The 108,340-nt window shown below is 37.9% G+C and overlaps 2 protein-coding genes and 1 long non-coding RNA gene across 7 annotated transcripts; 1 reads left to right on the top strand and 2 right to left on the bottom strand.

Moving 5' to 3' along the window:
• Positions 1 to 13,241: 13,241 nt before the first annotated feature.
• On the top strand, positions 13,242 to 14,252 carry LOC120316640. Its single transcript, XR_005559020.1, has 3 exons — positions 13,242 to 13,294; positions 13,838 to 13,929; positions 14,043 to 14,252. It is a non-coding gene; the product is annotated as an uncharacterized LOC120316640 (long non-coding RNA).
• A 21,066-nt stretch (positions 14,253 to 35,318) lies between these two features.
• KLKB1 (kallikrein B1) lies at positions 35,319 to 66,288 on the bottom strand. 2 transcript variants are annotated; one of them, XM_039362427.1, is made up of 15 exons: positions 66,138 to 66,288; positions 65,291 to 65,349; positions 63,257 to 63,416; positions 62,884 to 62,987; positions 62,460 to 62,619; positions 60,507 to 60,616; positions 59,260 to 59,419; positions 58,092 to 58,201; positions 54,183 to 54,342; positions 53,953 to 54,068; positions 43,581 to 43,755; positions 42,714 to 42,889; positions 40,613 to 40,708; positions 37,446 to 37,585; positions 35,319 to 35,509 (listed from the first exon to the last, which is right to left on the bottom strand). In XM_039362427.1, exons 2-15 carry the CDS (start codon positions 65,346 to 65,348, stop codon positions 35,348 to 35,350), a joined length of 1,887 nt encoding a protein of 628 aa, XP_039218361.1. In that variant the 5' UTR covers position 65,349; positions 66,138 to 66,288; the 3' UTR covers positions 35,319 to 35,347. The 2 variants fall into 2 exon arrangements, with proteins under 2 accessions (XP_039218361.1, XP_039218362.1); XM_039362428.1 differs by having other exon boundaries at positions 35,387 to 35,509; positions 40,613 to 40,676.
• A 4,637-nt stretch (positions 66,289 to 70,925) lies between these two features.
• Positions 70,926 to 103,862, bottom strand: LOC120316638 (cytochrome P450 4V2). 4 transcript variants are annotated; one of them, XM_039362426.1, is made up of 11 exons: positions 103,626 to 103,862; positions 99,296 to 99,408; positions 88,324 to 88,409; positions 87,007 to 87,197; positions 86,339 to 86,408; positions 85,124 to 85,250; positions 83,203 to 83,394; positions 80,486 to 80,588; positions 74,236 to 74,370; positions 73,807 to 73,986; positions 70,926 to 71,641 (listed from the first exon to the last, which is right to left on the bottom strand). In XM_039362426.1, exons 4-11 carry the CDS (start codon positions 87,164 to 87,166, stop codon positions 71,469 to 71,471), a joined length of 1,140 nt encoding a protein of 379 aa, XP_039218360.1. In that variant the 5' UTR covers positions 87,167 to 87,197; positions 88,324 to 88,409; positions 99,296 to 99,408; positions 103,626 to 103,862; the 3' UTR covers positions 70,926 to 71,468. The 4 variants fall into 4 exon arrangements, with proteins under 4 accessions (XP_039218360.1, XP_039218359.1, XP_039218357.1 ...); XM_039362425.1 differs by having other exon boundaries at positions 88,324 to 88,421; XM_039362423.1 differs by lacking the exon at positions 103,626 to 103,862 and adding an exon at positions 103,098 to 103,615 and having other exon boundaries at positions 88,324 to 88,421.
• Positions 103,863 to 108,340: the final 4,478 nt, after the last annotated feature.

Consider the following 108,340-nt stretch of genomic DNA (forward strand, 5'->3'; position numbering starts at 1 on the left):
ACAACCTGTTCAAATAAAAATATTTTGGGGAAAAATATCAAGAACTGCGTACTTGGTAATAAAAATATTTTGCACAGTTTTTGTGCAAAAATTATAAAGTTTCCAAACAAATTCTTCTCTATAACTTTTAGATATAAAAAATGCAGGAAAAAAATTAGGTATCTTATAATAACAAAAATATTAAAATAGTAAGAAAAATAATTAGTGACTATACTCTGTTGCACACATCAGCGTTTTTCATTTGTTTTTCTATACTTGTTAAGATATTCATTGAGTTATTAATCCTATTTCACTGGGATTTAATTGAAAGAATTTTTGCCTATAGAAATGTTGTCCTACAGAAAATTGGCCAGTATCAGCATGTCACCCTGTTCACCATGAGATTCTCATTTGCTTATACCTACTCATGCAACTTACCCTGAAAAGAGGAAGGTATGTAAGCCGAAGGAAGGCCACCAGAGAGTGACTATGGTGGACTGATTAAAAAAAAATGAATAGAGAAAAAGATACAATATATCCAGTGGTGGCAGTGGTGGGATTCAAATATGTGAACAACCAGTTCTCGGTGTGAATGCCTCTTCCGGAAGTCCATTCTGGGCCTGGGCAACAAAAAATTAGCTACCGGTTCTGCCAAACTGGTGCAAACTAGCTGAATCCCAACACTGAATATATCCCGCTCTGTTCCTAACTTCTGAAAAAAAAATATACTTTTTTCACTCTGAGAACAGATAGTGGTGAATACTCCAAGCCAGCATAAATATTATAGATATTTCTTTGCCTGTTTTTGTGCATTTGTTATCAAAGATGTAATATTATAATGTATTTAAAAACTTACTATCTTTGCATTACTCTTAGAACCAGCCATTTTCACCATCTAGTAGATGTACATTCTAGGGCCTATTAAACAAGAAGTATTCATTGTATTTCTCATTTGGCATATATTGGAAAAGAATCTCAAAAATATTAGCTGTAACTGTAGAGTCAATCTTTGGCTGAAATACTCAAGATTGATCTACTGAGTTTTTAAGTCTTTTTTCCCCTCCCTCTTTTTATTTTACTCTCTGAGCTACTGGGCTAATATATGCATTGACATGTCTTAATAAATCTTTTGTGGCAGGCATTGATGTTCTCTTAATGCAAGAACTAGCACTGCCCTTGGGAGTCCTCACATAGAGTTGACTTTAATAAACACCTCCCCCTTCCCATGCCCCTCTTGTTTTCTCAGAGCATCAGATCTCACTTGATAATCAAATTAGTGGCTATATTTGCAATGAATATTGCACTAGCTCAAAATACTGATTACTCCTTCTGACCTTTTCAGCTTTAAATTATTTGAATACCAGAAGAGCTAAAAGTCAGAACAGCTGCAACATAAATCTGAGTGGATAGTTTTAATAATGCTGTGCTCAAGATTTCTTTCTAAACAAAAAATAAATTCCTGAAAAGGAGACTAAGGAGATGGTTTTCATAAAACTTGGTTTTTCCCTCGGACATTAAGACCCACATTGCTACTGGTCCCTAATATGCATGGTTCTGCTGGGTGAAGTGTCATCATTCTTTTTAAAAAGAATTATTATGAGTTTTAATTGTATTTTACAGTATTTCAAATTGGGTTTTTTATTGTTGTTAGCCACCTAGAGCTACACATTTAAGATGGGTAGACACATATATTTTCTAAATAAATATGCAAGAAATTTTTTAAGGAGAATATTTCAGTGATGAATAACTGGAGGAAAAATCTGATACTAAATTCTTTAAAAGCTGTGTTATTTATAGTACAATTTTACACGTCTATTCAAAAATTCAGTCCATTGAATATACTAGAGCTTACCTTCAAGAAAATGTCCCATCCTGATACTGCCTTCCCTCCCATCATCCCCACAATATATCTAAGGCAAATAAGAAATTCAATTGTGCATTTTTAGTGATCAATCCATACATCTAAATATGATGCAACCAAAATTTTCGGAGTCCCACAAACATGTGAACAATTGAACAAAGGAATCCAATTTAAAATTACAGTTTCAATAATCACAGTTATCTTTGTAAGTAAGGTGGAGTCACTGTTCCCCAAGAACAGGGAGTTATTAGCAAATTGTTTCCAAGTTGGTGACAAAGCCTTTCCCAAAGCTGCCTTGTAAGTATCTAAGCTACACTGCCCACTTCTCATGCTCCAGCCCTCAGGAGGTCACATGAACCTATTTATAAACTGTCTCTGACAACCTCATAGAACTCAATGGAAAAGCGAGAAGGGATTCTAGACTGTTCTGAGCTGAATTTTGAGCTGAATGGTGGTCATAAGTTGTGGACTATCTGTACCTATTTTTCTTTCATCCTGGAGGGGATGGTTGGCATCATCAGCTTCAAATGATGAACAACAAGAAACTAATGGCAATGTATTACCATGTATATTGAATAATGAACCATGAAAATTAGTTTAATAACCTTATAAGAGGAACAATATGTGGTTGACGTGGCTGCTAAGATTGAAGTCAAGAAGCTATGTTGCACCTGAATGAATCAAGCAACCTTGAAAACAACAGCATACAGAAGCCTGACATTGAATGTGTATGTATGTACTAGTGCAGATGAGCTGTGTGTTGGTATGTAACTAATCTCTCTATTGCTATGTAGGAAAAAGTAGCCTGTGAAAATGTGGCAATTGGTTGAGGAGACAGATGAAAAGAATTCATACCCTTATGATTTACTTGATCAAATCTGGAAAGTAAATCACACAACAATAAAAAAGCTTGGTTTTTTTGAACACTTCATGAGTATATCTATGCATAGACTGCTGCAAAATTGTAGATTTAGAGTTCTCCAACAGATCATAATTTCTGAATGTGTCATCACGCAATTTCCCAAATGATAGGTCTTACAGGGATGACAGCATGCATTAATGGCATAAAAATAGCTCACTGAGAGGCACAATCATTGAATATCTGTCACACAAAAATGGACAGCAAAGAATTCTAGAAAGAAGCTGCGTAGCAATGAATAAGCCAGGTAATGAAAAATTACAGAAATACTTTAAACAGAAGACTTCAAGCTGGAAGTAATAAGGTTCCAATAGTAAAACCATTTCAGTTTAGATGTATATACTGATACCAAAATGCACTGATTGAAAACATTTTTAAAATGAAATATATTTTCAAATAAAGTTGTTAGAGTGAGCTGGAAATAATTAAGTATATGGTGTGCAAAATGGATCTGAGAGTCTAGTGAAAAGCTTTAGCCCAGTTCACATGACATATTTAACTGAATTAAGAAAGAATAATGAGTTATACAGAATAACATTTTATTTCAAAAAAGTGGGGGGAAAGAGAATGCAAACATTATAGCTTAAATAGACACATGTAAAATGTCCAGAGGCAAAGGATATTAAGATATGAAACTGTTCAGAACTACAGTATTTATAACCCTACATGGAATAGGGGCAGGCTACCTACGGAACTAGTTTCATCTCACTACATCCCATCCCACCCAGTGAGGCAGGGAAGGTATAAAGAATTCTGACTGGTGAGGTCTAGAAAGAAAGCCTTCTCTTTAATGGCCCCCACCCTGTGGAATAATGTTCCCCCAGAAGTGATGTAGGACCCCATTCTCCTGACTTTCCAAAAAAAGAATTAAAACATGGGTCTGAGAGGGATTTCCGGTCCTGCGTGATACCAACCAGTCACAGGCTTGCAGATTCTCTGCACCCCCATGGCTAATTTTGCCCTGCCTGGGGACCTTAAATGGGTCGAAGTCATCCCAGAGAGACAACAAAGAAAGAAGGGTGCTTCAGAGATTCTGGAATGGCGGTGGCTGTTTCATTCGATTTGGGGAAAGCCTTTTAGCCTGACAGGAGAAAGGCTGGCCGTATTGAATTGACTAGCCCAAGCTACTTGCAACCAAAGTCCAAAAGCACTAAACAGCACAACTGTGAACAGCATGCTTCAAACTGGGTGAGGAATTCAATCTTCTCTTTTCTATTCTACATTTAATTTCCTGGAAAAGATCCCTAAGAAGCAAGATACCTCCGAAAGGGAAGAAGGGGGATTTCTGCCCCACTTTTATACTAATAAAAGCGGCAAATTAATCTTTTTATGGAGGATCAAAATATATGGAAGAGAAATAAATATAAAACCTGAAATTTAAAACTTGAATCTGGATAAATTTAAAATTGTTTGAATGATTAAGACTCTCATTCTAAAGATAATTGTTCATTTTGGAAATTGAAAAACAAATAGTTGCTGACACCTAGTGGTGGATGAAAACTATGACAGCTATGACTTTAATATAAGACTTGGCAAAACCTGGGAAAATTTATATATAATCTATATTTGTGACCTTCAAAGCTTTAACAACAAAGAACAGCTATGACAAAAAAAGACAATAATCTGGGCTGTAGACAAAGAGTGAATTATAAATTTCAAAAAAATCTTTTTTGAACTATTTGGATTACAAATATCTATTTAATTGGGACTCTAAAGCTATTTGCAAAGAAAAGAAGAGAAAAACTCAAATTCTTGGCCATCATGGATCAGAGACATGTAGAAAGAACATATCTAGAAAACATAAATACTTCACAGGAGGAGATATATTGTATACTGCAACTAATTCAAACAGCTATGACTTTAAACCACAAAGAAATCCAAAATAACTTTGAAAATATAAATTGATCTATTTCTAAGTTAATTCTACAACAAAAAAATTCCCAGACAACAACAACAGAGAAGGAGCAGATAAAACAGATAAATGGATATAGAATTGAGAATAGAGACTTAAAGATGAAACTTAACAAAACAAAGAAACATGATTTAATCCTAGTGGGAAAAAATTCACAAGAATTGAAAAAAAAACAACTTATCCCTTAAGACTAAAAAATAAATCTGGGGACAAGAAAACAGATTGGATAAAATGAACTGTAGAGATGTCAGGAGCATTGGAAAGAAAGGAAATGACAAGAGAAGCAGAGAGAAAGAAAAAGAAAAAAGATTTTTAATAAACATGAAAAGGCAGAAGCCCCGAACAAAAATACTTCACCTGATTTACTTTTTGTATCTACAGCAACACTTACAAACATACGGAAAACCTTTTTGATTCAGCAAAATACATTGATTAAGAAAGATACCGGGTAAAGGAAAAAGACTAAAGTGGAAACCAAGAAAATAGATGATGGGACTTACCAGAGAGAATATTTTTAAAAAAAACATTCGTTTGAATATGGTTAAAGAAATAGAAAAGTTTTGGAATATATATGTCATTCTAAGAGGGATGAACGCCCTAATAATATAGTATGTTTTTTTCCCTTTTTTGTTCTCTTTTTTGATATGAGTAATATAGGAAAGTTGAAATGACTTAGATAAAGGAAATGTTTTAGATACTTAAATGTGATTGAATTTAAGAAAATTACAATGGATAAAAATGTTTTGAATAAGAATTAAAGGACTAGATACTAGATGTATTAAATGGAATGTTTAAAGATTAAACATATTTTTAATTATGGTTAAAAAAAGAAATTTAGGAAATAACTATATAATAGCTTAGGAGGGATATATTTTAAGTCGTATGTTATTTTTTATGTTTCTTTACTCTTGCTCTCTTTTCCTTTTTTTCATTGTTTTATCTATTCCTTAAGAAATGTAAAAGTGTGAGATGGTTCATATGGAAAAATAGAGTTAAATTTTTAAATGTAATTAATTTTTGAGAAAATCTTAACCAGTAAGAATACCTAGAATTTGATGGGAGAAACAAACTAAAATAAGGACTGTAACAGTTTTTATGATAAGGCAACCAGAATGATTGAATAGAAAAGAAATATTATATTTATGTGATTATTATTTTTAGGAATATTGGGGAAAATTATATATTGAATTGTTATCTATCAAAACAATAAGAATTGTATTAACTCAATGTTTGCAAAAGTGAATATTTTGGGAAAAAAGGAAATCAACTAAAACCATTATGTGGATTATGGAGTATAGAAATCAATTGTTTTACAAATGTAACCCAGACAACACACTGTTCACCAATTATTAAGTGATTTATGTTTAAAAAAAATCAATAAAATATATTACAAAAAAAATAATAAAACATGGGTCTGAGACCTCACATGAGGAGCCCAAGGAGCATGCAGCCGTGGGGTTAGTGGTGCCCTGAGAGCCCTACTTTTGCTTTTTAATTAATTTTTAATGGAGTTTAATTATTCTTGCCTCCTTTTAAAAAATTAATTATAAAATTTTAATTCTAACATTTTTAATACTGTTTTTATATTTTGATTTTTGATCATACACAACCCAGAGTCTCTCTTTATGGGAGATGGGCTGCTCAGAAATGTGATAAATAAATAAATAAATAAATAAATAAATAAATAAATAAATAAATAATTACCATCAAAGACAATTAAATTAGACTGAAAAAGATATAAATTAAAAGTAATCTTATGCATTATTTCTAATTCAATACTTTTTTTACATAAACAAGACTGTCTCTCATGAAACAGATTTCCCTCTGTTTAAATTCCTTCAGATTTCCTTCCAGATCCCTGGAGTTCATCCTGAGCTTCTGGAGAGATGGAAGATGTCCTATTTCTTTTCTCAGTCTGGCTTCCAACTTGTCCCTTTGTTTGAAAGACATTATTTTTATTTTCACAGTAAGGGCAATATGGATAGTTTGGTTTTCTATGTGACACAAGGCCTGCAACATCCTGCAATTGTGGACTCTCTGTAGGAGTTGAGTGAATATATAGATAAACCTGGACACTTCTACTGTAGCTGTCACTGAATGCTCATTTACGATAGGTGGGAACTGGGAATTATATCCTCCTGAACAGGAGATCAAAAGAAGACAGTTAAAAGGCAAATCCCTAAATTGCAAGTTCCCTTCATCTCTCTTTTATTGTGTTTTCCTTTTTATTAAATGAAATGTGAATCTCGCTTTATCAGCTCAGTAGGAATTTCAGGACAGGAGCTTTGATTGTTTTTTGCCTGAACCCTAAATGCACCAGCACTTCAGAAATACCCCTCGTTGCTTTTTTTTTTTTTTTTAACTCAAGACTGCCTGCTAATTCTATAGACAAAGAGATTAATGAAAATAATTATAGACTTCATTCTTTCTGTAACTTCAGTACATGCTGTCCTTCTTTCTAGGATTCTAAATTTGGTTGAAAGCTGGTAGAAATTAATAATATCTCATTTACATTTCAATAGTTTTTTTATCATTTCAGTTTTTGCTAGTTTGTAATTCACAGCCAATATATATATATATCTTTCCTCCTTCTTGCCTTCCTACTCCCTAAGAGTCATTACCATACTTTATTTCTATTATTTGTTCAGTTATTTTTGCTGCCTTGTTAAATTTGCATGAAGAATATCCCATTTATTTTCCCCAGCTATGTAATAAAAACGAAGGTACATTGTTATCAAACTGGGCTCAAGGTTCATTTGCCTTAACTCTTTCTGGTAGAAGTTTACTTAACTCTACATGATAGAAGGTTACTACATATAATTACTGTATTATCTAACATTATTGTCATACTTTTTATTTTACTTTTCCACACATTTTTCCTCCTTGTCTCTATCTTAATAGAAATTTAGGACAACCAGTACAGATTGCAGAGTTCCTCTGTGGCTATTTTTATTGTAACTGCCAGAAAGAATTTTCATTGTTTAGTGTTTTTTCTTCCCCAGAAAGTGCAGAGTTTACTTGAGAGGAGAAAAAACTATACGATTCCTTTGCCTTCTGTGCACCCACCTTTACCTCCACATTTTCCTCACAGGAGCGTGCAACAACCACAGACCCTGTTTCATGTGAGGGCAGCAACTCTGCTGGCATGAAGGGAGACATGGCAAGAGATGGCCTATACCAGTGGTTCTCAACCTTTTTAATGCCGCGATCCCAACCGGTCGTAAGTCGAGGACTACCCAACCGGCTGTAAGTCGAGGACTACCCAACCACCGTAAGTCGAGGACTTTCCCTGCCCAGGAGCGCCGCGTATGTGTGATGCCACCCCCTGCGCCGGCCGAGGCATAGCTGGCAAGCGGCAGAGATGGTGAAGGCTGACCACCGGCTGGGCCACCAGCTGGCCCAGCCCAAGGGAGGTAAGGCACCCACTGGGCCCCACACATGCCAGCAACCCTCCCTGCGCCTGCCGGCCTCCCACCTCCCACCCTTGGCCCTCTATTACTTACATTTTTAGTAGTTGCTCAGCAGGGAGGAGTGGAAACTTCCAGACAGCTCGCCTTCGCTGCAGACAACTTGCAGCACCATTTGTAGAATGGGACTTTTGGCGGGCTCAGCAGGACACAGACAGCCTGGACAATTCCTATTGGCTTTTGAAAGCCAATAGAATTAGACTCTATTCAAGAGAGTCTATTCTATTGGCTTTCAAAAGCCAATAGAATAAAAGGGAGTAGCACAGCTAAGAAAAAGGGGGAAAAATGGCGGACTGCGTTGTTTGGTGACCCCCGTGAAATGGTCGTTCGACCCCAAATGGGGTCACGACCCACAGGTTGAGAACCGCTGGCCTATACAAACCAGAAAGTGATGTGCCTTTTTTCCATCTGGCTTGGGCATATGGAAAAGTTCGTTCAATAATTCTAACTTATTTCAGTCCAAAAACTGATTAGAATTTTCAGAGGTTATAAGAATAAAAATAACCAAAGCCTATTTTTTAAAAAAAGAATACACCTTTTAACAGTGAATTAAAAGAAATTCACCATTATTTTTTGTGAGCCTAGGTAACCACTTTTATTATTCAGCAATGAATAAAGTCTGTTCCCTTTTCATTTTATGCACTTAGCTGTTTATAACTTGCAGGCTGGGGAATGACTGGGAAATTCTGGGAGCTGAGGTCCACACATCTTAAAATTGCCAAGATTGAAAAACATTACTGTATAATATGCCCCTTTTGGGCTTGCTGCCTGCCTTATTAGACAGAAGTAGCATACCTTATATAACCTGAATACTTTGTATGTGTGGATGCCTCTAAGTCCATGCTAACAAGCTTTTGTAGTTTTCCTGGCAAGATTTTGGAAGTGGTTTGTCATTGCCTCATTCCCAGGGTTGAGACAGTAGTGATTGACCCAAGCCCATCCATCTGGCTTTGTCTTGAAAGTGGGACTAGAACTCACACTCCCAGTTTCTAGACAGGTGCCTTAACCACTAGACCAAATAAGCTCTTGCACCTGATATTGAAACAATATTTTTTTTAGGTATCTGATTCCTAAGCTCCATAGTACTAAATAGTTAAACATCTTTATTCTGCTTTGCCTTCAGGAAACATTCTGATAATCAGAGTTTGTCCAAGATGATAAGTTGACAATTATAGATTTTATCTTTACGACAAGTCCATATCAGCTCACTGGAGTTCATCCAATTGCTACTAGTAGTAATTGTAACAAAGCTCCTGTTATGGTTCCGGCTAATGAAACATTTCAAAGAACTTCCAGGCATTATTTTCCTAAAAGTCTTTTATTTTTACAAAATGTCGGCACAGGCACAATGGAGGGATGCTAGGATCTAAGTTCTCTTCCTCTGAGCAGTTAAATTATCAGCATGTTTCTTCCCTAAATTAGCTGTCATATCTCACATTATCCAATTAGTGTGAAGGTCAAATGTTTTCTTCCTCTTTCTTTCCCAGGGCTTTACCCCCAACCCCCCTTCTGCTCTGTATTAACCCCATAATTACCAGACAATTCTGCATATTGTCAAAAGCAAGGATATACAATATTTGCAGCGTTGACAGCTCCTTTGTTCAGTTTAAATATGTCACCATAACTGAAGAAAAGATGTTCATTTTCACAGATTAGTTGGATCTCAACTGATAAAGCTGGACCTAAATAGCAACCAGTCTATAAATATATGTTATTGATGGTATTTATATCTAAGCTCATATCTAAAATAGATATTATAGTTTGGGCCCTGATTCCCTGAAAGATCCCATCTTCTTAAAGAACTACTGCCATGCTGGAAATGAATTTTTATTATTGATCATTCAGTAATGGTACCACCATTTCTACTACCTTCCTAAACATATGATAAGAAAGAACATCTCACTAACTTCCCCTTTATTCACAACAATTGGGTATGCTTCAAATGTAGTAGTTGGGGTGGGGGAAGAAGTGCTCATTCCCTTCCTATGAGCATTTATTTCACAATTACTCTCTCTTTCCCACTGGATTTGCTCGTTCAAACCATGCAGCCTAGAGTGATGCAGCAATTTATTCACTGAGCTAACATTTATTCCACCACCTTCTAGTCCCCTTCTCCAACAAAATTAAATGATCAGGTGGAAAATACATTAAAAAGGACTTTTCTGCTGAAAAATTCAAGGACACCATAGGCCCAGTATCTTAGGGCTAGGTTGACCTGGCATGCAAAAATCTGGACAACCACTCAATGGCAACAAAAGCGATAGTGAAAACTTTACTTTTGCTGACATTAATAGTTGTCTGGATTTTACCAGCCCAAATATCTTGAGACATCCAAGGACATCCAAGACATGCTATTATATTAGTCCCTGGCCTAAGGAAAATGTTTGCACAAAAATGATTAATGTATATTATTATTATGGACCCAAAAAAGGAGGGAGGCTTAACAAAAAGGATTAGGAATCAGTCTTCTGCAGGGTCACAAGAAGAGAGGGAAATAACTCCTATCTACCATGTTTCTCCAAAAATAAGACTGGATTTATGTTAATTTTTGCTCCAAAAAAATGCATTAGGGCTTATTTTCCTATTAGGTCTTAGTTGCAGGGAAATACGGTACTAAATATGTCCATCTGGCTGATGATCTTAACTGGGGTGTATTTTTAGGGTAGAGATTATATTACGAGCAACCTGAAAAATCATGCTAGGTCTTATTTTCAGGGAAACACAGTATTGTACCTTTGTTGTTGTTGTTGTTGTTGTTAATTGCGAAGTCGTGTCCGACCCATCGCAACCCCATGGACAATGTTCCTCCAGGTCTTCCTGTCCTCTACCATCTTCTGGAGTCCATTTAAGTTCACACCTACTGCTTCAGTGACTCCATCCAGCCATCTCATTCTCTGTCGTCCCGTTCTTCTATTGCCCTCAGTCTTTCCCAGCATTAGGCAATACAACTTTCCATGGTTTCTTGAGCCACAGGCAATCAGCAACATTCAACAGCCTCTTTGAGGTACTTCATTTTCCCTTCCTTCTATAAATATAATAGACAATGGGTAGATTCCCATTGTCATTTAATCTTATCAATATTTATTTAAAAAAATGTGGAGGACGCCATTTCAGGATCCTGTAGTTCTTCAAAGGTTTGCCTTCAATCTATCTCTTTCAAAAAGTATTTTTTTCCTGTGGGCATGAAATCCCAGTTGTCTTGTGTATAGCCAGTTGACAAGAATAATATTTTTATTATCTAGATTCCTTTCACTAAGGATTTTGTGTTGGATTCCACCCAGGTCTTGAAATAATGCTAGATGATCTCTGTCCAAAGGAATACAAGGAGAACTGTGAGCAGTGAATCAGCTGCCTTCATATATTTCCATATTGTAGTTTCCAGCAGCGATGCTTTATTCAAATTATTTTGTTCATTCTTGTTAACTAGATGATAGGTTTTGGTGTTATGGTACAGTATTTCATTCTAGAAAGCATTCACTCAGTATAGTTGTCTGGCTCCCTCTAGTGTTAAGAAATCTATATAAGCCCCAGGAAACTAATATCAAAAGTGGATGAATAAATCAACCCTTAAAATTAAAGGTTGTTTGCTTAGTTCCTAGGAATATGCTCACTACTTTGCAAAATTTCCTTCAGTGAACTCTGGTGTTATATGAAAGGTTCTCAGAGGTTTTTCAGTTAGGAGGTTGGTAATTATGCTTTCTTACAAATTTCCTCTCTTCCACAAATAATTGGAAGTGTCAACTGTACTCCAGGTATAAGAATGAAACTCAGGTTTACAAGAAAACTGAAACTGATTGCTGACACTAATGCTAAGTTATCTGGTTAATACTCTTCATTTGACAAATAAAGAATCAGATGAAATACAGGGAATATATCTATTCAAATCTGCACTTTTTAAAAAATGCTTAGCAAGTAACATTGACCAATCATTATTATTCTGCCCAATCTTCCTTACTTTATACAGAAGCAAAACTTATTCTCTTCTTTGATCACAAAGTTTATAGCAGAAAAACCACATTATTTTTTCTCCCAGCTAAAGAATTGGAGATAAGAAGCCTAAATCAATTTGTGTAACATAATAGGGGTACAAAAAATCAGAACAATCCTCACACATGTTTTTCCTCTGAATAAATGGGATTTAGAAAACATCTTCTCACCAAAAAAATGCAGTGGGGAAGTCAGACCCTCCCAAGTCTCATGTCATCAATACATTTTTTTAAAAATGTTGATAGACGATGTTATGCATGCATAAATAGACCACAGATTTAAAGCAAGGGAAAATCACGGAAAATATCTGGAGGGTTGGGTTAGGGAGGGAGTGATTTGTTTGGGTTTTCATTTTTCTACTTTAAGACTATTTTTTTCTGCTTTTAAGTGTGTTCCTGTATAACTTTTAGAAGATGCACTATTTGAATTGATTGTATTAAAAAAATTTTTAAAAAAACTTCGCATATAAAACAAGGTAGCGATGAAAGTGAAATAGAGAAAGCTACACCATGATTTCCTTACTGCCCTATGTGTTATCACTGCGGAAGAGACAGCACAGTCAAGAAGTTTAATGAGGCACAAAGAAAGCCAATTGGCTGGTAATTTTTTTTAACCAATTGTGGTGGTGTTTTTTAACCTGGCCACCACTTTGCTGCTAGTCAATTGCATTGGTTGGATAGAATAACTGAAATGAAAACATGGCACTTGTTTCCTGTCAGCAGATTCTCCTGGTAATTTTGAAATTCAGAGCATAAAAAAATGTAATTGGATGTTTGTACAGCTACTGTTCCACTTTATCTTAATAGAAACAGCCGAATTAATTTTGTGTTTGACTCACTTTGTCCCCTTCTGCAACACTCACTTGCCAACTAAAAAATCACTTGACTTTAGTATTTCACTGATCATCTTGACGTACACAATTTATTATTAGCTTAACAAAACCTTTCATATCTTACCAGTATTAATCCCAAGAGTATGAGGATAAAAAAAATGAATTGCTTTTTCCATAATATTTATTTCTTAAAATTTTGATTTAGTGAGGTCAAAATGCTGGTCCATCTTCTTTATTGCTTCTTTATTTATTTCTTCCTTATTTCAAACTACAGAATTTTTCAACAGCATTAGAGAAGGTTCATTTACACTGATTGGCAGCAAACCGATTACCTAAGGTAAATTCAACTGAATTCAAAACATACTCTTAAAAAAGCGATCCAAGAAAGCAACTGTAATTAAATAGCACATTACAAGTTTATAAAAGTACAAAAAATGTATTGGTCAGGGAAAATAATATAACAAATGATTTGATTTGTTAGAATCAAAACAATAGCTATTGCCACAAGAATACTGAACTTCATAATTTTCCTCCTGTGTTTGAATTATTCATAGTTCTTTTTATTCAGTTCATGAACAAAATGGAGATTTATGTGACTTCTAACCCTAAAATATAAATATTTTTTCTTTCTGATCTAGAAATGGTAGAATGTATATATAATAAAGTGTATGAAGTTCCTGATCCACACACAGAAACCTGCTCTAATGTATTCATTGTGTTCACTGCTGATTCCATTTGAAGTCTGGTGGATATTTTTAACCATTGCTGAGAATTTTTAAAGGATTTTCATTCCAGTGACCTCATTCATAACAGCCTTAGATGGCACATCAATAATTCCTTTGTCAAAATCCTAATTCTATTTCATCTCACTTGGTTTTAGAAGCTTAATTAATGGAAGTCCCAAGAGTTGCTATCTGTGCACTGAAGAACTGTTTTTCCAACATTCACTCATCTATCTGCTGTTTGTAAAAGGTTTGACATCTGCTATTATACTGAAATTACATACTTCATTTGGGAGTCAGTGAACTGTTTTTCCTTTCATTGCCTGCTATAGTTCTGATTCATTGCTTTGTTTGCTTCTGCAGGCACAGAGCAAGAGGGAGATTTTTGCTAATCAAGGAGAAAGCACCTGATGAAGCAAGGCAGATGAATGGCTGTTCTTGAGGATGCATGTATAATTCATATAATTTCATCTTGGATCCTTGAGTGCTACCAACACTGGACTAAAATGAAGTTTTCAAATGAGGTGCATATCACAGAGACAGTGGAAATTAAGCATTTTGAAAGACTCAAGATATCTGTGGTGTTTTTGACAATTTTCCATTTACACTATGAATTTTATTTATTAAAGCAATGGTATTTTTGTCTCAAAATTTATTTCGTACTATTTCTGTAAATGTTTAAATGGATAGATATAAAAATGTCATACAGGAGATCCATTCAACCCAGCCAAAAAGGTAAAGATGTTTTCTGGAAGGTTCCAGCTTATGTAGAAAATTAGCCATAATGAAGATTTCTAAGAAGAATAGTCTCAAAACAGGAAATAGTTCTTGTTGAGTCCTTGGCGAAAAGCAGACGCGAGAAGCAGTTGTAGTTCTCAGGTTTCCTTTTATTCTGTGTTCAGCTTACAAGTGAAGGCTTCAGCAACGCCCAAAAGCTCCTAGTCCCTTATATAGGCAGTTCCCGGGTCAATGTGTTACTTTTCCCGCGCCAGCACCCGCGCATGCGCACAGGCGCTGGCGACAGCCTGTCTGGTCCCGGGCAGCTTGCACCTGCCCGGGACTGCCTGCAAACGCCCCGAGCCCGTTTGCAAGGCTCAGGACATAACACCCCTTTCCCCCGGGCTAAGACTACTACCAACATACAATTATTTCTTGATGCAGTGTTCTACTCCCCAGTGCTCCTACTGTTTACTGGCTTTTGTTTGGCCAGGAATGTTATGTAATCCTCTAAGTATTTAGGAGATTTCCTTGCTCTCTGTGACCTTCTCAGCTCTGGGTTTCTGACAGGTGATCCCTGACTGAGGGGAGACGTGAGCCTGTTCCCCTTATCATGCCTTGGTGCCTTCCGAGGACTGTGCCCCTATGCCTGACCTGCTTGCTCGCCCACTGGGCTCGTCAGGCCAGGGCTTCTGTCACTTTGTGACCTGGTTGACCTGCCTAGCTGTCGGCCCTCGGGCCCCTTGAAGTGATAGCCACTGCTGGGCGTCTCTATAGAACCTCCTAGGTCCGTCCAAGACCTGTCAGGAGGCTGTCCAATCCCTAAGCCCCGTTCTGTGTCCGGGCTCGTGTGGGTCTCTGTACCTTCCCAAAACTCAGTTACTCCCGGATGTGGGCTAGAGGTGTTGCGGTCGGGACTTGGTTCCTCGACCACCTCCCTGTAAGTTTGACCCCCTGTAGGACTTGGGGTAAGGTCAGGCCAACTCTGGGGATTATGTGCCAGCTCTCTTGTGGGGTATGATTTATTGGGATGCTCCCGGGTATCCTCACTGACTGGAGTACTGTGCTGTGCAGGTGAATAGTGATTGTACCCCCGGGGTGACTCCCTGGCTGGAGTAGGCGTGAATGCCTGGTAGTTGGATAGGCTCTTAGAATTCCTGTTTGGGGCACTCGCGGAATCTTGGAATGGGCCGTTTGTGGCTCCATGATTGGAGGTGGGCAGCAGCTCATGCCCCTCCCTTTGCTCTAAAGGGTCCCCCTCCCCCCTGGAAAAGACCCAGGAGTCTCATCTGAAAGGTCCCGCCTAGGGCGGAGTTGGTCGATGTGCTGACGCAGGACACGACCGTTGTCCAGGGCTACCTCATAGGAGAGAGGAACTGTGACCCTGGAAATAGAAGCGGGGACCCATGTATGACCAGGCCCGTAATTGCGAGTCCAAACCGGGGCACCCACAAGTAGTTGTCTAGGTGCCCTAGGATGTGAGGTAGATGAAGGCATGCAACCGGATGCAACCGGTCAAGCTTCGTAGTAAGTTTGCGCCCCCAGCGAAGTTCAGCTGGGCTTCTCCCTGTAGAAGTGGACGGTGTGGTACGGTAAGAAAGGAGAAAGTCAGCCAACCTGTGATGCCAGTCCCCATAGGTGAGTCTTTTCAAGGCGTCCTTTGTGATGCAGACCATGTGTTCAGCCATACCGTTGGTGGACGGGTGGAAGGGTGCAGACGTGGCATGACAAATCATGTTAGCCTGTAAGAAAGCTTGGAATTCGGAGGAAGTAAATTGAGGGCCGTTATCAGAGACGATGACATCTGGGAGCCCGTGTGCAGCAAAAATCCCCCTCAGTACCTGAATAGTCTTTGCAGTGGTGGTGGATGAGACAGGTACAACCTCAAGCCATTTCGAATGGCTGTCAACAAGGCCCAAGAAGAACTGGCCCTGAAAGGGTCCAGCGTAGTCAATGTGCACCCTAGACCATGGGGACTGTGTTTCCTCCCATCTATGCACAGGAGCTTGGGGCATCTCTGGGCGAGAGCGCTGGCACAGGTGGCATGCATGCACCTTAGCCTCAATGTCCTTATCTAAACTAGGCCACCACAAGTGGCTATGTGCAAGGGCCTTCATGCAAACAATGCCAGGATGACCCTCGTGGAGGGACTCTAAGATCCTAGTCCTCATTGAGGTGGGAATGACAACTCTGTTTCCCCAAAGCAGACAACCCTGAGAAGTGGACAACTCGTTCCTTTTGGACCAAAAACTCTGAAACTCAGGACTAGGGCAGTGCTCAGGCCATCCAGACAAAACCCAAGAAATGACACGTGAAAGTGTGTGATCTGTGCCTGTTTCAGCGGCGACATCCCTGGCATTCAGAGGGGACTCGGGCAAGGCTTGGATTGATAGAATGTTGACAGCTGGGGCAGGGTCAGCTTCTACTACTGGCAGGGGCAATCTACTGAGGCCATCAGCATGGCCCATTTCTTTCCCAGGCTTGTGGAGTAAGGAAAAATCATATGCAGACAGAAAAATAGACCACCTAAGCATTCTAGGGGAATTGATTTGGGGAGTTTGTTTACGTGTGGTAAACAGTCCCAGCAGAGGCTTATGGTCAGTGAAGACCGTGAAATGCCTGCCATACAAGAAATCATGGAATTTTTTAATTCCAGCAACAATAGCCAGAGCCTCCCTGTCTATCTGAGTGTAGTTGCACTCAGCAGAAGACAGTGTTCTGGAGTAATATGCAACAGGAACCTGAGTTCCATCAGACCTGAGGTGGCTCAGGACAGCTCCTACCCCGTAAGGGGAAGCATCACAAGCGATGCACACAGGAAGGGACTCATTGAAGTGTGCAAGTACACTGTTAGAATTGAGTAAGGCCTTGACCTCATTGAAACTAGCCTCATGTGTTTGTGACCATTGCCACACTGCTTGTTTGTCTAATAGCCTGTGAAGAGGCTCAGCTACACTAGCTTTATGTGGAAGAAAGGAATTGTAGAAATTCAGGAGGCCCAGAAAGGCCTGAAGCTCGGCCTTAGACTTTGGCCTAGGTGCTTCTAAAATGGCAGTTAGTTTGGATTCAGCAGGGTGAATCCCAGCAGCATCAATTTTGAATCCCAGAAATTCAGTAGAAAGCACCCCAATTTGCATTTGTATTTTTTGAGCTTGAGGCCTGTTTTCCTGAATCTTAACAGAACAGCCCTTAGCCTTTCAGCTAGAATGTGTGTGGAGTCTCCTGCAATTAAGACATCATCAAAGTAGGGGCAAACCCCCAGTATGCCCCGTAGTGTGTTTTCCATTACGCTTTGGAAAATCCCAGGAGCAACATTCACTCCAAACTGTAGCCTTTTTACCTTAAAGGCTCCCCTGTGGGTCACAATAGTCTGAGCTATAGCAGCAGCAGCATCAACAGGCAGCTGTTGATACGCTTGAGCTAGGTCAAGCTTTGCAAAAACGCGCCCTCCCTTGAGGGAGGCCAGAATATGACTGACCACAGGAACAGGATAGGCATGTTGCTGCAATGCCTTATTAAGAGTGCATTTGTAGTCAGCACAAATGCGAATGTCCCCATTTGCCTTTAGAGGCGTGACAATGGGGGTCTCCCAAGGGCTGGAATCAACAGGTTCTAGGATTCTCTGTTGGATCAGTTTGTCTAACTCAGTGTCAATTTTACTCTTTAAAGCAAAAGGGACCCTTCTTGCTTTAATTCTAATGGGTGTGACAGTGGGGTCTAGTTTTAAGGACACAGGAGGTCCCTTGAATATGCCCAGCTGGGGGCTGAAGACATCTGCAAATTCTTTGCAGACTTCCTGTAGGTCGAGTGTTTCTAAGCTGTTCAGCCCCGTGATGTGTATCCCCAAGGCTTCAAACCAATCGAGTCCTATGAGACTCGTTCGTTCACCCCTTACTACTAATATGTCTAGTGGACCTTCAAAATTCTTATACTGTACGTTAAGGGTGGCCTCCCCCTTAACACACACTCTCGAATTTTGAAAGTCTGTTAACACAATGTCAGAAGGCCTTAATTTAGCCTGAGTTCCACTGCCGGAACAAATCTTCCTAAATGTATGTAAGGATCTGATTGAAAGGGCAGACCCCGTGTCTAGTTCCATAGTTAATGGAACCCCTTGTAGCTTCACCTTGAGTGACAGCTTTTTCTTGATGGGCTTGTGTGTGCCTGTCCTGAAGATGCTTCTTCGCGAAGCGCAAAAACCTACCCTATTCTGGCTGGGGACCCTGGTACCTTTCAGGCGCAGTTCTTCCTGAGGTTGTACGTTTCGTCGGCCCAGACACACATCTGCAATATGTCCTTGTTTCCCGCACGCCCGGCAGATAGCGGAGCGGAACTTGCAGTCGGTTCTCCTGTGGCGACCTCCACAGCCGATGCACTTGAGGGGAACTGCAGAGCTTCCTTTCTGATTCCCTTCCTTCGTGGGGTGGAGACGGTCAACTTCCTCATCCGGATCCTCCTCGGAGTTCCCTTGGACATCCTCTTGGTGCACGGATGCAACATCTGGACTGTTCCTGATCGGCCGCATGTTTTTGACGGCGCCGTCTGCTGCTTCTTCTGCGGTGACCTCTCTTAAGGCATCTTGGAAGGACAATTCTTCTTTGGCGAAAAGCCTCTGTTGTAGATCTCGATGCCTTAAGCCGCACACGAATCGGTCCCTCAGTCGTTCTTCGAGGTCCTTGAACTCGCAGTGCTTGGTGGCCTTCCTCAATGCAGCGATGTATTCTTTGGCCGACTCTCCGGATCGTTGATCTCTCTGCTCGAAGGTGTGGCGCCATGCGATGATGGACATCTTGGGCTGGAAGTGCTCCTTCAATAGCTTCTTTAGATCTGCGTAGCTGACAGACTCTAATGGGACAGGTGCTGCAAGGTTCTCTGCGATTTCGAAGGTGTCTTGACCGCAGACACAAAGCAGGGTGGCAGCCTTCAAGCTATCTTCCCTCACGTGGTTCACCTTGAGGTAATTTTCCACCCTGGCTACGTAGGACTCCCACCGCTCTGGATGTGAGACGTCGAACTCCGAAAGCCTTCCAACCTTTGCCATTTCAGGAGACGGGTCTATCAGCCAGCCTACCCCCGAATGCGCACTGGATTGGTGGGTAGCTGCCGAGTCAACGCCGTTCCGTCATTCCGCCGCTCAGGACTCACTTGGGTAAGCTTACACCTCTTTCTTTCCAGGCGATGTAAGGCATCCCACCTTCGTCGCCAGTGTTGGGTCCTTGGCGAAAAGCAGATGCGAGAAGCAGTTGTAGTTCTCAGGTTTCCTTTTATTCTGTGTTCAGCTTACAAGTGAAGGCTTCAGCAACGCCCCAAAGCTCCTAGTCTCTTATATAGGCAGTTCCCGGGTCAATGTGTTACTTTTCCCGCGCCAGCACCCGCGCATGCGCACAGGCGCTGGCGACAGCCTGTCTGGTCCCGGGCAACTTGCATCTGCCCGGGACTGCCTGCAAACGCCCCGAGCCCGTTTGCAAGGCTCGGGACTTAACAGTTCTCACAACAAAAGATAGTCTCAAGTAAACTGCCTGGGCAAAAATAAGCTTGTCAGAACAGGGAAAGCAACTTGGTATCCCTGTTGTTTGGGTCTTGACTGTCCACAATATGCCGTTTTTCATGGCAGGTGGGCCTGTTGAGATTCAAATCTACAAGATCTGAAGAACTTCACATTTCTTAGGACAGGATGGCCAGTAGGAGGAATGAAAGTAATTGTTGAGCTATAACTCCCAACAACTCTAGCCAGAAACAAGGATTGCTGGTAATTATAGTTCAATAATATCTAATTTTTCACAATTTGCTCTGACTTAGAAGATGGTATTTTCCCAGTGCAGATTGGTGAATATCTCAGCATTCATTTCTTTTGCATATAATAAACAAATGTGAATATTCTTAGCTTTTAACTAGAAAATTTGAGGCTAGATAGTTCCATTGCTTAATAAATTCAAACTATTGCCAGAATGTCATATTCTGAATGGCCAGTTCCCCAGTCTTTTCAGCAAAGAGGACACTCTAGAATGGATTCTCTGAAGGTTCAAAGCTATTTTACTTACTAAAGTGCATGAGTTATAAAGGATGAGGAAAACTGTGTGTATTTGTCATGCAAGGAATAACTCAGTTGAGATAATCCTTCATAAAATACAGAATATACCTTCTTTCTTAAACTAGGTTTGTTCCATTATTCATCACATTCATTCAACTGACTGGCAGCTTAAAATCTATCTTTAAATAGATTCCCATTAAATTCATCTCAAAGAGAAAAACAGCTCCGCTTATTCCCACAGTAATGAATATATTTTCATATTCATAATATAGTCTTGCTAAATAAAGATATACACATTGTAACAATGAATTATATTACCATGAAATTAAGCACATAAAGTTAAATGTCTTTAATTTATGTCTATATGTTCAACAGGGGAAGAAATTACATTATTGAAAGTTCTTTGATTTTCCAAAATGGAACTTTCTTCCTGTAATCACTGATGAATACTATAAGCAACTTCTCTTCCTCATTTCATTTTTTCTTTGTCATAACGCTTTCCTTTCTAATGCTTTGTTCAGCCTTTCCTTTAAATCAGCTTTTAGTTACTGAAGTTTAGTTTTCTTATTAAGTTACTTTTCATTCCCTCTCTTTGTATTTTTGTCCCAGTGGCACAATCACCATAAAAAACAATTGTGTAGATTTGTTGAATCTCAATTTGAGATATAGTTGTATAGTTGTTCTTTCAGTACATTTCTCAGTTTCAGCCCAACTAATTAGAGCAGTGGTTCTCAACCTGTGGGTCGGGACCCCATTTGGGGTCAAATGACCATTTCACAGGGGTCGCCAAACCACGCTGTCCGCCATTTTTTTCTCTTTTCCCTAGCTGTCCTACTCCCTCTTATTGGTGGCCACACCCACTTGGGGGTCACCACAACATGGGGAACTGTATTATGGGGTCACGGCATTAGAAAGGTTAAGAACCACTGAATTAGAAGAACATATTTATGGCCAACACAATTATTCAGTTAATGTTAGCAGAGAGGTTGCTTAAAAGAGTAGTAAATAGGTATCAAAAGTTGTCTTGTAGCCCCTTGATTCCAGAAAAATACCAAGTGTGGAAAAAAATATTGAGAAAAATATCAAATAGAACAACGGAATAACAGAGTTGGAAGGATCTTGGAGGTCTTCTAGTCCAATTCCCTACTCAAACAGAAGACCCTATATCATTTCAGATAAAGGGCTATCCAGTCACTTTTTAAAGCCCTCCAGTAATGGAGCACCCACAACTTCTCAAGGCAAGCCATTTCACTGGTATATTGTCCTCACTGTCAGGACAACAGTGAAAGAAAACAAACAAAATAGCTTACTGTTACATGCTACAATAGACAACTTACCTCATGAAATCCTCCTTGTCTCCTCCTTTGTAGCCTAAAAGCTTTGATCTCTAACCAGTTATCTTGTGATAGAATAATGATACAATCTAAAAGACAATTTCATTGGGCATTTAGCTGTTCTTGGGCTTCTCTGAATCATGAAATTTCATGTCCTGTCTGGCTGTTACTGCTTTCATCCACCAGTCATATTTTGATCTTCTCATCATCATTGGCACCTAATTTTTCTTGTCCATCCTGGCATGCTATAATGCAGTGATGGGGAACCTTTTATAGGCTGAGTGCCCAAACTGCTACCCAAAACCCACTTATTTATTGCCGGGTGCCAGGTGGGCATAGCCCACTGGGTGGGCATGGCTTTGGTGGTCATGGCAGACTGTGTGGGTGTGGCCAAGGTGGGTGTGGTCACCTCAATGTTGTTCGTGTGGAGGGATGCCTGTGGGGATCAGGCAGGGTTGGGGGAGATCCAGGGGATCTCTGGCAGGTGCAGCGGTGGGCAGAAGGCTTGTCCTGCAGGGGGAGGTGAGGCAAGGTGAGGCAGGGCGGTGGTGCCATTGTCACAGGGCAAGGCAAGGCAGGGGCCAGGGCGGCTTCTGCCTGACACCATCAGCCCCCACACACAGAGGCCAGTGAGTCATGGGGGCCGACAGTGTCCATTAGCAGCCACAGCCTGCCAGCCCCTCAATCGGCACACTCTGGGTCTCCGCAGCCTGCCCCCAGCAGTTCAGAGAAGCCATCTCTGAGCTGGATGGATGGCCAACAGTTGAGGAGACAATGCAGTGGGTCGTGCCCAAGAAAAGGAGAGTATGCGAGGCCAGGAGGGATGGGACGGGGGGAGGGAAACCAGCCATGCTGGGATGCATCAGGCCAAATGGGACCTCAGTGAGTTAGTGGGCAGCTGGTTGAAGAGGGACAGTTGCCATCTCCGGGGCATGGCGCACGTGCCCAAAGAGAGGGCTCTGAGTGCCGCCTCTGGCACGTGTACCATAGGTTCGCCACCACTGCTATAATACTTCCATACAGACTGCATTCAAATAAACTTATGTACTTAGCCTGAGTGTAAGGACCCACCCCACTTTGCATCTTAAGAAGACAGAACTCTTGGAATAGCTCTTCCAACAGGAATCCTTTATTAAGAGAAAATGGTTGCAGGCATGCTAGACAGGACTTGGGGTTCAAGCTCTCCCATTCAAGGTTTTAAGGGGTTCCCCAGTAGTCCCACCCAATCAACCCCCCTTCCAGTGATAGTTTCAAGTATCACAATTCCATCCCCTTTCTTCTTCCGTCTGGATGGAGACTTCAGATAACTACATGAAAGGCAATTACTCTTCTTTGATATGTTAAAGCTTAGAGGCCACAATAAACACCCATTCAGTCCTTTGAAGTGTGCTGAAGGAAGTGAGGGCCATAAAGCCCCTTTGCTCTCCCCCTTTTCTCCCTCTTATGGCAGAATCCAGAGAAGGCAGAATTGGGAGTTTCTATGTTTGATAATTAAAGATGAAATATAATTGGATTCTGACATCCGGCCCCTCTTAACAATAAGAGAGATCCACCTGAAAGAAAACACAAGTAAAAAATTTAGTTAGGCTTGTTAGGATACTCTGTGTGAAACTTCTTCAATAGCTTCGGGGCTCTGACGTGACGTTTATGGACCCACTCATTTTGTGAGGCAGGGAGGTGTTTCCAGGCAACTAGGTACTGAGTTGTTCCACGATATCTCCTAGAGTCAAGGATCTCTTTTATTTCGAAGTGTTGTTCCCCCTCCACCATGATTGGAGGTGGTGGGGGGGGGATTTTTGGCCGTAGAGGTGACTGATGCTCTCTTTTCAGCAAGCTGCAATGAAAAATTGGGTGTATTTGCCTGAGGTTTTTGGGTAATTCTAATTCTACTGTTACTGGATTTATGATTCTTTTAATTGGAAAAGGTCCTATATATTTTGGTCCAAGTTTTTTACAGGGCTGTAGGGACTTTAGGTATTTTGTAGATAAGTACACCATTTCTCCTATAATGAATGGTGTAGGCTCAACCCTTTTTTTATCGGCTTGTGCTTTGTATGCCCGCCTAGCTTCATCTAGTGATTTTCTGACTATTGGCCAGGTGTTTTGTAGGCTTTCCATCCATTCTTTCAGTGAAGGGATCGTTGGTTCTTTTGGGGTTAACTCTGGCATAGGGTTGAAACTTTGGCCGTTGGCTATTTGAAAAGGAGTGTAGCCTGTGCTGGAGTGGACTGCATTATTGTAGGCAACTTCTGCAAAAGGAAGTAAGTCCGTCCAATCACTCTGTTGGAAATTTAAAAAACATCTCAAATATTGCTCAAGTACCGACTGGCAGCGTTCCGCTTGTCCATCTGTCTGAGGGTGATGGCTAGATGTCAGTCCCTGAGTGGTCCCTAAGAGGGATAAAAATTCCTTCCAAAATGTAGACGTAAATTGCACTCCCCTATCAGAGATGATGCGTTGGGGTGCCCCGTGCAATCTGTAAATGTGCTGGATAAAAAGTTTTGCTAAGGCCTTTGCAGTGGGAATTTTTTGGCAAGGGATAAAGTGCACCTGTTTGGAAAATAGGTCCGTGACTGTCCAGATAACAGTATTCCCATTGCTTTCAGGCAATTCCACTATAAAATCCATGGCTATTTCCCTCCAGGGGGCTGAGGGACTTGCCACTGGTTGTAACAGCCCTGGCGATTTCCCTTGCAACCTCTTTGCTGATGCACAGGTTGGGCAGCTGGCAACATAACTTTCTATGTCCTTTTTTATTGATGGCCACCAAAATTGCCGTTTAATTAAGTGTAAAGTTTTTACAAATCCAAAATGCCCTGCTGATTTTGTGTCATGGCAAAGTTGCATGAAAGTTAGTCTTTGAGTTGTTGGTATATATAACTTTTCCCCTACCCAAGGCAATCCGTCTCTCATTGTGCACACATGTTTGTTTTTCTGGAACCAATCATCTGTTTCCAAACTTTTTCTGAATTCAATCCCAGTTTGGCTGTCCAGTTGTGGTTTTATTTTGGCTTGGGTTCTTGTGGTTACTGGCGCTGCCAGTTGTGATTCTGCCATTATTGGTCTAGAGTCTGTGGTTCGTGCGCTGTTATATTGGGGCATGCGAGATAGTGCATCTGCCAGGAAGTTCTTTCTTCCTGGTAAATGTTTGAGCTTAAATTGGAATTGGTGAAAATGCTGGGACCAGCGGGCTTGTTTGGGATTGAGTTTCCTGGAAGTTTTCAGGGCTTCTAAATTTTTGTGATCAGTCCATACCTGGAAGGGGATTTTGTTGCCTTCCAGGAACTGTCGCCACGTGAGTAATGCCCAACGTATCCCATAAGCCTCCTTCTCCCATACGGGCCAGCGCTGTTCTGTTTCCGTGAGTTTCTTAGATGTATATGCACAGGGTTGCAATACTGCATCATCATTTTCTTGTAATAGCACAGCCCCCACTGCCACATCACTTGCATCTGCCTGTATTATGAAGGGCTTGTCCATGTCTGGGTGCCTTAGTACTGGTTCGGCAGAAAAAAGTCTCTTTAGTCTCTCAAACGCTGCTTGGCACTCCATTGTCCATGTTAGTGGCTGGCTAGGTTTTACTGAGGATGTTCCCTTCGTTTTTAGTAAGTTGGTGAGGGGCAAGGCTATCTGTGCAAATGAGGGGATGAATTGGCGGTAAAAATTTGCAAAGCCCAGGAAACTTTGTAGTTGCTTTCTTGTGCGGGGTGGTGCCCATTCTAATACTGCTCTGACCTTCTCTGGGTCCATTTCAATGCCCTGTGGGGATATGCGATAGCCTAGGTAGTCTATCCTTTCCTGGTGGAATTCGCATTTTGAGAGTTTGGCATATAGGTGAGCGGCTCGCAGCTTCTTTAAAACCGCTCTGACAAGTTTGACGTGTTCTTCTTTTGTTTCGGTAAAGATAAGAATGTCGTCCAAGTAAACAAGGACCCCCTTAAACAGGTGCTCCCTTAGAACGTCATTGATTAATTGCATAAAGACTGCAGGGCCCCCTTGTAATCCAAATGGCAAGACTTTGAATTGATAGCACCCCATGGGGCAGTTAAATGCAGTCTTCCATTCGTCCCCTTCCTTGATTCTCACGCGATAGTAAGCTTCCCTTAAGTCTAGTTTAGAAAAAATTTTCCCTTTCGATAGGTGTGACAGCATGTCTTTCATGAGGGGCAGCGGGTATAGGTTGCTTTCACTGATTGTGTTCAGGGCCCTATAATCCACGCATAAACGTAAAGAGCCATCCTTCTTCTCTCTAAAAAGGACCGGGGCAGCCACTTTAGGCTTAGCTGGTTCAATGAAACCTCTCTCCAGGTTTTTTTTTTATAAATCTTTCCATTTCCTCCTTCTCCTTTGGGCTCATGGAGTATAATCTGGGCTTCGGGAGTTTTGCCCCAGGCTTGAATTCAATGGTACAGTCTGTGGGTCGGTGGGGGGGAAGCTCATTCGCCCTCTCCTCACTGAAGACTTCAGCAAGGTCCCTATATTCCTCTGGTATTTCTGTTAATCTTTTTTCCTCTCCTATGGATGCTTTTTCTATTCTTGATTCTGGTAGCCTCTCTTGGGGTTTTAAGTCCATAGGGTCCCCCTTCGGGAATTTGATTTCTGTCGTCCTCCAATTTACCCAGGGGTTCCATTTTTTCAACCATTCCATCCCTAGAATCATTGGGCATTCCATACCTGGGGTCACCACAAACGTTAAGTCCTCTTCATGGTTGCCCAGGGAGAGGTGTATTGGCAGAGTGGCTAGGGTAGCTGGCACCCCCCCTGCTATGGATCCATCTAGCTGGCCAAATGAGATTGGTTGTTCCAGTCTCCTGGATGGGATGCCCAGATTCCCCACTAGTGTTGGGCTAATGAGGCAGCGGGTGCAGCCAGAGTCTATTAAGGCTTTCACCTTCACAGCTTCGGGCATGGGGGGGATTAATATAGTCACTGTTTTGAAGATGGGTGTGATGCGTCCACTTACCAGGGGTTCGCCTTCCGAGCTGTCATCTGAGGCATCCACCGTCCCTGTGGTGTAGGCTGGAGTTCTTTCCCCTTGGTGAGCAGAGGTGGGGTTTTCTGCAATTTCCATCATTTTCATGGCTGTTTCTTTTGGCTTAGCTGAATACCCTCTGGGTTTGTTGATTGGGGATCTGTCTGGGTTGTGCTGGGGGGCCTTTGAGCGGCATTCTACAGCTCGATGCCCTTCTCTTCCGCACTTGAAACACCCCATCTGCTTCTTGGCTGTATCCGATGATTTCACCGGTTGGTGTGTCAGCTCAGGCGGGGGGCGGCTCCATTGTTTTCCTCGGCGATGCCTCTTCAATATGTCGATCTCTGCTTCCTCTGCCAAGACGTACCATTCCTCAAGTCGATGTGGGTCTCCTCGGGGCAGGCAAGCATCATATAGATCATAGTTTAGTCCGTCTTTGAAACGGCCAAGGAGGATGTCTTCTGGCCAATTCAGTTTGCTGGCAATGGCTCGGAATTCTTGTGTATACTCAGCCACTGGGCGTTTGCCCTGCCTCATCGTTGTTATTCTTTCACGGGCTTTGCGATCAGCCAGGGGGTCTTCAAATCGTCTTCTCAACGAGGACATGAAACGGTTGAAGTTACTGAGTTCTGGGGCATTGGAGTCATGCAGGTTCACCACCCAATCTGCAGCTGGTCCATCCAGGGCAGATTGCACGATCCGGATGCGGGCTTTGTCGCTGGGGATGTCCTGCCCATATTCCTCCATGTAGCTGAGGACTTGGGTTAGGAAAAACCCCAAGCGTGTTGGCTCCCCTTTGAATTTCACCTCCAACGGTGGACGTCTTGGAATGGATCGGTGCCTCCATTGTGGGTGGTAGTGTCTTCCGTCCAGATTTCCATCTGTGGTCCGGTAGGGGGTGGGAGCTCCTGGATCAGTAAATGTCCCTGGGGTTGCAGGTTCCACGTCCCCCTCGGTGTCTCTCCCTTTGTGGCTCCAGGAACTGGGGCGGGCGTAGGGCTCAGGAATCTCCTCTCCTAGGGAGCTGAGAGTTCTCTTCATCAGGTCAATAGCTCTCTCTAGGATCCAGTCTGAGTACGGCATACAGCTTCCTCCCTCTTCACTTGCGTGCAGGGATTTCTCCATCTCCTGCTTCCATTCTGGTTGCTTGGTCCCCGTCTCAGGGTCACTTTTCTTGATTCCTTTCCCCACTCGCTTTTCTTTCCAACGCCCATCGACCAGCGAGGCTTGTGGTCCTGTGTCTCCACCACTTCTTCTTCTGAGAAATCTGGCCTCTCGGATCCCAACATCTGGCAAGGTTCCAACTGGGTCAGCGGCTCTCTTTCCAGGGAGTTTTCTCCCTCTCTTGCTTCGTTGTCTGACATGGTAAATTTTTGCAAAATCCCCCGGCAAGGGTCTACCTTCCAGGTGGATTAATTTTGCAAGTCCTGTCTAATGTAAGGACCCACCCCACTTTGCATCTTAAGAAGACAGAACTCTTGGAATAGCTCTTCCAACAGGAATCCTTTATTAAGAGAAAATGGTTGCAGGCATGCTAGACAGGACTTGGGGTTCAAGCTCTCCCATTCAAGGTTTTAAGGGGTTCCCCAGTAGTCCCACCCAATCAACCCCCCTTCCAGTGATAGTTTCAAGTATCACAATTCCATCCCCTTTCTTCTTCCGTCTGGATGGAGACTTCAGATAACTACATGAAAGGCAATTACTCTTCTTTGATATGTTAAAGCTTAGAGGCCACAATAAACACCATTCAGTCCTTTGAAGTGTGCTGAAGGAAGTGAGGGCCATAAAGCCCCTTTGCTCTCCCCCTTTTCTCCCTCTTATGGCAGAATCCAGAGAAGGCAGAATTGGGAGTTTCTATGTTTGATAATTAAAGATGAAATATAATTGGATTCTGACACTGAGTATTCTTCATATATTTCATTGATCTCTGTATATATCATATTTAAGAAACAGATTATTTGCTGGGCAAGCCAGAAAGAGGTTATATTCTGTCCCTCTATGATTCAGCTAGCCTGGTATGTCTAAAAAATTCTTCCAACATTGCCTAGATCAGTGGTTTTTAACATGGGCGATATTGCCCCCAGGGGGCGATTTCGTTTTTTAGGAGGGCAATGGAACGAAAAGGGGTGACACAGGGGCGAAGGAATGAAAAGGGGGCAATATGGGGGCAATGGAGTGAGACGTTTTGGGGACACTTTTGAGACTTTTTCATACAGTGAATCGCTATATATCTGTCGTACAAAAACATCAGATCACTTGCTATTAGTGGATTGAATTGTGTTTTCAAATGTTCCTCCAGCTAGCTTCAGTACAGAATGCCGCACATATCTGAATACACATTGCTTATCTCCATGCGCGTGGCGTACCCATACAGTGGCGCGGCTTTGGCCAGAATATGGGAGATATGGGAAAAAGACTGGAAATAAATTATTTGCATCGATATGTCCTGATGACAATTTTAAAGAACACAAAAAAAGTGTTTGCATAAATTGAAGAATTATTTCCTATGTTGTGATTGAGAGGTTATGTTGGGGGGGGGCAATGACAACTTCCTCATTGGCTTAAGGAGGCGATTCGTTCAAAAAGGTTAAGAACCACTGGCCTAGATGGCCTTCTAAAGAATGCATGTGCTTTCTTAATATATGGTCAGGTTAATCAAGTGAAATCCAATACTGAATCTAGGTCAATACATTTTGGTGCATCTATGTCCACTTCTAAGCAAGATAATTTTATATTAGAGCAGGACTTTGGGGATCTCACTCAACATTGTTAATAGAAATGGACAATGCCCAACTATCCTAGCTTTGAAGATTAAATGTAATGCATCTATGCTTAAGGAATAGGCTCTGTGTTAGACTATCAGATGCAGAATATAAAATTATCGAAACATATTATTAATTACGCCTTTAAGAAGAAAATGAGTTAAAGCGAACAGATAAAATAAGATCATATAAAAAATACAATCTGAGAGGCATCCAGGAGTGAATAATTACAGTGTTGGGGAATATTAATGTCTAACACTGCATGCCTGCCTATCTAGTGGGTGACAAAAGTAGATATTCACGAATACATTGCAGAAAATACTACCCTCTCATGATGATAAGTTCTTGAAATTCCTTTCTCAATTGAAAGAACTAAAAGCACTTTTTTATCCATCTGAATAAGAACTATTAGGAGAAAAAAAGAGAATTTTTCTGAATGTCATTATCCTAGACTAAGTTTATTATAAGAGCAATCAATCATTTTATATTGAAAATTAAAGAGAATATCTATGCTTTAAGATCACATCTGCCATATGCTTTAATACTGTAAGGTTTCCTCTGTAATTTATTTGTTCTTTCCAAGCAAGGCATGCATGAGGAATTTATTAATAGTCCTTTAAGCAGATGAAAATATGTGAACTAAATGCTTCATCTAACAGCGTTTTTCTACCACAAATGCACAGTGAATAGCACTTTTGCTACAGCTGTGAGCAAAATGTTAAGCAATTAACATTAATCACAGCTCTGAAGAAAAAGTTTCGTGTGTGCTTGATTCTTAACAATATGCAGGTCTTAGTTTCAATTGTTCCTGAAAAGGATGCTGTATATTACCTTGGGGGAAAAAAACTATGCAGCCTAAAACATTGCCTGTCTAGCATCCCATATTCATTAACCTTTGTAACCAGTTTAACCTCAGATACAGAGAAAATTAAAGTTGCACAGTTCTGTGATGACTTGCAATACATTGTTAATACAAGACCTCTCCTCCTGCTAAGTTATCAAATTCAGAAGCAACTAAAATGCAATATTAGAAGTAAGATAGCATCTGGAACAATACAAAAAATGGCCTCAGGATATAAAATGAAGCAGAGACAGATTACTAGGATTCTGCCAAGAAAATTCAATGTCTACAGAAAATACCTTCTTTCAACAAGTTAAAAGATGACTGGACACACAGTCTTCATTGACATTTCAAATGTTGGATAGACAACAAAAGAAGCAAATTGACTATATGCTTCACAAACAGATTGAGGTGTTCTTTGCATTCATTAATAGACTTGATATTGATGGGGCTCATTGTGCTAGTTAATGACTATAATAAAGTCTTTCATTTCACTTCACTGAGGCTTGTTTATATGCAGATCAATGTCGACACACTTTGTGGATGAAACTACAATCTTGTGGTGAAATCTTGCATTATAATTAAAGACTTATTCAGAAGTACTAAAAAGGTATGTGCAATGCCAAGCTTAAGTGGAAAATGGTATACAGGTAGTCCACACCTTATGACCACAATTGAGCCCAACATTTCTGTTGCTAAGTGAGACAGTGGTTAAGTTTTGTCCCATTTTGCAACCTTTCTTGCCACAGTTGTTAAGTGAAACACTGCAGCTCAGATCATGTATATCCAGGGGTTTTTTTGTCATAGAACGCCAGAACGGAGTTCCGGCACCTTTTTGTAGGGTAGGCAAGGTGGGTTGTATGACGTGTGTGAGTTCTGACACCTTTTTTTTTTTTTTTACAAAAAAAGCACCGTGTGTATCTTTTTGCATACTAAAACAAGCAAACAAAATAATCTGATCCATATTCCAAGTGATAATCTGGTGAAAATCAAAGATAGATTTCATGGATTTTATCTGACAAATGTAGTGCCTGAAGAACTGAGGACTTCCAGACTTGCACAATTCTGTTACTGTAATATTACACAAAGATAGTATTAATACTAATGGTTGGTGCTCCTTGTCAAAGGGCTAACATCCGCTTCCTTACTTTTATTCTCCCCAAAACTGGAAAGGGTCCCTTCTGAGATGTTTTCTCCAGCCACCACCCCACCCCTCCTTCAGGCTCAGATTTTATCAGATCATTATATAGGCTGCTACTCTCCCTCTTGTTTCCCAAGCTTATTCCCACATATCATTACACTAATTAGTTACAGCCAATTCATTTGAGGGCTGATTTGAAAATGATGTTCAAAATGTTTACTCACAAGCAAGTCTATATACATTTAGGGGAGCAGATGCATAATTCTACACAGGATCAATATAAATATATAACTATAACCAGATATATAGCATTCAGTTGTCACCAACTACTACGATTTAAACATATTTTCTTTCTATTATGTCTACAATTAATACAATCATTGATCAGAAACAATATATTCACATTAAGGAAAAATACATTTGCGGGTTGAAGAAATAATTATAATATATTATTTTTATTGTGTTATTGGATGTATGTCAGACTCTTCAAAATTAATATATTGACTAAATTTCTAAGATTTTTCTTTAAGAACTTCGTATCTGTTGATCATAAATAGTCCATATATATATATATTAGTAAAACAAATAAAACACGATCACCGGGAGGGTTTGAAGTAAGAATACTTTACTTAAAAAATATACTTTACTTATGCTAAAAAGTTGCCAAGCTTTCGTTGGGGGAAACTCCCCAAAATCGTCAGGGCTAAGAAGGCCGTTTCAACAAAGGTGGTTTAAGTAGGTTCAAGTAACGTCTGCGCACGGCTTTTAGATCGCGTCACTGGCCCTAATTGACCAGCTGATGATCGAGATGTGTCTGTAACGTTTTGTTCTTTTCTTCGAATTCCCTTCCCTATCCTTCCGCTGTTGGTTTCTGGAGGCGTTAGTAACCTTGCATCTCCTCCTCTTCCGATGGTGCTGATACCTGTCATATCGGAGGGAGGGTTCAATCTAATGTTTTCCTGTGTCTTAATATGGGGATGGGGCTCCACCAACTGTAGGTTAATGCCCCTTTCTTGTTGCATACTTCTCTCCTCTTTTGCCCTATCAACAGTTCTTATCTGGATATAGTGTATTTCAACGTCCGTGTCTTTATCTCCCACCCCAGTCTTCTTTGTGTCCGTGCCCTTTCGTTGTTTAATATTCAAACCTGATCCTTCCCATTCCTGTCGGTGGGGGGTCGTTAATGTTTGGGCATGTTCTCCGCTCCTGTTGCTTTTCCTTTTACTAATTGAGCGGGTTGTCATTCCATGTTTTCTCTCCCCTCTCCCTGTGGGACGTTCCTCCTCATCGTTATGGGCAATCACAAGCTTCGGAATTTTATCATCTCCCTCCCATATATTAACAATATTTCAGAGGCCACGGCCAGATTACTGGCCCCCCATGGAATACAGGTGGCTCACAAACCAAATCAAACCCTGCGATCTAAAGTCATGCGCCCAAAAGACCCCCTACCTCCTATGGAGAAATCATCTGTTGTCTATAAAATCAACTGTAGGAACTGACAAGGCAACTATGTAGGGAAAACAGCCAAACGCCTGAAGACTCGTCTTCATGAACATCAACTGGCCATAAAACGAGGCGAGCAGCATTCACAACTTTGGATGCACATGGCGCAGGATGGCCATCAGTTTGACTTTATTAACCCTCGTGTCGTAGCTAGTGATGCCACGAAGGGAGGCCGGCTACTGAAAGAGGCCTGGTTCTCAAATGACAGGTCAATCAATCGCCATATTGACTTGCATCCAGCGCAACAAGCGCTGCGGAAATGGGATTCAAATCATTATTCACTACACCGTAAACGATTGAGTCAACACCCGCGGCGCTATGGACAAGGAACTGTACCCCCCGCCATCAGGAGTGTTCGCATGCAGGCGGAAACAACCACACCACCAACACTCCTCTACCATGTGACCAGCGCCAGTTCGTGCGACGAGAGAATTTCCCACCGCAGCAAGCGGATGCGGGAACATGGACTGCGAACCCCTCATGCACGAACCCCCCATCGCAGCAAGCGGATGCGGGAACACGGACTGCAAACCCCCCACGCATGGAGGAAGAAAAGGAGAGGGCTCCCGGTGTGGACGATCTACGTACCTCCCAACAATATCATGTGAAGCTCGCATCTCCCCACGAGGGAAGAAGTGGCAACAATGGAGCCGGAACATCTAAAGGATCCAACAATAAAATTCCGGAGCTTGTGATTGCCCATAATGATGAGGAGGGAAGAGGGGAGGGGAGAGGGGAGAGAAAACATGGAATGACAACCCGCTCAATTAGTAAAAGGAAAAGCAACAGGAGCGGAGAACATGCCCAAACATTAACGACCCCCCACCGACAGGAATGGGAAGGATCAGGTTTGAATATTAAACAACGAAAGGGCACGGACACAAAGAAGACTGGGGTGGGAGATAAAGAGACGGACGTTGAAATACACTATACCCAGATAAGAACTGTTGATAGGGCAAAAGAGGAGAGAAGTATGCAACAAGAAAGGGGCATTAACTTACAGTTGGTGGAGCCCCATCCCCATATTAAGACACAGGAAAACATTAGATTGAACCCTCCCTCCGATATGACAGGTATCAGCACCATCGGAAGAGGAGGAGATGCAAGGTTACTAACGCCTCCAGAAACCAACAGCGGAAGGATAGGGAAGGGAATTCGAAGAAAAGAACAAAACGTTACAGACACATCTCGATCATCAGCTGGTCAATTAGGGCCAGTGACGCGATCTAAAAGCCGTGCGCAGACGTTACTTGAACCTACTTAAACCACCTTTGTTGAAACGGCCTTCTTAGCCCTGACGATTTTGGGGAGTTTCCCCCAACGAAAGCTTGGCAGCTTTTTAGCATAAGTAAAGTATATTTTTTAAGTAAAGTATTCTTACTTCAAACCCTCCCAGTGATCGTGTTTTATTTGTTTTACTAATAATTATGCCCGGGAGTCGCATTTTTACCAGTATTATTGAATATATATATATATATATATATATATATATATATATATATATATATATATATATATATATATAAACACACGCACACACACTCCATATACCAGTAATGGCGAACCTTTTAGAGATCGAGTGCCCAAACTGCAGCCAAAAACCACTTATTTATCACCGACTGCCAGGTGGGCGTGGCCCACTGGATGGGTATGGCTGTGGTGGTCATGGCAGATTGGGTGGGTGTGGCCAATGTGGGTGTGATCACCTCAATGTTGCTCATGAGGAGGGACATCTGTGGGGGCTGGGCAGAGTTGGGGGAGATCCAGTGGGTCTCTGGCAGGTGGTGTGGTGGGCAGGAGGCTTGTCCTGTGGGGTGAGGCGAGACAAGGCAAGGCAGGGCGGGGGTGCCATTATCACAGGGAAAGGTGAGGCAGGGGCCAGGTCGGCTGCTGCCTGACACCATCATCCCCTGCACACAAAGGCCAGCGAGTGCATGGGTGCTGGAATGCATCTGGCCATGTGGGACATTGGCCAGTTAGCGGGTGGCTGGTTGAAGAGGGACGGTTGCCATCTCTGGGGCATGGCGCGCATGCCCACAGAGAGGGCTCTGAGTGCCGCCTCTGGCACGCGTGCCATAGGTTCGCCCCACTGCCATATACTGAATTTTTTTTAAAAAAAATCCATCTTTGTAAACTTCACTGTGAATTATCTTTTCCCATACACTCAGAAGTAATAATTGAAATGGAATCTCAAATTCATCTGAATTTCCATGGTCTGAAATGGTCTGATAAAGTAAATTTAAAATATATACATTTAAATATGAATTTTTTGCAGTTTTTTCCAAATGCAGAAACAGGATGAAATGGGCCTTTGAACAGAGCCACATGAAATTAGTAGCATGTAGGATTAATTTATTTTCTGTTTTAATCTTCTAAAGTTTGTTCCAGAATCCAGTCTACAAACTTAACCACATTGGTGTAAACACCTGGTTGTCCTGGACGAGCGCATCCTTCACCCCAACTGGTGATGCCAACCACATACCAACTGTTCTCAAATTTACACGACAAGGGGCCACCTGAGTCTCCCTGCAAAGAATAAAGAAAAATCTACATAAGTTTAATAAAGGAAGATTGGTGAAAAGGATACCCAGGTGAATAAACAAGTTCTTAAAATAAATCATCATTATTCAAAAGTATGTTTTCTACACTCCTTAACCAAAAAAGACTTTCACCAATATTCACAAAGATGACCAATATCCCAACTATGCCACACAAACAACAAAAGAAAAAAGAATGGATAGAGAGAGAAAAAAGCAGTCTTAGATACTTGTTCTTGAAGTGCCAATTCTTATCCTAACCTGTTCCCATTGGAACAGTTCTGGGACTATTATAGATGGAGTAACTGGCCTATGTGCCATTCTATGTCCCAGATTAATCAAATGATTCTATTTCAGTAGAAGCAGTGGAAACATTGCTTCTCATCTGATTGATATTCTGATGTTAGTAAATTCACAAAATGGAATTATATTCTTAAAAGTCTAAGTTTCTACACCGAGATGAAAGCCTGAAGAATTGGCAACATTCCCCAATTGTCACAAATGAGGGAACAAAGATGTTAAATCCAAAGAGGTAATACTTTTCTTAGCCTAGTTACAGTTCTACAAAATCACCACAAGCTTCAAGATTTTTTTTTAATGAAGTAAGCTAATTAAAAGGGGGGGACAAGAAACAGCAGTTTTAAGGGGGGGAGGATTCAAATTCCACTAACTTCTTGACAATCGGCATCCACAAAGTTATTTCTCTTAATAGTGCAGAATAGAGAAAAGGTCACCTAATGGGTGAGTTTCCATCTCTCTTCTGTTACTGTTACATATATAAAAAGGTTAAAGCTAGAATTTCCAATGGCCATTCCCTTTGGGACTGTCCGTGCTGATTACACAAAGTATTGTTTCTGACAGATAGTACTTTGCTTTTTGATATACAAAAATATACAGCTGATGTAAATTCCTGTTCATCTCCTTTTCTTGCTGTTACTTGCTTTATATACTGCTTTTATTTTGCCAGTCGACTGTTTGTGATGTTTGTGATATTTAATAAAGTCAAGCTATTGTTTTTGTTGTCTTATTGAGTGGTGTGTGCACTTATTCTGATCTGGATATAGGGATTGCCTGAGACTTTATTTATATTATTTATTTTGATCCCATCTTTATTGTTTTTATAAATCACTCAAGATGGCAGACATACTGTACCTAATGCACCTTCCCCTTCCTGTTTTCCCCATAACAACAATGCTATGAAGTGAATTGGACTGGGTGACTGGCACAAAGTCACCCAGCTTGCTTTCATGCCTAAAGGGGGATTAGAACTCTGTCCTGGTTTCTATCTTGATACCTTCACCACTAGACCAAACTGGCTCTCTTCTTTGCTAGGTACAATTTAACCTGGAAATTTCCACAAGAAATTTCCAGCAACGACTCCACATCCATGCATGCGCTAGTTCCACCAACTGATTTCCATTGCAATTTTCACTTTCCCCAAATTATTAAGTAGAACCATTGACCGTTAAACAGAATCTGGTAGCAGGATATTTTTTTCTTTTATGGACAAATGCCACAGAACACAATTATAGGACATAAAAGGACAAAAAGAAAAAAAGCAAAACCTATCTATGATAGGTTTTTTTTTTAATGGTATAAAACCAGAATGGACCCTGTATGCTTTTATTAGCAGCAGCTTCAAAAGTTTATCTGCATGTCATACTGTATACTGAGCATTTTGTATAATGTAATATTTATATTGTTACTTGAAAAGTAAAAAATAAAATACCAGGCTCTTTTAAAAACCAACTAAATACATCAATAACCTCTTATTTATTCTCAGGGAGTCTTGAGTATAATAGTGTCAGAAGGAAATACCATGCAGTTTTTAATTAAAATCTGCATCAAACTCAGGTTTTCCAGATCTCTTGAAGAGGGTGATGGTACACAGAGTCAGAATGAAATACAAGGTACTATTAATTTACCTGGCAAGCATCCTTGCCTCCTCCTGAGTAGCCAGCACACAACATTTTGTCAATTATTGTGTGCTCTAGGTATTGAGACTGACATTCTGCATTTGGTATTAAGGGAATTTTGACTTTTTGTAGCATGTCTTTGATTGAGCCTACAAATACAAAAAAGAGAAATGGAGAGAAGGTTGCTAGTACAGTGAAAGTCAAGAATAATGCAAGCTTCAGGCATCACCAACTATATGTGAATGTGACATAAGAATCAATTAGAGACTCCTGGACATCATCCCAGCCCTGAATTAACTATTAAGCCAAATAAACATCTGCTTAGGGCACCAAGCTAATGGGAAACCACACAGGTTTTCCCCTTAGCTATCATGCCTTTCACTCCTTCACTGCCACACTTGACCATATGTCAAGACTGACTCCTAACATACTGCTACTTGTAACCTGACAACAGAGACTAAGGGAGGGTGAAGGGGGAATGATAGGAATTTATGGGGAGCTGGGAGGGAAGTAAGGAATTTATGTGAGCTGTTTGCAGCCTGAGAAAGTCCCAACACTTCAAGGTTGCCTGATAGGAACTTTTCATGTGATGCAGACTGTTTTCCAAAACAATATGATTGAACTGGATTGGTTGACAATGGACACAGGGTAACCCGGGGAGGAAAAAGGGGGATTTTAACTATGCTACTTTTCACACCAAAACCTCAGAACCAGCTTTGTTTCTTCTGTACCTATATGGATCTATCAGTAAAGTTATATTCTTGGTAAAATAATGTCCCGGGAGTTTCTTTTGCTGCATTTGCCAATGGGATGTTCGACACCGTAATCAGTTTGTTTTGTAAATGTCCTTAATGGCCAAACTTTAATCTAAATTGTTAAAAAATGTTTTCTTTGGCATGGTGAATGACTAAACTTTGGTTTTAATGTTTTGATAGATATTACATTTGTTACCATCACATAGCATTAGAATTTGGCTTCTATCAAAGGACAGTACTGTGGGGCGATGCTTAGGGCATTAATTGGCTTGAATTTGGTCCTACATGAGCCCCATTGCGCATGATGTTATGTTGTGGTGCACTTCCTTGTATCTCTGGGATGAGTTGTCTGACCTATAACCTTTGGAAAATCCACTTGAAAGCACCAACAGTATTCTAATAACCAGGGCTTTTTTTCTCACAGAATACTCAGAATGGAGTTCTGGTACCTTTTTTGGATGGAACCTTGTAGGGTAGACAAGGTGGGTTGTATGACGTGTGTGAGTTCTGGCACCCTTTTTTTTTTTTTTTTTTAGAAAAAAAAAGCACTGCTAATAACAGATTAAAGATTCATAGCACTGCCTAGTCTATGGCCATTCATATATTTTAGGTTCCCTTATTTCCTGATTAAGCAGTGGCTCTGTACATTATAAATGTATTCTGTTGTATGTGAATGAAAACAATTTGTTTCAAAATAGATACAAAAAAATACCCAATCTGATTTTCTCCTGTTTTATTCTGATATATGGAGAGACACACATGGTATGAGGGCAAAGATAATTAGGGGATTGTGATACTGAGTTTCAAAAAGGATCAATATGAATTTCTTCCCCTCATGATGATTGCCATATATTCCTGTATTTAGATTGTTGATATTCTATTAATAGAATTCTTTATTGGCCAAGTATGGTTAGACACACAAGGAATTTGTCTCCATTTTCTATTTATATGTATATGTTGCATTCATAAGAAAATCAGAAGTATCTATTTCTTCTTTAAACTAACCAGAATTGTCCAATACATTTTAGCTCAGGAAATTATGTAAGTTTAAACTAAGATTTAGTTCAAACCAGAATCAAACATAATTATGAAACTTGTTTGTTCTTTAGCCATTACTTAACAATCCATAGAGATGGTTTTTTCCCCCCAAGATGGCATTGTGTAGGCAATGGCATAATTTCACTGATATTTTCTTTTGGAACTCTCTGATTTATTTTGTATTTTTAACATCTCAGTTGATGCATTTGATTGACTATAAGTTTAAGGAACAGAAGATTAAGACCAGTTTCTGTTGTTATTTTTGTTTGTGGAGCAGTGGGGAGTTGTTAAAGTCATTCAAACTTTTCTCCTTGATTTGGTATCCATAACAAAAGGAAATAAAGGATATAGAATATGTTCTAGAAGTAATAAATACATCAAAAGTAGAAAAGCAGCTGAAAACTGACAAGACAATCTTGGCCAAAGATCAACTGAATTATCAAAGTTCATTTCTTTCTTATAATAGCTTCAAAGTGCTGGCCTGCTGTAGGCACGCTCCACATGGCAGACACCTAATTTTGTCTGTCTCAGTTTCTTGTCTGATAAACCAGAACAGCTTTTCATATTCTTTTAGAAAAATCTGACTGATAGGAAGTCAGAAGAAGCATTCATCCCCCCAGGGGTATTTCAGCTGAAAATATGGCTGAGAAATGATTACTAACAGTCCCAACTGTAACTGCTGTTTTTGAGAAATTGAAAGCATCAGGTAAAATAGTGTATGCATTGAAAAGATTCTTTGCCTCCTTCCTTACATCTTAGCTGGACAGATCATCACTTATCTGCCAAAGGAGTTGGAGGAGGTAGCCCAAACAGTAAGCCATCCTACACAAATGCAATAGCAGACCACTTCTATAGATAGTACTTAGTTTATTACCACAATTGGGGCTAAAATGTCTGTAACTATGCAGTGTTGTTAAGTGAGCTATCCCCGATTTTGTTACCTAATTTGCTGCCCTTATGAAGCAAATTCGGCTTTGCTTGTCAGGAGTCCCCTATTAAGGCTGCAGGCATCTGAATTTTGATCACATGACTGGGAGAAATTAATGGTTTTAAGTGCCCTCATAACTTCAAATGGTCATACATGAATGGTTGTAACATTAGGACTTCCTGTATAATGTTGTCATTGCACAGACGTGCCACATGGTTCTCAAGAACAGAGCACAACTTTAGGGCATCTTTACTTATATTGGTCCTTGATAACAAGTACATTATTCTAGTATGAAATCTAGAAAGGTAATGTACTTTTCAGTTATAAAATTCACTTTATAAATTAAACCCTTTCTGGTGGTTCATATGCAAATAGCAATAATAACAACAACCTAATATCACCTCATATTTTGCCAAGAAAAGTATTCATTGTTTCTTAAGGTTATTTTTCAGTACCTCTCTCTTCTGTGTAACCCCATCCAGTCACCCAGCATTCGGTGTATGTCATATTCATTTCTTCCTGGGAGGGAAGGCATATCGGCTGCTGTAAAGCTAAATAGTCATTTCAAAAAAATCAAATAATAAAATGCTAAAAGACTTGTATTGAAAAATAAATGGCATCCTTAAGGATAGAGGAATACTTTTGCTTTATCTGCCCTAGCCCACTTAATCCAGCATTTTGTTTCTCACAACAGCCACAAATATGCTAAAGGTCAATTTTAGTTCAAAGTTGGAGTCATATCCCTGTACCCCCATTGTTACCCCTGAACTGGTATTTGGAGACAGGCACTGCCAATCCAGAATCTAGTGGTTAAGGCACCAAGCTAGAAAGCAAGAAATCATAAGTTCAAATCCTGCCTTAGCCATGAAAGCGAGCTGGGTAATTTTGGGCCAGTCACTCTCTTTCAGCCCAACTACCTCACAGGGTTGTTGTGGGAGAAATAGGATGAGGAAGTTGTGTTGGATATGTTTGTCACCTTGAGTTATTTGTAAAAATAATAAAGGTGGGATACAAATTAAATAAATAAAAACTCGAAGTTTACAAAATCCAACACTTTTGTTGGACATGTTCTCCCTGATTTTTTTCATTGGATGCACCTTGGTTCATCCTAATACTTTAAAGAGGAAGAAAAATCCTTCCCAAACTACTTTGTCCATGCTGTACCTCATTGTATATGCCTTAATCGTGTTCTGCTTTTCTTCCTGAGGATAGAGTTTGAATATTTCTATCTGCATGAGCACTTTAATAGTTTTGATTTCTTTTTTGTACATTTTTTCCATCCCTTTTCAGAACTGTACACAGTATTCTAGATGCAGACATACCATAGATTAATGTCAGAACAGAGTTCCCCAGCCTTTCCAGCTTTGCACATTAGCAGGGAGAGAGAGGGGTGAAGGTTCTGCACGAGCGGCCAGCAAACGCACACCTGTGTGCAGCGCCATTTGTCCAAGCAGTGTGCACACGCACCCACCCCTCATGCAAATGGAGAGCACATGCACGCACTCACCTGCTGCTTATGCAAGAGGCGATGCGCATGGGTGTGCGCTCACCAACCATTTCCACAGCCCAGTTGCAAAGAGGTGATGGCCCACAGAGGTTGGGGACCCCGGTGTTAGGACATTACAATGTTACTTACTTCATTTTCAGTCCTTTTCCTTTTCCTAATAAACCCTGAATGGAATTTCCCTTTGTCGCAGCTTTAAAGTGAATACACTGAACTATCTACCATGTGGACCCCAAAATCCTAGTTTAGGTATAGAGACTTAGCATTCTTCTGAATTTACTGTAGCATATTTTCCCTAACTGCATTACTTTAAATTAATACAATTTATAGAAACCTTTTTGTAAATCTTCAAGATCACTGTGGCATGGAATATCTTGGGTACTTGGTCTGCTCACTGCTTATTCCCAAATCAAGATCATTTATGAATAAGATGAAAAACTCATGTCTCTGTACAAACTCTTGAGGATTCCACTTGTCACTTCATTCCCCTGAGAAGATTGCCTACTTGCTTCATAAAAAATATGTTCTTCTTACTCTTTGATTGCTAAGCTTTTATCAAAGACCTTTTTACAAATTTAAGACATCTTTGTAAAAACCATGTTGACTTTTGCTTAATTCTGCCACAGTTTTATTTTTAATCTGATTACTTTTTTACCATTTTGTAGAAGTAAATGTTAAGCTGACCGGTTGCTCCCAGTTCCTGTTAAAATGCCACTTTGATATTGATTACCTTCCTATCTGCTATAATTGAGCCAATTTGTAGGATAACTTGTTTGTTGAATTTCCTTTTGTTCTCATTATGATAGGCCTCCTTTTCTGAAACAAAATCTTCTTAGCATCCTTTTTTTTCTTCTTGGACCATATTTCATTTAATATACTCAATTTATTTAGACTTGGAGAACACCATCTTGATTGGGTTCATTGTTATGGTCATTTATTATATATGGATTTAATGCAATGATTCCAATGATGGCATATTCAACTGACCATTATTAAACAAACCATGAAAGCCTAAGATAATATTAAAGGTTTTGTAATAAATGTATACATACCACTGAAATTCATAGGTCTGTCAAGCTTTAGTAAAGCAATGTCATATCCTGTCTCTGCAAATTCATATCTAGGATGAACAATCAACTTTTGGACTTTGAAGAAAGTAGTTTCATTTGTTATTTCAGACTGTTTCAAAATGCTGCTGTAAATCTGCCAAAGTTCAGTTAAATGAAAGCTAAAAAAATAAAAACAAGAAAAATTAAGATAAAATATGTAGAAATAAGGCTGTTTTTCATAATCTGAAACCATTTTCTCAAATGCAAATCAAACATATTTAAATATTTAAACATATTCCTAAGTATTCTTAAAAAGTTTCTTTTGAATTTTTACTTATTCAATTATTTTCTTTTCCATTCTTATAGCAACTAATTTCTGATAATTTGTGCTTTCATCTTCTACCCTGTTACACATTAAAGGTATTACCTAAACCATCATGAGAACATTACAAACTGAACAGCTTTACTAAGACAGATCAAAGGACTATTTTTAATCCTAATGGCCTCCAGATGTGGGACTGCAGTTCCCATCATTGTGAATCAATGGTACTATGAGAGACTCCCAGATATTTTGAACTTCATTTTATATGATGCCCAATCAGCCAAGCTAATTGCATGAAGGCTATGATATAAAACATGTGAACAATGCATTTCATGACATAGTACACCACAGAATTATTTTATGTAATTGTTTAAATTATAAAACAATAGCTCTATATGTCAGTTCTGGACTAATCTTCAAGGCTTTGACCAACAGTCCTAGTAGCTCATATGTAGTGATAACTTTAATCAGAACATGTTAATCAACAGTAACAAAAGCTATCCTGTTACATGATTTGTCTGTTTCTGCTATGAACATAGTTTACCCACTTTTTGAAGCAATGAGCAGCTGTCAAAATCCATTGGTCACTGATGATTGAACCACCACACTGATGACTCTGAACAGGGAGCACTGTATGTAAACTGACTTGCCAAGGCCATTCGCCAGCAGAAGAGTTTGATCCTCCAACAACCCTTGACTGTTTCTCTAGTTTCTGCACACAGACTAAAATAACTTTTAATCACTACATCAAGTTTCATTCAGTGCTTTTGACATGAGATTATAAGAATTCAAATCTAAAACATTGGATGGTACACAAAGGGAAAAGTTGATTTGGAATTCCATTAACATGGATGCTAAAAGTTACATTGACCAGTGCATTACATAGTTTCTATTTTATTAGTAAGTATCAGACACAAAGAGCCAAATCTTTTTCCATGGGGTTCAAAGCCTCTACCAGGAAACAAATTCATGGAATTCATTTGGAGGACTGCATTAGCTTTAGGAGCTATACAAGTTCTAATGATTAACAGTATTGCAGAAAGGAATATATAGAGCCTTTGATGCTGTCTCAGCTTGGTTGTTTGGCTACACATGTTTCATTATCCAATTAGCTAACATCAGTGCTGATCATGTTACTTAGATAATTAAATGTCTGCAAGCAAATGACCAAGCTCAGAGATCACCAAGAACTCTACAGTTCAACTCTGAGCTACATGTATTCTCTTCTATACAAATATATAGAATCTATCCAAATGGCATAAATGATCCATTTTTTCTTAAGTTCACATGGACATATATGTGATGTGATGTGATGTTGTACCCCAGTGTATGAATTTTAACATAATATAATCTCTTATCTCTCTCTTTCTCTCTCTCTTGATGGACTTAAAAACTATTCTAACAGGTGGACATTCAAAGTATATCTCTAATAGTCTAAATCAGGAAATCATCTTAACCTTTGAGATTGATTAGGAGCCTGAGCCCTCAAAAGTTTCAACCTAAATGACGTTCAAAGAAGTTGCTCCACATGAAGTGTATTAAGAAGAGTAAAGACATACCAGAAAATAGCAGTTGATGTGTCAATCAGTAGGTAGCTTGACCTATGATATAACTATTTGCTTAGAATTATTTGTTGAAAACTATGTTAGAAAGTTTAGGAACAGGAATAAGAATTTTGAACAGCTAGATTCTAGCTTATAAAACATGAATCAACAAAAATAGAAAAGATATCAAGAAATCTAAAGCTGGTATATTTAAGATTAAATGCATTTTTCTTCTTTTCTGAAATGCTGAAAGGAATCAAAATCCAGTAGCTATTAATGTTCAACAGGAAAGAGCAAGACAAATCATTGCCACTGAAAGCAAATGGTAGGTGTTTTATCGTGAGACAAAGAGCTGAGCTCAAAACACACACTTTGCTTGCAGAAGACCTCCACAATTTATTCCTTCTCATTTTCATCTGAAGCCTGAACTAAAAACAGGTCTTGGAAAAAACTGGAGATTTATTGTCAGCTAAGCTAACAAATGCTTCATATACTATTCATAAAAACAGGCAACACTTTTTTTTTTAAGGCTGTATTCTGCCTTAATGGCCATGCATCTATGGCACAAGGCTCTCCTGGGCCTTATCATCTCTATGTTATTTTGGATGTCAACAGCTCCTGTGTATAGAAGCTGCAGTTTGTGCAGCTTTCCTAGGTCCTGGAATTCTGAATGAATATGGATTTGGAATTTGGGCAACTCTTCTGTTAAATTTCCTTATCCAAGAGCTCCACATTAAACCATGGGTGGGGAGGGACAATAACCAGAGTCTCTTTCAAACTCTGTGGTCCCTTCATATGAATGGGATGGAGAGCACAGGCATTGACATTTGATAAATCCATTTGCCATGAAATAGAACTATATCTAAAGCAACATTAGCTGAGTTTTTCAATTTTGTCTAATGAATGTTGAAAATTTGTGTTTATTTCTAAATTACGAGTATAATATACTTGTTAAGTTGCTTTTGCTACTTTGGTAGCCATCAAATATGAAATTCCATAGGCTGCTAAAATGTCAACGCTTGTCTATAATTATTAGTTACAGTGATACATAAACTGCCATTACTTTCAAATGAATTATTATTTCAAGTGATAAAGAAACTAAACTTGCTAGGTGAGGAGTAGTAAATTGAAATAAAATAAGTAAATTCAAAATAATAAATAAAATAAATAAAATAAAATATAAAAAAATAAATTAAATTAAAAATGAAATAAATGAAATAATTAAAATTAAATTAAAAAATGAAATAAAATGAAATAATTAAAGAATTAAATTAAATTAAATTAAATTAAATTAAATTAAATGAGAGTGAGTTTGGTCTAGTGGTTAAGACACCAGACTAGAAATCAGAAAAGAGTAAGTTCTGACTTCCGATTTTGCGTTGCAGTGAGACCGGTGCAGGGAAGCAGGCCTCTGCCTCCCATGTCTGATTTCACCCTGCTGGGGGTCAGAAAAGGGCCTAAAGTCACCCGGAGAGGAGATGAAGAAGGAAGGGATCCTTGTCTATCGCGGTGAGGCAGTGGCCAAACTGCTGGATCCAAGGAAGCCCTCTAAACCAACAGGCGAAAGACTGGCTGCAAACAAACACCCAGTCAAAAGCTGCTGACAGCCGGAAAAAAAGCATGACCAAGCAGAAAAGTATCGTGTTTGAAACTGGTTGAGACTAACCCTCCTGGTCTATAATTGTAAAAACCTTATTTAAAAAAAATATCCCAAAAGCAAGGCTCCCAGAAGCAAGAAGGTGGGGGGGGATTTTTTTTCTGGCACCCTTTTTGGGAGAAAAGAAGATAGCACAAAACTAACTCAGAAACAATTTAAAATTTTAAGACTGAAAAATTTAAGTGATCTAAAAGAACTTTGAAAACTTTATTATTTTCTTTTTTCCTTTTTTGGAAAAAAATAACAAATAGAGCTTTCAATAAGTCCTGATTCAAGATAGACATTTCATGACATCTAGTGGTTGAATAAAGGAAAAGCGCCAAGACTTTGTTTTTTATCTGGCCTGGAAGAAATGACCTTGGCTTGAAGCCCAGACAGAGATAGCATACTAGACTCTTTGATGTGTCTGAGCTTCCTAACCTTGCAGATTGCAGCTGGAAAAGGAGGAAAAAAAACTCTTTGGACTGTTTTTGTCTGTATAGCTATAAACTACTTTAAAGCCATCCAGCTTTTCTGGATTACAAATACTATTGGTGCTGCAGTGTTAAGAATTACCTAGAGACAGAGGAAATTGGATTTTTGTATTTTCTTTGGAAGAGGCCTTGTGGATTACCAACTTGGAATAGCAAGACTTTGATGAATACAAACTTGGGCTGGTTTTTTTTGGATTTTTGGATAATTGGTGTTGAAAAACAAAGCTAAAAGTGGATTACAGTGGATTATATTTTTTTTCTTTCCTGCTACTGCCTCCCTTTTTTGGGGGGAGTGAACTGGATAAGAGACCCCTATGTTCAAGAACTATTTAGAAACAATGGAAATCTGACTCGTGGTGACTCCATTTGGGGGAGTCCTTATGGATTACTAACCCTATATTCAGGAACTTTTGGATTACAAATTTGGGCAGACTAAAACCTTGGACCTTTGGAGAAATCTCTGAAACTGGGAGTGAAAGATAGAAGTGGACTAGAAGGTTTTCCTTCTTCCTGCTTCCCCCTGTATGGGGAAGTCTATTTGATTATAAGAGGTTACAGACAAAGAATATAAGATTTATGAAGGTGAATTTAAAGGACATACAGGACTATTGGTTGTAAGATTGGAGGGTTTATACAAAATTGATAATAGGGGTATATACTAGAACTGAGAAAGCTTGTGAGCACGGGAACAAAAATGAGTGTCTCTAATTTAGCCAAAGCTAGCAAAAAACCATCCTCAGCTCCACCTTCTACTACCCCCAGTCCTGTGCATCAAAGATCAATTGATGCAATGCTACAGCAAGAAAAAAACTACACCTTTCAGAAGGATATGCAAACTACATTACAATACATTCAAGAGGCAATTACATCACTTAAAGAAGATATAAAGAGAAATCACGAAGAAACAAAAGATAACTTTGATAAAGTGAAGGAAGAAATTCATGATTTGAAATCCCAAATGGAAAACTTCCAACAGAAGATCTCAAAGAATGAGCAAAGGATCCAGACAGTTAAAGACAAATCAGCAGAAACTGATCAAAAAATGGAAAAAAATAAAAGATGAAAATCAAAGATTGATGCAGACAAATAGAGAACTAGAGGACTCAGTAGTGGTTTTAGAAATGGAAAAGGCATCCTATTTCTTAAGATTCCAGAATATAATGGAAGACAAAGAGGAGGACCTTGTTGACCTGATGTTAGAACTGCTGGCTGGTGCACTGGAAGTGGTGAAGCAGGAAATGGAAGGAGAAATAGATCAAATATTTAGAGTTAACTCAAGCTACACAAGAAGAAACAAAGTCCCCGGAGAGATCCATGTCAGATTTGTTAAAAGATCAATAAGAGATGAAATACTGAGAAGAGTGAGAGATGATCCATTGCAATATAAGGGAAAAGAAATTGTGGTGCTGAAGCAGATACCCAGGAGGATAAGGGATTTGTGAAGAGAATATCAATTTTTGACCAAAAAACTAATTAAGAAAGGAGTGACCTTTAGATGGCTTGTACTGGAAGGGATACTAATCAATTAGGATACAAAAAGATACAGATTGGATTCTATCTTCAAAGCAAGGGAATTTCATGACAGATACAGAGCTTTTCTTGAAGAAGGAAACCCAGAACTTCAACCAGAAGGGAAATTTAGAAAACAGGAAGAGACAGCATTAGAAGGGGTGGCCAAACAAAGAGAAGTGGAAGAAATAGAAATCATAAACCAAGAAGGGCCCAAAGAGAAAGAAGAGACAAACTAGAACAAGTAGGATAATGAATCCTAAATATAATTGAAGAAGATGAGAAAGGATAATGAGATACTCTCAATAAATATAAATGGACTGAATTTCCCTGTAAAGAAGAAAAAAACTCTTTACACGATTACAAAAATTAAAAATGGATATAGTTTACAAGAAACACATATTAAAAGACAATATTATAAATTTCTGGAGTGCCCGAAAATTGGGAAACTTTATTTCTCATTAGCATGATTAAAAAAAAAGAGGTGTAGCTTTATATATCAAAGAAACAATGAACTCTAAACAAATCTACTCGGATGAAGAAGGAAAAATACTAGTGGTAGAAATAATGATAAATCAAAAACAGACATTAATGGTAGCAATTTACGCACCAAATAATAAACAAGAAGAATTTTATCAAAGATTACACAAGAAAATAGTGGAAATGGAGTACCAAAATATTGGTTTAGCAGGAAATTTTAATGAAATTGTAGATGGAAAATTAGATTATAGGAGTAGTAAAATAGGGAAAAAAAGGAAGGAACATTTTACCTAAGTCTTTTTTTAGAATGGCAGAAGAAATTTGTATACAGGATATATGAAGAGAAATAAATCCTAAAAAATCTCAATATACATTTTATTCAAACAGCCACAAATCATGGTCTAGAATTGAAATGATATGGATATTTCCTGAATTAAGAAGGGATATACAAGAAATCGAGATAGAAACTAATATATGGGTGGACCATAATCCGATAAAGCTGACCTTTATTGGATTATGAAAACAACAAGATGGACTAAGCCAATTCCTAGAAAAAGACAAGATGGACTAAGCCAATTCTTATTGAAAGAGAAAGAATTTATACAAAAAGCTGTAAAAGAAATGGATTTTTTCTTCAAATAAAATAAGAAAGAAGATACATCACTCCAAAATGTTTGGGATATAGCTAAAGCATATTTTAGAGGAGTAGCCATAACTTAAATGCCGAAAAAGATGAAAGATAAAAAATAAAAGAAACTAAGCTTAAAGCACTCACAAAACTAGAATTAGAACTACAAAGAGGCCCACAAAAGAAAACTCTTGAAAAAATAAATGGTGATAATAAAACACAAATTATATCTAATAGAAGCTGAAGAAATGGCTCAACAAATCAAAAGAGAAAAACAAACCTTTTTTGAAAATGCTAATAAACTGGGGAGATGGTTGGCTTATAAACTGAAAAAAGAAAAAGAGAAGAAATTGATAAACAAACTACAAGATGTGAGATCTACAATGTCAAAGCGATACAATAAAAAAATAAAGAATTTTATGAAACACTTTATAATACAGCAGAAATTCCACAGGAAAAATAAGGTAATACTTAGAAAATGCTAAGCTACCAAAAATCTCAGAGAATTTCAAAAATATGCTAAATGGGAAAATAACAGTGACTGACAAAAAAAAAAGTGATAAGACACCAGGCCCAGATGGGCTATCAGCAGAATTTTATAAATATTTACAAGATACATTAATCTTACCCATGCAAGAAGTATGTAATGAGGTATTACTAAAAGCCAAACTACCAAATATATGGATAGATGCCAATATTATGCTAATACCCAAAGAAGACTCAGACTTGACCCTGATAAAGAATTACAGACCAATATCTCTACTAAATGTGGATTATAAAATCTTTGTTTCAATAATAGCAGAAAGACTAAAGAGATTCTTGATTGGATTTATACATTCAGATCAAAATGGATTTTTACCAAAGAGACAAATAAAGAATAATTTAAGAATGATTTTAGACCCATTGGAATGTTATGAAATGCACCCAGGGAAACAAATGGCTTTGGTATTTTTAGGCGCACAGAAAGCTTTTGATAATGTCAATTGGCAATTTATGGTTCCATAACTAAGATATATGGACTTTGGATAAATTTTATGAATATAATTCAAACAATTTATCATAAACAAATGGCCAAAATAACTGTGAGTGGAGATTTCAAAATTAAAAAAAGCATGAGACAAGAGTGTCCTTTATCCCCACTATTATTTATCTTAACTCTGGAGATATTGAACGGGAATGTTAGACAGGATCCAGAAATCAAATGAATGGAGATAAAAGATGAAAAGTACAAACTACAAGCATTTGCAGATGACTTGGTATTTATATTGGAGGATCCATTAGAGACAAGTCCTAAATTATTAGCAAAGATTGAAGAATTTGGAGAAGTAGCAGGACTGAAAATCAATAGAGTAAAGTTATAGTTAAAAACTTCACAGATAAACAACAACAAAAACAATTATCAGAAAAAACAGACCTTCAAGTAGTTAAGAAAGTTAAATACTTGGGGATATATCTAACAGCGAGGTGTGCAACAATAAAAGAAGATAATTATGTAAAATTATTAAAACAAATAAAACTAGATTTGAAAAAATAGCAAAATCTACAACTATCAATCTTGGGAAAAATAGTGACTGTGAAAATGAACATTTTACCAAAACTACTCTTTTTATTTCAAACAATACCAATAAAAATTGTCAAAAAAATTTCGATGAATTAAATACATCGATATTGAAATTTATCTGGCAAGGGAAAAAAGCTAGAATCAGACTGAAAATGTTACAAAAAGCAAAAGAAAATGGAGGCTTTGGGCTACCAGACTGGGCCTTGTACTATCAAGCAGCTGCACTAATATGGTTAAAAGAATGGATAACTCTTAGAAATAAAAGACTATTATACCTAGAAGGACATGACCTACAACTTGAATGGCATGCTTTCCTATGGTATGGGAAGAACAAAATTCACAAATACTTTCAAAACCGCTATGTAAGAAATGCCCTGCTTTTGACATGGGAAAAGGTAAAATCAACAACTTACATGAAAATACCAGGATGGATTTCGACAATGGAGGCATTCGTACACCCAAACTTAATTAATTATGAGAAACTTGTGTCTTATAAAGATATTTTGGATACTGATGGGAAACTACAAACTAAACAAGAATTGGAAGAACAGGGCATTGAGCTATCATGGTGGTCACAACTGCAAATGCAAATGAGATATGAGAAAGATACAAAAATATATGTTTTTTACAAAGATCAGACATCATTAGATCAGATACTATTGTCATCAGATGACAAATTGATTAAGAAACTGTACAGATTTCTGTTACATTTAAAGATGGAAGATGAACAAGTTAAAGAAACAATAATAACTTGGGCAAAAAAGTTTGGGCACAATGTAGAGTTAGAAAAATGGCAAAGTGTATGGGAAAGAAACTACAAAATAACAAGGGCAGCTACTTATAAAGAATATTTATATAAAATGTTCTATAGATGGCATTTACCACTGGCAAGACTAGCAAACACGTTTAAAAATATGTCTAGCAAGTGTTGGAAATGCAGACAAAATCCAGACATGTATTATCATCTTTGATGGACTTGCCCTAAAGCAAAGAACTATTGGTCAAAAATACATAGGTGGCTAGAAAAAATGATTGGAGCACATGTAGACTATAAACCAGAATTATTTCTTTTAGGTATAATCTCAGAAAATTATGATAAAAATGTGTATACTTAATATTACATATATTAACAGCAGTGAGAATTACATTTGCTCAATACTGGAAAAATGAAGAAATACCATCTGAAGAAGACATAATTAAGAAAATTTTAGACTATGCAGAAATGGATAGGCTCACATTGAAAATGAAGGGGAAGCAAGATTCAGAATATTTTCAAAAATGGGGAAATTATTATAAACGGTTAAAAAAACGGAATAAAGGATAGGAATGAAAATTGGTGTTGTTTTTTTTACAAATTTTATTAAATGTACATTTTAAAAACAAAAGTGGACATGATTCAACTTCCCTGGCTTCAACAGTGCTATTAGTATTACCTTATGTTACAGAAAGAAAAACAGAAACTTAAAATATATTCTTTAACAGGACAGAGTATAACAAACTGTTCGTATAACATCTGTAAAAATTTTGATAAACCATCTTTCAATCGTCAGCATTGTATTTACATATCTTTCAGTTGTGCCCTAATATAGGTACTAATAAGAAGTCCTTATGATATCAACTAGTCAATCGATAATCATCTCAGCAATCCTCCTTATCTCTAACCAATCGTACAAATTTTTCCAAATTTCATAATACTCTGTTTCAGTTTTATTTTTCATCTCTAGAGTTAACCTGTCCATTTCGGTGCAGGATAAAATTTTATTTATTATTTCTTCCTCAGTGGGGGTTTCCTTTCCTTTTCATTTTTGGGCATATGCCAATCTTGCTGCAGTTAAAATATGCAATAGTAAGTAAAAATATGCTTTGCTGAGTTTATCATTAATAATCCCTAATAAGAAGATTTCTGGTTTTAAATCAATTTTTTGTAATAGTATTTCTCCAGCCAATTTTTTATCCGATTCCAAAAATTTTGCTCCTTTGAATATTCCCACCACGTGATAGTAAGCCCCTGGAAGCCTTCTACATTTCCAGCATGTTGGTGAGGTTTTTTTATCTATTTTTGCTAGCCTTGTAGGGGGAAGGAGCCATCTATAAAACATCTTGTATAAATTTTCTTTGTAGGAGGTGGCTAGTATTAACCTCTTATTTCTGTCCCATAATGATTGCCAATTATCTAGGTCAATACTGTAACCAAAATTTTTACTCTAACATTGTTTCTTTTACCTGTTCTTCTAACAAATCTTGTTCTAATAAATATTGATTTAATAGTAATTGTATTACTATTAATGTCAAACATATAAACCCAGACAATGTTGCTTACTAAATACTAAAGATTGTTACTGTAAAAAATTAATAAAATATACATTAAAAAAAGAAAAAGAAAAGACTAAGTTCTAGTTCTGTCTTAAGCATGAAAGCCAGCTGAGTGACTTCGGGCCAGTCCCTCACTATTAGCCCAACCCACTTCACAGAACGGTTGTTGTGGGGAAACTAGGAGGATCAAGGAGTATTATGTATGTTTGCTGCTTTGAGTTACTTATAAAATAATGAAGATGGGATAAAAAAAATCTAATAAATAAATAAGTAAACCCGATGTTAGCTTTTAGCCCATTAAGGTTACTAAAGCCTAAACAATTAAAGATATATAATGTCAAATCACAAGAAACAAAATTCAATAAATATTTGGCACCAGTGGACAGCCTGAAAAATATTCAGTATAGTGAATCATAAGGAAATTCAGAAATGAAATGATGGGAATAATTTTCTTTAGTCTTTTTGGTGTCACTAAATATTTTAAATTCAAAAGTTATGAAACATTGGTAAAATGATAATTTCCACCCTTGAGAACAATGTTTCAAGCTGGAAGATTGCATTTCCCCATAATCCCTACTGCAGGGCTCAGTAACTTGCTAGTACAGGACTGGGAGAATATTAGTATCTGGAAATGATCAGGTTAGGGATATCTGGAAATGATCAGGTTAGGGATGATACAAGTCTTTCCAAAGTGAATGAACATCTCCTGTTCCAGCTTATAAAGACAACAGAAGAGCACTTAATCGGATACTCACCAGGGCTTTTGCTAGTTTGGCACAATCTTAAAGAATAGCCTGAAACTATTTCATTCTCAGCCTCAATATTATCTGGAGATCCATTGGCCGATATTCTTAAGTAGCATTTACATTTGCTATATAGGAAATAAAAAAAGCAGCATCATTCTAAGAGGGTTTTTTTTTCCCCAAAGGGGAGGATGGAAAAATTCACATTAAGATTATTTTGTAAATGAAACAAAAGCACATACCCTTGTTGGTTGCACTGCATTTTACGGAAAATGTAAGTAAAAAATTGACAGCGGACAGTCATTGTACAAAGTTGTTGGCAAGCATTGTGCCCACTGACATATTCCACACTCAATTCTGTCCCATAGAAGTTTAATTCGGGGTAGGTCCGGGAATGGCATGCTGCAATAATTTTGTAAACATTGTGAAAGTATATGTCAAAGACAGATTACCAGCCAAAAACTGATCATGCAATTTTATTTTAATTAGGATCATTTTGAATCATCTTTTTTTTTTTTTTTATTGAGAATTTTTAACATTTTACAAAATAAATCCCCTCCCCAAACCCGCCCACCTACCCATACCCTCCCCCAACTCCCCAAACCTCCCTAACCCTCCCCTGAACCTCCCAGAGTTGATTACAGGCTTATCCAAAATGTTTCAAAAGAAAAAAAAGAAAAAGAACTTAAAACACATATAAAACTTAAGACACCTATAAATCCTAAACAATCCTAAGAACCTTAAATTAAATGAATTATTTCTAGAAAATAATAATAAACACATTATAATATACTCTAAAAATCTTCTAATCTTACTTATAATATTATCCATCCTTCTACATAAGTTTCTTCCAAGACACAATTTTAAGCACTGCTTTCTTTAAACATCTATAACTACAATATAAAGTCAGCATAAATCATAAGCAAATCTAAATAGATTTAGTTAAACGAGTTATAGTCCCTCCAAAACACAAATTTAAACAATCAAAACTTGAAACATTAGAACAAACAAATTATAGTCAATCAAAAACACAAATCTAAACATTACTTAAAACTTTAAACATTAAAAATCCCGCCCAAAACACTAAACACATTGTAATATACTCCAATCCTTCTAATATCAAAAATATTATTATCATTTTCATAAACTCCCCCAAAACACAAATTTATACATTACTTAAACTTAAAAAAGGAAAAAAAAACAAGACACCTTTATACTCATTTAAATCTTATCAGATTCCATCCAAAGTAGACAGTTTATAGCAAATTCCACCCTCAAAAAACACTATAGGAAATTCCATCCACCATAAACACAATAGATATTCAAATCTTCATCAGTAACAAGTTACAACCACAAAAACCCCAGTCCTTATCAATCTCAATTGTCCATTTTCATTCTCCATTCATTATCATACTGATATTATTATTGTCAGCCTCGATTGTCCATTTTCGTCATAAAGCTTAAAACAAATGCTTTAGGATCTGTCCTCAAAAGCTGCTCCAATTTTTCTGAGTCTCCCAACGACTCAGAAGCCAGTACATGTGGGGATTCCTTAATCTCCTTATTCTGTTGGTCTTTTTCTTTACAATTATACGTTGCACAGATTTTCCTCTGCCCCTTCCTCTCAACTTGTTGACGCCCCTCAGGCTGGAATTTCCCCTTTTTCATCTCAGATGACCCTTCCATCCTTGAAGATTGCTCCAAAGGATTTATGGGTCTTGCTTCTCCCACAGATTCAGCAATCACTAGGTGTGAAATTTCATTACTCTTCTTCAGTTGCTGCTTTTCTTTACAGTTTTGTGCTACACAAGTTGTCTCCTGCTCCTCAATCTGAACATGTTGAGATCTCTTAAACAGGGGTTGCCCAATTTTAGAGTCTTCAAACTGTAATTCTACATCCATTTCTTCCAAAGTCTTGAACTTAATAGATGGAGATGAACATACCCCCAATACTGAAGTATAAAAATCTTTTGCTTGAGAAACAGTATTAAGTCTGTAACATATTCCCAGGTAATTCACCACCATTCCAATCGGAACATCCCATCTAAACGAAATTCGTCTCATTTTAAGTTCATTTGCTAAAAAGGCAAACTCCTTTCTTCTTCTTAAAATTTTAGATGGGATCTCCTTTAAAATTATAACATCTTGTGAAGCAATTTGAAATCTCTTCTTATAAAAAGCTTGTATAATTTCATTGCGTAAAGATTTCTTCCCAAAGTAAATTACCACATCTCTTGGCAAATTCTTTTGTACTGCCACCGCAGAGTTAACTCTAAATAGTTTTTCAATTTCACTAAGTATTCCTTCTTTTTCTTTATTCAAAATTACAGCAAAGTCCTTTGCAACCATCTCTTTCAGATCTTCTTGCAAGGACTCTTCCAAGCCCCTAATTCTTAAGGCGTATTCCATTTGACCATATTGAAGCATAAGAATCTCGTTTTCCATTTCTTTTTCCATACTTTCAATTTTCCCCTCCATTAATTCCACTTTTTCAGCTACTTCTTCCACATGGGAATTCAACTTTTCAAGAACAGAAGCAACTCCTTTTAGAGCCAAAACTATGTCTTGCCTCAAAATCTTATTATTTTCTTCCAAAATCTTTTTCATTTCTGCCCTAATTTGAATTGTAAAATTTTCCATCATTTGTTGCATATCCTTCACAGTTGTTGGCTGGGCCACAGAAGATTTAGGAACTGTGAAATTCAGTGGACGCTTTGGAGCCATCTTAAAAAAAAAACTTTACTCCTTCTTAAAAATTACAAAAATTCCTTCAAAAGAAAATCATAACTCCCTCAAAGGAAAATCTTTAAAATAATGAGAAAAATAAAAAAATAAAAAAGGGAGTTAGAAAAGAAGAAAAAAAAAATAAAAAAAATTAAAATATACACTCCAATCATTAAAATAAAAAAAAAGAAGGAAAAGAGGAGGGAAAAAACCAGAATGCCTGCCCTTTAAAAATACAAGAGACAAAACCACAAATCAAACCAAAACAAAAAGTTAAAATATACACTCCAATCGTTAAAGTGAGAAAAAAAAAGGGAAGAAAAACCAAAATGCCTGCCTTTTAAAAATACAAAAAGCAAAACAAAAAATCAGACCAAAACCAGAATGCCTGCCCTTTAAAAATACAAGAGACAAAGCAACAAATCAAACCAAAACAATAATAATACTTCTAAAATCCATCCAATTCATTAAAAAGAAAAAAAAAAAGGAGAAAGTAAAAAAAAACCGATCGCCACTCTAGCTTCCCCAAAAAAAAAAAAGAGAAAAACGCTAGAAGGTCTCCCGATCGCCATTTACTTTCTCTTTCAACAAAAAAGCAAATAGTAGAAAAAAAAGACTGTAAACAAAACAATAAACCTTTGGATTTAAAATAAAATCGAAAAAGGCGAAAAATAAATCAATAAAAGAAATTAGAATATACACTCCAATCGTTAAAGTGAAAAAAAGAAGGGGGGGGGAAACAAAATGCCTGCCTTTTAAAAATACAAAAAGCAAAACAAAAAATCAAACCAAAACAATAATGTTTAGAAAATTAAACAACAAAAATTAATAATACTCTAAAATCCATCCAGTCCTTAAAAAGAAGAAAGAAAAAAAAGAGAAGGTAAAAAAGCCGATCGCCATTCTAGCTTCCCGAAAAAAAAAAACACTAGAAAGTCTGCCGATCGCCATTTTACTTTCCCTTTCAGCAAAAAGCAAAAAATAAAAAGAAAGACTATAACAAAAGAATAAACCTTTAAATTTAAAATACATGTAAAGTCAAGGAAAGCAAAAAAATAAATCCTCTAAACAACTCTGTCCGCTTCTTAAAAAAAAACCACTAAATCACTTTAAACGCGGAGGTGGTTGCGAGGGCTTGTTTTGTCCCAAGGACAAAAGCAGCTGGGAAGCGGAGACAGTCTGAACTCCGTGGGAGCACTCTGTCACCCCCAAAAAAGAAAAATTGGGGGTACATAAGAGGCTCTACCACTATTCAGACTACCCTCTGCCCCCCCCCTTTGCCCGGGAGGGGGATTTTGAACCGCTGAACAGCTGATGTCTGCTGTTCATAGCGGTTCATTACACTTACCCAGGAGGACGGCTACAAAGTAGCCGCCATCGCCCAACGCAGATCCACCGGAAGTGATTTTGAATCATCTTTTCATTACCAGGTTCGACTCTTCGGCAGTTCAGGAGACTGAATCCTGATATAACATTTGCTCTTTCTGTAATTTTCTCTGGTTTTTCACTTCTTGAAGTCATCATCAGACAGGTATATCTAAAGCAAAATCACCAAATAATCATGACTAATATCTGACTGTTTCAAGCCCCCCACAGATGAACAAGAACAAGGAAGTAAAAACTACAGCGATTTCAGGGAAGTATCTTTAGTAGAAATTTGATATAAATAAAGAACATTGGAAAGTGTAATAGACATTTCCTGGCCTCATCTATTATAAGTCAATGAAAGCAGAGTTTTTTCAAGTTCTATAAAATTCTTCTTCCCAGATCTTTCTTGATCTGAGCTTATATGCCATTTATGCGTTAAACTGCCAAGTGACTTGGCTGCTACTATATTTTTTTCTTCTTTTTTAACAGTTTAAGTCTATATTTTCTTCCATTCCTTTCTTAGCTCCCCACAACTTCTCCCCACAACTTCTCCCCACAGCTTCTCTGAGTTTCTTTGTGTTCATTTTTTTTTTCTAATCCTACAAGTCATGGTTTGGACTGGATTCAGGAGAAATCCTGTTAAGAACAGAATAATAGACACGGTGTTTAGGTTCTGTATCTTTTACCAATATACTTATCATTAGCAAGATTGAATCTGTGTCACCAGCAGATCACATGAGCATGATCAATCCCTGTGTACCTTGTGTGCCTGCAGGCCTAACTGAATGTAAACCAGCAGAACTGAATCCTATATGTCAAGGGTCCTTAACCTTGGCAACTTTAAGACTTGTGGACTTCAACTCCCAGAATTCCTCAGCCAGCTTTGCTGGCTGAGGAATTCTGGGAGTTGAAGTCCACAAGTCTTAAAGTTGCCAAGGTTGAGGACCCCTGCTATATGTGTATATGTATACATTCTTCTTTTTACCAGGTGGACATCTTAATTTTCCTCTTGAACATTTAGCCATATATAATGTAAGTTGAGAACCAGAAAGTTTTGCAAGATTGTAATTTCTGCAACAACAAATCTGTGTTACATTACCAAATTTTGGTCAGATGGGCAGAAATGCCCACTGCAAGGTATCTCTGTCATAGAACATAGAAGGTAATAGAATAAATGCTGAATCTTCTAAAAGTTCTCATGACATCATGTTATCAAACTATACTCACCTTTGACTTTTTACTTCCCATTCTCTGCTGAGAAATGTAAAGAATAAGCAGTTTGGACGGTAAGTACAAACTGTTCTGCATACAAATTTGTCAGGGGTCAAAATCTTTGCAACAGTAATTCCAGAAAATGCAATGTGTTGAAAAAGGTCCATCTGACAATCTGCATAGAAAATAAATTGGCAAAGTCATAGTAGTCCATGCTGTCATCAAATTATCAAAATACATGGATTGAGAAAGGAAAAGTCTACATTTCAGATTCTGCCAGAATGTATGAGAATCATGACAGAAAACCTTTGGTTGCAAAGAATAGTCTATACCAACTTGGTACTCTCCAGATGTGTGGAGACTTTGAATGAGTTGCAGTCCCAGTATATCTAAAGGATGCCAAACTGGGAAAGCTACAATATAGTGTTTCTCTACTGGACTAACCTCACCATAAATGCATAACCTACATACAATGGTGACACTTATTCAGCAGCATTTGCAAGTCACAGAGATCTATAATATTCATAGAAAATTGCACATCAGGCATAGGAGGTGCTCCTATATTTTGTGGTTGATGAAGATTTCTTGGTTTAGAAGATTAAGATTTCTGAAAACCTCAAAAGATAAGTCCAAAGTAGCTAGAAGTGCATTTTAGCCTGCTGTATCCCTTCTCCCCTGCTTCCCAGAAAAGAGTCAGGTGGGTTAGTACAATCTTCACTCAGAAGATCTAGCTCAGATGACATTCTGAGAGAGGGGGGACCTGATGCCATACAGGGGCCCTTTGAAAATATGAGCTAGACAGTGACTGAACAAAAGGCACTAGGCTGGGTTAGGGGTGATTTATGCTTGACACAAATCTTAGGTATTAGCTTAGGTTGAATAGCCTACATTGCAAAAAGAATTTAGAAGGATGTGCTAAATATGCAAAGAACATTATGAATCCAGGTAGACTATAGTATTATTCATAATAAAGTTTGAAACAAGGACAATTGGCATTCATATCTATAGAATTGCCTTGTAATTGCCCACAGGGTCTTGCTATAGACCTTGTAGGCTTGGGAACTCACTCTGTAGGGCAAGTTCCCAATGTGGTCCCACCAGATATCCTGGAATTGCAGTTGCTAAAATGTTCAGGCAGTCCCAACAAATCTGGAATGTGCCAAATTGGAAGACTGTCTGGTATGACACATATTTACACACCATGTCTAAACAGGCTAGGATATATTATCCACAATATTTTCTTTTAGGATAAAGCAACTTACCTGTTTGGGCAAGTTGGCATGGTTTTAATGAAAATCCAGAGACAACATCCCTAAGCTGCCTTATTTGATTTGGGGTTCCTGTCCTGCTATATTTCAAGTAGCATTTATTACTGGATAAGAAAAGAAAGCAGCTCAGTTATTATATATATATATGGGTAACCACAGCCATTGTGGCTTATTCAATCAACTGTGGTTAAAGCTAAACCATACGTTTGGTAAAATATGACTCCAATATCTAAAGACTTTCTTACTCTTTCATGGTACTACAGATTAGAAATAAATTACTCTGCTATAACCTATTGTTAAAATTTAGAAGTTTATATATTATAATTTAGAACAAAATATAGCAATTAGAAGAGTTTAATAATTTTCTAATTTGTATATAATAACTATACAAATTGAGTAGACAAGAAAAAGTATTTCTCCAATCATATCTATATCCCTCATTGTTAATTCACATAATCTAGTATCATAATATGAAATGGTGGCCAATACTTTAGACAATTTTAGGGGGGAAAAAAGGACTGAACTGAATTCATGGAAAAATATATTACCTAAAACAATAGTACCTAAATTCTGGATGTATGCTGTAATAACAGATTCTGGTGGGGGGAAAAATGGGATCGACTGAAAAATAGGGGTGACCAGTAGAAGACAACAAATAAAGTTTCTATATTTCTTTGCTGTCACCTAATATTCAGTCAGGTTTTTGCAACCCAGATGTACTTGTTACAGACCACTCAGTTAACTCTAACTTCTGAGGACTACAGGACAGTATTCTTGGCAATATTTTCACAGTGTTTTGCTGTACTTTCTTCTTAGGGCAGAGAGAGAGTGACCAGCTCAAAGATATCCAGCTAGCTTCTATGCTAAAGACAAAATTTGAATTCATGGTCTAATGATTTCCAATCCAGCAATTTAACTATTAAACCAAACTGGTTGTAACCTAGATCAGAGTTCTCTAACCTTTCTGGCTTTGCAGAACTGGTGGGGGAAGGGGATGGTGCAGCACAAGCAGCGGGAAAGCGTGTGCACGCATGTGCAGCTCCATTTGCATGAGCGGTGGGCACGCACACCTGCCACTCACACAAATTGTGTGTGAAAGCATGCACTCGCCCAAAGCTTAAATAAGTGGGGATGCGGGCATGTGCAAACAACTCAAGGCCTACATATAATCACTCTGTATTTTTTATAGTAATACATTGTGTTCAGCAATAACATGATATATTTAATTATTTGATCAATTCATGGATCCTTGAAAGAAAGACCTTTATACATCATAGGAGCAACCAATGGTCAATGGATTACAAGTGAATCTAAACCTGTCATTTTATGAACTTAATTTCAAATCCAGTTCTCAACTGAAATGTGGGGCATAGTTTGCATCTGATACCTGAAATCTGCATGTCCCTGCCTTTCTTGATAAATGCTTCAGATCCAGCTATCACACGTTCACTTACCTAGGGTGCACATTTATTCCCACAAGCAAGTAGTAGAGGTGTTCATTTGATGTTACAATGGCATTGGAAAAAGCGACTTATGACTGTTTTTCACATTTACAATCATTACAGCATTCCCATGGTCACGTAATCAAACTTCAGATCTTGGCAACTGACTCATATTTATGACAGTTGCAGTGTCCCGGGGTCATAAGATCACCTTTTGTGAACGTCTGACAAGCAAAGTCAATGAGGAAGCCAGATTCATTCTTAAAAGCTGTGTTACTAACTTAACAACTGCAGTGATTCACTTAACAACTGCGGCAAGAAAGGTCATAAAATGGGGCAAAACTCACTTAACAAATATCTTGCTTAGCAACAGAAACTTTGGCTCAACTGTGGTCCTAAGTCAAGGACTACTTTTATATCAAAGCTCTTCTGTAATATCAGGCTATTTGTATTCTATTTTTTGTCCAATGAAACAAATCCTGAATATTATTTTATTATTATTTACCGTAGGGGTACACTGTGAAATGATTCTAAGGTATATGTAAAAAAGTAACAATGCTTATCATTGGTGCATCTCTGTTGGCAGTGATGATAATTGTCAGCAGAAATTATATTGTAATTTTCGCCTTGCATATCCAGTCCTTCATAGACTTTTTTGCTGCAAGCTAGAAAAAAGAGAGAAAGAAAGATGTGGAAGAAAATCCAACGTTTTTAGGAAGGAAAACCCTTCTCCTAGAAGATTTTGAGTAAAATACTTGAAGTTCTGAAAGGGCTTCAAGTCAAAATTCCAGCTAAACCTTTAGCAAATTTTCTGGTTCAAGGAATATTGAAATAAATAGACCAATTATTAAATTTGCTATAAGGTCACTTCTGGTGCCGTATTTTTTTTTTCTGGGTTTTGTAAAGTCTCATAAACAATTAGGTCTTACCAGTAATTCGAGTGCATTGCTTCTGAGAATGACCAGAGATTATTCCTTCTCTATGAATCTTTGGCAATTCTTGAGCATCAATTTCTTTCAGGAAGCAAGAAAACCTGATAGTTGGAAGTGGAACACATTATTCATACAACAGACATTTCTTACATTTACTTATTTTCTTACTTACTAGATTTATATGACCACCCAACTCAACGATGTAACTCTGTCTTCCACTGCCACCCACTCCTTGTCTTCTTCTTGTCATCATTTATTTAGAAGTACTTTGCACTTCCTTATTTGCTCTTTTGTCTTAGAAAGGCCTTTTCATACCACTGTCATGCATGCAGGAATGTACACATAAATCATCAAATAATCTTAGCATTACCTTGCAGTGGTTTTTACCCAGCTTCCAGGTATGTAGGAGAACAAAAGACATCTTGGGTGATAAGTGCATACCAGCTGACAATAATCTGCAGTTGGAGTATAAACCCTAGATATGTCTCCTCCTTCAATATAGGTGTTTCTGTACATCTCAGACATACATTCTGAGACAGAAAAAGAAGATGCCGAGTATTAGCTGTGCTGCAAATTCAGAAGATCTAAATTTAGTCAATGCAGGAAGGCCCTGGAATCCTATGCAGGAATTCAAATATCTTGTCTATGAAAGGAAACAGAGTGAATACCTTTTCTGCTCATAACTCATATTGTTCTACGTTGGCCAGAGTCACTTTCTGAGAGAGGGGTTACCATATAAATTTGATTAATTAGTAAGTAAACCCAAATCTTCTGAGCTTCCACAACTTAGAGAACCATAAACTAACCTTATCACAAACCATAGCAAGCTAAAATGTGGCTAACTAGTTTGTGGTTCCATGTGTAATGCAAGAACTGTCACCAAAGGGCGTGGCCAGAATTAGAGATTATCCATATTTTTTAAAATAGAAATAATTCAAATTATTTGAAGATTTAATATGTCATTGATACCCAAGTTTTGGAACAAAATACTATCATGGCCCAAAATTCTATGCCAGAATGCTAATTCAGAATGTGGGAACCATTCTTCTTTCCCTTTTAAAGGCTATGGGACTGCAAGTTCCATAGCTGAAACAGAAGTATTTTCCATCTCTGTTTTCTCACATCTTTCAAGTTCTTTTTGAAGTTTACTGTCAAAAATAGAACATTAAAATTGTTATATAGGCAAATTGAAATGATTTTTGTTCACATCAAAATCCAAAACACTATAGCACTTCCAAAATGAATAAGAAATACATAACTACACTTTTAAAATGCATTTACTTTACTGCCTGTCCCTGTAACATCATTAAATTTTAACTTGTTTTGAAAAGCGTTTGCAAATTAGAAAATACAACAGCTAGTTTCAAATATATTCTTTTTAATTTTATCCTGGCTTGGAATATTTTTGTAATTATGATTTATAAATCAAAGAACATAAATCATTGACACAGTCATGTGTTGGAAAGACACTGCAGAGCTGAACTTTTTCTTGATTATTTCATGTTTTTCTAAACTGCCTGCAAGTACTAAATTCATGAAAAATATTAAATTCAAAAATTATTGATCCTGCCTCTAAGGATATTTTTATCTGAATAAAATGGAAATGCTAAAGAAAGATGCCCCTGGCCATAGTCCTTGGTTCAGTCTTGTAAACAGCCACTAATCTTATTATTTCTAGCATATTATGGATCAATTCTAGGTGAGCCAAGAATGAAATAATAAGCAAGTGTTAATTTTCTCCCTCATAGGGGTGTAGGGAAAGATTTTGTGATCTATGAGTAAAATTATCAATAAAATATTGTGGAATGCTCCAATTTAGCACTAAAATCAGAATCACACCTTTTTCTGGTAGGTCTTTCATTACTCTTCAACTCTTATACTATTTCTTTTTTAAAAAAGAAATCTCTAATGGTATTGAAAAGATGATAAGGAGAACTGGCAAAAGCCATTTGCTTCTTTGCAGAACTCTGAATTCAATTGAACATTTCAACCAATCAATAAGCTTGTCTACATGCTCAGTAATTCATCTACAAGTAGCTGTCTACCATAGATGCATCTGAAGTGAGCTGCCAATCACAAAAGCTTGTACCTTTTCATAAAAAATGTTAATTGAAAATGATGCTACTTTTGAAAATTACTTTTGAAGACACAACTCTCTATGCATTTAAGGTACTGTTCCTTGGTATACTTATTATTTATGATAACTTATATCAGCAGTCACCAATCTTTATGACTTGGCAGGGGGGAGAGGGGAACCGGCCCACACATGCACTGGCCAGCCACTCGCACGGTCCAGTTCCAAACAGGCAACAACCCGGTAGTGGACCATGGCCCAATAGTTAGGGTCCCCTGACTTACATTATATAGACAAGTGCATATTAATGGCCCTATGTATGGTACTTACCACTACATACAGAAGAAAACAATGCAATGAAATAAAGTGTTTGAAAGTTCCAAAACATCCTAAAAGAAAAAAATGCAACAATATATTTTAATTCCATTTTTGTGTGTAGCTGTCAGTTTTTGAATGATTCTACATCCAGTTTGTGTTAGTCTTACATGTGTTCATGACAAAGTCCATTTGGTTCCATTTAACCTGTAACCATTTATTTTAAATATTCCTTTCTAAATATTATATATGTCTACGAATCATAATATATATTTGAACCAAAGACTGCATTGGATTATAATCTGTGGGACAGTTGTATATCAAGAGGTTACTACTCAAATTCACAAAGATTGAATTTCTAGAGGCCCTATTTGCTGTCTATAAGGCATTTGTTTTCAGTGAAAAATGAACAGCATGTTTTATTGCATATTTGAATAAAAGTGTTGCTGTTGTTTTTAATGGTTTTAATCCTATATGGTCTATACTGAAGTTAAATCTACAATTTTCAGAGTTGTTTATATTTAGGAATATATATATAGGATTGTTAGAAACATTTTCTATAAGAGAAAACAAGAGGATTGTCTGCATTTTTTTTTTAAAAAAACCTGTTTTCTAATTATTCCAGGTCATCTTTGTCATTACTTAGAAAGAATTTAACTTATTAATATGTTATAATAATGAAGTTAGAGTTATGCAACTATCTTTAAACAATTCTGTTGATTTTCATTATTATTATTATTACATTATTAAAAAGTATTATTACATGGTTGGCTGCAATCAATCTCAGATATAGCTCTTGCAATATAATCAGTTTTCTCTAATATTTGAAAGCCGCCCCTTTTGAATAGAAGAATCCCATTACCTGGAGCAGTGACTCTGCTGGTTGTAACTTTTCTCTGTAAAAGGTGCCTGTATTCTCCCACCCACCAAAAAAAAAAAAAGAAGAAAAAGAAGGAAAAGGAAAAAATATATATTGAAAAGAAAGAAGAAGAAACAGACTGGTTCCAATTGTGCACAGTAATACAAGCCCCTCTGTCAATGTTTAGCCTAATATGTTTACTTTTCAGGAAATCTTGCACAGTAAACATTGTTTCACATTTTGAGGGTAAAAAATATAGTTGGATCCAATAAATACCAGGGCTGACAAGAGATTTGAGGTCCACAGTTTAGCATGAAAAATGTGGGAAGGAAGGAAGGAAGGAAGGAAGGGAGGGAGGGAGGGAGGGAGGGAGGGAGGGAGGGAAGGAGGGAAGGAGGGAAGGAGGGAAGGAGGGAGGGAAATCCACATTGAGACTGCATCATAGAAGCTATGCATCACAATGCATGTAAACAAAAAAGGAGGCTTTGCATAGTCATGGCCACCATCTTTGCTTTCTTGACCCCCCTGGGCATCCATGGATGGATGGGGAAAGAAAGAAAAAGGGAACAGAAAGACAAATAGATATTTTGCTATCTAAATATATATGTATATGCTAATATACTTCTTCCCACTGTACTTAAAAGAATCAAATACTCCTCTTTATGTATGTATGTATGTATGTATGTATGTATGTATGTATGTATGTATTTTTTCGCATTTTGAACTGTCCATCTCCCTAGGAAAGGAATTCTGGGTGATGGAATGTGACAACCCTTCATGGCCAACTTGCCCCGGTCAATTTGCCACAGCCAACTCACTGTGGCCAACTTGCCGCGAGGCAAGTCCCCAAAGGACAATTCAATACATACAAAAGTTAAATTAATTTTGATGGAGCTGTGGCCAATAATAATAAAACTAAAGAAAGTCAGTCCAGAAATACAAGAGTTACAATAATTTTGATGAAAATATGGTCACCAATAATAAAAGTACCTGAATGAAACAATTAATACAATGATGAATTGTCCCACAGCAAGTTCTCCTGCGACTAGTTGGCCGGGGCAAGATGTACCACATCAAGTTGGCCGTGGTGAGTTGGCCATGGCAAGTTAACCATAATGAGTTGGCTGCGGCAAGTTGTTCTAGACCTCATTAATTGTCCCTTTAGTACAGTGTTTCTCAACCTTGACAATTTTAAGGAGGGAAGGAGGGAAGGAGGGAGGGAAATCCACATTGAGACTGCATCATAGAAGCTATGCATCACAATGCATGTAAACAAAAAAGGAGGCTTTGCATAGTCATGGTCATGGCCACCATCTTTGCTTTCTTGACCCCCCTGGGCATCCATGGATGGATGGGGAAAGAAAGAAAAAGGGAACAGAAAGACAAATAGATATTTTGCTATCTAAATATATACGTATATGCTAATATACTTCATTACAAAAGACCTTTTATTTCATAAATCTACCAAAATATATTAATTATATAGAGGATATTGAAAATCATCAACCTACTGTGTCAACCTTACAAATATTGGACAATGCAAATAACCTAACTATAACTTCAGAATATAAATCTGACATCTGCTTCTCCTACGATGATGGTGTGGCAACAGCCCCTCCCCCCACTGCAACTGAAAGAAGAGAATCAAGTAAATTCACAATTCTCAAGATGTCAAGTTTGAGATTTCTGCTTTAAGGATATTAACAAGGTTGAGAACGCTTTGAGAAAAAAAAGATACGATAGCGATCTTAGTGGAGTAAACCCTATTCGGGGAAGATTTGTCTCAGACTAACTTACAATGTCAAAGAGAACAAATTTGGGACTGTCTTTATATGGATATAAATAAAGCTGACAATTTTTTCAAAAAGATCTGACAGACTCTCTTGAGAACAAGAAAAAGACTATTCTATGAAGATAAGTTGAAAGGAGTGACCTAAAATTAATGTCTTAATTAATTGGGATGCATTTCTTAAAAAGAAATCTATTTCAAAATTGCTTCCGGATTTTGTGCTTGCAATGAGAAAAAGAAATGAAATTTGGATTCTGTTTTTGTGAAGTAGATAGGCTTATTGTTATAGAAATGGCTTGTGTATCTATTGTATAAAAGCAAAAAGCTGTGATTGTAATGTTGTCATCTTTTACTGTGCTAAAGAGAGTCGGAAGTCGTGCCTTTTTCTTTTTTCTTTTCTCCTTTACACTATCCCCTCTTTTCCCCCCTCCCTCTTCTTTTAGTTTTCTATGCTTTTTTCCCTTGTATTTTATACTTTGATAAAATTAATAAAATAAAATAAATTATGAAACAAAAGAAATGTACTAAAGCAGTGTTTCTCAACCTTGACAATTTTAAGGCATGTTTATTTTTTCTGGAAAGTAACAATTAAGGCTGTTACGTAAATGTGTTGAAGGACATAATAATTGAGAATCCAAAGGTACCTTTAAAAAACAAACAACTTTATTGCAGCATTTTTACTAGTTTTGCTAGAGCACAATTATATTTTTGAAAAATCTGTTTTGCATAATTGTTTATGAATCAAGATTTCATAGATTAGTCCTGTAATACAGTATGCAACTTTTCTATGGACTCCTGTGGCTGTGCATAAATTTTACTATATGAAGACAAGGATCCTAGAGTCCTTAATATAGTCAAATTCACTACAAGCAGAAAATGAAGACATACTGTACACCAGTGCCCCCCAACCTTTGTGGCTTGGCAGCCTGGCTGGGAGGGGGAGAGGGGAACTTGGCTGCACAAGTGGTGAGCCAGCACGCACGTGCACACGCAACTTCTGCACAAGTGCAAGCCAGTACACATGTTTGCAGTTCGACATGTGTGTGGGCCAGCACATGTGAGAGAGCCCACTGGCCCACCACTCACACAAGCTGAGCTGCATGAGCACATGCACACTTTGGCCCACCACTCATACAGCTCAATTCCAAATAGGCCACAGCCCAGGTAGTGGGCTGCGGCCCAGGTTTGGGAACTGGTGCTGTACAGTTTCTTTGCAAATGTATTTGGCACATGCTGTCCCACAATCCAGAGAAAATATTGAGCCTCGATTGTCTTTGATAGATCTGTCCTCCAATACTGTATAATGATCTGCTTTTAATGCCATCCAGATTAGTGATCGTGATGTTTTATGACTGGTGATGCAGTAGTTAGAATGCAGTATTGCAGGCTAACTCTGCCCATAGTCTGGAATTTGATTTGACTCAGCCTTCCATCCTTCAGAGATCAGTAAAATGAGGACCCATATTGGCAATATGCTCATTTTGTAAACTGTTCAGAGAGTTCTGTAAAGCACTGTGGATTAGTATATAGATTTAAGTGCTATTCCTGTTGCTATTACAGTAATGAAATCTGCAGATATATTACTTCTTGTACAAACAGGTGTTTTCTTCTAACTTCTTTAATATCAGTTTCACTAAATTACTTGTGGTCCTTGTGTTCTGACAGGAGAAAAATCTTTTCCTGATGTATTTTGGTTTTTTTTTTACACAATGCATGCTTTTATATTTCAGGTTCTTCAGTTGCCATTTTTGCATACTGGATTCCAAAAATTTCTCATCTTTTCTTCAAGGACAGGTATTTGAGATTCCCATCCTGATCCTAGTCTAGGTCACAGTTCCCAACCTTTCCAGCTTTGCAGACTGGCGGGAGGGGGAGAGGGAATGCTTCTGTGCAAGCTTGCGTACACAGTTCCATCTGCGTGAGTGGCGGGCATGCGTGCCTGCCACTCATACAAATGGACTGCAAATGCACATGCTCATCCACTGCTTGCGCAAATGGAGATGCACATACTCATTTGCCCACCACTTCCGTGGCCTGGTTCTGAATGGCTTACGGCCCAGGGGTTGTGAATCTCTGGTCTAGATTACCTTTTCCCTTAGTTTTCTAGCTCTATAACATTATTTTTCAAATGTAGCAGCAAGATGTGTACATAGTGTTCATGTTATAGACATATGCATTTGTAGGTTTATATTGCAACATTGGCTATTTTATTTTCAAGCTTTTTCAACAATTTGCTTTTTTCATAGTTGCAGAATACCTTCATTGAGCTATTGACTATGATCCCAAAATATTTTTCCTCTCTAGGTGCAGCCAGCTCGGGGCCAATCAACACACAAAACTAAAGTCTTTGACCCCAGTTAGTTATTTTATACTTAGAGTGAAGTTACTGACAACCAGGCCCTACTACATTATTGTATTCATATTCATTAGAAATTGAGACTTGGAAAACAAGATTTTCTCTATGGCTTCAAAACCTTTACTGGGTACTTTTGTAACTAATACAATGACCGACATGGCGCACCTTGGTGTACCAGGGTTGCCAGACATATGAACACAGAAAGACAATTTTGGCACAAGAAAAGCGAGCACTCCGCAAAGCCAGAGCTGCAAATGCTGAAGTAACAGTGTCTACATTTCTTTGTTCAGTATGTGGCAGAACATTCTGTGCTAACATTGGTCTTATTAGCCATCTACAGACACATCGTTGATGGCCCATAACCCACAAGATGTCAAGGTCTTCATCGAAATCGATGGACGAACAACACAATGACTGTATACACTGAATTAGTTTCATGAGTCATTTGGATCCTAAAGCTTTTTTTCTTTTCTTTTCACTGAATTTAGTAAGTTTAAAGGCTTAAAATTGATTTTGAATAATAGTATTATACATATAGTATTGATAGATCTACTATATAGAGAGATTTACTACATATATTATTGTGTGAATGTGTGTGTGTGCGTGCGCGCATACGTATCGGTACATACATGTACTCATATATATATTATTTGATTAATAGTATTATTCTTTATTGGTAGTATTATACAGTTTGTAGATTACTAGCTCGCTGCTTACCTCTAAGTCAAGATCATTTATTAATAAGTTAAAAGACACTGATTGCAGTAGAAATTCTTGAAGAACTCCATTTCTTATTTCACCCCAATGCAATTTCCAATTTATTCCTACTCTTTGCTTTCCTCACGACTCCTAATTTCAACCATGAACCTTTAATGAGAAATTTCATGAGCAGAACCAATGATCTAACATAGCAATAGCAGGTTTAGCATAACATCCTTGATAATTGTTATATTACTATACTATTATATAGCCCTATGTATATACTGATGTATAGTGATTGATGCATTTTATTTTGCTTTGGTATAGTTATTTTGAGCATTGGTCCACAATCACAAAACTCTTGGATTGTAATTATTTTCTAAAAGCAAGTTACTTTCTTCATTGTCAGTCATCTTTATTGTCCATCCATCAAAATACATAGTTTTTATTGATGAAATGATTCAATGTACTACTCCTGTAGTTTCTTATATTATGAGCTTGGAGTTGGTCTCTTTTTTAGCTGAATCCAGATGCCTTTGCTTGGACGAAGAATCAGTTCTGCAGCCATACCAACTTCGTCACATGTCTGCTTAGTTTCAATCCAAAAATGTCGCAATATGGTTGCTAGAATTGTCTTTTCTTCTAGCAGGGCAAAGCGTTGACCTATACAGGAGTTTCAAAAATAATGGCATTAACTAAACTGTGATACTAAATATTTATTCTTTAGTGATAATAATTATTCAACGTAACTCAACAATAATCATGGTCTCAGATTCATTGACTAAGGCTGCAACAATACATGAAACTCCAATAATGGCTCAGCCAAAACATCACTGAGTGATATTAGGAGATGTATTCTAGCATCATTAAGCAGATGTCAAATCAAAGCCATCACATTGAGTAAAGCAGCGTAATAGAAAGTAGATTGTACTATAGTAAACACATTGAAAATAAATTTTATATCATTTTAACATTCCCTTCAGTTGCCAATTTCTTCACTGTGGGACTTCTCAGAGGTTTGATATTCCATCATATTACTGAGTCCATGAATCTTTGGGGTACACTACCAATTGCTTTCAAACATGTTGCAATTTTTTGAAATCACCAAACGGGTAAAACTATTAATGAGAATAATCTATGCACTTGGTTGTTCTCATTAACCATGGTTAAATTATAACCATTACCCCTATGTTAACATCATGAGCAATGAAGTTTGTTTGATGATAAAGGCCTCTGCTCCATTTAAAGATACAGAAGAGAAGAAAGGAGCAGTACATGAATCTTAGTTTATGAAGAAATTATTCATATTGAAGGAAATTATGGATGCTGGTTCTATCTCAGCAATATAATGACTCAGACTTTTTTTTCTAGTGCAAAATGCAAAAATTAGATTGTAATTACTAATTTAATAAATAAATAAATACACTGAGTGTCTTTTTTATCTATATCTTGTGGACATTTTTATCCTTATCACAAACAGAGAAAAGTATTATAATAATTGTAAGAATTAGAAGAAATGTATAAATTATCTTCTATCTCTGTTCAGTGCAGGATTCCATGAAACAGTGGCTTAGTCATGATCCCCAAGACTCATTTGAAAATCTCCAGTCCAGGAATGTCCAACACTGTTCTAAGCAAATGCTCCACTATTTATCAACTTCAACCAGGTAGACATACTTCCATTGCCATTTGACCTGCTTTCAACTTCTAAAGAAAACAATTCTCAAACATATCAGCTTTTAGATATTTATAGAGTATTTTCATTTCTGGACTTAGACTCCTCTTTTAGAAGTTAAATATTAGTTTTCTTTTACTTATTCCCCATATGACTAAGTTCCAGGTCCTTGTAATTATTTATTTGCTTTGGTTTTTTTTTATGAATTTAATAAATAAAGCAGCAAACATATTTAATATTCCTTCCTCCCCTATTTTCCCCTGGGAAGTGGGTTGAGCTAAGAGAGAGTGACTGGCGAGACTAGAACTCAGTTTCTAACCTAATGCTTTAACCGTAATAATCCTAGAAGCTATCAGCTAAACTAACTATAGCTTCTCCATAATTCTTTTAAAGCATGATGCCTTGAGAGATCCTTCTTGATACTTTCTTCCAAGAAACCGAGCATGAATTATGACACTTCTAGGAGTTACTCCAAATGTTTATACTGCACTGATGAGACCACATTTGGAATACTGCATCAATTCACCAAGATACAAAGAAGATGTTGAGACCCTAGAAAAAGTGCAGAAAAGAGGAACAAAGATGATATGGGGTCTGGAGGCTAAATGATACCATGAATGATTGATCAAATTAGGTTTGTCTTGTCTAACAAAGAGAAAGACTAGTGGTAATGTGATAGCAGTCTTCCAGTACTTGAGGGGCTATCACAGAGAAGAGGGGGTGGGGTACATTCTCCAAAACACCTGAGGGCAGGACAAATCATTGATGGCAGATCATTAAGGAGATATCTAACCTAGAAGTAAGGAGAAATTTCTTGACAGTAAGAACAATTAATCAGTGGACCAGCTTGCCTTTGAAATTGTGGTTGCTCCAACACTGGAAGTTTTCAAGAATAGACTGGACTGGCATTAATTTACAATTAATCTAGATGCTAGAATTAATCTAGAATCTGTCTAGAATTAATCTGGACAGACATTAATCCAGAATTAATCTAGACTCCTGGTTGAGCAGGGGGTTGGAGTAGAAAACCTCCAAGCTCCCTTTCTAATCTATTTGTAAGGATTACCTCTTCTTTGGAAAAAAAAATCATCATTACAAGACATATCATTCTTCAGAGAACCAAGGGATATACAACTTTGTTCTGTGTACATACCAATGCAATTCCTGGGCCCAGCAGAAAAAGGGATATAAGAATATGGGTGTCGTCCAATGGAGTTCTCAGGAAAAAAACGCTCTGGTCTGAATTCCTCTGGATCTGGGAAATTGTGAGGGTCTCTATGCAATGCATATGGCAGAATTATGACATCAGTCCCTTTTGGTATCTTATATCCTCCTGCCAAAGAACAAATGTTTGTCATCCCAAGAAACCAATAGCAATAGCACTTAGACTTATATACCACTTCACAGTGCTTTACAGTCCTCTCCAAGATGATGAGAATTGAACTGCCAAAATGCTGGCAGTCAGTAGTCAGCAGAATTACTCTACAATACTGCATTCTAACCACTGCTTCATTACGGCTCTTAACGTTGATAAAGTCCAGTAGCATAAAACTTTTCCTTGCAACCTGTTCGGACTACCTACTGATATGGCATTCCTCATTCAGAATACGGGCAAAAAATGGAACAGAAGGGAAAAGACGAAGTGCCTCTTTAATGACACATTCCAGATATCGCAGTTTTTTCAGATCTTCCATTGTAATGTGATGGTCAGAATCACCTGATAAAAGAGCAAAAGTATGTTAGCTCAATAAGATAATCACTACAGAAGAGTTATTAACCCAGATAGAAAAACATTTACATGCCTGTGGTAAAGCAGCTATAGTTGCCAAAATGTGTTAAAACTGACTGGTAATGTCCTTACCAGAGAACACAGTCTTGTGTCTGTGGCACAAGACTGGTCATCCAGTTTAGATACTATTTAAAAAGTGATAAATGAAAGCCTTGTTTAACCAGAATAAAGACTAGGAACTGGTCAAGCTAGCAATAGTTGAGGGGCTGTCACAGAGAAGAGGAGTCAACTTATTCCCCAAAGCACCTGAGGATAGGACAAGAAGTAATGAATGGAAGCTCGTCAAAGAATTTTCAGAATTGTACAGGGTATCTTGCTTGAGCAGGGAGTTGGACTAGAAGACCTCCAAGGTCCCTTCCAATTCTGTTATTCTGTATCAAAGTCTATGGATCCATCTAATGAAGATCATAGTCTATGGGAGCTTGGAATGTGAGAAAAATAAAACAGATGAAATGAAAGAAAGAAAAATAAAGATGTGTATTTGTTAAATTAAAAGAAAGGGACATACGTGATAGTTCTGATCAAAGGGAATCTGTCTTGTGGAATAGAATTGATGAATATATGTCAAAAAGAAAAGATATGGCCTTAATTATGAATGAAAGGGAAAAATCTATGATTTGGGTATAAATTGGTTTTATCTGGAGTGTTGTGGATGTCTATTAAAATAGGAATTAATAGGCTGGTGACAGTCTCACCTAGGGAATGGTGATAGTGAAATAATAGATTTCAGGGAAAGTGCCTTAAGATAAAAGAATATTGTTCAAGAAGGATGAGAAATTCTATTAAATGAGCGCAGTTGCAAACAATTCCCACAAGGAATATAAAGAGACCAGCATGTGGAGTTGTATAAAACACTGAAGAGGAAATGAGAGGAAACATAATTAAAAAAAATATAGATTAGTCTCTAGAAATCATAACAACTCTGTCAGAAAGGCTAATGTTCAAAACAAGCTGATGTTTGTGAGATACCCAAAACAACAAAAAAAGGTTCTTTGATATGCTAGAAATAAAAGGAAAGGAAAAGAGTGTAGGTCCATTGAGAGGAGAAAGTGTTGAAGCAGCGATGGGTGAAAGTAAGAAACAGAATTTCTTGACTCTTTGTTTGCAACTGTCTTTTCTCAGAAGAGAAATGGAGCCCTGGTTAGTCATTGCTATGCCACTGGGAAACAAGGAATGGCAACTCAGGATAGACTAGAGCAGACATGTCAAACTCGCGACGTCACATGACGTTGCACAATGTATCAGAGATTTTTTGCCATTGCTGGCAATGGGGTGGGCGCGGCTCCGGTATGATGAAACCGGCCTGCGGGGCTGGCAGTTTGACACCCCTGGACTAGAGGATAAACTTAGCTCATTTAATTCAATTCACATTTCCAAAGTAAGATGGAGTATCTCTTAAGAAACTAGTGAATGATCACAGAGCCATTCTTAATAATCTTTCAGAATGCCTGGAGGACTGTGAAGGCCCAAAAGTCTAGAGAACAAATGCCATTCCTTTCTTCCAAAAGGAGAAGACAGAGGAACTGGGAAATTACAGAGTTTGACACCTACATTGGGCAATGTCCTCAAAGAGATTATCAACATCATGTTTCTGAGACCTTATATAGGCATCTAAAATTAACAGGAACTAGCATAGGTTACAACTAGCATGGGTTACTAGCATTTGTTACAAACAAATAATGCCAGGCTAACATTATCTGCTTCTTTTGATAAAGTTGCTAGTTTAATAGATTAGGAACTGTCACAAACCTAGAACTCAACAAAGATTTTGACTAGATGTCCCACTATATTCTCCTTCATAAAGTAGTAATATATCGGATAGTCCTTTCCAACTCTATGATTCTATGACATTACATAGATTTTGGGGCCAGTTGTCCTAGAATTAATGAGAATAGTTTGGTAAATATCTTCTTAGAAAAAGATCTTTTGCTTTGATTGTAGAGCTGGAACACAAATCTATTGAAGTTTATACTTTTTATATGGAATATCAATGGGGGTAATGCCCCATTTAATGTAAAAAAGTATTTCATTATTTGAGAAAACTTAATGCTGATATAATCTGTCTTCAAGAAACACATATTAAAAAAGATGACAAATACCTAATAAATAAAAAACTAGAGGAGGAATTTGTATCTGCTGGGGGAAAAAAAGATAAATGGAGTGGGTTTATATATAAAACCCCAATTTAAATTGTGTAAATTGAATTTAATGGAATAAAATCAAAGTGATTGGACTATATGGGCCAAATGAGGGGGAAAACATTTTTTTTTAGTGTCTAATGGGCCAACTCTTGCCTTGTTCATATGAAAATTTGCTTATGCTGGGGGATTGGAATGATTTCACCACTTTGGAATAGAACATCTACTAAAAGGATCAAACCATCCCAGGGCAAACCACCAAAGTCAGTTTTTGAAATGATGGACAATTTAACACCAGTAGACTCATGGAAGCATAAAAATGGCTCCGTAAGAGAATATACCTTTTTTTCAGAAAGACACAAATTCTTTTTAGGGATTGATATGATATGAACCTCTAAAAACTTAGCAAATAGAATTTTGAAAGTTGATCTCCTACCTAAATCCTTTTCTGGTCATAAGCCAGTTGTTTTTGGTCCTCAGAAAAAAAAGAGTTTGAGTTATAGATGAAGATTGAATGAATCTATTTTACAAAAGGAGATAACTGTAAAAGAATGTAAAAAGAAATGATATGAATATTTTGATAATAATTTAGGTAAAGGGACAGATCTAATAACAGTTTGGGAGGCTGGTAAGGCAATTAGGAGGGGTTATTTTATACAATACAATCGGTTAGAGAGAAAAAAAAATTGGAAAGGACCAGAAGATACTCGATGCAATCAGACAGAAAGAAATTGAACTGCAAAAATCACCTACGGACCCTAAAATTCTGCACCAAATTAACTTGCTACGCCAACAACTGTCTATGTTAGCAGTCCAATAGAAACAAAATTGTTATGTGAAACAAAGACATTTTGAGTTTGCAAATAAACCAGGGAGATGGTTTATAGACTAAGAAAGGAGAGGGAAAAGAGAATGATTGAAAAAATTTGTGAAGGCAATAAAGTAATAACTGATAACGACCAGATTAAAAAATCCTTTCATAATTTTTATTCTAATCTGTATAGGATGCAGGAGTTTGATAGGTCAAAAATAGATTAATTTTTACTTAGTGAAAACTTGCCGAAACTTTCACAGGCCCAGAGACAATTTATGAATGACCCAATAACTACCTTTGAAATATCAGAAGTTATAAGAAAAATGAAATTAGGTAAAGCTCCTGGCCCAGATGGAGTTACAAGTCAATATTATAAATGTTTTGAAGATGAACTTCTTCAGCTATTAAAGGATGTAACAAATGTTATATTACAGGGGGGGGGGGAAATACCCCCAACATGGTCAGAAGCTAATATTGCGTTACTTCCAAAGGAAGTATAATCTTTATTAAATAAGGATTATAAATTATTTGCTGCAATTTTGGCAGAAAGAGTAAAAAGCGTTTTACAGGTATATATTCACGACGACCAAGCTGGCTTTCTGCCAAAAAGGCAGCTAAGGAATAATGTGAGAATGGTTTTGAATATTATTGAATATCTACAATACCACAATGAACAACAGGCAGCTTTAATATCCCTAGACACTGAGAAGGCCTTTGACAACTTAAATTGGGTCTTTATGTTTAAAGTTCTACAAGAAATGGGCTTTGGGGGAAGATTTATTCAAGGGGTTAAAGCTATTTATACATTATAGCAAGCAAAAATTGTTACCAATCTAACTAACTAACTAATCTAACTAACTCATGTGAAATCTGAAAGGGTAGAAGACAAGGATGTCCGCTGACTCCACCATTGTTTATCTTGGTACTGGAAGTCCTGAATAGAGATATCAGGCAAGACAAAAAAATAAAAGGTATAAATGTTAAGAAGGAAGTTTATAAATTGAGGGCCTTTGCTGATGATTTGATGATATTTCTGTAAGACCCAAAAAATAACATATAATACTTGATGAGGAAACTAAATGAGTTTGGGTCCTTAGACAGTTTTAAAATTAATAAGCAGAAAACATCAATGTTGATTAAAAATATGACTGCACAGGATGGTGATATATTGACTAAAAAGTTGGGTTTTAGGGTTGAGAAAAAGGTGAAATATTTGGGGGTTACATTATCAAATTCAAATATAAACTTATTTAAAAATAACTATGTGCCACTCTGGAATGGTATCAAAAAAGATTTATTAAGATGGGACAAATTGCATTTATCATTATTGGGTAGAATTTCTGTGATTAAAGATGAATGTTTTACCAAAGATGCTCTTCCTGTTTCAAACATTACCAATACTTGCAACTGAAACTCCGTTTAAACAATGGCAGAGGGATATCTCTAAGTTTATATGGCAAGGGAAAAAAACCAAGAATTAGATATAAATTATTGCAAGATGCTAAGGAAAGAGAAGGTTTGGGTTTACCCAATTTGAAACTGTATTTTAATGCTTGTTGTTTGGTTTGGCTAAAAGAATGGGTGAACCTTCAGAATAAGAGGTTATTGGACCTAGAAGGCCATGAGGTAAGATTTGGTTGGCATGGCTGTCTGTGGTATGACAAAGTTAATGTTGATTTTAATAATCATTCTATCAGGCATGCCATTTTAAGAGTTGGATTAAATATAAAACAAAGTTCTCTGTGAAGATGCCACTTTGGGTTTCCCCACAAGAAACCTTTTTTAGAAAACAGATGGTGATGAGACCAATTTGGTGGACTTATGGTAAAATAATATCTTTCAACCTGGGTGAGCCTACCCTCAAATCCAAGGAGGAGTTAGAATCAGAAGATCATGTCTGCCTTTCAATAAGCAATTGAAAGAAAGATTCAAGTTAAATAAAAAGAATCATGGGTTTAATTCTATTAAAAATGAATTGGAAAGTCTACTGTGTGGTAGTGATGAACATATTATTGCTAAAGTTTACAAAATGTTATTGAATTTAAATCTGGAAATTGAACAAGTAAAACACTGTATGATTCAGTGGGCAAGGGATTTGGGGTATAATATAATGCTTGAATAATGGGAAAATATGTGGAATAAAGGATTAAAATTTACATTAAATTATCATCTAAAAGAAAACTTTTACAAGATGATGTACTGTTGGTACTTAACACCAGACAAGTTATTAAAAATGTTTAAAGGTATTTCAAATGAATGTTGGAAATGTAAAGGCAAAGAGGGGATGTTTTACCATTTATGGTGGACATGTGATAAAGCAAGAAAATGTTAGAGTAGGATTCATATGTTAATATAGAAAATTCTTAAACTAAATATAGAAAGAAAACCAGGCACTTTTTCTTGGGGGCTAATGGATAAAGACCTGGAAAAAAAAATATGGAACTTTGATGTTATATATGTTGACAGCAGCAAGATTACTCTACGCTCAAAAATGGAAGTCTACATCGATTCCTACACAGAGGAATGGTTACAAAAACTGATGGAGCTAGCAGAGATAGCTAAACTGACTGTATTAATTAAAGAAAAAAATAGGAACACTTTTATTGCCACATGTATGTACAGTGTTTTGGATCTTTCCAGGAATAGAAATTTTGATTTAATATCTCAAAATATTTTCCAAACCAATTTTGACTAAACAGCAGCTTCAAAGATCAGAAAATGAACATCTTAATAACAGATTTCCACCAGCATAAAAACCTAGCATAATTATAATACAGCCTATGATTCTTCTAGCATTTTCTAAGGCCTCAGGGGCTAGTAAATTGATATTTGGTTTTTTTCATGGTTATTGTTAATAAGGAAACTGGTTAACTTTTTTTATAGATGCTCCTCTTAAAGAAAAACAGTGGGACTCACCTTAATGGGCAAAAGGCATAATATTTATGAATGATCAAGATTAATTTTCAAATGTCAGCTATCAGAGTTCCTTATTCCTCTGGATATAACATTTCTGACAGCTTACACAAAATCTATGTGAATTCTATTCTACCCCAAAATTATACTCAAATGCTTAGAAAAAATAAACATTTACCAAAAACTTCATCCAGTTCATTGTGAACTTTTCTTTGGATTTCTGAATGACTTGCAAGTAAGTAAATAGCCCAGCTCAAGGCAGCAGCAGTGGTATCATGACCCTAGGAGGAGACATTTCAAACTATAAACCTTTATTACATATTTCTTAACTTGGCATTTTGTCAATGAGTTATAATACAATTACCAACTGCAAACACTAATAGCCATGCTGGTTGAGAATTATGGAAGTTGTCACTCTGATACATCTCAATATCATTAGGCCAAGGAAGTCTGCCTAATTGTATGCCAATTGAAGTAGTTCAGCCAAAATCAGGCACACCATTATCTCCATGAAATCAATGGGCATCACAATGCTTATCTTTGGCAGGTTCACAGCAATACTTTTACTTTTAAATAGCAATGTTGGAAGGACGACATGAAATTACAATATAAAAAGCAATTATGAAAGAAACTTTTATTCAGCAGCCAAGTGCCAAAATTTAAAGAGGGCGAAAAAGACAGGTAGCTTGATTAAAAGGAACTATTTGTTTTAACTATTTAATATACATTTTTGGGAGAGATTGAAAGTGAGGTAAAAAGATAATGAGGGGATGCTGAGTCTATTCTTAAAAAAGATTTTGGAGCTTTGCTTATTTGTTTCTTCCTGACATTGAAAAAATAATAGTTGCTTTTCAGCTAAATAAAAAGACATGAGTACATGGTATAATGACAAATAGTTACCAATTATGATTGGAAGAAGTCCAGGAACTACAAAATAGAAACTTGATGGGAGCGGGGGCCACAGATACAACTCTAGGGCTTAGGTTTCAACTTTAAAATTATCTCTTCTAGGTTTTTATTATTGTCAACCATAATAGGTGTGCCAAGTGGCTATGACAGAAATAAGTGCCATATAATGAGTCTCCCTTCTGGGGAACTTCCTTCCTACAGAGACTTAAAAGCCTAGTTAAAGCCTTATTCTTCCAGTAGGTGTATAATCTGAAATTTACTAATCTTAATCACATAATATTATATGGATTTAAAAAAAAAACTCCTCTAAAATATTAGCTGCTATAAGGAAGTTTGCCAAGATGGCAATATGTAAAATAAACATAGTAATTTGTGGTTCCTATCTTCAAAAAAAGAAGACGTAGTTCCCATCTTCAAAAAAAAAAAAAAGGGGGGGGGGGGAACAGACATAGGAAACTACAGTCCAATCAGCCTAACATCAATACCTGGGAAGATACTGGAAAAGATAATCAAAAAACAGATCTGTAAAAATCTAAAAACAAATAAAGTTATAACTGGTAGCAGCATGGGTTTGTTAAGAACAGATCTTGACAAACCAATCTTATTTCATTCTTAAACAAAGGGATCAAATTATAGACCAGTGAAAAACTGTGGACATAGTATATTTAGATATCAAGCAAGGCATTTGACAAAGTAGACCACAGCCTACTACTTGGTAAGCTAGAAAAATGTGGGATAGACAGCATCACCACCAGATGGATTTGTAACTGACTGACAAACTGTACTCAATGAGTCATCCTTAATGATACTATATCTACATGGAAGGAAGCAGTGGGGTACCACAAGGTTCTGTCCTAGGCCCAGTACACTTCAATATCTTCATAAATGACTTAGATGAGGGAATAGAAGGGGAACTCATCAAATTTGCAGATGACGCTAAGCTGGCAGGAACTGCCAACACCCCAGAGGACAAGCTCAGGATCCAAAAGGATCCTGACAGACTTGGACAATGGGCCCTATCAACAAAATGATATTTAATGTGGTGAAAAGCAAGGTTTTACATCTGGTTAGAAAAAAACCAAATGTACAAGTACAGATTAGGCCAGGGATCTTCAAATTTGGCCCTTTTATGACTTGTGGACTTCAACTCCCAGAAATCTGGCTCAAAAACAGTAACTATGAGAGGGATTTCGGCGTCCTAGTGGAGGATCACTTAAACATGAGCCAGCAGTATGCGGCCACAGCCAAAAAAACCTAATACAATCCGTGGTTGTATAAACAGAGGCATAGAATCAAAATCACATGAAGTATTAGTACCGCTTTATAAAACCTTAGTAAAGCCATACCTGGAATACTACATCCAGTTTGGGTCACTACATTACAAAAAAGATGTTGAGACTTTGGAAAAAAGTGCAAAGAGCAACTAAGATGATTAAAGGCCTGGAGACAAAAGCATATGAAGAACAGCTACAGGATTTGGGTATGGCTGGTCTAGAAAAAAGAAGGACTAGAGGAGACATGATAGCAGTATTCCAGTATTTGAGAGGCTGCCACAAGAAGGAGAGGATTAATTTATTTTCTAAAGCACCAGAAAGCAAGACAAGAAACAATGGATGGAAACTAACCAAGGAGAGAAGCAACCTGAAATTAAGGAGATACTTCTTAACAGTGAGAACAATTAAACAGTGGAACAGCTTGCTTTCAGACGTTGTGGGTGCTTCATCACTAGAGGTTTTTAAGAAGGGACTCGACAGCCACTTGTCTGAAATATACCAGTTTAGGGTCTCCTGTTTGAGAAGGGGGCTGGATTAGAAACAGCACTTTCCAGCACTATTCTGATTAAGTGTTAGCATATTACAACTGGTAGCCTAAGAGAAAATAATTTATTATGATCTATAGTCTTAGAGAGGAAAGCAGTGGCATTCAAAAGAGAAATGATCTGATTTCCAATGGTCTCTTTGCAGTTGTGTTCTGATCATTCTGTACCTCAAACATAAATGTATCCACTTCTTCTCGTATATCGATGTAACTTAACTTATTCCCATCTTCATCTCTGGCGTTCAGAAGCATATCAAGGAAAGTTTTCCTCTCTTTGTTCTTTCTTAGGTGATTGCTGCTGGCAGCACTATTTTGATATTGCTCCTGTTGCTTTATTTTGCACACTTTTTCTTCAATAATCTTAGATAGTGGAGAGAAAATACCATTATATATAATTCAAGATATGCTATGTGCAGCACCATGCAAAAGTTGAGGTAGTCCTCAATTTACCACAATTGAGCCTAAATTTTTTGTTACTAAGTGAGACAGTTGTTAAGTGAACTTTGCCCATTTTATGATCTTTCTTACCACAGTTGTTAAATGAATCACTGCAGCTGTTAAATTAGTAACACTAACTTAACAACTGCAATGAATCTGACTTCCCCATTGACTTTGCTTGTCAAAAGGTCACAAAAGGTGATCACCTGATCCTTAGGCACTACAACCATCATAAATGTGAGTCAGTTGCAAAGCATCTGAATTTTGATTACATAACAATGGAGATAAAAATGGTCATTAAGTCACTTTTCTCAGTGCCACAGTCACTTTGAACGGTCACTAAATGAACAGTTGTAAGTCGAGAACTACCTGTAATGAGCAGTATCTGCCATTCCTTAAGAGAAGAATTATGCATTCTGATGGTAAATAAAGGGAAAATGCAACCACCAGCTTTAGGCAGACTTAGATGGGCATTTCCTTCCTACTTAACATGTAGGATCAGGATCAAGCTACAAATCAAGTAATTGTTCTGTGAAATCAATCTGAATAGAAAAACAACTGGATCTCAAAGAACAGGACCCTTTGTTCCATTCATCAGTATACTGAAAAACTCACAGAAGTTGGTGCTGTAAGTTAAAAGTTAAAAAAAGTTTTAAAGGATTGGGAAGTTAAAAGTTAAAAAAGTTTTAAAGGATTGGGAAGGACCTTTAAGATGCTCACCAACCTCAAGGTTGTATTCTATCTATCTATCTATCTATCTATCTATCTATCTATCTATCTATCTATCTATCTATCTATCTATCTATCTACCTACCTACCTACCTACCTACCTACCTACCTACCTACCTACCTACCTACCTTTATCTACCAAATTTAGGGATATATCTAAATCTCTGAAGATTGTATGGAAATTCAGATTCCCTAAAATCTTATACCTGCTCAGTATTCAGACAAAAACCTGAACTCAAAAATCGACCCTAAAATACTTGGTCATCAATGAAAGGGTAGACAAAGGGCTTTTATGAGTACTAGGAAAATACCCCAAATCCCCTATATACCTACATATAGAGACTTTTCTAGTGGCGACAGAGCAGTAATAGTAAGTTTTAGATAAATTACTGGCCAAGAAGCTCTAGATTCAAACTGTGATACAAACACAAAGAACAATAGACATTTAATGATTTGGTCATTATTTCTTAAGCCTTCAGCTTCTATAAAGCTAAGATAGGAAATACATTTTAAAAAGCTGTTTTACTGAATCAGATGAAATGTTTCAAATACTGATGGTGTTTCACTGATACCAACCCTCTCCACCTCATTCATGGTTTCTAAAAGCAAACATGCTGCATTGCTGTGCTTTGCACAGCTTTTGGGATGTCTCTCAGTTACCTCAGAGAACTATTGGAGTTGCTATTGGTGGAATAGGGACAGAAATCCCAGAAGTGACACAAACTAAATAGCTGCCTCTCTAAGGCAGAAGAAACATATAGTCTCCATGGTGCAAAGCTTATCATCAAGATGAAATGAGGCCACCTCCCCCAGGCCTAATACTCAGATGAACGTTAAATATGAATCTAAAAGAAGCATGACTGCAAAGCTGGACAGAAATAATTCCGCAAGCTGTGACATGAAGAGGCATTTTGGAACTCACTTTATCTGTAAAGCTATGAAGTATCTTCAGGTTCATGTAATGTTGCTTTCCTTTTCCAGACATATTGTACAAAAGGTTGGGCCAAAGCCATGGTGACTTCTGTCTATGATGAATTAGATCACTCATACTAGAGTAACAAACAACAAAGTTATAATACTTTTGTAAAAAATTGTATCAACTGCATATTAATTATACTTTATTGTCAGTGACCAAAGTTGAATTAAATTTTATAACAAAATAAAATCTATTGAAACACACACATGCACTAAATTACCAAATTACTAAAATTTTTATTACCTATAATAAAACCCAAAGTAGTCATTATAGATGTGTTAGTGTATGGTATCAAAAATCAGGAGTTGGTTGCACTTTTTCAAAATAACAGGTTTTTATTAAAAAGCACAAGCTTTCATGAACTCGTCACTTCATCAGATACATCATAAACTGATGACATTAGAATAGGTAGGAAAGTGGGGAAAGACAGGATGGTTATGAAGATGCAGCTTGTATGTGAGGCAGATTACAAGTACTGTATCAATTTAACAACTGCAGTGTTTTAAAAACCCACTTTTAAAAAGACCTTATAAGATACCATGAAACCTTTGGATGTTTCACGCTCTCTTGCTCAATTGTTTTAAGTACTGCTTAAACTCTAAGGCTACAGTGGAGAACATATGCACCTCAGGTTTAAGTTGTTGGGTTCTTTCTTCTTCTGAGGTTACTCATCTTCCTCCAGACATTTTATTTCCAGACTAGGTAACATCATCAGTGCATGGAGAAATTGAGTTTGCTGGCTATTTGTATGTTTTAATGATATTACTTATCTCTGGTAATGAGACATTTTCAGAAGAGAAACAAAGTCAGGGAACACTAAGAACTTAGCATGTAGTGTTTGTTATGTGACTGCATAGTGTACTTTTAGTTAAATGTTAAAAGACTAGAAGATAATGGACTAATTATGACCGACATTTAGCTGGCTTGGTCTTCTGCCATAACTTTATTTTGTAGCCACCAATTGTGCATTAGGCCATTTGACTTATAGTTTGTTCAACAGGTTATAAAATGCTCAAGCAGTTTTGTCTCATTTTTGCATAAAGTTGGAATAGGAATTGTACAATCTATATATGTAAACTAATTTGTCAGTCTGGGATTCACTAACTGGACTTCATTAATTTATAACTGTCTATTGGAATATATCATCATCTTTATACTTACCTTTGGACAGCTTTGACATAATCTGATTTTTTGTTCTTTTGTGCACCAATATTTTTGCCCATAGCTGTTTCTAGAGAAAAAGAAATGTGGCAGACTGTGGCCTAGTTCACATGCAAACAAACCCATAATACAGGTTGTCTAGTTTTGACTTGGTATCTCTTGTGAGTTCAAGCAATGAGTTCATAATCCTTAGCATTTTGATTTAGCATATTTAAGGACTCAAGCAATTGTGATTCATTCAGTAAGCCATGGTTAAGCAACCTGAATTTGGAGTAATGTATGAATCCAGCTGCTGATTAAATTCATGACATTCACAAGCTTAGAGGCTGAGTTAATTTGTTTCCAAACAAATAGCTGTCCAGATTTAACTTAATGCAGTGTGAAACAGAATATTTGTGTTTGTTTTGTTGGTTTCTTTGAGGTATTTGAATTCTGCAGAGCTCCATTCAGAAGGAATTCTTGTCTCAGCCTTCCTCCTGGTTTCTGAGATTAAGATCTTGTAAAAGAAATACTGGATAGTATTTCTCTTTGGATCAACAGGAAAAAAGTTGCTATCTTGTTGTCATATATCCTAATAAGTTTCTTTCTGTAACATAAATAGATGGATTTTTAGACTTTAATTATTTCAGCTTTTTATATAGTGTTATTAGACAATAATCAAAGCTTACCACAGATTATATCCAGGGTGCATAATGCAATGTATAAAGTGCAGTTGAATGGATCTTTGTCCAGGTGTTGTTCAAGGTTTTGAAAAAGGATATTGGCTTGTTCCTTCATCACCTCAAGGAAATCTACTAAGATTGTGAAATGGAAAGTTGGAGTTAACATTTTTCTTCTGGAGTGCCATTTTTTCCCAGTGCTGTAAAACAAAGAATTAAAAATAATATGATTATCCTAGCCATGAAGCCTATGGAATTTTAGGGAAATCTATAGATCTGGACGGTTTCCAGATTGGAGAAGGCTGGTTTCAGGAGTCTTCATTATAATATGACAGCTTTCAGAACTCTGGACTCATACTTATAGTCTTAAAGCTTCAACAAGGAGTTTAGAAAAGATTTACTTCCATTGTAGATTAACTGCAGTGCTGTGCTTTATAATCTCAAAAAGGGGGTATTATTAGTAACTAAAAAAGAAATCCATTTGGGCTCTGGTTAAAATCCACCCATACAGTGAATCTTGATTCTGCTCTCATCTCCCCTCAGCCTTTAGTATCTTTAATCCTATTCTGATAACAATTATTTAATGTGATGTATAACATCAGCAGCAAATCATGGCCTAGTCACTTTGTCCCTTATTTCATTTCTAATTAGTTTAAATTACCAATTTGAGGTCATTTTCTCAGAAGAACCAGAATTAAAACCATAAATTCAGTATATTATAGTCTCATTTAGGATTTAGGATTTAATATGATGTATAATATCAGCAGCAAATCGCAGTCTAGGGCAATGCATGAACTCAGCCACTTTGTCCCTCTATTTCTTTTCTATTTAGTCTAAATTACCAATTTGAGGTCTTTCTTTCAGAAGAACCAGAACTAAAACCATAAATTCAGTATATTACAGTCTCATTTAGAATTGACACATAAAACTCAGGACTTCCATAAACAAACTAAATCAAAATATTGATTTTCTTCACAAAACCCAACTGCACCAGATATTGGGTAAACGTAAAAAGGACTTGGTACCTAACCACTGGCCCTATACATTAAGATCACACATCTATATAGCATCGCATCCCAAAAAATGGTTGAGGGGAAGCATTTTGATACATTTTTATGGGGACTTGAGGTATAATTTCAGATATAGCAATCTCAGATCTAGTCTTTTTTCCTCCTTTTGCTATTGTGTTTACATCTTCAGGGAGACTTAAAGAACAGAAGTAATAGCTCAGTCAGGTCTTAAGATTTCCACAAGACAGTGGTCCACCACATAGGTCAAGCACATGCTTTAATTAACTGCAAAATAGTTGAGTTACATTTTGCTCACCTTGTTAGAAGTCCTGTTCCTAACCAAGGTTGAAGAAATTGATAGAGGTTGGACTTCTCAATAAATGTTGAGCTACGCAAAACAACCTGGAAAACACACTATAGTTATGTAACTTTAAAATAAACAGGAATTGCTATTTTCTGCTTTATCACTCTTTATATTTTGGTGAAATGGGAGAGAAAATCAGAATTTTGCATTGATAGCCCAAAATCTGACAACTTGTAAACGGTATTCATTAGGCAAATCAAAGAAATTCCATGTTGATTGTTTTAAGGTTAATCTCATACCAGAGCATTAGCATTAGTCAGAACATTAGCTACTTCACTCAATGTTGTGCTATATGCAAATGTGCATTTCTTATACCTGCTCAACCAAACAATTAACAAAAATGTTGAACAGTACAAGTAAGAATATCAGTCTGCAATCTGATCAGAATTTTTTTTGAGGCAGTATGTATCCATTCAGTTGTAATCCACTGCTTCATCACACCATCAAAAACTATTTTGACAACTGCTTTGCTTATGAAAAGTATTTTCATAATATATTAAAGACCTAATCAAAAAATTAAATAAGATTAGTCTGATAAAAATTCACACATTAAAGTCAGCTAATCACTGGGTTGTTTTCAAGATGATTGATTGATTGATGCTGACTGATCTGTGTTATTCAAATTCTCCTTCAAATAGGGACTATATTCTCTTCCAATCATCTGATATTTTATCTATACTACTACTACTACTAATAATAATAATAATAATAGTAAAGTTGGAAGGGACCTTGGAATTCATCTAGTCCAACCCCCTGCTCAGGCAGGAAACCCTATACCATTTTGGACAAATGGCTGTCCAGTCTCTTCTTAAAAACTTCCAGTGTTGGAGCATTCACCGCTTCTGGAGGCAGGTTGTTCCATTGGTTAATTGTTCTAACTGTCAGAAAGTTTCTCCTTAGTTCTAGGTTGCTTCTCTCCTATTTTCCAGTGCTTCTCAAAACAAGTTTGTCTGAGATTCTGCTCGGTACACCTAACAAAAGAAAACTGAAGAATCCTGTCTTCCAGTCTAGATCCAAAATTAGGAATGCAAAAAAATATGCCTATAGAATCATGAGACTGAATACTCTTAAAGCATTCAATCATGGGGATGTATTAGATAGTCCCACCCTCATGATCATTCTTCCCACCACACTTTACTCGCAATGCATTCCTGCCAACTTTTTGTTTCGTGCACATTAAAAAAAGATGACAGAGCCAGTGGTTAACAGTACCAGGCTAAAAAAAACAAAAAACAAAAAAAACAAAACAAAACATGATTTCTAGTCCAGCCATCTGGATGACTTGGGCCAATCATTTTCTCTCAGCCATGGGAAGAAGGAAATGGCAAACCATGTGTGAAAAATCTTGCCAAGAAAGCTGTAGGGATAAGTCCAGGGATCAACACTGACTTAAAAAAACCAAAAAAAAAAAAAAAAAAGGCGAAGAAGCAAAGCATCTCACTTCTGCCATGTTGTTAATCACCCCAGGCTTTATGACTTGAAGAATTTTATTATTAATTGATGTCATTTATAATTTGTAGTATAAAGCAGGATATTTAGTTTTGCTATTACTGTATGTAATAACATTAAAAAAACAAATAACACAATCCTTTGTGGTTTATTTTCTATCAGTGGAAAATGATATTGGCCATTTCACCTTAGATCATCAAATGTGTGTGTGTGTGTGTATTTCAGAATTGTTAAATGATTCTTTTTAGACTGATATCCCAGGTTTAAAAAGAACCCAGAAGTTGACTTCCGGTGGCGATTGCCGCGCCAATGGCAGCTTTTCTTTAGCCGTCCGTCCTGGGACTGTGTTAAAGCCTGCAGAGATGGTGAACAATAGCTGTTTCGCGGCTTGAAGCCTCCCTCCCTGGGAGAAGGGGAGGAGGTGAGCTTTCTCGGATAGAGGTTGAATTCCCCAGGTCCTCCATAAATTCTTTTTTGGGAGGATGAAGGGGGAGAATTCCCTCAGAGTCTGAGGTTATCTCCGCACCCCAGGACGCCTTTGTTTTTAGGAACAAAGCCAGACGCTGCTTCCACATCTGCAGTTTAGAGAGATCTGTGAGTAAAATTAAAAGCAGACAGAGCTGATCAGGAGGAGAACTTGGGACTTTTAACTCAGGAAATAATTAAAGTATCTTCTTCATGTATTATTTTAATAAAAGGAAGAAGAGAAAAATGGCGGAGGAATGCCGTTCCTTTGTTTGAAAGGACACTGTTAAGAAAGACTTTCACTTTCACTTGGCAACAAAGTTTAAACAACATAACGGATTTTGGTTACTTTTTTAAAGAACAAGCTTTCCTTTTTACTTATTTGGGGGGGAATTGTTTTTACTATCCCCTCTTTTCATCTTTTGTAGCTGTTGGTTTTATAAGATCATATAAGACTTATAAGAAGTGGTTTGGAAATGGATTCTAAACGCCCTGGAATTTCTGTTTTTCCTAAAAGCTCAATTTCTTCGCCGGTAATTCAGACTGTACCGCAATCTAAGCCGAAGTCTCCCCCACCTTCTTCACCACAACCGGCATTAACACTTAAAGACTTACAGGATGCTTTGGGGAAAACAGCACAACAAGTTAAACAAGAGATGGCAGAGCTTTTTGAGGAGAAAAATAGGGAGATGACAGAAGATATAGTGCTGGCTCTTCAAGGGTTAGCAGCCCACGTAGAACGTCTGGATGAGCGTATGGACGAAGTGGTGGGAAATGTTGAAAGATTAGAAGATAGAGTTGGAAAAGTTGAAAATAATGTTGATATAACACAGAATGAAATTATTATGTCACAATATAGAGACATGGAATTTGCTTTGCGCATAAGAGGGCTGAAGGAGAATTTGCAAGAGAATCTGAAAGAAGAAATTGTAGAAGATTTAGCTCCCATTTTGGGATGTGAACCTGAAGAAATTTTGAGAGAGATAGAAAAAGTTTTTAGGGTTAATTCTTGGGTTGTGAGACAAAGAAATTTACCAAGAGATGTGGTTATTTATTTTTCCAGAAGATCACTTCGTAATGAAATTATACAGGCTTTTTATAAGCAGAGATTTCAAATTGCAGCTCAAGATGTTATAATCTTAAAAGAAATACCTTCAAAAATTTTTAGAAAAAGAAAGGACTTTGCTTTTTTGGCTGAGGAGCTTAAAAAACGACAGGTTCAGTTTAGATGGATTTACCTGTTGGAATAGTGGTGAACTACGATGGAACACGTTACAGACTTAATACAATTTTTAAAGCAAGAGATTTTTATGCTTCTGTTCTGAAGGCAAGCACACCACCATTCCCACGATCTAAGAGAATTGATGAAAAGCTTGAAGAACAACTGGCTGAAGGAGCAATGTTATTAGTTTCAGGAGATTTGCAGGTTCAATCTATGCAACAGTGTTTGGAGACAAAAGATGATCCAAAGAAACAGAGAATGACTCGTGCAGCTCATAGACGTAAAGAAAAAGAACAGCAAAAAGTGGATGCCGGATCTACATCACACTTGATTACCTCAGAGCCAGTGGGAGGGACAAGACCAAAGAGATCATCGACGGCAGATCTACAAGCAGTGTCCCAGAGGCTTCAGGCCACTAAAGATGGCTAAGTTTCTGACATGGAATGTTAATGGTTTGAACTCACCACAGAAAAGAAAGAAAGTATTTCACTATTTGAAACAACATAAGAATGATGTTGTATGTTTGCAAGAGACTCATATTACTTCAAAGGACCAAAAGTATTTGATTAATTCCCGGCTGGGACTACATTTTATAGCCTCAGCTCCACAGAAAAAAGGGGGAGTAGTTATTTACGTGAGGAAAGATTTATTGCTAAAATTAATTGATTCTGACCCACAAGGTAGATGTTATTATTGATTTATTATTAAACGGTAAGAGATGTCTTATCATTGGAGTATATGCCCCTAATCAACAACAAAAACAGTTTTACAAGTTGATATATCAGAAACTAATTCAACTGGATTATAAATCTGTTATAATGATGTTTTAGATTCAAGTAAAGATAAGAAGGGTTCTTTTAAATCTTCTAATCGTGCTAAACTACCCAAAGTTTTTTTTGATTTGAAGGACGATTTGGAACTTAGAGACATTTGGCGAGAACGGAATATTGAAGAAAGAGACTTCACTTTTTTCTCGGACAGGCACCAATCGTATTCCAGAATAGACTTTTTTTAAATTACTAATGATCTTTTTTCTAGGATCAAGAATGCCAAGATTTTCCCCAGAATATTGTCAGACCATAGTCCTGTATGGTTGGAACTATCTGCTGAAGAAGGGAGTAGAAGGACTTGGAGATTGAATGAAAATTTATTTAGATATGAAGAGAATTCACAGAAATGTAGAGAATATTTGAAGGAATTTTTTCTTTTGAATATGTATAAGGGTACCTCGATGTCAATGGTGTGGGATGCTAGTAAAGCGTATATGAGAGGGGTTCTGATTCATATGAATAATGCGCAAAGGCATAAACAGAAGCAAAAATGTAAAGACTTGGAAGAAGAGATTAAACTCAAAGAGAAGGCTTTTTTTTAAAATCCACTGGATAATAGTTTAAAGGTTTCTATCAGTATGCATAGGGAGCAATTTAATATGTTAATGGCTGACCAGATTGCAATTAATTTGCGGTATGTGAAACATAATACGTTTTGTAATGCAAATAAACCTGGTAGGTGGTTGGCTTACCAATTACGAAAGAAACAGAAGTCAAGGATTATAGAGAAAATAGACTATAAAGGTAAAGAGGTATATCAACAGAATTTGATTAAAAGGAGCTTTTTGGATTTTTATTCAAAGTTATATGCTAATGAAAGTATACAAGTTTCAGATATAGAAAAGTACTTACAGGCAGCACACTTTCCTAGACTTTCTAATGACCAACGAGATGAGATGAATTGCTTAATTACTTCTGAGGAAATCATTTGGGCAATTAAACAATTAAAGGTTGATAAGGCTTCTGGTACAGATGGATTAACAGCAATTTATTACAAAATGTTATCAGAAGAAATGATAGAACCACTGAAGGAACTTTTTAATAGTATTTTGTTGGGAGCAGAGTTACCTCCATCTTGGAGAAGGGCTTTTATATCGTTGATCCCAAAGGAGGATCAAGATCTGACACAGCCTAAGAATTATAGACCTATATCTCTTTTGAATACAGATCACAAGATTTTTTCAAAAATATTGGCAAATAGATTAATGCAAGTTTTGAAGCAGTTGATCCATAGTGATCAATCTGGATTTATAACTGGAAGATATATGAAATATAATGTAAGACAAATTGTTAATTTAATTGAGTACTTGAACAAGAACAATCAAATCCCTGCGGCTTTGATATTTTTGGATGCTGAAAAAGCTTTTGATCAATTAAATTGGCAATTTTTATTGAGAGTTGTAGAGAAAATAAATTTTGGGGATAAATTTTTGTATGCTCTTAAGGCTATTTATCAACAACAGTCGGCACAAATTATTATTAATGGGGGGTTAACAGAAGCATTTAAAATTGAAAAGGGTACAAGACAGGGATGTCCATTATCCTCATTGTTATTTGTTTTAACAATGGAGATTTTACTTATTAAAATTTGTGAGTCACCTATAGTTAAGGGAATAAAAATAAATAAGAATGATTATAGGTTGAGAGCTTTTGCTGATGATTTGCTTGTGACATTATCTCAACCAATAGATTCAGTAAGGGACTTGGTGGAAATTATAACCCATAACAATAAGACTAAAATATTATCGAAAAATATGTCTATGAAGGAAAAGGATTTGTTAGCTAAATTAACAAGTTTTGGAATAGTGAGAAAGGTTAAATACCTGGGAGTATATATTACAGCTTCTAATGTTAAATTGTATAAAAATAATTATGAGACATTATGGGTAAAAGTGCAAAAGGATTTAAATAATTGGAAAAAACTACAGTTATCTTTGCTGGGGAGAATCTCAGCAGTTAAAATGAATATTCTCCCAAAGTTTCTTTTTTTGTTCCAAATGATACCTATTTTGAAAAAAGATGCCAACTTGGAGGAATGGCAGAAGGGGATTAACAAGTTTATTTGGGCAGGGAAAAAACCAAGAGTTAAGTTTAAGATTATACAAGATGCATGGGAAAGAGGAGGACTTAAAGCGCCTAATTTAAAATTGTATTATGGTGCGGTGGCTTTAACGCTGATTAGTGATTGGCTTAACTTAACTAATAAAAATATACTTTTTCTTGAGGCATGGGATTTATTATATGGATGGCATGCATATTTAATTTATAATAAAAAAGTAGATCAGGTTTTTAAATCTCATATTTTAAGCAATGCTTTATTGCATGTCTGGAAGAAGTATTATTATAGGTTAAACTATAAAATTCCAATTTGGGGAATTCCTGGACACGCGATAAAGGGGGTATCTAGGGGAGTGAATTTGGATAGGATTTCTTATAAGGAATTACTTAGTTTGGTAGGGAAGGATTGGCAATTAAAATCTTTAGCTGAATTGAAGCAAGAAAATATTGTACATTCTTGGTTTCAGTACAATCAATTGTTAGTGAGGTGGAGTTTAGATCAAAAGGTTGGTATTACTTTAGAGGATGTGAATTTGGTAAAACAGATTAAAGATCAAACTCGAGCCCATATAAAGAGAATTTATAATGTTTTAATAGAATTGGATTCTGAAATGGAGTTAATTAAAGATTGTATGGTAAAATGGGCTCAAAATATTCAAGAGCCGATTCTATTGGACACATGGGAGATAATTTGGGTTAGAAATGTAAAATTTACTCAAGCTCAAAATTTAAGAGAAAACTTTTATAAAATGTTTTATAGGTGGCATTTGGATCCTCAAAAGCTGTCCTGTATGCATCCTAATTTACAGCCCAAATGTTGGAGATGTGGAAGCTTAGATGCAACTTATTTTCATATTTAGTGGACTTGTAAAGATATAAAAGCTTTTTGGATTAAGATTTGGTGGAATATTCAAAATATTTTTAAGAGAAAGATAAAGTTTACGCTGCAATTATTTTTGTTAGGTGTTATTGTAGATCTTGATGTTAAAGAAATTAATTTGATGTTGAATCTGGTAACAGCTGCAAGATTATTGGTGGGGCAATATTGGAAGAAAAATTCTTTGCCTACTATGGAAGAATGGATACTTAAGGTAACTAATTTAGCAGAAATGGCAAAAATCTCCGCATATTTGAAGGATTATTCACAAGAAAAATATATTTCGGTTTGGAGAAGATGGATTGATTATATTCAGAATAAATATGAGACTAAAAAGTATTATTTAGCTTATGAGTAAATTTTAGATTATTAATAATAGTTTAATATGGTTAAATTTATATTATTTTTAGTATTATGGTTTAATTATATTATTATTTTTGGTTCTTAATTTGTTAATATTTATTTTGAAAGGGAGTTAAAGTATGTTATGGATTTGATTGCTAAGATAGTTGGATAATGTTAGTTAGATTATGATTGTTTATTTTTAACCCTGTAATCAGCTTTGGGAAGTGGGGGAGAGGTGGGAGGGATTTGGGATATATATTGTATAAAATTTTTAAAACTTTTAATTAAAAAAAAAATAACCCAAAAGTTGTAATGTAGTAATGTCTACACACTTTCATGCTACTTCAGGGTTCTTTGCACTATTAAAGATGTAACACCTTATACTTACCCACTTGCCTATTAAATACAATTGTTTCTAGAAAGGGGCAAATAGGATTCCACCAATAAATTTCTAAACAGACTTGGCAAGGTATTTTTATCAAGGGGTTGTCAATAAAGTCAAAATACTGACTATCATCCTCACCTATAAGATTTTCCCGGGAGCAAGAATCATCTTGCATAGCCATTGAGAATGAAAACTCAGAGGTTTCCGGTTCCGGATTGCGGCGCCTTCGGATGTACGGACAGAGTTCCCTCCCCGCCGTCTGGTTTCTTTCCATCGAAAGACCCTGGAAAGGGTCGAAAGTCGCCTTGGAGGAGCGACCACCGCTGAGGAGAACCTCGCCTGAGCGTGGAAGGGCGGCAGCCCTCCCACCTGAGCTGAGGCAGCTCCTTTGGATTCACAGAAGAAAGATAGACCATCAACATGGCTGATCATCTAGCTCAGGGATAGGCAACCCAAAACACTCAAAGAGCCACTTGGACCCGTTTCCCATCAAAAACAAAACACCGGGAGCCGCAAAACCCTTTTCATATGTAAAATGAAGATAACACTGCATATATCCTTTTTTACCTTTATTATAGGTGTGTGTGTGTGTGTATACACACACACACACACACACACACATTAAAAATAAAAGTAAAAATATCACTCTTGGGAATATCCATACTATTAAAACAAAGATCACCAAGAGAATGCTTTAAGAGAATAAAATTACATACACACACAGGTTAAAAAAAAGATATATGCAGTGTTATCTTCATTTTAGATGTCAAAAGGGTCTCTCTCTGTCTCCCTCCCTCCCTCCCTCTCTATCTATCTGCCCTTGGTCTGCCACTCCTCTTCCCCCACTCTCTTTCTTTCTTTCTTTCTTTCTTTCTTTCTTTCTTTCTTTCTTTCTTTCTCTCTCTCTCTCTCTCTCTCTCTTTCTCCCCCCCCCCTCCTATCTGCTGCTCACCTGGCAAGCTTCAAGCTGTTGTCCAACAAGCTGAGGGGTAGGCAACCTCGTCTCTTTTATGACTCATGGACTTCAACTCCCAGAATTCCTGAGTCAGCCTAGCTGGGCTAGCTAGCTCTCTCCTGCCCTTCCTGCTTCCTGCTTCCTGCAGAGACGCAGCAAAGGGAGGAGCTCCGCCCAGTAAGCTTTTCAGCTCCTCAGAGAACACTGTGAGTGCACTCTCTTTTACACACACACACAGAGAGAGAGAGAGAGAGAGAGAGAGAGAGAGAGAGAGAAAAGCAGGGAAGCACAATTGCCTCTCTCTGTCTCTGTCTCTCTCTGCAAAGGCAGAGGAGGCTGGGAGCCACAGGGGAAGGCTCAAAGAGCCGCATGCGGCTCCAGAGCCGCAGGTTGCCGACCTGTGATCTAGCTGCACCAGCTGAAAGCCAAAAGCACTTCTAAGCTCAATGAAGCACCGTGGAAGATCTGGGTGAGACCCTTCCTTAACTCTCTCTTTACCCTAACTACCTTCCTGTGAAAGCTCTTTGAAACTTTTCCCCCGCTCTCAATTCAGCAACATTTGCATACTTAGGAATTTAAGTTTTGGAAAGAAAAGAGAAGAATAACTAACTTTAACAACTAGATAATTGGATATCTGTTCTGCGGATACCTTGGGGTCCCAAAAACTTCTTATTATAGAGACTTATCATTTACCTAAACTATTAATTTTGGAAAATATCTTTTTTTCTGCTTTTTTAACTGAAAAATAAAAAGCTAAGCATTTGGGAAAAGATTTTGTGGTCTGCTGGGGACATCTTGTGGCGAAACCTGGCATAGCAACTGAATTTCTTTTCTTTTTTTCAGTTGTGTCTGTTGACTCCCTTGATTTGTCCTTCATATTATCCAAAAGATAAGAATTGGAAACAGCTGGCTGGTGAAAACAATTTTTAAAAAGTGTGGAGGTGAACATTGGCTGACTCTTATTAAACATAGCCTCCACTAAAGGACTATCTCTAATCACCATGGAAACGGAGGAATTCTACCCACAACTCAACTATAAACTTATCCTTGAAAAAATTCTTGAAGCTACTGAGCTAATCAACTCAAAAGTGAAAGCCGAGGATGTTTTCATAAAACTAGAAATCGAACCCCAGACTCCAGATGATCAACTTACAAGCCAAAAAACAACAGAAGAGGAATAACAACATTCACAATCTATTAAGAATTTTGGTAATCCAACACTGACTTTAACTACAGTATCTATAACTCCAAAAGCAACAGGAACTAATCAACAAACATATCACATTGAGAACTTAGACAATTTAGCTAACCAAACAATAACTACAACACTGGATATGATTTTCTACTTTACTCAGACAAAATTGGAAGAAGAACAAGAGGACCAGACTGAACTGATGACAAACATTCCAAATCAAATACGGAGATTTGAATTATTAGGGCAACAAACTAATTATTACAAAGGGAGCAGTTGCTTTGAAAAATTGACAACTGGGTGTTATCCCTTGGTTCAAACAACATGTGTGGGAATGGAGACACATCAGTGGATTCAAAGGCACTGGTATGGAAGCCTGCCTGGCACAAAAAGAAAGCCAGAGTTAGATTTAAAAATGGGATTTAAAAATTCACTTAATGGACTAAGTAGCTTTTTGGAGTGATTGGTTTAATATCCAGGATTAAAACTTATAAGGGAAATTAAAATTAATTGTTAAATTATAGTTTTGATTGTTAGATGGAAATACATTTGTGATAATGGAAGATATTTTGTTAGTAAATGTTAGTAAATGAGTATATTTCTGAACAAAGTAAGAAGGTAAATTTTGGAACGTGTCTATTTTAGTTATGTTAAGTATTTTATAATGAAATGAGGGAAATTAAGGTTATCCGAATTTAAATATTGGTTATAAAAGGCAAAATTGGAACATTGGAATTGGAATTAAGTAAAACTTAAAAACTGGACTTGGATATGTATAAGTAAAATGTCATTAATAAATGTATTGATTGATTGAATTTCAGTTAGAAATGTATTAATATGAACATGTTATAATATTTAAGGGAACTAGAGAGGGAATCTTTTTTTTAATTTTTATTTTTCCTTTTTTCTCTATACAACAAAAATAAAACTGAAAAATACATTTTTTCCCTTAACAAAACTGTGTTATAAAGAGAGGGAATCTTTATTGATGTAACCTAAGATACACATGAATAACTTTGTTATTGGACTATTGATTACCCTATCACCACGCTTCTTCCTAAGCACCTGGATGTAAAAATTTGAAAAATTAATAAAACTTGTTTTGTTTTGTTTTTTTAAAAAGAGAATGAAAACTCAGGGACTCACCTCTACGGTGTCTTGGTGATATAAGATTATATGAGGGAATGGTCCTATCCAAAGTTTTAGTAGTGGTTCATAGCGAAATTCTTCTGAATAGGAAATTACTTGTTTCCAGAATTCTGAAAAATATACATTCAGTTTACAAATTATAAGTTTATTGCTTATTGTTATTTTGAATAAAACATTTACATCTGAACTGATAAGGTTTTTTGATCCTCACAAGATACAGACAACATATTTGAGGTTAAAATTGTATTGTGCTGCCTTAGCAAACTCAAAATAAAACCACCCTGAAGTATCTTTCCTATTCTCCAAATGCATCCATGATCTTAACACAGCTTGTTTTGTGAGTTGTTCACTAGGAAATTGCTGTGATCTTTACTTCGTAACAACTAGGTTTTAATAGTAGTCTTAAGTGTTAATCTAGCCATGGTATATGGGATACGCTGAGTCTCAATTAATAAACAATTTACAACACTAGAGTGCTGGAGTAAGTAATTTGAGTAAAGACTGATAGAATATAAGGATTTGTCTGAAACTGAGAGAACTGCTTAGAACAGGGGTGTCAAATTCAATTTCATTGAGGGCCACATCAGCATTGCGGTTGCCCTCAGGGGGCCGGGAGTGTGTGGCCAGGGTGGGTGCGGCCTACTGGGCGGTCATGGATGGAGTGGGTGTGGCCTATTGGGTGGGCATGGCCACCTCTACATTGTTCGCATCAAGGGTGCCTGTGGGGGCCTGGACAGGAGTGGGACAGATCTGAGGGTCTCTGGCAGAATGGGGTGGAACCGGGGCAAGCGCCAAGGCATGGTCCATTTCTTCATTCCTCACAAAGGGTGACACCTCCCCAGCATGCACCCAGGGGGCGGGGCCGACACAGCAGGAACTGATTCCTCAGTGTTTCTAGATAGCCTTGTGGAGCTAAGACTGAATGTGTTTCATTATAGATGGCCACCACAAAATTGTACATTGGCTCCTGGCCGGCCTGGGCCAGGGCCAAGGCAGCGGGGGCCATTCCCTCACTGTTTCCAGGATGGCTTCACAGGCCACATGAAACCACTTTGCGGGCCGCATCCGGCCCCCAGGCCTTGTGTTTGACATGTCTGGCTTAGAATATCCTTGCAATTTTTACTTTGCTTTGTAGATCAGGTTCAGAGAGAAGCATACCACAAACACATTGTACACTATGGCTCCCAGTTAAACTGTTTCTTTAGGTTGGAGAGCTTGTTGAAAAAAAGCTCAAAATAACTGTGTTCTGAAATATAGTCTGTTATGACTATTAACAATCAGAATTAAACATGGGGTGGATTTCAAATCAAAATAAATTTTGGTGAATTTTATTGCAAAACACAGCTATTGGTACAAAAGTATGAAACAGACACAAGGATGTTTTATGAACCCACCAAGTGAGCACTTCTCATCCAGTGCTTTAAATTTTATCATTAATCTTTTTAAATTGAATTTTCAGTGTAAGATGCCTTGAGACTTGGAAATGATAGAAATTTAAGGAATAAGTAAATGTATCCAATCTAAAATTATTTATCTTGGATGATAATATTAAAGAAAGAAAGAAAGAAAGAAAGAAAGAAAGAAAGAAAGAAAGAAAGAAAGAAAGAAAGAAAGAAAGAAAAGTAATCTGAGGAAATCTTCTCACTAAGAACTGCTTTTCTTTTTCTTCTCTTTCTTTGTTGATCAGGAAACTTTCTTTCCTTCATGTTTTTCCTACTTGTTTTCTCCTACTTTCTCTCCTTGCCAGATACAGCCTTTCCTTCCTTTCTTGTTTCCTATAGTTGCTCTTACCCAAAGAACCATCATGGATTTTATTTTTAATTTTTATAAAGGGGGACGGAGATATGGCTGATTAGCCAGCTCATTATAAAGGAGACTGAGATGTTCTCTAAGGTAGAATTTTTCTGGCAAACTGGACCTTGCTCTGATTTCTTACATTTAGTACATAAGTAAAGTTCAGATTTAGGATAGACACTGATAAGCAGGTCATGAAAAATTGGGCGTATAAGGGTTCCATCTAATGAGGCATTGTTAAATAATACACTTAAGAGATACACTGAATATTTTATTCTACTAAGTAAAGTGGCTTCAAAAATATAAGTTACATTTTTAATATATTTCCCCACTGGTCTCCAAGTAGCATTAAATAACCTAGCAAAGTATTTACAGGTCAAACTGCAGGCCTGACTAGGGGATAATATTTAAAGAGGAAAGAGAAATCAACCCACTATAGATCAATAATTATTTGGAAAATATGCAGGCCAGCAAAGTCAGCTTTACTTGAAGCTACTAGACTTTAAAGCAACCTTTGATTTCATTTCTAGTTACATCGTGACATAAATTGAACAGATCTGTTGATTTACATTTACCAGTGCTTATACAAAAGCTTGGAAGAATTCATCCTAGTTATTATAGAATTCTCTGAGGTCAAAGGCTTTCCTAACTCTTTTACAAAACCCAGATTTGGTCTTTCCATAGCCTTTGCTTAGCTGGATAGAATTCAGTTCAATTTCTTAAGAATACCCTTGTGAGTTGTAAATTGTGTCCCAGGTGCAGTTTAATGTTTAGAACCCAATCTGATTAAGGTAGAAGGAGCTAGGACTTAGTGCGCAAGAATTATGTTATCGTTGAACCCTTTCTGCAGGTTCATCCCTTTACATATTATGTGATGCTTTCACAGTATAGCTAAGACAAGTTGAAGCAAAACAGACTTAAAAATTATCATTATTTTCCTGGAAGAATTGGGAATATCATTCAGTCAGCTAAATATTTATCTTTCATATCAATTCTGAAGTTCCATACAGCTTTCTCATTAATGTGTCTCAACATGTGCACTACATCTGTGCTATGACAAAGTGTTAAATTAATGTTTCTTTGTGACTCCAAGGAGGCCAAGGTGCTATCATACTTTATTGGCCAATGGTATGGGAGTCAAAATCATTACTCCTCTCTTTTCCATCTAGCTAGAAAATCAGACTTCTCTTCCTTGACTCCGCTGCTAGAAACTAGATTTGATGCGACAGTCTGTGAAACTGAACTAAAAGTTAATACAGGAATATTGTTACTTTATGTACATTTGCTACATTAGTTCTGATTGATAGAGAATATGATTTTTGCAAATAGGAAATGTTGTTTAGCATTTGACTTAGTTTTTAAATACCTTCTATATATTGTTGATATTCATAACAGGAGTCAGCTTACATATTTTATGATGCTGGTTATAACCATAATAAATGTTAACTAACTAGATTCTAGTTTTTAATGCACATTAAAAAGAAATCAGCTTTATTTCCCTTCCTGCCCTGAATTTGGCGCTTTGGAGTTTTTGGTTTCAATATATTCATCTAGCTGGAATGTTCTATCAGGATCTGTAAATTGGTCTGATTTTGAATGTAAAGAATGGTTGAAAATGCACTATACAGAACAGTTGTCCTCACTTTCCTTCAGTGATACAGACACAGAATGGAGGATATTTTTAATTCTGACTTTTAGGTTATCTTCTAATATGCAAAACAATTCATTATGAAAGGGATACTTCGTTCCGATGATTCGTCCGCAACGAATTTTATGACTTTGTAAGCACTGCATTTTCTCCGCCGTTTCCCACCCTAACATCTTTCAAACTTTCGTTTCTGTCTCTAGCGCCCTTACCCCAGCAGTTCCGCGCTCGCTTCAGCCCCCTGTCCTCTGCCCCCGCCGCTCATCAGCTGAACTGAATAAGCAGGTAACGGAAGATTATAGCCAGATCCCCCGCCTTTGTAGCTTACACCTTTGGAAGAAGTGGGCGGGAAGTTTTTACCTTTGGCGTCCCTATCCATGATCAGAGAGTTACCCAGTATGGGATACCAGGGTTTGACCTCCGGAATGGCCTGCATCTCTTTCCATTTCCAATAGTTGCGGAGCACCAAGAAGGAGACGATGACGACGGCGGCGGCCAACACAGTTAAGGTTGAGGCGGCCCCAACCGCCCACTCGAAGAAAAACGCGCCGCTGGCCAGAGCCATCCGGGACTCCACTTAACGCTAATGAGCAAGGTTTTACCGACTGGCGGTACAGCCCGGAAGGCTTCGCGGAACGGAGGGGGGAAATCCGGGGAATGGGAGAGGAAAAGTCCAGCGAGATCTCTAGGCCGGCCGTGGAACTGCAGAACTTAAAGAAGGTGGGACTCTGCGATTAATGGCGGCTGCGAGAAACGGTTAAAGGGGAGAGGCAGGCGGGGTAGAGCCTCGATGCCCGCCCTTTCCAGCCCCGAGGTATACCCACGCTTTAACTCGGGCTGGAGTAGGCAAGCAACTAATCCACGTGCTTGTTTGCCTTTCAAACCTGCCTTTTCGGTGTGACCCATTGCCAGAACGGGCCACTCGCCAACTCCAGAAACTGGGAATGACTCCTCCTCCTGCTCCCAACTCCTTTGCAAATCCGCCGAGGGCCCGGGTTTTCCAATTTTGCTGCTTTCCAGCCAGAGCGTTGGAAGCTCTACAGAGGAGATCGTGGTTGACGGTTTCTTTTGTTCTAGGAGTAGCCCAGCTCCGTTGGGCTACAGAGCCTGGCCTGTCCTTCCCCTTATCAGTATTCTGCCTGCTTAGCAACTGCTACGGAAATGTGTACATACATATACACATCGCGCACACACACATACACAATAAATTAAATGACTTCCCATTAAAGCAATGAACTGTCCTTTATTCTAGAAAGGCCTCTATCATTCAACCTATACATCACCCGGGCACTTTTTTAAATTTCTGCCCTGGCTTTCTGACCGCTTGCCCACAAATTACAAATCTTCCCTTCTCCTTTAACTTTTGTGTAATTTATTTGTCTATTTGGTAAGCTAAAACTAGCATGTCTGCTTTTTCTTATAAGGTTTCCATGAGCCTTCAAAAGTAAGTCAAATAAAGAAACCACCTGCTCTCTCTCCCTAACGCTTGGATTTTGTAGCATCAGAGCAGCTTCCTTGTCTTTGAGGGAAAAGAGCTTCTGCTGTTTTTCAGAAATTTCATTCTAGGGAATTAAGCACCAACTAAGAACAAATCAAAAAAATAGGGAGCATTACTGCATTTCACTGAATTTCAGTATTAAACATATAAAACAGAGGGTTAGGAATAAAATGGGGTAGGGATTAGGATTGGGGTATGGGTTAGTGTTATGTCCCGAGCCTTGCAAACGGCTCGGGCGTTTGCAGGCAGTCCCGGGCAGGTGCAAAGCTGCCCGGGACCAGACAGGCTGTCGCCAGCGCCGTGCGCATGCGCGGGTGCTGACGCGGGAAAAGTAACCCATTTACCCGGGAGTTGCCTATATAAGAGGCTGCGAGGCGTTTGGGCGAAGCTGAAGCCATCTTCCTGTAAGCTGAACGCTGAATAAAAGAAACTGAGAACTCCAGCTGCTTCTCGTGTCTGTTTTCCCGCCACGGACTCAACACTGGCGACGAAGGTGGGATGCCTTGCACTACCTGGAAAGGAAGAAGTGTAAGCTTACCCAAGGAGTCCTGAGCGGCGGAAGAGGAACGGCGTCGACTCGGCAGCTGCCCACCAATCCAGTGCGCATTCGGGGGTAGGCTGACTGATAGACCCGTCTCCTGAAGATCCGAAGATGGCGAAAATCGGAAGGCTTTCGGAATTCGACGTCTCACATCCAGAGCGGTGGGAGTCCTATGTATCCAGAATGGAGAACTACTTCAAGGCAAACCAAGTGAGGGAAGATAGCTTGAAGGCTGCCACCCTGCTTTGCGTTTGCGGCCAAGACGCCTTCGAAATCGCAGAAAACCTTGCAGCACCTGTTCCAGTAGAGTCTGTAAGCTACGCAGACCTGAAGAAGCTGCTGAAGGAGCACTTCCACCCCAAGGTGTCCGTTATCTCATGGCGCCACACCTTCGAACAGAGGGATCAACGGTCCGGTGAGTCAGCCAAGGAATACATCGCCGCGTTACGGAAGGCCGCCAAGCCCTGCGAGTTCAAGGACCTCGAGGAACGACTGAGGGACCGATTCGTGTGCGGGTTAAGGCATCGAGAGCTACAACAGAGACTTTTCGCTAAGGAAGAATTATCCTTCCAAGACGCCTTAAGGGAAGTCACCGCAGAAGAAGCAGCAGGCGGCGCCGTCAAGAACATGCGGCCGATCAGAAGCAGTGCAGAGGGTGCGTCCGTGCACCAGGAAGACGTCCGACGAAACTCCGAGGAGGATCCGGACGAAGAAGTCGACCGTCTACACCCCGCGAAGGAAGAGAACCAGAAGGGAAGCTCTTCGGCTCCGCTCAAGTGCATCGGCTGTGGAGGTCGCCACAGGAGAACCGACTGCAAGTTCCGCTCCGCTACCTGCCGGGCATGCGGCAAACAAGGGCACATTGCAGCTGTGTGTCTGGCCCGACGAAAGGCACAACCCCAAGAAGAACGCCTGAAGGGTACCAGACTCCCCAGCCAGAATAGGGTAGGTTTTTGCGCTTCGCGAAGAAGCATCTGTAGGACAGGCACACACAAGCCCATGAAGAAAAAGCTGTCACTCAACGTGAAGCTACAAGGGGTTCCATTATCTATGGAACTAGACACAGGGTCTGCCCTTTCCATCATTTCATTGCATACATTTAGGAAGATTTGTTCCAGTAGTGGGACTAAGGCCAAGTTAAGGCCTTCTGATATTGTATTAACAGATTTTCAGAACTCAAGAGTGTGTGTTAAGGGGGAGGCCACCCTTAACGTGCAATACAAGAGTTTTGAAGGTCCACTAGACTTATTAGTAGTAGGGGGTGAACGAACGAGTCTCATAGGACTCGATTGGTTTGAGGCCCTGGGGATACACGTCACAGGACTCAACAGTTTACAAACACTCGACCTACAGGAAGTCTGCAAAGAATTTGCAGATGTTTTCAGCCCCCAGCTGGGCACATTCAAAGGACCACCTGTGTCCTTAAAGCTAGACCCCACTGTCACTCCCATTAGGATTAAAGCAAGAAGGGTCCCTTTTGCTTTAAAAAGTAAGATTGACACTGAACTAGACAAACTAATCCAACAGGGAATCCTAGAACCTGTTGATTCCAGCCCGTGGGAGACCCCCATTGTCACGCCTCTAAAGGCAAATGGGGACATTCGCATTTGTGCTGATTACAAATGCACACTCAATAAGGCATTGCAGCAACATGCCTATCCTGTTCCTGTGGTCAGTCACATCCTGGCCTCTCTCAAGGGGGGGCGTGTTTTTGCAAAGCTTGACCTAGCTCAAGCATATCAACAGCTGCCTGTTGATGATGATGCTGCTATAGCTCAGACCATTGTGACCCACAGGGGAGCCTTTAAGGTAAAAAGGCTACAGTTTGGAGTGAATGTCGCTCCTGGGATTTTCCAAAGCGTAATGGAAAACACACTACGAGGTATACCAGGGGTCTGCCCCTACTTTGACGATGTCTTGATTGCAGGAGACTCCACACACATTCTAGCTGAAAGGCTTAGGGCTGTCCTGTTAAGATTCAGGAAATCAGGCCTCAAGCTCAGAAAAGACAAATGCAAGATTGGGGTGCCTTCTACTGAATTTCTGGGATTCAAAATTGATGCTGCTGGGATTCATCCTGCTGAATCCAAACTAACTGCTATTTTAGAAGCACCCAGGCCAAAGTCTAAGGCCGAACTTCAGGCCTTCTTAGGCCTCCTGAATTTCTACAATTCTTTTCTTCCACATAAAGCTAGTGTAGCTGAGCCTCTTCACAGGCTACTAGACAAACAAGCTGTGTGGCTGTGGTCACAAGCACATGAGGCTTGCTTTAAAGAAGTCAAGGCCTTGCTCACTTCTAACAGTGTTCTTGCACATTTCAACGAGTCTCTTCCTGTGTGCATCGCTTGTGATGCGTCCCCCTACGGGGTTGGAGCTGTCCTGAGTCACCTCAGGTCTGATGGAACTCAGGTTCCTATTGCATACTACTCCAGAACACTGTCTTCTGCCGAGCGCAACTACGCTCAGATAGACAGGGAGGCTCTGGCTGTTGTTGCTGGAATTAAAAAATTCCACGATTTTCTATATGGCAGGCATTTCACGGTCTTCACTGACCATAAGCCTCTGCTGGGACTGTTTACCACACGTAAGCAGACTCCCCACATCATTTCCCCTAGAATGCTTAGGTGGTCTATTTTTTTGTCTGCATATGATTTTTCATTACTCCACAAGCCTGGGAAAGAAATGGGCCATGCTGATGGCCTCAGTAGGTTGCCTCTGCCAGTAGTAGAAGCTGACCCCGCGCCAGCTGTCAACATTCTATCAATCCAAGCCTTGCCCGAGCTCCCTCTTAGTGCCAGGGATGTTACCGCTGAAACAGGTACAGATCACACACTTTCACGTGTCCGCTCCTGGGTCCTGTCCGGGTGGCCTGAGCACTGCCCTAGTCCTGAGTTTCAGAGTTTCTGGTCCAAAAGGAACGAATTGTCCCTTTCTCAGGGTTGTTGCTTTGGGGAAACAGAGTTGTCATTCCCACCTCAATGAGGACTAGGGTCTTAGAATCCCTCCACGAGGGTCATCCTGGCATTGTTCGTATGAAGGCTCTTGCACGAAGCCACTTGTGGTGGCCTGGTTTAGATAAAGGTATTGAGGCTAAGGTACACGCATGCCACCTGTGCCAACGATCTCGCCCAGAGATGCCCCAAGCTCCTGTGCATAGATGGGAGGAAACACAGTCCCCATGGTCTAGGGTGCACATTGACTACGCTGGGCCCTTTCAGGGCCAGTTCTTCTTGGTCCTTGTTGACAGCCATTCAAAATGGCTTGAGGTTGTGCCTGTCTCATCCACCACCACTGCAAAGACTATTCAGGTACTGAGGGGGATTTTTGCTGCACACGGGCTGCCAGATGTCATTGTGTCCGACAACGGCCCTCAATTCACCTCCTCCGAATTCCAAGCTTTCTTACAGGCAAACCTGATTCGTCATGCCACGTCTGCGCCTTTTCACCCGTCCACCAACGGTATGGCTGAACGCATGGTGCGCATCGCAAAGGACGCCTTGAAGAGACTCACCTACGGGGACTGGCATCACAGGTTGGCTGACTTTCTCCTTTCTTATCGCACCA

This window comes from Crotalus tigris, unplaced genomic scaffold (genome assembly GCF_016545835.1).
Source record: "Crotalus tigris isolate CLP2741 ecotype Arizona unplaced genomic scaffold, ASM1654583v1 scf7180000019463.280638, whole genome shotgun sequence".
NCBI classification, from domain to species: Eukaryota; Metazoa; Chordata; class Lepidosauria; order Squamata; family Viperidae; genus Crotalus; species Crotalus tigris.

What these genes read in the sequence shown, in the direction of transcription:
- KLKB1 (XM_039362427.1), bottom strand. Translation starts at nt 65,348, where the DNA reads ATGTTTTGGAACTTTCAAACACTTTATTTCATTGCATTGTTTTCTTCT. An exon ending in ATGCCAACTTGCCCAAACAG is followed by an intron (nt 59,420 to 60,506) that starts GTAAGTTGCTTT and finishes TTTTCTATGCAG; the next exon opens with ATTGTCAGATGGACCTTTTT. An exon ending in GCTGCTCATTGCTTCAAAAA is followed by an intron (nt 42,890 to 43,580) that starts GTGGGTAAACTA and finishes TTATTTTTTTAG; the next exon opens with CTTTCATTTAACTGAACTTT.
- LOC120316638 (XM_039362423.1), bottom strand. Translation starts at nt 103,302, where the DNA reads ATGGCTCTGGCCAGCGGCGCGTTTTTCTTCGAGTGGGCGGTTGGGGCC. An exon ending in CATGGATAGGGACGCCAAAG is followed by an intron (nt 99,409 to 103,097) that starts GTAAAAACTTCC and finishes TATATTTTTCAG; the next exon opens with AATTCTGGAAACAAGTAATT. An exon ending in TGAACTGGATGAAGTTTTTG is followed by an intron (nt 74,371 to 80,485) that starts GTAAATGTTTAT and finishes CTCTTTTATCAG; the next exon opens with GTGATTCTGACCATCACATT.